General features: G+C 37.3%; 5 protein-coding genes across 17 annotated transcripts in view; 2 read left to right on the forward strand and 3 right to left on the reverse strand.

Moving 5' to 3' along the window:
• Nucleotides 1-9,742: 9,742 nt before the first annotated feature.
• Nucleotides 9,743-22,133, reverse strand: htr5aa (5-hydroxytryptamine (serotonin) receptor 5A, genome duplicate a). Its single transcript, XM_051868065.1, has 3 exons — nucleotides 22,003-22,133; nucleotides 15,102-15,874; nucleotides 9,743-11,939 (listed from the first exon to the last, which is right to left on the reverse strand). Exons 2-3 carry the CDS (start codon nucleotides 15,798-15,800, stop codon nucleotides 11,604-11,606), a joined length of 1,035 nt encoding a protein of 344 aa, XP_051724025.1. The 5' UTR covers nucleotides 15,801-15,874; nucleotides 22,003-22,133; the 3' UTR covers nucleotides 9,743-11,603.
• A 1,274-nt stretch (nucleotides 22,134-23,407) lies between these two features.
• On the forward strand, nucleotides 23,408-44,078 carry paxip1 (PAX interacting (with transcription-activation domain) protein 1). 2 transcript variants are annotated; one of them, XM_051868305.1, is made up of 21 exons: nucleotides 23,411-23,661; nucleotides 24,329-24,463; nucleotides 24,616-24,659; nucleotides 24,811-24,874; nucleotides 24,959-25,069; nucleotides 28,006-28,644; nucleotides 31,700-32,528; nucleotides 32,701-32,795; nucleotides 33,681-33,773; nucleotides 33,953-34,090; nucleotides 36,441-36,562; nucleotides 36,778-36,962; nucleotides 37,069-37,112; nucleotides 37,277-37,344; nucleotides 39,368-39,470; nucleotides 39,791-39,959; nucleotides 41,019-41,119; nucleotides 41,301-41,435; nucleotides 43,224-43,299; nucleotides 43,456-43,515; nucleotides 43,766-44,078. In XM_051868305.1, the coding sequence occupies exons 1-21, from the start codon at nucleotides 23,581-23,583 to the stop codon at nucleotides 43,780-43,782; spliced, it is 3,309 nt and encodes a 1,102-aa protein (XP_051724265.1). In that variant the 5' UTR covers nucleotides 23,411-23,580; the 3' UTR covers nucleotides 43,783-44,078. The 2 variants fall into 2 exon arrangements, with proteins under 2 accessions (XP_051724256.1, XP_051724265.1); XM_051868296.1 differs by lacking the exon at nucleotides 43,766-44,078 and having other exon boundaries at nucleotides 23,408-23,661; nucleotides 43,456-43,759.
• Nucleotides 44,079-46,298: 2,220 nt separating this feature from the next.
• Nucleotides 46,299-48,655, reverse strand: LOC127501615 (putative protein TPRXL). The gene has a single exon (XM_051873719.1). It carries the CDS (start codon nucleotides 48,078-48,080, stop codon nucleotides 47,562-47,564), a length of 519 nt encoding a protein of 172 aa, XP_051729679.1. The 5' UTR covers nucleotides 48,081-48,655; the 3' UTR covers nucleotides 46,299-47,561.
• Nucleotides 48,656-48,666: 11 nt separating this feature from the next.
• On the reverse strand, nucleotides 48,667-114,630 carry LOC127501583 (sickle tail protein homolog). 9 transcript variants are annotated; one of them, XM_051873639.1, is made up of 20 exons: nucleotides 113,917-114,630; nucleotides 81,850-82,130; nucleotides 72,910-73,105; nucleotides 71,851-72,049; nucleotides 70,629-70,722; nucleotides 63,844-64,634; nucleotides 62,238-62,339; nucleotides 62,055-62,095; nucleotides 61,712-61,878; nucleotides 61,033-61,208; nucleotides 59,094-59,230; nucleotides 57,658-57,805; nucleotides 57,133-57,562; nucleotides 56,737-56,947; nucleotides 54,787-55,034; nucleotides 54,357-54,497; nucleotides 52,102-52,218; nucleotides 51,114-51,188; nucleotides 49,280-50,986; nucleotides 48,667-48,816 (listed from the first exon to the last, which is right to left on the reverse strand). In XM_051873639.1, exons 1-20 carry the CDS (start codon nucleotides 114,095-114,097, stop codon nucleotides 48,679-48,681), a joined length of 5,580 nt encoding a protein of 1,859 aa, XP_051729599.1. In that variant the 5' UTR covers nucleotides 114,098-114,630; the 3' UTR covers nucleotides 48,667-48,678. The 9 variants fall into 9 exon arrangements, with proteins under 9 accessions (XP_051729599.1, XP_051729590.1, XP_051729624.1 ...); XM_051873630.1 differs by having other exon boundaries at nucleotides 51,114-51,191; XM_051873664.1 differs by having other exon boundaries at nucleotides 50,885-50,986; nucleotides 51,114-51,191; nucleotides 113,917-114,629.
• Nucleotides 114,631-131,496: 16,866 nt separating this feature from the next.
• c2h10orf67 (chromosome 2 C10orf67 homolog) overlaps nucleotides 131,497-144,179 on the forward strand; it is a 23,243-nt gene continuing 10,560 nt past the window's right edge. The window contains exons 1-11 of one of the 4 annotated variants that reach the window (XM_051879020.1): nucleotides 131,507-131,749; nucleotides 131,865-131,936; nucleotides 132,900-132,994; nucleotides 133,162-133,282; nucleotides 133,900-134,043; nucleotides 134,145-134,219; nucleotides 134,339-134,455; nucleotides 137,594-137,732; nucleotides 138,572-138,630; nucleotides 138,714-138,779; nucleotides 143,228-143,293. In XM_051879020.1, coding sequence (XP_051734980.1) covers nucleotides 132,909-132,994; nucleotides 133,162-133,282; nucleotides 133,900-134,043; nucleotides 134,145-134,219; nucleotides 134,339-134,455; nucleotides 137,594-137,732; nucleotides 138,572-138,630; nucleotides 138,714-138,779; nucleotides 143,228-143,293 — 873 coding nt within the window. In that variant the 5' untranslated portion in view covers nucleotides 131,507-131,749; nucleotides 131,865-131,936; nucleotides 132,900-132,908. Of the gene's footprint in view, nucleotides 131,937-132,899; nucleotides 132,995-133,161; nucleotides 133,283-133,899; nucleotides 134,044-134,144; nucleotides 134,220-134,338; nucleotides 134,456-137,593; nucleotides 137,733-138,571; nucleotides 138,631-138,713; nucleotides 138,780-143,227; nucleotides 143,294-144,179 lie in introns of all 4 variants that reach the window. The other 3 variants (XM_051879010.1, XM_051879001.1, XM_051878993.1) reach the window with 3 other exon arrangements.

A 144,179-nucleotide genomic window follows, 5' to 3' on the forward strand; every position in this document is an offset into this window, starting at 1 on the left:
GTGAGGGATGGGACAGGGGAAATGGGAGGGATGCGGGCGATGGTGTTTCACAGCAATGACAATCAGACACACATGTCATTTCCATAGCACCACAGTTTCTGAATAAAATGTATTCAAATTTATTGACAAGCATGATGTTTGCACAATGAAATGCACGGATGTAAAAGTTTCACAAAACATTGGGTCAGCGCTACAGAAAAATATAGAAATGGCATTTTCAAGAAAAAAATATAATGGAGTAAGTTAATGGATGGACAGAAATATTGAGCCTTTGTGGCATTTGAATATGTAAAATTCTTCTTTAGGTCAGATAGCTTTCAAAGAAAATCAACAGGCACACACTTACACATATAAACCAGAGGTTGTAGACATCATATGATATTTTCATCAATTTTTAATTAAAGTTAATTTGATGTAATTGTTGTCTGTAAAATCCCCTGATGCACCACTTGTTTTATTGCTTTGTGTCATAGCAATATCACATGAATGCCAAGAAATGAATATTTGATTCATAAATGCTTTAGGGATGAAAGTGGTTTCGTTCCAAGTCCAATTTTGCTGCATTCCTTTCTGATTTAAATGATGTCAAAATATAATAAATCTCACTTCTGTTTAGCAGTTGCTGATGCCAAAAGCAAAGTAATTAAGTAATACAAGATGTTGGTAAATATTTTAAAATGTTAATGATTGTTTTCCCCTTTAGATCATAATGTACTTTATGCACTTATTTTAGTACTGTATTAATAAATAGGATTTGTTTTCATAATCATAAATATTAATATCATGTCACTCCTGTCACACTTTCAACATAAAGCTGATGGCAGCATATCAAGAGTTTAAATCAACATTTAGTGATCTGGTTGACCGAGATAATACTACATAATAGGGAGAATACTGAATGCTGGCCTCCTGGTCTGAATGTGCCAACTTGCTCATCCTCTGGCTCTGATATTGAAATGAAGAGACTCATTCCTCAGAGGGCGCAGTGCCTCATTTCTACCCCCCGCTTTTTGTTTTCGCTCATAATTGGTTGGTGGTGGGTAGAGGCACAGATGCAAGGGATGGTGGGAGTTCCCATGATGCCGGAGAATGGGCACCTCTGTATTCTGTCTGCAAACAGAAGCAAGGAGTCCGGCCAATGACACCGGAATACATTTCCTTGAAGGTTACTGCCTGCGCTCATCCCAGCGGCAGTCTGGGTGCACTAAGAGAGCTGGATGTATGCCAGCATCTCTGTATGTGCTCTAACAAGATAGAGAAAAGGAGGGAGGGAGAAAGATAGAATGAGAGTAATTTAAGTGAGGGGGAGAAAGTCTGCGTACAATGACAATATATGTGTATTGATTACATATATACTTTCTGGCAGGAGGAATCCACAGTAATTTGATAAGATAAGCCTGTAAAGAAGTAGCCTAGCCTAAGTGAGAAGGTGAAATGCAGTCAAGGGCTAGTTTGGTCATCATCTGAGAAACTGTGGAGACAATATTTTGATTTTGATTTGTATAGGAATATTTGTCTGTTACTTTAAAGAAACATCTCTAAAATAATCACAGTTTCTGCCAATCTCATGCTAATCTTGAGTACATATAGAGTAACAATGCATCCTTCATATCTCCGAAAAGTCTTTAGTTTTATCATATTTATAAAAGATACGCTGTACCGAGTCTTTCCAAAAAAAGCAGAGGTCCTGGAGGCGGACTGCCGTCAGTGCTAAGGGCGGAGCTAACAGTCACGAGCGCACGCAGCTTTTGCGTAGAGATCATCTGCTAGCTGCGACGTCATTATAAATAAAAAGGGAACAAAATCGTTCGTGTTGTTTACATTATATGCACTTGCGCAGCGATCGCCAACAAAACACAGACATCTGATGCAGCTTTACTCACCGCCCGTGATCTGCAAATCCAGAGCCAAACTAGAACTTGTTTACAAAGCATTCATCACCAAAATCCTGGGAACAAACAAATATACATGCACAACTCCGCTGCTGCCTCGGAAAAACAAACTTCATCCTCTGTTCCCTTAACGCTTGGTTCTTTGTAAAGTTGAAAAAGGTAATCTTTCCCTCACAACCAAAAACACTCCTTTGGTGACAGGAGCTGCGTCTCATTTCGGAGGCTGCGTCCTCCGCAGGTCGCATTTAAAGGCTGCATACTTCATCAAGGATGTCATATTTAAGAAAAGTAACCGTAATAAAATTGATTGATATTCATTGTGAGGTGTAAAATACTGTAATTTCTTTCTTACGTTGCAATCTAATGGTTAATTTTCTTAAATGAGACTGCCTCAATGATGTATGCAACCTTCAAATGGTGCAGTCCCTGAATTGGGACACAGCCATCGTTGAAAAATCTCTCGGCTTCCGTAACCCGAACGAAGCGCGTTGATGGGCGTGCTCTTGCTCTGGGTGATGTGTGTGTGCGCACGCTTATCAGGGAGAAGTGCCCATACAAGGAATTCCGCTCTCTTTTGACGTCATACAGGCCATACTCGGAAAAAAAACCTCCGAAACCTGAAGTAGTGTATTTGGCACAGAAATACTCCATCGTACGTCCAACTCGTGTTTTGAAACTTTGGTCATGTTTAGCATGAGAATGCAACTCTTTAACAGTGTAAATAAGTCAGAATGCATGAAATAGCGTTACACCATATTTCTAAAATAGAATCATTGCGTGCAGCTAGTTAGGACCAAAACTTCGATTAACATGGAAAAGATAGGCCTACCTTTTATCGTGTTGCGGCGTCGCGTCGCGTCGCGTCTGGTTAGGACAAGGTGTAATTTGCCTCTTTGTCGCCATCTTTGTTTGAAACCTGCTATTGCATTTATTTGCGGAATTATGAACTTTACGTGGGTTGTGCATCAGCACGGCTCTTCATCACGGATGAATCTAATGTTTTGAGGTGTATGAGTGGCCTGTGAGTCACCATATCACTGTGGATATTCATGTAGGCTACTTCGGAATTACACATAGCCAAATATGTCTTGGAAGTATGTCCAAAATAAAAAGTGTCACCGGTAAATGTCATCTGAACAAGTAAGTAACATGTCTACCACTTTTGATCAACTGAAAAAAAAAAAAAAAAAAAAAAAAAAGAGTTTTACAATAAATCTGCCAATGGTGAATAAATCTAACGATCACAAAGTTAGCTCATATCATGTCAAGCTGTGCGAATTATTATTATTATTATTATTATTATTATTATTATTATTATTTATACTTTTTTCTCATTGTTAAAGTTAACATCAACATTGCATGACTATGTGCATTTAGTGTGTATTAGCGTTATATATTTAGCATTATCTACCCAATGAACCATTAAAATGTCTTACCTGTCCATCAGAGGAAAAAAAAGCAATCTCTGCCTCCGTTTTAAACCCGTTCAAAACACGCAGTTCATGCCACCTTTCAAAAGCCCAGCCGATATTTAGGCTATATTCTTGTTTTCGCATGGTCCAGTCACATTCCCTTTTTTTAGCTGTAGCCACTCAGCAGTCTGGAGTCTTTTGCTTTTTACCACTGGTGATTCACCAGTTGTCAATGATGGTCGTTTTTACTTTTTTTTTTATTACAATCCGCCATCAAAATTATTATAATTATTCCAGCTGCTGTAAAAAGAGGTTACAAATGGCCGCCACAGCGTCTGGGACTCCTCCTTTATGTATACAGACGTGACATAATGATGCAAAGGCAAACTCTTATTTCCCGCGGAAACCTACCAGTACCACTCAAAAAAAAAAAAAAAAAAACTTATTACAAGCTACCGTTGTGAATCGGGCTAAGGTAAGGAGATAGTTTTAAACATTGGCTGGTTATGTACTTGGATCATTTTTAACCAAAAATGGTTATGGACTGCAGCTTTAAATGGAAAACGGTTTGAAATTTATTAATGTATTCACAGTGTTTTATACATCACCACTATTGACAATGGACCTACTTTGCCTGCGAAATTTCACTGAAATATCACCAATGTGACCGCACCTTAATAAGGCTATAACACTATTAAACATATTATCATATTTCAATACCAAAGCAGCTGTATCGTGCAAGGGTAGTGCTTCCAAATTCTGTAATCTGAATGTCTTCATTGAAATCAATGAAGATATTGAATTAACATCTTTTGTTTCACTAAGCCAAAACAGATCAACTCTGTCATGGAAAGTGTGAGCAAATGGCTTTTGGCAGTAATGAATTCATCATATAGGTTACTATTCTGCTTGAAATGTCAGGATACTTATTGGCCGTCAGAGGTATAGCAACACCTCTCAATGAGTAATCTGAATCAGAATTAATTCATCATGTCATAGTGTGTTATATTCTGCTGTGTTGCCAAGTGATTTGATCTGTCCTTCGTTAGCTGTTAACCTTTAATCATGACTAATTTGTGCTGATGGAGGCTCTGGAGCTAGATTAGATTTTCCAAGGATCCTGTTTTAGTGGAATATGACATCAACTGCCCATTTCATGATATAAAATGAAAGATTCTGAATCTTTCTCAGGATGTTTGCCTATAAATTAATGAAAACCTTCACACCAATTGTAACATGTGGTCTATATTCCAGAAATCAAAGCTTGTACACAGATGTGATGGCTACACCTGAAAAGCAAGTGGCAAATGTGACCACATGGGTAAAATTGGTCTTAATCAGTCTGTCACGCTGTGTCAGACAGTCAGGTAAAGGGATGTCAAAACCTAATTCTTTCAGGTCACAAGGTCCCATCCCTGCACTGAATCTAGCTGTCAATTAAATGATCTAATTATGCTTCCGATTGGATGTGTTTCAGAGTTTGTCAAGGTCTTTTAATGTTGATGTATTTGACCATGTGATGTGTAACCATTCGTATTACCCTGTGAGATCTTTATATGGATTCACTGAGATAAAAACAGGAAATATACCTCTACCAAACATAAATAGTAAATATATGCCATGTAAGTGCACGTACAATATTATTACCTTACAAGCAGCTGTTTAAGTCTGTGATATTGTTTGATATTATGGAGGTAATGTCTGTTGTTTTGCTGTCTAGTGTGCCCTCACCAGGACAAAAAGGAGACAACAGGTGATAATTACACAGCTTTGAGGCATCAGGCCGATTATATTTACATGACATGTGGCATGCTGGTATATTCAACCCTCAGTGTATGAAGTTCAACATGCTTAGAGATCAAACATACAAAATGTGTATTTTATATATGTGTCTGTTCAATGTCTAGAATGAATAGTTTCAACAGAAAAACGGAGCTGATTGTCCTATGGGAAAGTTGTCAAAAGGCTTATATCTCAGTAAATATATTATTTTGATTCTGTTTGTTGGTTTTAAACACCTAGCTAAATAGATTTATATATATTTTCTAAGGCATTTCTCCAGTTTTCAGTGTCAAATGATCCTTCAGAAATCATTATGCTGATTTGCTGCTCAAAAACATTTCTTCTTCTTATCAATTTTGAAAACAGTTTTGCTGCTTAATATTTTTTATGTAGGAACAAAATCTGTTTTCAACATTATAATACATATATGTGTGCTTTTCTTTATACAATAATGTATATTGAATTGTACATATCCACTCTGCTGGTTGTGCAGTAACTATTCTTGGCCAATAGAGAATCTTTAATCCTCAGGCAATGTGTTTCCTATGTATGTACACCAGGGGGCAGGTTTGCATAACACAGCAGCCAAACGAAGTTCTAATAAAGGCCTTGCAAATAAAAACATAGCAAACCAAGATACATAACTTAATAGTAATAATGTGTCCATTGCACATTTATGGTCATGTTCCAGTCAAAGTTAATGATAGGGAATCTATGCATGTTGTAATAATATGGGTACATCATACATATGGGTTGGGAATCAATTTTGTGATTGTCACACAATTATACGTCATTAACTTATTAAAGTTCTGTAGAGTAGTTAAAAATTCAATCAAGTGACAGTTGAGCAATAGATGGGAGTAAAAATTTATCAATTACATTGTTCTTGTTTGAAATCTAAAACCTAGACAATCTTTCTCATTAATCAAGCTATATAATATCAAAAAAATTGTGAAAGAATGCTTATATGATAATAATTGAAAAATTAATTGCTTGATATCTGCAGGGAAATAACACTTTGCAATATATTAATGACATTGCAATTAGATTGAGAGCAAACTTTTTCTGCATTGCTTGATTCCTCTTGACCGAAATGCTGTTTTGAAATACACAACCTTTTGTGATAGATTATATACTGTATAGATAGTATATATACTATAGATAAGTATGTCCTATATCTATAGTCTTTGGTATGTCTCAGTTTGCATTTATCAAAATATAATTGAACAGCAATTCAAGTGCAGAAATTTCATAACAAACACATACAGCTGATGCAACTGAAACTATTGGGATATAAATCCAAACCAGATCCAGATTAACCATAAACCTCATAGAACACCACAGAATATGAGTTTTGTTTCAGAAACAAAATGATCCATGAGTTCATTCCCTCTAACAATTATCCCCTGATGCCTATTTACTGTTGTTTATTTATTGCAAAAAAAAGTGCTTTTTGCACTACTTCTGCTCTTTATGATTGCTATGATATTTTTATTGAGCATTTCCAGTCCTCTGCATGTAAAACATGTCTTGCTGAATGACAATAAAGAATCTCAAATGTTTCTGAATACCTGTTTTATTGAATGGCTTTCTATAGCAATAAACCACACAGTTGCAGTCTGTTTCAATTTTTTTTTTTAAGCTTACTGCAGTCAATTTATTGTGTAAAAAATCAATGCAGAACACAGAAAATATGTGCAAGACCTGAATTTATTGACTTTCACTTAATAAAGGTTATAGATCCCATTAAAAACCTTTAGCCATCGGCGCCACAGAAAAAGCGGCGACCCATAAACTGCAGTGAAGATGAATGTCAGATGTGATATTTCAAAGAATGGATCTGATCTGTGGCGGTTTTTCATCATTCAATAAAATGCTTTATATTTGTTGGCGAAGATATCGTTTCCCTGGTTACCATCCACAAAGGCATTTTCTTCCATGTCTTTGTGTTGTCTCTTTATTTCTAAAGGCTGAAGAATATGAACATTATGAAAGGTTAATTTCTGAATTCCATGAGTCCCTGATCTGAAATCACGAGTTCTGAAAAGGATATTAAAATCGTGTGTTCTGTCACTCATCTAAAAGACAAATGTTTTAGATGCATCTGTCCTTGGCAAAGCAACAGGAATTTACCAATAAATATTATCCCACACCACTGCTTCAAAACTAGATCCGTATACTTACATACAGCTCATTTCATTCTGATCTGCCTGTATTTTTTCCCGCAGGTACAAAATAATGAGTGCATTTGAATATTTGAGCCACACACTGATAAAATAATTATTTCACCTGTGATCTCTTGTGTTCGCTCATTAGCATAATTTATTACATCATGTAGTTTGTGAGAATACCTGCAATAAAAAAAGGATCATGTATTTGTTTATATCCTCAGTGAGTCAGATGTTTTGCTATCCCTTCCATCTCTGCTAAAGGGGAAGGTGCCATTTAGGCAGGTGTCACATCCATTATTCATGTCTCCCACGCCACCAACAAATTTCTTACCTGACACTTCACTTCAATTAGCCCTGAAAATGTCTCTTTTTTTGTCACCGTGTGTTGCAAACTCAAAAGCACTCTATAGAGCTCCATTTGCAGCCAACTGAGCCTTTGGTCTGTCAATCTCTCCTCTGTGTATTCATGGGTTTCAAAAAACATTCTCTAATGTTTAAGTGCAGCAAGATAGAACCTAACAGCTAAATAAAATAAGGTGCAGTTGATTCCCACAGACATCTTAATATGAATACTCACAGTCTGAAGTCGTATCTTCATTGAAGGTGAATGCGAGCATAGTGTTAGATTTGAATACAGCTGAATCCTTTCAACGGCTGAATTATTTTCTTTAAGGCCCAAATATTAGGTGATATATCTGCAGCTCTTCATCTGTTCTTTAGTATTTCAATCAAGATTGCTTCTATTTATATTGCTATTTCCTCTCATAATGAACACTTCATATACAAGTGGGAGCTTCAGACACGGATGGGACTGAATGGAAATCCAGGCTCTTCACAGATGTCAAGTGGCTCAATATAATTTACATCGACATTATAGGGGAAATAAGTGCTGTTGATCATTTTAAATATTTAAAAGCTGAGATGACTTCAGTCAAAGTCTAAATTACATGTACTCACTTCACAGTTGGAAAGGTTCTGGCTTGGTCAATTGATGAGAACATAAGAATCAAACAACAGTTCATAAAGATGATCAGTGGAGCTGTAATATATCATTCCCATATGAACTCAAAACAAAAACATTAGATCAAACTTTTTTTTTTTTTTTTGGTTTATTAATATTAACAAGCTATATCTTTCAGATTAACACACAACGGCGACACAAACCATCTGTAGGCTACCACTCATTTACGTCTGAATATGTCTGCACTGTAATAATGATCTACAATGAATAACATAAAAGGTTAACATGAGCAAAATGGAGGCCTGCACAAAATGTGCTTGTAACATAAAATGTAACCAAATCCTAAAACAGATCTATAGGAGAAAGCTTATATCATCAACGATATGTTACTAAAGGGATACCAACTACTGCCTGTAGTTCTGTGTCATTTTCTCTCCTAAAGTAGATGATATCCCGTACAACTTCCTAATTCAATGTGAAAAAACAACAACAAAAAAAGATTCTGTGTAGTCGCCGCCATGTTTTAGGACACGCTCAGGAGCGTACAATGACAACAAATACAAATTACCAGATGAAAAAAAACGACTGTTTTTACGTTATTTTTTTTAAGAGCTGCTTGCACTTGCTTAGAATAAATGGACTAATATTTGAATCTCTTGTGCTCATTTGAGCGCTCAGTCTTGTAGCCAGGACACGACACGACACAGACACACGCATAGAAATCATACTGCCGCCTTCTATCTTACCACCACACAAGACCAAGTGATTTCTCTATTGCAGTTTTTAATGACTAAGCACCGATATATCTGCCCGATAAAATAATGAACACAATATAGATTGATCTCAGCTAGCATGTCATCACATCGCCCTAATTTCTTGTTAAAGAATTAAGGGATAACATTAACAGCATGACCCTCTGTAATGCAGCTCATATTGTGGAGTCTTAATCAGTCTGTATTATCGCAACAAGCTATATCACAAATAACATTTCTAAACGTGTTTTCGTACATTATTCATGGCGTGAGCACTTACATATTCAAGCGGATCAGAAATTATGAATCTGTAATAAATAAATACAAATGACAAAGCCACATTTTGGTCAAGTTGTTTATTTTCATTGAGTTTCACTTTCACCATGTGTTTCTAAGCTGTTCTAAAAACGCTTAACGTGAAAAAACAACGTGGCTTAATTTACTAAGACAGTGTTATTAACAGACCAAACTCAGTACTAATAAACTATGTACAGAAAAGCAGATGAGCCCAGAATATGAATGCAACACATTTAATTACACATAAGCATTTTCCTCCCATAAAGAAAATGCTTAACGTGGCTTAATGTACTAAGACAGACAGTGACATTAAAGACCAAACTTAGTAAACACTATACTGTACAGAAAAATTGGTGTTTGCAGAATTTGATCTTTTAATATATCACTTAGGCTACATTAAATGACGTTAAGCGTTTTCTTTATAACGGTTTTCTATGGGAGGAAAACACAACGTGTAATTAAACGTGTTGCGTTCAAATTCTGGGCTCATCTGCTTTTCTGTACATAGTATACTTTATGATGTTTACTTAGTTTGGTCTGTTAATAACACTGTCTTAGTAAACTAAGCCACGCTAAGCGTTCACGTTAGAGTTTTACAATGTCCCGAAAATGGCGCTCCATTTCAGATCCGTTTTCCACGCTAGTTTTTGAATTGGTTTTTGCTAAATCGCCTGAAATAAGGTCTGTGGTTAACAAGCCTCTAAATATTTTCACGTTTTGATCTATGACATAAAACACACCAGTTATAACCCGCTTTTTTAAAACTTTATTGTGTCTTAAAAACGGCAGTTGCTAACAAGTTGCTAAAATGGACTACTTCCTTTGGCGGGGACTTTAGACGTCATCATGACAAACAGGACATTTGGACAGCATTTCTCATGAAAAAGTGGATAAGTATTCATATACAGCACAGATCATAATCAGCGAGCATGTTTTTAAATAAAGTTGTTTTTTAAATAAAGTTTGAGGAAGCTTGGTGGTGGTGCGTTGATCCGCGACCATGGTGTGCTGTAGTCCGTTTATAGCCTACTGTTATCTGACGACTTTATTTAGGCTTCAAAATGTATAAATGTTGTGTTAACTTGTAAAGATTATCTTGATAGACAAAACGTGTAAGTGTCATAACCCTTTGTTAAACACAGAGCTTATTTTTTGCGATTTTCCAATGGGAAAAATGCATAGGCTTTCGATCAAGGGAACCTGTACGCCGCTAACTTCCGGGTTGGCCTACAAAAACACGTCATCCCTGAGGTACTCTATTGTCATTTAAAATGGCTATTGTTGTTAATGTAAATATTGTTGTTCAATAAATATTATTTTATATAAAATAATATGTTGTATTTGGTATTGAGAAAGAACCCATTAGTGCGTAATATGGATTGAGTGAAAGTTACATCAATACGCCATTAGATGGCGGCAAAATTTACAAGTGGAGTGAATGAGTCAGTCCCTAGAGACTTTTAAATTAAAAGGGACTTTTGTAAACAAAGGACGTTGTTTTAGCGCTGTTATGGAAAATTCCCTTAACTGTAAAAAGGACAAATACAAAGATCGCTTTCCTCATCGGACATTCAAACGGATTTTTATAATGGATATAATATTGTGGACATCGACCTGAAGAATGAATGTTATATCAGACACAGGTAATGCTTGCTCAGGCGATCTCTCTCTTTCTTTCTCAATATTACTGTACAAAAATACAATGAGTTTCAATGGAGGGAATTAGTTTTAAAATTAGTAATGGAGCCTTGGGCAAACTGTCAGCTTCAGATTTGAATCCGCGGTGGAAGGAAATATTTCTGCACAAAAGAGGGTTTTAAAGATATTCTGTAGTTATCTCTTATTTATTTACTCACTTGTGCCGTCAAACTGTTGTATAAACGCATTATCACACTCGTAACCTTTTGTATAATTAAATGTCTTTACTGTCACTTTTGATTTAATGCAGCCTTGCTGAATAAAAGTATAAATTTCTCTCAAAAAAAGTGTTATCAAGATGCTCAGTTTACACTCATTCTACTGAAGAAGCCACATAATGTTAAAAAAATTAGTTCAGTTGAAACAAATAAATCTCACATCATACTGTAGGCTAAATGTAAACTGAATGCCAAAAGTGGTCTATATTCATTTAATACAGGGAACAGATTGACATTTTTGCTGAGTGTTCTTCACTAGACACTGGGTCAAATGATCACTTTTCTTGGCAGTAAAAACCCAGACATCATTCCGTTTGTGAATCTGTGCTTTTTGAAGAGCTCAGATAACCACACTTCCCCAAATCTTAAGGATGGTTTAAAATGGCATTTGTGGCGAGGCCAAGATTTCCGCTATATCTCTCAACGCTGGCGGGAGAAGAGATTCCTGAAAGCGTTATTATAGTTCTTGTTGAAGGCTGTGTAAATGAGCGGGTTGAAAAAGGAGTTGGAGTAACCCAGCCAGAGGAAGACACTCTTCCATATCGGAGGAATGTGACAGGAGCACAGCGGAGTGATGAGCTCAGTGAGGAAGAAAGGGATCCAGCACAGGACGAACACTCCGATGAGGATGCCCACCATCAGAGCCGCTCGCTTCTCCTTCTGTTCTCGCCACGTCTCACTGTCGGTCTGAAATGTCACAGTGGCATGGCGGACAGTGAACACCATCTGAGGCTGTTGCCTGGAGGCCTCTTTTACCTGAGGGAACAGATGTGTCTTGAGTGTTACTGCTGTGGGTGGATCAGTCAGAAGCATAGATTATGATCAAATAAACCACAGCAGTTTTAAACCAAGTTTTTTAATAAAATAATTCAATATGATAATCAACATTTCATGTATTCCTCATAGACCTTATATGTGAGCATTAGCAATGGAATTTATATATAAAATAATTACACTAATGTTCAAAGGTCTGGAGTCAGTAAGATTTTTTAATGAATAAAAGAAGTCTCTTATGATCACCAAGGCTGCATTTTTTTTTATTAATCAAAATACAGAAGATACAGTTGCATGCAAAAGTATGGGAACCACTTGCAGAATCTGTGAAAATGTGAATACTTGTAAAAAAAAAAAATAATAATAAGAGAGATAATACAAAATGCATGTTATTTTTTATTTAGTACTGTCCTAAATAAGATATTTTACATAAAAGATGTTTACATATAGTCCACAAGACAAAAAAAAAAAAAAAGAAAAAGATGAATTTATTAAAATGACCCCGTTCAAAAGTTTGGGAACCATTGGTTCTTAATACTGTGTGTGGTTACCTGGATGATCTACAACCATTTTTTTGTTTTGTGATGGTTGTTCATGAGTCACTTGTTTGTCCTGAACAGTTAAACTGCCCAACATTCTTCAGAAAAATCCTCCAGGTCCTGCAGATTCTTCAGTTTTCAAGGGTTTTTTTTTGCATATTTGAACCCTTTCCAGCAGTGACTGAGAGCCATCTTTTCACACTGAGGACAATTGAGGGACTCAAACACAACTATTAAAAAAGGTTCAAACATTCACTGATGCTCCAGAAGGAAACACAAAGCATTAAGACCCGGGGGGTGAAAACGTTTGAACAGGATGATGTCCAAATTTTTCTTATTTTGTTGAAATATCTTTTTTTTTTTTTTTTTTTTCATTTAGTACTGCCCTTTGGAAGCAACAGAAGATACTTGCATGTTTCCCAGAAGACAAATTAAGTAATAAATTCAAATTCAAAAAGTTTTCACCCACCAGCTCTTAATGCATCGTGTTTCCTCCTGGAACATTAGTGAAACATTCCTGTTTAAGAGTTGTGAACCTTTTTTAATAGTTGTGTTTGAGTCCCTCAGTTGTCCTCAGTGTGAAAAGATGGATCTCAAAAGCATACAGTCACTACTGGAAAGGGTTCAAATATGCAAAAAATGCTTGAAAACTGAAGAATCTGCAGGACCTGGAGGATTTTTCTGAAGAACATTGGGCAATTTAACTGCTCAGAACAAACAAGCGACTCATGAACAACCATCACAAAACAAAAACGACTGTTTTTATGTTTTGTGATGGTTGTTTATGAGTCACTTGTTTGTGATGATCCATCCAGGTAACCACACACAGTATTAAAAATCAATGGTTCACATATTTGAACTGGGCCATTTTAATAAATTCAGCTATTTTTTTGTATGTAAACATCTTTTATGTAAAATATCTTACTCAGGACAATACTAAATAAAAAATAACATGCATTTTGTATGATCTCTCTTATTTTGTTAAAAAATCACATTTTCACAGATTCTGCAAGTGGTTTCCATACTTTTGCATGCAACTGTATGCAGTAATATTGTGAAATATTCATTAGTTCACCCAAAAATGAAAATTCTGTCATCATTTACTCACCCTTGTGTCGTTCCAAACCCATTAGACATTTGTTCATCTTTGGAAGACAAATGAAGATCTTTTTGATGAAATCTGAGAGCTTTCTGTCCTTCCACTGACATACACGACTACCACTTTGACGCGTCACAAAGTTCATAAAAAAGATAAAACTCATCCATGTGAATTGAGTGGTTTAGTCCAATTTTTCTAAAGAGACTCCATTGCTTTATATGATCAACAGATTAAATTTAAGCTTTTATTCACATATAAACATTGATTAGCAAACATAAACAGATGCTCAAACAAACCTGCTTGATGCGCGAGAACAAACCTCTTCCGGAAGCTCAAGCGTTCTGCGTGGCAGACGAGAATGAACCTCATTGGTTCTCTCATGTCAAGCAAACATGCTTGAGCTTTCGTTTACCACAACTGATGTGTGCATTGATGAATGTTTATATGTGAATAAAAGCCTAAATTCAATCTGTTTATCATATAAAGCGATCGTGTTTCTTCAGAAAATTTGGACTAAACCGCTCAATGCATGGATTAGTTTTACAATCTCTTTATGAACTTTTTGGAGCGTCAAAGTTTTAGTTGTGTATGGAGGGACAGAAAGCTCTCAGATTTCACCAGAAAGATCTTCATTTGTGTTCCGAAGATGAACAAAAGTCTTACAGGTTTGGAACGACATGAAGGTGAGTAATTAATGACAGAATTTTCATTTCTGGGTGATCTTACCCTTTAATATTTTTGTGGAAGCATTATACATTTTTTGGGGATTCTTTGATGAATAGAAAGTTCAAAAGAACAGCATTTAATCAATTTAATACATCCTTGCTGAATAAAAGTATTAACTCTTACTGATCCCAGATTTTTGAATAGTGTATGTATAATCAAATTCTTAAATGATTTGATTTTAATGAGAAACAGATAAAAACAAAGAAAACCACTGAATCCAATGCAGGACATGTTGACCCCGCTCATGCATTCATGTACTAGGTACTAGGTAACATAATGTAAAAATGCATAGAACTTCTGCAGTACTGGGATGGCCATGAAAATAACCATTTAAGCATAAGCTTTTAAACCCTTAACAGTTTCCATGTCAAACCTTTGGCAATCTCTCCTAAACCCAATGAAGTAGAACAGCATGGTAATAGAATGGAAAATAATGTGGAACTTATCTAAGGAAGGTGTCAGGATTACTATTTGCTAAAGTGTTGTGACATGCTCAGAGATTATACCGTGCTTTTCAAGGTAATAGAGCAAGCTAATAGGCCATTCAGGTTCAATTGTCTATTGAATTGCTGTCTAGTAACGTTCAGTAGAATAATGAAAAGTGGAATATGAACAGTCTGATCTGAATCAATAGAATACGTTCTGCAATTTCAAAATATTAAGAAAGAAATTAGTCTGTGCAAAATTAAAATGCCAGTACATTGGTGTGTGCAGGATAAAGATCCTAAAATGTTGCTGCATAAAGAAAAAGCATATCACAACATACAGTATCATTTATACCTCTCCAGCCTCCGCAACTGGAGTGATGGTGTTGGTCCTCTTTGATCCAATACGGAATTTAGCAGCTTTGTATATCTTCCAGTAGACAAATAGCACAACACAGAGAGGCAGATAGAAGGCCCCGAATGTGGAAAAGATGGTGTAAGACGGCTCCTGGCTCACCTGGCACTCCATGTCCACCTCTGAATACGTCTCACCCCAACCAAACAGAGGGGAGAGGGAAATAACAGACGAAAGCAGCCAGGTCAAGCCAATCATCCCATTGGAGATCTTTTTTCGGGTTTTCAGCGTGTACTCCAGGTGGCGTGTTATGGACCAGTAACGGTCAAGGGCTATTGCGGTCACGTTCCAAATGCTGGCCGTACAGCACAGGACGTCGAAAGATATCCAGACTTGGCAGAGAGCGCGGCCCAACTTCCATCGCCGACCGTTGAGCTCATGAACAAGACTGAGAGGCATCACCAAAGCAGCCACCATAACATCAGATATGGCCATGGAGGCCACCAGGTTGTGGGGCACACGGTGGAATGTTCTGACTCTGAGAATTGTGACTAGGACGAGCATGTTCCAGAAAAATGTAGCCACCACAAGCATTGCCAGCAGGGTGAATGTCAAGACGCTGAACACTGTCTGTGGCCTGTAGATATTTCCATATTCTGAGCTTTGATTAAAAGAGCTGTTCTGGCTGACGTCAGCCATGTTGTTGAGTGCTCTTTTGTCCACTTTATGCCACTTACAAAATACTGAGAAAGAATTTCACTGGACTGCAACAGCTGTAGAAAAGGTGAAAAAATGGACATTGTAAAAAATGGAATGGAAAACCATTTTTAAAATATGAATTTCTTTTAACTTTAAAAACTAGGTGCTGTGTCATTTGTGAGATGCTGCGAAAGACAACAGTCAAACTCATCCGTCCATCATGTTTATGTAGAAAAACAATGGAAAAATAGCGCAGTGGAACACAGAAATGCTTTCTGTGTTTGAACGGCCCCATTTTCCCCCTAAACTAGTTCAGCTCAGTCTCTAAATATTTCATTACTCATTTCAGTCACAATGCTGATTGCCAAATGCTACAATAGTAACCCCTAAATCTACCCTACTACAGCTACTGTATGCCCTAACCTTAACCTGGTTTGGGGGAAATAAATCATGCGTCCATTACGTAGGCTATTGGATTTATGTTGCATTCACGCCATGGCGTAATTACAGTAGTCTCAGGATGACAACATGTGACATTATATTGGGAATTATGCGTTTTTTATGGCTGCGTCTAAAATCGTCTTGAGTAGGCACTTATTTTGAATAAGCAATTACTTCACGGCAGCTAAAAAATATGTTCTAGTATGAATGTAATCTGGACATACTACATTCGCTATGTTGCCCTTATCACGTGACCTACTACCAGCGTCACTGCCATTCACAAATGCTCTCCCGTGGCCTCATGGGATAGAAAAGTGTCCATCGTATGCACACTTCAGAATCTCGCCGGAAGTAGTAGGTCATCCGGGTACTTTTTGCCTACTCTTTTATGAGTAATGTGAATTTGGACATATTTTGTCACATACTGTTTTTTGCCTACTATATAGTAGGGAAGTACGTGATTTCGGATGCAGCCAAAGAAAAAACTATCAATGCCAAAATGAATCTGCAGCAGTCAGGTAGTACAGCGGTCATGTGGTACAAGTAGGAACTCTCAGAAAATTCCCGTCTTACAAGCTCTACGAGGACTTTTTACAAGTTGAAATCTCGTAATTACATAATTACGACATGGCGTGCCATGAACGCACCTTTAAGTGAAGTGAAGTGTAGCCAAGTATGGTGTCCCATACTTGGAATTTGTGCTTTGCATTTCACCCATCCAAGTGCACACACATAGCAGTGAATATTGAACACACACCGTGAACACGCACCCGGAGCAGTAGGGTGTGCGGCGCACAGTGAGAGTGGAAGAGAGCGCTGTTCATTCACTTTCCCCACCTACATTTCCTGCCGGTACTGAGACTCAAACCCGTGACCTTCGGGTTACAAGTCAGACTCATTAGGCTACAACTGCCCCAGTATCCCATATCATCGCACTACAGGCTGCAGTGAGGACATCTTGAATCCAATCAGAATATTCCAGAAAGCTGTGTAATAAATATTATTTCTAGTCTTACCACATCTAGATGACCCAGAAAAAGACATTTACCACAGTTTCGTGTCAGTTGACATTGTGTAATAAAAATCTGATGTGTGAGCAGTATTTTTAGCTGAAATGACATGCCAGAGGAAATATGCCATTCGCCATCTCTGGTGTGGCAGGGCTGACTTTGAAATGGTAAAATAAGGAATATTCATTGTGGAAACCTGTCAAAGTTGCTGACAAGCAAATGTGTAATACTTCACCTTGCTAAAGACATTATATCCCAATGACAGAGAGGCACAACCATGGTGCTATAATGATGGTTAAATAGTTATTTTCTCAGTGAAGAAAGATCTAATAGATTTTTCTCCATCTGCCCATGATCAGTATAAGAAGTGTCATATCTTCTTCAGTCTGAAGCTTCAGAAACATACTATCTTGTGCAACCATTTGTGCTGATAATTAGATGTAAAATACAGCATTGCTTGTTACACTTCTCCTTCACAAATTGGATTCTGGGTGGATTGTGGACTCTTAACTGATCCTTACTTCAACTGCTCTATTTTAATGATCAAAGTATTTGCATTTTGATATGCATCTTGCTGGGAGCAAAATCTAATGAAGTCTTTGATAATTTATTCATATTTAATGTGAGCAAAAAGCTTAAATCCATATTTTACTACAGGTGCTTACAACGATATTTTAAAACAAGTATTCCTTCATGACACTAGTTTCAATATGCTTTGTGACTCCATAATGAATCTGCCACTGGAATCTGTTCAAGTAGCGTTTGTTCGAAAATGTATCTGAGCTTTCGAACAATGTCTGTGTGAACGCTGGCCAAACTGATTAAGCATTCATGTATGGCTTTGGGAAATTCATAAGCAGAAATAATAAACATGTCAGACTCAAACAGAAGAGGTGAAATATAGGCAGATTGGTGACCAAAATAGCTTTGGTCTTCTCATGCCTTAAGGGTAAGTAATGGATAATATATGCTTGATGTATGTGAAACATTAAAATATTCAGAACACCTCGAGCTTGAACGTGCATGCAAAATATGTCAATAATAAATGTTTGGTCTATGGCCTAAATTAAACATCAGCTCTATAAGGCCAATTCACAGTGCACCGACAGACACCGACACTCACCAGATTACAGTACGTCACTTCTCAGACATTCCAAGACCCCAAAAATACTGATTGAAAATGTTCGATTGGCAAAAATGAGAGCTGACCAATGTTGACAGGGCACTGTAAAACCTAATAAGTTAAGGTAACTAAAACCATCTGAGGAAACCGATTGCCTTAAACCATTTAAGTTTTAAAACCAATAAGTATGAGTACTGTAAACTCTTTTACATTAAGTTAAATTCACTTACAACCCGAATTTCCTGCTTTTTCAACCATTTGTTGCCCCCGTGCCAACTTTTTTGAGACCTGTAGCAGGCATCAAATTTGAAATGAGCTCATTTAGTGGATAAAAGTGTAAAATTTCTCAGTTTAAACATTTGTTATGTTATCTATGTTCTATTGTGAATAAAATATTGGCTCATGTGATTTGAAAGTCTTATAGTTTTCATTTATTCAAATTTAAAAAACGTCTCAACATTTCCAGAATTTGTTTGTAAATTTTAGTGTTGGTTTAGTCAATCATTTGAGTAAACTTAACATAAAGATTTTAAGTTTATTTCACTCATTCAGTTTGAATTCAGGTAACAAATCTAACTAAGTCTTAACAACTATATGGCTACTTAAATGTTTTGAGGAAACCGATTGCCTTAAATGGTTTAAGTTCATCAAACTCAAAGTAATAAAGTTACATAAATCTAAGCAAAAACAAAGCAATGATGACAGAACAGTGATCAGACAAAACCTGACGAAGGGTCTGTTGCTGTCTGTCGGTGCAGTGCATGTGAATTGGCCTTTAGTGTCACACTCTTCTATTAGACAGTCTTTTAGAAATTATATGCATGTGTGGGAAGTTAAGACTTTCATAAACCACATAATTTCCTTTAATCAAATATGAGACATCCAACAGATGTGTCATCCGCTCTCACATAGCTAATGCCCTCATCTTTGAATCATTACTTTAATGGCAGTTAAAGCAGTGCAGAGTCGGAGGGCTCATCCTAATCACACTGGCACTTCTCTTCACAGCGGATTCCTTCAAATAGGTGACAAGTGTTCATTTAACAGTACAGCTCAGTAACACGATGCTCCTTCTTCACACTGTTTTGGCAAGTACTTGTTAACTATTTAGAAATTACAAATTTTGGTTGTTGTTGTTATATGCATACACGCCAAACCTACAGTACTTCTTTAGTTCTCACTTTTCAAGGTGCACTCAGTAAGTTTTAACATAGTACCAGTGGTTTTGAACTTTTTATGACACCTATTGCTGTTGATGCATGAAGTTTGTTTAGCCACTTCATGTTTTTTCTGTCTCACACTACACATCTATATGACAGACATGCTTGGATTCAATCCCAATTAATTTTTGTGCATTGTTGGTGGTTCAGGAGGTCTGGCTGCTGCACTGCACTGTGATTGTATGGCCATGAGTTCTTCCCTGTGGTCGCTTGTGTGGTGGATTCATTTTTTTCCTTGATCTGTGGCGTGAGAGCTGCGGGTCGTCACAGTTTGTTTAATCACTCCAGCAGGGAATGCTTGTTTGGACTTTTTGTATTTCCACTCGTACTCATTCTGTCTGGACTGTCTGGTGAATTGTGCACATGCTGTGTTGTCTAAGTTCAGTTCAGTTCTGTGTTGTGTCTGTAGTATGTACATTGTATTTGTTATTGTTTGATTTGCTGTTTTGTTTACATGCACTTTTCTGTTTAATCTTCATAAAGCATTAGCTATAAACACTGGCTTAAAGCACTAAAGAAAACAGTATTGCTGATATTATTATTATTATTAACTCAGTTGCATGACACCGCTGGTCATGTGATCTCAATATGGCAGCTATGAGGAGATGACCCATTCCATGTCGAATAAATCAGCTTTTTTCGGAATGTACACTCTTAAGAATAAAAGTTCCAAAAAGAGGGTTTTCGTAGCGATGGTATAGAAGAACCATTTTTGGTTTCCCAAAGAATTTTTCAGTGAACAGTTCTTAAAGGGGTGGTTGATTATGATTTCACATTTTTTAACTTTAGTTAGTGTGTAATGTTGCTGTTAGAACATAAACTACGTCTGCAAAGTTATGACGCTCAAAGTTCAATGCAAAGGAAGATATTTTCTTTTAAAGAATTCGCTGTTTATGGACTAAAACAAACTGCTGGCTGGGACTACAACGAGTTTCTTCCTGGGCTGGTGACATCACTAACCCAAAATTTACATACACCCTGCCCCCAATAACACAAAACAAAGGGGGCAAGGCCATGTTGGGCTGCTTTAGAGAAGAGCAAGAATTGTTGTAGTAGAGTGATATTACCATGCCGTCATTTTAAGCCGGACTGCTTCACAAACAATTCAATGCTGGATTTGCATAAAAGATTAACATAACGGCACATGCTAGTCGATAAGTTGCATTCTAAAAGTCGTAACTTCTTCCTGAATCTCTCCATCAGTGTCCGACTCCAGTTTGAACATTGTAAGGTTGAACACTGTTACTGACAATTGTCATTTTGGCTGTGTGTGAGATTCTCCAGCTTTGTTGTTGTTGAGCAACTGAAGCATGAGCTGTTAAAGCCCCACCCTCTTTTGGAAAGCGGCTGCTCATTTGCATTTAAAGGGACACACACATAAACGGTTTGTTTTTGCTCACACCCAAATAAGGGCAAATTTGACAAGCTATAATAAATGATCTGTGGGGTATTTTGAACTGAAACTTCACAGACACATTCTGGGGACAACTAAGATTTATATTACATCTTGTAAAAGGGGCATTATAGGTACCCTTTATGTTTTTCTTAGTGTGAAGGACATTTAAAAAATTGTTTTCCCACTTTTTCCACTATAAAGAACCTTTTGTGGAATGGAAAGTTTTAGAATAGGAACCACCAATGCCGATAGAGAACCATTGTTTTGAAGAGTGTATGCTACATTTGAATGTTGTTTCTCAAAAGTAGTTCATTTAAAAAAACTTTTTAATTTGCATTAGGAGTGCATCTCTACATTTTAAATCCATCATCTAGCCAAAGTACAGCATCAAAAGGTACAGTATGCACTGAACTGCTCAGTGAAGGTAGCCTACTTTTGTGCATTGATTTACATATGCTGCTGCTGAGCATCAGTGTTAGGCTACTTGTCAAGATGCCATAAAATTAACATATGCAGATACGATGTAAGCACATGCAAAAAATCAGAATTCTGCACATCGCACGACTCACAGAAACACTGTATCAATATTTCATGTCATTCACAAAATTGGTTCGTGCAAAGAAATTATGAATATTAAATGGGACCTTGCCCTAAACAAATAGGCTATAAATAAATGTATAGATATTTTTTTACTTGACCACTGTCTTTTCATTGGTGGCTACTTAAAGGATTTTAAGACATTTAAGATGACAATTAAGTTCCACAAAGTGTTCGAGTAAAGTCGTATAGGTGGTTCGTAATATAATTTCGTAATACAATTCAATTTAGCCAACTAATGAATTAGAAAGACTATAACTTCCACGTGACATTCATATTACTTCAACCATTATATCTAAGCGAAGCATCAATCATTGGTAGCCTACATAACGTTGCTCTGCAAGATTTCCACAAGCGCGTATATTCACGGCATTTCACCACAACAGTTTATTGTTTTTCTCCCCTTCCCACTTACCTTTAGGAAACAACACTTTTGCTTCAGCGAAGGCAGTATCACCTCAGTCGGTAGAAAACAATATCCTGAGTGTCAGTCTCTGGATCTCGTGCAAGAGAGGAGTGACCGCGCTACTGCAGTTTCTCAAGTCGCCACCTCGGCGCAGACCACATTAATACAAGGTTAAGAACAGTGTTACCACATCACATCCCAGTGACAAAGACAACCGAGCTGTTTTCTCGTCTGCTCTTTCATTGTACCATGTTTCCTTCATTTTTCATGATTGTAGATTTCTGCAGTCTTTACAAAGGAGAAATTACATTCTCGGAGGCAGCTATTTCAATCTGTGAAAGGCAAACGAACAAGTAGCCTACACAGACTTGAAGCTATGAAGCTGAATAGCACTACTAATAAATGTTTTTCTTATAGGCTTCATTATATTTACCCTGCTTCTAAACCTAACCATCACATTGTTATTATATCTACGGCAATGTATAATTTTGCTCAAATGTCCTTGCAGTGTGGTATATTATATATTCTTTAAGACTTTTTTTTTCTTTCACAAAAGTGTCCCTCACAAATAAAGCCACTTGTACAGAAAGAGAGAATGAATGAATGAATTCAGAATAGATCTTAGCTGACTTATTGGTTTTGGACTGACAAAGAAAACTGTGAGCAGAAAAAAAGACAAATACTTGTCCTGGCAAATGTTGATATTGTAACCTTATTTATTTACACATTATATCAACATAAGCAATTTTTCTTAATATACCAACAACAATCCACTTCTATTTTATAGATATTTTTCTTTTAATTTTCTTTATGAATGATGATGTCTTCTGACATGTCAACAGCCAGCCAGTGCATACATCAAAATAAAAGGTTTAATTTTTAATTTATTCTTTCTTTATAATTATTTTTGTGGACATAATATTTTCGTAACAGTTTCACTAGGTTATGTGTCCACCTTGTTACAACATATTAGGTCATATTAACAGCCCTTTAAAAATGTACTTGAAGGTAACTGAATAGATTTATATAATGATAAAAAATTAGTTAGCCTACATCAAGTTAAAAACAAAATACAGGAAAGTGTAGAACTGTTTAGCAAACACACAAATACGTCTTAAGTTACATTTCTTCCTAAATAAAATGTTTTGGTTCTACAAATGAAACGCTCACAATACAGACACAGAGAAGTGTTTCATATTTGGCGCTTTTATTGATGTAAATAAGCGCGTAGAAAATGACGCGCCGCCCACAAATGTGACGTATTGCACAGATATAGGGGTGTTATGAAATACACAGAATATTGATTTTATAAAACTAAATATTTCCAGTCCAGAAAACTATATGCTAAACAAGATAACTATGGTGATAATGGATTTTGTACATTTTATTCTTGCATTTTATATATTTACTAGACGTAATTGCGTAAAGTGATTTATCTCCCCCCATGAATGACATGTAAGCGCCCAGAGCCCGCCGAATCCTCTTTGGCGCTTCTCTATCTCTTTCCTATGAGCCCGGTTGTGCGCTAATGTGACAGCCACATAATGTTTACTTTCCGCTGTAAAATAATTTAAAGCAGTCAAAACAATGTCGGAAGACGACTTAAAAGTACCGGAAGAGCTTTTCAAGGACGTGAAGTTCTATGTGGTGGGAGACATTGATCAGAAGGTACATTTAACTGTAATAAGCTATCCATTTAGCCTTTTGGCTAATAGTGGCTTACTGACTGATATTAGCATGAAGGCTAACCCACATCAACACTCATAATATGGCGAAAACTAGAGGATACCTTTGGATAAACTGCATTTAATGTTATCCTTGAGTATATCAGGCTTTTATTCATTCTGGACGCCTTCTTTTGTACCCTGTACTCCCCTTTTATCTGCTGTTAGCGAAAGTCCTGTCTTCAGTATGTTAGCCATCATCAGTAACAACAATGCGACACTTCCCACGTTGGGCTAATCTTTTAGTTGTGTTAGCGATTTAATTTATTTTTTATAAGTGTATGAATAATCCTGCCCCTGACGTGTGTGAATATAATATTTTCCAAGGCTAGCTTGTATCTTAAATAGGAAGTCAAGGAAATGCTATAAAGCTAGCATCTGTAGCTCTCTTCTGCGTTAATCATACTGTCTCATCTTTTGGCTGTATGATAGACCTTTAATCTCAGTGGTATTATTGGGATTTGTGTAGTTTTTGCTTTCATTTTTGCAGGATTTTTATGTACGGTTCCTCGTTCATCCATTAAGAGCTGGCAACAAGCAGATTATATGTTTATGAATGGACTGTTTTGTGACTGATATGGTGATGATCGCCTGTTGATATTTACATATAGGTTGTGCAACTTCTGAAAGCTGGGAAAGGAAAAGAAGTGTCTTACAATGCCCTCGCCACCCATATTATAGCAGAAGATGGGGACAATCCAGAGGTTGGGGAGTCCAGAGAGGTCTTTGACTTGCCTGTTGTGAAGGTAAACAGACATAATATTGCACTGAAGGGTTTAAGACATTTAGAGTTGACAACATTTTTACAGATCTCCTGCCTGTAATTAGATGTGATCACTTATTGTTGCTAATGGAAATGTGCTGCAGTGTTTAACATTCATATTAATTTCTGTTTCAGCCGAGCTGGGTGATCCTGTCTGTCAAATGTGGAGACCTGCTACCGTATCCTTTTATGATTCAGTGCTTTGAGAATCTACAGTTCTGTTGTTGACATGTCACCATCAACTTCATGCGACCTTGGAACTGATAACGAGTTAAAGAGGAATATCATACCATTTAGATGTTTTTTTTATCTTGACTATTAATAAATCAGAGTTACAGGATTTTCTCCAGAGTCAGGACAAGTGTTCTTTGGTGTTACAGCTTGTCTACCACATGTAAGTCGTGCATGCATATTCATTAAAATCTACATATTGTCATCTGTGATTTTTATTTGTTTACTAATTTTGTTTTTTTTATAGCTGGCAGAGGATCTCAACACACTTTGGGCCTTTATCACATTCTATGGAGGTGACTGTCAGCTCCACTTCAACAAGAAGTGCACCCATCTTGTTGTGCCTGAACCGAAGGGGGTAAGCACATGTTTGTCGTCTTGTCTTAATGCATATAATTAATGTTTGCTATTGTTAGTTTGATGTCAGTCAGATTGAGACTGTGTTTTTACTAATACTACATGTATAGTGCACCGTAAGGCATTGTGCATCAACACTCTCTCTCCATAGTAAAGTGGGGGAGGTGTGTGAGATCCAGCAGCTCTGTTAAAGTTTACGACTAATAGAGTGCCTTTAACAGCTGCTATCTGCAAGACTCTGTCTAGGTTTACATCTGTGGGTTGTTTTCTATTGGGTCAGTTGAGGGATGGGACTTGATTGCTGGTCTCGTTTTATTGGCTCTGTTTTTGAGGTCTGAGTGCTGTATACAAAAAAGGGTCAGTTTTATTGCCTCATCTTCACTGTCTAGGTTTTCAAAGCCGGACTTTTATAGGAAACTCTTGGTAACGTAACAAATGTCATTGGTAATATCTGGTGAGCATGCTGAAACCTTTCTGATTAAATTCATAATATTGAGATATATTTGGTGTACTTTGAGAAGTATCATGAAAATATTGGCACTGCAGTGATGTGATCTCATTGTTGTCTTTGACTTTTGGGGTTGTGGATTGCTCAGTATGCATTAGTGTATCTGTCAAACATAAAATTGTATCATATTATCATGCTGTAATTTAGGGCTGTAATTTTTCAGAAAATTGTAATCACCATTTAATTGTTATTATTTATTTATTTTAAAAAACGGCCAAAAAGTTTTTATATCTATATGACTATATAATAATACATTTTAAAATAATAATTTTTTTTAGGGCTAGCGTGCATAGAGCTTGCCACACGACACCCGCAAACTTTGCATGAACTTTTCTGATATCAAGATTTATTTTGAGATGAAAATAAATAACCTATAATACAAATAACAGTCTTATCTTAAAAAAAAAACAAAAAACGAAAATATTTTTAAAATGTAGGACAAAAATATAAATTGTAAACAAACGAATAAATATATAGAGAAAAGAGAAATATCAGTGCAATCATAATCAGGCCGACGAACAAGTAGCCTTAACATCGAATGAAAGGTCTAAACACAAACAAAATAAATATACATTACATATAAATGAATGAATAAAATATAGCCTATAGCAGCAAAATTAAACACGACAACAATATGGAAAATTAGGGGCCGTTCACATATCGCGTTTTTTCCACGCGCAAGTCAGTCATTTCAAATGTAGCCGCACGGCAGGCGCGCTCATAATGGAAGCGACGCTCTCGCGACGCACATGCGGTGCGTTTTCCAGGCGCATCGAGATGAAAAATTCTCAACTTTTCAGAATGCAGCAAGCGCACCGCAGGTCATGTGACAAGAACCAACCGATCAGCTTCGGCCTTTCCGTAACAAAACATCAAAATCTCAGCCGAACAGCTGATCATAGCTGTAAAGGGTGGTTTTTATATCTCATCTTCATAAATATATCTAGTAGTAAAGCTAATGCAAGGGCTAGAAATCAATTTATCCTTTGCTGAAACTTCCTACTCCTCGTGGAGAGCGCGGTTCATGGTTGCATAGCAACGACAAATGCCACGGAAGCGCAAGCGCTTTGGAAAGAAGGAGAAAGCAGTGTGGACACGCTTTCCACGCGTTTTTAGACGCGATATGTGAACGGCCCCTTAGGCTATACCTAGCTCACCGTCACTATTTCTATGAGAAAGGAAGTTTGTCCATGTTGTCAGGGAGATGTGAGCTCTATGTCTTGCTCACAATGGAGCTGGCATTTGAGAAGATGCGCTCTGATGGCGTGGACATTGAAGTCAAGTTAAACGTGTCGTGCAGTAAGCGCAGTGCTAATTTAGCTTCCACACTCCGCACAAACACTTGTATATGCGCCTAATATTAGCGCGCATTTAGGTTGATATAGCGATATAGGTTTACGTTAATGATAGAGTGAGTGGCCATGTAAAGTGGATAATGTTAGGCTACTAGTAGGGCTGCACGATTTATCGCGATTAAACCACATGCGATTTGGCAAAGGCTGCGATTATTTTATGTGCAGCTTGTCAGAGCTTTACACCTCTGTGATCAGTAATAAATGCTTCTCCATCTGAAAGCCAGAGGGCGCTCTTGTGCAGAAACTGCAAATATGCCCTGCTGCAGAAGAAGATAACATCATATTGCTGTAGCTGAATAATTGTTGAATAATTTAAACGCTTTGATTGATTAAACATGACTAATAAACACATGACTGCCTTATTCTGTGTAAGAAAGCCACATCATCTCACAAAAGGATGCTCAACTGTCGTTATGAAGTGAGTTTGGAGTAAAAACATGTTATTAAATGTTGTCTTTTGTTGGACAAGATGTTAATAAATGCTTCTCATGTCTGGAAAGATGTTTGACGCGTGTTGCTTTTTCAAATGTACATTATAAGCGACTCAAACTTGCAGTGCTTTAAGATGGATTAGCATTTGGAGCCATACTTCATTGACAAGCCGCGCATAAAAAAATAATCACAGCCTTTGCGATTTCATAATTGCACTAAGAATTGTTTAAGCGATAATCGCGTTTAAGTTCAATGTTACTTTTCATATCGTGCAGCCCTAGCTACTAGTTACATGTTTTTAATAAGTCATGTTTGAGGTCGCATGTCATTTTTTTTCATGTTAGCAATCTGTGACTTCACCAATTCGTCTTTTTTTTTTTCTTTTTTTTTCTTGACTAACCAACTGATTAAAATTTAGTCGACCAAGCTTCTTCCCGTCGACTAACGTTTAGCCAACTATGAGGGGGCAGCCCTATTATTTTTATTACAAAATAAAATATTAAACAAAATAAAGAATATTATTATTGTAATATTTCACTGTAAAATAACATTGAATATTTAAAAAAATAGTATAATATATTTTACTGTACAACTGTAAACTTTGAAATTTGCTCTTCATTTGCATTTTTCTGTCTTTTCCAGGCCAAGTATGAGTGTGCTTTGCGGCATAGCAACATTAAAATAGTAACCCCAGAATGGATTTTGGACTCTGTAAAAGAAAAGAACAGGAAGGATGAGACTTTATATCACCCACGGCTGACATTATATGAGGCACCAGAAGAGGATGGCAGCGAGTATGAAAATGAGAGGAGCTCAGGTTCTGAAGGCAGCTACAGTGACAGACGCTCGCCACACAGCCGACGGTCCAGCCCTACATCATCCCGCGACGCTTCCCCAGTAGGCAGGCGTAGTCGTTCACCCTCACCGAAACATGAACGCAAATCAGAGTTGATGTTCGATGACTCTGATGACTCCTCCCCAGAGAAGGAAGACCGCAACCTGAACTGGACCCCAGCTGAGGTGCCGCAGCCTGGCCCTGCCAAGCGTCGAATACAGCCTGGCAAAGAAACGGGTTTGATCAATCTGTGTGCCAATGTCCCACCTGTACCTGGAGGCTTTGGACCACCAGATACTCGGCTGGTCGGCGCAGGTGGAGGTGTGCCTCTAGGGGTGGAGAGATCGGAGGTCATGGGTGGATGGAACCCAACTCCCAGGACCCTGAGGAACATTACTAACAATGCAGACACGCAACAGGCCTCGCGACCCTCCAATGTGGCACATGTAAGAAATAGTTTTTCTGTCCCTCCATTTAAAGTCCATTCCTTAAAAATTTTAAAGGCTTAAAAATCCTTTAAAAGGCATTGTAAAAAATAATCAATTGAGTGGTCTAATCTAAATCCAAGTCTTCTGAAGTGTCATAATGGCTTTATGTGATTTACAGATTTACATTGACTCGCATACTATAGTAAACACAGACGTTACATTTACAGTTTGGAAATGGTCATTTTTACGCGATTAGAACTGTGATTGATTGCATTGATCTGAAGAACGGCACTCCTCAAAGTGAAAGCGCAAACATCATTTAAATCACCACATCACGTTTTCGTTTTAGTAGTATGATTATTCAAAGCATTTTAGATGGTTTATTCTTATATGTATAGTGCATTAATAGTGGGAGAGGTGGGACATAGCAAGCACCGGGAGAGAGTGTGTACAGCTTGTCTGTGTAAGAGATCCAACAAATTCCTACATTGAAAGCTCGACTACTGCGTGAGGGGAAAAAATGAATGTTTATGGAGTATCAGACATTACTACATTAAACTACTATATATAATGTTGAATATAATGTATAATAATGCAATGGGGGAATATATGTGGGTCCTGATGATGATAATAAAATACTTTATTATTATTAAAATAATATTATTATTACTAATAAAAAAACTCTTTATTTTGGCTTAAAATATCTCGATAGTATTGTATTGTGAGTTCAGTATCGTGATTTGTATCGAATCGTGACATGAGTGTATCATGACACCCCTAGTAGAGATGTATCCTCTGGTAGAGATTCTGATATGTACACTATTGAGCTGCATGATATATCAAAAAATCGATATTGTGAAATGGCGTAGTACCACTGTAAAATCACGCAGGCTGAGATTTAAGTAAATCTATTTTTGCTACCGGTTTCAGACTGAAGCGTGCCATTTACACACATCTAGTTCATGATAGTGTTTCAGAGACTCAGAGTGGCTTGGTGAGCTGCACACATGTAAATGAACACACATTGCCTTTACTCTGAAACCAGCAGATTTATTTTTTTTGCTGGCAATGGGGTGTAACAGATCGTAGTCTTGGCTATTTAAACATTCAACCGTTTTTAAACCATTCAAGGGCAAGAAAAGAAAGAGAACTCATTCAGTACTCACACACTGTTTTGTGTATGTAAACAGTTGAGAAAGAAATTGGAAGTGTGTCAGTATATTGGATCTGTGGATTTGGTCTTAAAGTGACAGCAGCCTATAAATACCTACTGCAGTCCATGACATTAATCAAATGACAAATCACAGCTTTAACAAAGATTAATCTATATTTATTTTATACAGTGAACACTATGCAGTGTTATTTTACACTTGAATACTACTATTAGACCTTACTTTATTTGTAACTTTGTTCTATTGTATTTATCTATGCTTGTAATTTGTGTATTTGTTCTTATTTTATTACTGACTGTTCACTTGTCTTTAATCTGATCCAAAAAATCATCTGAGCCTTGACTAAAAAACTGTGTAATATGATACGAAACGAGTTTTGTGATCCGTTGCACCTCTAGCCGGCAACACTTCAAAATTAAAGCTTGATGGTATACTGTTTGAAAATTAAAATAAAATAATTATTTAAATTTTATTATATATAGTATTTATCGCTAATTAACTTCTTATATTGACAGCCATAAAAATGACATGTATTGTGATATAAGATTTTGGTCATACCCAGGGTTTTTCCTGGCTCAAATGAGGCGGGGGTGGTCAAATCCTGATCAAGGCTGAAAAAAATACTTTTACAAGCACGTATTTTAGGTATTTTAATATTAAGAGAATAAGATTTGTATTTTGAGAACACTATCATATATACAGTGTTTCCCACAGGATTGTGTGTTTTCTGTGGTTGTTGTACCTGTGAAAATTTTGTACATTTTAAAGATAAATTCATTAATCTGGTGCACTTTGAGAGTTTAAAATTAAGAGCTCCAACCCATGTTCAGTGTGCAAACTAAACAAAGAAAAAATCTTGTACCTGAACTTTAAAGGGGACTCTATAGGGCTTGTGCGCTAGAGATGTGCGGATCAGCTCTAACATCACCCAAATCCTCTGTTAAACATAAATCATCCACCCGCCAACTTCCCAAACCTGCGATGTTCTCTGATTTAGATATCTGCACCCGATCATCACAAAATAATCATTCAAATTCTCAGTGTTAAGCATGATGATATATTACCATATGACACTTAAGTAGTCTGCTTTTAAATAAAATAAAAGTTCTTTTTTGGCAAAATTACATTTCCTTAATAGCCTATAAACACCGGTTTTACTCCCTTCAAACTAAAATTGTCATTGTTTCTTTACATCATTGTTGAAAAAAAAAAAAAAAACAAACAAACAAAAAAACACTCTTATCAGAATAATTTCTGTTAAGCTTGTGTATTTTAGTTAAAGCTGTTTAGTTTTTAAGCAATATCTCATGGGGATATTGCTCTAGGCACATGCTTTCCTTGATTGGTTTTCCCTGAATAGAAATGCGTTGTCGTTGAAAACGAAAGTAAAAGAGTGATGCACATTCCTTGCTTTTTACCAAATGAGAATTCCGTGCCTTTATTAAAATCAACACATTAATGATTTATCTCTCATCCACCCGCGATCCACACATCACTTTCGTACGCTCTCGCAGAATGTCCTGAGTGGCTCCGTTCAAGGCTAGCAAGTTGTAGGGCCGGAGTGAAAGCAATCTTTTCGGCACGGAACCCCATTTTCTGCAGTGGGGATGGGCGGAATGGTTCGAGAATGGACACAGGCTGGGAATCCGCAATGGAACCGTGGTAAAGGGGTATCTGAGCATGTGACTGCCTGTCTGAGGTTTGTCAACACTCGACAGCCGGAGGTGGCACGAAATTTGACGGAGGCGGCCGCGTCGTAATTCTCTATATGCAGGAAAAACCCTGGTCATACCACCTACCCTTATATTTTTTCAGTTTTTAATTTTTTCTTTGGATTTATGAAGCCGGTATGATTTATATTTATTTTGTGTGTGTGTGTAATTAATTGTATTTAATTTTAGATCATCCAGAGTCTTTCATCCTCCACTAAAGGTGTGGCGGAGCACCTGGGAAATCAAGGCCAGTCTGGTGTTCCCAACCAGATTCTGTTTAATCCAGTTAAGCCCCAGCAGCAACTACCACCTGAAGCACAACAGCAGTTAATGCAGCAGCAGCAGCCACATCAGCTACCACAACCGCAACAACAGCACCCACAACAGATGGCACAACAGCATCCTATGATGTTGCCGCAGGTCATGCAGATGCACCACCATCAGCAGCAGCAACCGCAACAACAGCAGCAGCCTCAGCAGCCGCAGCAAGGCTTCCCTCAAATGCCTCAGCAATCCCATCAGTTCTTACAGCAACAAATGCATCAGCAGATGTATGCACAACAACAGCAACAACAACAGCAGCAGCAGCAACAACACACATTCCCACAGCAACAAATGCGACCACAACAGCTCCAGAGGCCACCCTTGCAGCAGCAGCAGCAACATGCATTGCAGCAGCAATTGCAGCAGTTACAACAGCAGCATAGACTCCAGTTGCAGTTACAACAACAGCAGCAACAGCAACAACAACAGCAACAACAACAGCAGCAAAACCAGCAGCAGATGCACCAACAACATTTGCAGCAGCAACAACATTTCCTACAACAGCAACTCCAACAGCAGCACATGCAACAGCTGCAGCAACAGCAGCAAATGCAACAGCAGCATCTGCAGAACCAGCAGCCTCTGCAGCATCAGAACCAGCAGGTTACTCCACATCAGACCCAGACCATGCTTCAACCCCCAGTTATGCCTGCACAGCTGCACCAACTCTTCGGGCATGAGCCAGGCCAAGACAGTAAGTGCAGTGGCTGCCGCTTTGCAATAACTTTTTTTTGTGAACACAATAGATATAGTTTGTCTGTGTTATTGAGATATATGCTGAGTCTCAGCAAATTCTAGCTAGCTTGAACAGTTACAAGATCTCTGACAAGATGACAAAATTTAACATCATGCATTTTTTTTTTCAGTCCCTGAAGAGGGATTCCTGGTTGGCTGTATCTTTGCTATTGCTGACTATCCAGAACAGATGGCTGATAAACAGTTACTGGCCACATGGAAAAGGGCAAGTGACTCCACCATATCTCAGCTAATACTGAATTAGTTTCTCCAAACCATGTTTTTTTTTTTTTGCTGTATGAGTGAACATGTTTAAAAGACAGTTTAGAGTGTATTGTAAAGTGCTTTTGAATATGCAGAAGGTGATGGAGCAACCCAGCTCCAGTGCAACAAACTACATGAATGTTTAAGTGTCAGGAAAATTAATAAAATGACTCGGTGTCTTAAAGGTGCAGTGTGTAAATTTTAGCGGCATCTCATGGTGAGGTTACGAATTGCTCAGACCACCACTCACCCCTCCTTTTTGAAGCACATAGAGAAGCTACAGTGGCCGACACAGGACAAAGATGTTGACATCTGAGAGAGTAGCCAGTCAAGCAATGAGGTTTCTTCTTACTTCTAACAAAGAACGGTGTCTGCTTCTAATAAGCCAGACCACTACTACTACTACTACTACTACTACTTCGTGCGTATTCAACATAGTGACGATGCAAGCTGACTCTAAAAACGCCAACGAAGAAGAAGAACAACATAGTGATGAAACGCACTCTGAGCAGCTTGTCCGTTTAGGGCTACGGTAGAAACATGTTGGCACAAAATGGCGACTTAACATGTAAGGGGACCCGCGGTGTATATAGATAGAAATGGCTCAATCTAAGGTAATAAAAACATAACAGTTCATTATGTAAGGTCTTTATACACCACTGAAAACATAGTTAAGTATATTATATTGCCTTTCTGTCAATAGAGCCTCCTAAAATTTACACACTGCAATTAAATTCTTATATATTGAATGTAACATATGATGAAATAGTTTTTTATAATATCTGTTAATTACATCCACCCATAGCTTTAACACACTTTTAGATGTTTTTTTTCTTTTTCTAAACAGATCATTCAGGCAAATGGAGGAACTGTGGACTCTGCTCTTAGCCGCTGCACTCATTTACTTTGTGAGAGTCAAGTCAGCAACACCTATCTCCAGGTAAGCATAAAAGCTTGCTTTGAAAAGAAACATACATTATACATTATCGCCGCCGTCTGTTATACTGCATGGTTTAATTGGTGGAAATACTTCCTGAATGCTATGTGTGCTTTTTTTAGGCTACTCTCAGTCGTGACATTTACTAATGATCTGTTATTAAACTGTTTTTCCTGTGCCAGGCTCTGAGAGAGGGAAAGCGTTGTGTGACGGCTCACTGGCTTAACACTGTTCTCAAGAAGAAGAAAATGGTCCCTCCTCACAGGACTCTTCATCTTCCCTTCAGCTTCCCTCCAGGGGCCAAGCCCTGCTCGCAGCATGTAAGAACCAGCCCTTTCTGTTCAAGGGCTGTATTCAAGAGTTAAATCAGGGCTGGGTAAAAAATATCAGAATTATAGATTAATCGCAGTATTCATTACATCATATTTTTTTTTTTTTTTTTTTTTTTAAGTTATATTTATGGACTTTTTGTGCCTTTATTTGGAGAGGACAGTAGAGAGCAGACAGGAAAGCACTGGGCAGAGAGAGGGGGGCAGGATCGGCAAAGGACCTCAAGACGCGTGCACCGTATGTCGGCGCACTAACCACTAGGCTATCGGCGCCGACCATTACATCAATCTTTTAAGTTATACCTGTTTGACAGTCGTTGATTGGAAAGCGTTGTTATTGTTATTGTTGTTGTTGTTGTTAATATTGTAATATTATTAGGGTTAATTAAAATATGGGCATGCCTCTTGAACCACGCTACAGTGATCTGTCACGACACATTTAAAGGGGACCTATTATGCCCCCTTTTACAAGATGTAAAATAAGTCTGATGTCCCCAGAGTGTGTATGTGAAGTTTTAGCTCAAAATACCCCACAGATAATATTTTATAACATGTTAAAATGGCCACTTTTTGGGGTTGAGCAAAAACGCGGCGTTTCAGTGGGTGCCCTTTAAATGCAAATGAGCTGCTGCGTTCAGCCTAAGAGAGCGGAGCTTCAAGAGCTCATTCTCCGGTGTCAGGATTCAGTCAGGATGCACTATAATGTCAAAAACTGCGAATATATGCTGCATGGAGATAGAACAGGTAAAGTTTAGTTTAATTACGTAAGTTATAACTTACATTGTCTTCTTGTTTTTATCCACTATATTAGTACAAGCCAGTTTACCGATGAGTTTTATATAACGTTTATTGTACTTCATGCAAAATATGAAGCGTCTGTTTTCACTCTAGAAAATCACTGTAAGAGCTTAATAAAACACAGTGCAAGTGTGCATTAAAATATTATCCATAAACTCTCTCTCCCTTGCATTATCATCAACATACATAGTGAAGTACACAGAAACACTTGTTACAACTAACAGTAAACAAATATATAAAGACCTTGCCTTTTCAGGTGGTGCTTAATAAACTGATAAACTTTATACCCGTAAATCTCAGATGAACTGTAATAAAGTGCTCTCACCTTCATTACTGCCGTATCCAGTATCACTCTGGAGGCTGTAAGCTAGATCACGAACAGTACTGATCTATCCTTGAGTAACATTTTTAGCACAACCTCTGTTTTGTATTGTCCCTTTGTATTGACATTCGTTCACAAAGCAGTCCGGTGTGAAATGATTTGCGCAGACATAAACGAATTTCGGTAGAATTGAGGGAGCATTTTCTTCAAAAACAAAATTAATCCACCTCGCCTTCAGCGGCTCAGATTTCGGGAGTAAATTGAGAGAGCTATGTGGATTAATACATCCAACTACAGAACAGCTTGGGAGACATTGAACTCGCTCAGGGTGATTCTGTGTTAAAACAGCAGTGTCTATCAACATTTGTGGGCGGGGCCTGTGGCTAATGTGACGTCACACTGCCAGGAACCTGCAAACGGCTTGTTCAGAGACACTGCTTATGATTTATGGGGATTAAAAAAAAAAAGGAGAGGTTGGATTTTTATCACTATAGGGTGGTTGTGTACACACACTGCCAACACACATTTATATCCAAACACCATGCAAAAGTGAATTTTGCATAATAGGTCCCCTTTAAGACCATCAAAGTGGCATTTATTGTTTGAATTTTGTGATTAAAATGGACAGAATTTGAAAGCTGAGACTTTTTCTTATCAGAAATAACAAAGCTCTTTGTGATTATTGGATGGGAGGCGTGCTACAAATAATGTTTGGTGTAGGGAAAAACCATGGACTGGGCAACCCTGGCTTGAACTACAGGTGATTCATAGGGTCAGTAGATCCTGAGTTAACGCTGCCAATTGTTTTTAAACTCTTTTAAAGTGAGATTGCATTATTACATTATTGCGTTAACTTCAACAGCCTTAAATTGTACACAAGACATTTTCTTCACACACAATACGTAGTAGTACTATACGCCCCCTTTTGATTGGCCGGATACAATCATCTGCTGTTTTTTTTTTTTTTTATACTTTAAATAATAATACTTAAGTGTTCTTGAAAGTAATAAAATACTAATCCAGGACATGAATGTTCACACATTTTAGTGTGTAAATCATACTTGTTGATATTGAATCAATACAAAAATCAAATCAAATATAATCGGATACCCAGTCCTTAATCATATGCTATTATCCAGTTTATCATGCATTCAAGTGGTGCTGTACATGAACTTTTGTGTCATTATCTGATTTTGTGTTTGGTTTTTTGTCATAAATCAGATTATTTCTGTGACTGGATTCGTGGACAGTGATCGTGATGATTTGAAGCTCATGGCCTATCTAGCAGGAGCCCGATACACAGGTTATCTGTGTCGAAGCAACACTGTGCTCATCTGTAAAGAGTAAGAACTAATGCAGTCTCATGTTGTTGCCTGCTTCCAACTGGTTGCTCACTTTTTTTCCTTCTAGCAACAGTTAAAAGTTTCTTTCTGTAGAAAATCTAAATTAGATTTGTTTTAATGTATAAAATAAAACAACAAATCACAGTAATTGTTTTCTATCTCTCTGGAATCTCAATCTGTCTGTTAATATGCTATGCCCCTGTCAATGCCATCAGACCGAGTGGGCTGAAATACGAGAAGGCAAAGGAGTGGAGGATCCCATGTGTGAACGCCCAGTGGCTGTGTGACATCCTACTGGGGCACTTTGATGCTTTGAGGCAAATCCAACACAGTAGATATTCTCAGTTCAATTTGCCCGAACCACTGGCACCCAACCCGCATTTTGTGCACAATCTTCTGAGTAAGCTTTATTTCAAATTTCAGCGACATTATTCTGATGCTATAGCTGGCAGATTTCCAAGCTGTCGAGGAGGTAGAACATAACATGCTCTCATTTTTGTGGTCAGGTGCTTGGCGCATTCCTGTGAAGATCTCACCGGAGGCGTTGGCGGTGAGTGGGCTCTCACACGGACACACTCTGATTGCTCTCTCTCTTTTGTGATGCTTGAGTCTTGCAGTGAAGGTCCTCAGTGGATACACATGTAACAGCATGTCTGGGCAGAGGTGTATGTGCGGAGACTCGCAGTCATCTTTTTTTGTTGTCCCTTCACACAGACCTTACGTCTGCAGCTGAAACAGAAACAGGCTGACGTCAACTTGCAGCCACCCAACAAGAGGCCCAAGTGAGTACAAACAATGAAAGATTGCTGGAACTGTGGGTAGAGCTATACAGCAGAATCTGAATTGTGGTGATTTCCAATCCATTCTTCCTATAATTTTCTGTTGTATCTCAATGTTCCTGGAAAGGGCATAGTATACTTAAGTTTTATTGTGAATGCTTGGCGCATGAGTACAGCCGAATACACAGCCTTTACAATAAACTCAATGTGGTAGCATATGTGAACACAGGTACTCCACATAAATGCAAAAAAGATTCTTCTTTGTCCATTGTCTCCTTGGGCTGTGTATCGGCTACAAAGTCACAATACGATACGTATCCCAATACAGTGTTTATTAAACACTGCATACTATAGGGCCAGATTATCATTGCACAAATTAACACTCTTTACATTTAAGAAAAATCATTAAAAAATTTGAAGCGTTCTAAACTAATGCGCTTTCTTCACTGTAGTTCACACAATCATTCGGACAGTCACTCACACAGATCACAGAACTACACACAGAACACACAGAACACACAGAACTACGTGCACAGAAATATTCAGCAACTCAATGCTGCCCTGTAATTTTTATCAATAAAATAGCTTGACCATTGTAGAGCTACATTATCTTTCTCAGCAAGGAGTTGGTAACATCGCTGTTTTTGAAGCAATTAAACTCACAGCTTCACTGTTAATAGAGAAACTCGGCACAGACTGAGGTAATTCATACATGCACGATCTCTCTCTAAGCCCTGCAAATGAACACAGACTTGATGTATTACACTTTTCTGTGAATAGAATATTGAACTGGAGATAGCTAAACTACAAGCTTACTGGTGTTTTCAGAAAGCCTACGCTTTTATCCACAGTGGAGAACAGTGATACAGAAGCAGCTGTATCGATACTTGTATAAACAAGTAGTATGTGACGATACATTGTCGTATTGATGTATCGAACACAGCCCTAGTGTCTGCTTAATTTCTTGTTTTTCTTCCTATTTTTCCATATATTGGGGAGTGGAAATGGCTAATAAGTCAATAAGTGCTCCTCTGCTGCCATCTACTGGTTATAGCAGTAATTTCATGTCTTTTTTCTTAAAAGTATTTGTTTGCCACAAAGTGTTAGTTTTCCTACATCTTTAAACTTTTCGTTTTACAAATCATCATATTAAATGGGATAATATTTAGAGCTTTGAAGTGCTGGAAAAAGTGTAAAGCATTTGAAAGCCCTTAAAGTGCTTGAATTTCACTTTCAAAAGGTTGTATGAACCTTGAGATGATTAATGTAAAAAAAAAAAAAAAAAAAAAAAAAAAAATACCATGCCACAATACCATGGTTACAGTTAGCCTTGCTACATTAAATCCATGGTGAATGTTGGTGATTTGTGGATTGAAAAGCCTTCTATAACTGGTTCGTTCATGGTACAAGGTTTCTCTTGGTTTTCATGTTAGCGCTGTTGATCTGATATGGTTTATAACAGAATTCTGTGCTGAATTTGAATGCTTCTCATTATATCTTGCAGGGTTGTTATCATACTGTGGCATATTTAAATTCTTTCTCATTGGATCTCCCAGCGCTGTGTATTAACTGTGTCACATGATTGAGATCGGTCCGTGAGTGCTGTGCTGACTATTATTTCTCAGAGCTAATAAACTGTCCGCGCAGCGCAGCTCATGAGTAGCGTGGTTTCGTTCCACTTTTCTTTCGTTCGTTGTTTGTTTCTCATATGCAACAGTCTTATCAGTTGGCCAACGTGGTGGCACCATTTGGTCATGGTCTGGAGCCCTGAGAGCTGCATAGCATACGTACAGTACACACATGCTATAATGATGATGAAATTTGCGTCATGGTATCCATAACCTAGCTTACGCCTAATGACAAAGGTATACTTTGGGATTAAGTAGGTGACAAAAAGGTTAAAGTAAATATTAAATGAAAGTTCCATTTAAGTACAATTAAATGAAGAAAAAAAAAAACAAAAAAAAGCTGGAATGTTTTCTGAGCTGAATGTTGGACAAATAACGTTGTCTCTCTTCTTTTGCAGGCTAGAAGAGTTGCCAACACCTACTAAAAAGCTTCCTCCGGAGTCCACACCTTATGTGCTTTTCACAGGCTTTGAACCTCTGCAGGCTCAGCAGTACATAAAGGTATCTAAACACATGCACACTTCATGTAGAAAGTGGATACATTTTGTCAAATTAATGACAATGACCTATTTTTAAAAAGTACCATAAAATTTCTCTAGTCACAATGTATCTAGCTCTGCAGCTCTCAAGGCTGTTGAAAAGCTCTGAAAATGATTGTTTGTAAAATGGTCATTCCCTCTGAAATGTTCGACAGCAATGAGAAATATATTGCTCCATTCAGACGTGCTTCAGTAAGTAACCCTCATGGTGTTCTGCTCGCCCTCCCCTGCATCCTTTTATCCTCTATTTTATCATCTCTCTCCCTCACTCCTTGGCTGCAGAAATTGTATGATCTTGGAGGGGAAGTGGCTGACAGCACTCAGAAGTGCACTCATCTGGTTGCTAACAAAGTGACAAGAACGGTGAAGTTCCTCACTGCTGTATCTGTGGTCAAGCACATAGTCACTCCACAATGGCTGGAGGAAAGCTGGAAAAGCCAGAAATTTGTGGGTGAGTCAGTGTGGAGTCTAATTTGTGTTTCAATCGATTATTTCTGATGTGTGGACGCTCTGAGAGGCCTTGCTTCATATCCCAGCAAGAAATGTTTTGGATTAAAAAATTAAATATTAATATTATGTAATGAAAACATAGATTGAAAATTTGGTTGGTTCTTGAGTTCAGAAGCGGTTTCCATAGAAATGGATAAACAATCTCAACCTAGCTCCAACTTGGGTTTTTAGTCGATCAGAAATGTGCAGATGTGGAAATTTTGTTTGGTTCCTATCATTTTTGGTATTTCTGCCAGTTTACTGACACAAACCCAAGCTTACATTTGTCACAACAAGACAAGCTTGACACCCTAAAATGTTTTTGTTTTTTACAGATTTCAAAAGGATTTGAAATTATTTTGAACAGCCAATATAACTGGGAGATATGTTCTGTGCAAATTAGTGTAAAAAATGTCAATTCCTCCATGTTGTAATTTAACATTGCCAAAAAACTATGCAAGGGTTTTTTTTTTTTTTTGCAAATGAATATTGAAATCATCAGTCTTTTAGTATGTTTTCCATAAGCTCCAATCTAGAATTTTACAACAAATTTATAACAAATGCAATAAAACATTGCATAGAAAATACTGTTCCCTTTTAGGTTAACACTTTTAGTACTCCAAAAAATAAGGCCTGGTATGATCTGCTTCCAATAATGTTTCAGTCACCAGCCACTGGTGTAATTTAAAGGTATAGTTCACAAAAAATGAAAGTGTGTCATTTACTTAGCCGTCGTTCCAAACCTATATGACTTTATTTCTTGTATTTTGAGAAATGTCTCAGTGTTTTTGTCTGTACATTTGAAGTAAATGGTAACCAAACTGTTTGGTTACTAACATTCTTCAAAATATCATTCTGCAGAAGAAAGTACGTCATACAGGTATGGAACAACATGTGGATGAGTAAACGACAGAATTTTCATTTTTGGGTAAACTGTGCCTTTAAGAACATTATATTGGCCTATATAGATGTATTGTGCATCCCTAGTGATAATTTGATTAGTTTGTCTTTGTGTTTGCAGATGAGCAGAGCTACATGCTGCGAGATGCAGAGGCAGAGGTGTTGTTCTGTTTTAGTCTGGAGGAGTCACTGAAGAGAGCTCATGCAGCTCCGCTGTTCAAGGTGAGGAGCTTTGAGGATATTAGTCCATCCACTATCACTTCCCCACTTGTTTATGTGACACTTCAGAACAATAAGCCAAACAACTATCGATCTCAGCACTGACATGTGCCCTAATTGGATATCACAGAGAAGTGTTTCACTGACGGGTGTGTGTTCAGTCGTCTCACTCTTCTTTTAACAGGGGAAGTATTTCTATATAACTCCAGGAATCTGTCCGAGCCTCAGCACAATGAAAGTTATAGTAGAGAGTGCCGGAGGGAAAGTGCTCTCCAAGCAGCCCTCCTACCGCAAGATCATGGAGCACAAGCAAAACAAGGTACACTAATCAGATCCCCAATACAGGGGGATGTGGGGCTGTATTGATGAGGATGCTGTGTCAGATTTGACTCGCTCACTTAATGAACATCTATTTACAGCCAACACAACAGAGCTGTTCTCTGGGTTTTGTGCTCTTTTTGTTTTGTTTGGTGATTGGAATAATTTCTCTGAGTCACAATGTGAACTTAACATTTAAGAGAAGTATCCAGGATTATGGTAGTAGATAAACAAGGATGCATTACACTTTATTTATTGCCATGACATGTAGGCTACATAATATAATACTCAATATACACTTACATTCAAACGATTTTCTTTTTGAAAGAAATTAATATTTTATTCAGCAAGGATGCATTAAATTGTTAGAATTCTGAAAAAATTTACCACAAAAATACTTTTTTTTTTTTTTTTTTTTTTTTTTTCAACATTGATAATGACAAGAAATGTTTCTTGAGCAGCAAATCAGCATATTAGAATGATTTCTGAAGGATCATGTGACACTGAAGACTGGAGTAATGATGCTGAAAATTCAGCATTACCATCACAGGAATAAATTACATTTTAAAATATATTGAAATAGAAAATAGTCTTATTATATTGTAATAATATTTTATAATTTTACTGTATTTTTGCCTTGGTGAGCATGAGAGACCATTTTCAAAAACATTTTACCCACCCCAAACTTTTGAACAGGAGTATATAATTATTAAATGCAATTATTATTGGTTAGAAGTTATTGTAAGGTGTTACCAAATGTTTTTGACAAATCTGACACTCTCATTAAAGGGTTAGTTCACCCAGAAATGAAAATAATGTCATTAATTACTCACCCTCATGTCGTTCCACACCCGTAAGACCTTCATTCATATTCGGAACACAAAGTAAGATATTTTTGATAAAATCTGATGGCTTAGTGAGGCCTCTATTGACAAAGTTAATTTAGACTTTCAAACACCCAAAAAGGTATTAAAAACATATTTAAAACAGTTCATGTGACTACAGTGGTTCAACCTTAATGTTATGAAGCGATGAGAATACTTTTTGTGCACCAAAAAAACAAAATAACGACTTTATATTCAACAATATCTAGTGATGGGCGATTTCAAAACACTGCTTTATGAAGCTTTGCCAATCTTTTGTTTCGAATCAGTGATTCAGAGCACTGCCAAAGTCACGTGAACCATTGAAATTTTGAAACACTTGTCACGTAACGAAGCCTCGTTTACTGAAATCTCGTGACTTTGGCAGTTTGAGATCGTTTGATACACGCTCCGAACCACTGATTCGAAACAAAAGATTCGTAAAGCTTCGAAGCTTCATGAAGCAGTGTTTTGAAATCGCCCATCACTAGATATTGTTGAATAAAGTCGATATTTTTTATTTATTTATTTTTTTTGGTACACAAAAAGTATTCTCGTTGCTTCATAACATTAAGGTTGAACCACTGCAGTCACATGAACTGTTTTAAATACGTCTTTAGTAGCTTTCTGGGTGTTTGAAAGTCTAAATTAAATTGCTGTCAATAGAGGCCTCACTGAGCATCGGATTTTATCAAAAATATCTTAATTTGTGTTCCGAAGATGAACGAAGGTCTTATGGGTGTGGAACGACATGAGGGTGAGTAATTAATGTCAGAGTTTTTATTTTTGGGTGAACTAACACTTTAACTATGGCCTGAGCATGCTGGAAGTGCATGTAAGACATTATTTAAAATATGTTCTGTTGGTGTTTGTATGTGTCACAGTAACTGATTAATGCACTCTGGATTCATCCATGTTTGATCTAGAATTTACCGGAGATCATTCTAATAACCTGTGAAAATGACACTCATCTGTGTCGAGAGTACTTCCTGAAGAACATCGGTAGGAGTCCAGTTCCCATCTCAGTATTTACATTTATTACTGTATAGTGTAAAACCACTGCAGTATGAAAATGACATGCTGTATTATGTGTATAGATTTAAAACACTGTTCATCATTCATCAAACACATTCTAATGATTTCTTGTCTTTATTTCAGATGTGTACACTGCTGAGCTTATATTGACTGGGGTGTTGACTCAGACCTTGGATTATGAATCATATCCTTTTAAAATACATGCAAGATCTAACAAACAAATAAGAAACAATGACTTTTGAGCGGTTTCTGAATCAGCGTGATTCACTGAATCACAAACTTTCAGTGATGTCGGACTTCACTCAATGGAACAAGAACCGTTCTGTGTAATTAAGCTTTGTGAAACTCATCATTTCTGACACTATATTTGCAACAGCTTTTTTTTTTGTAATGAATTATGTATGTATGCACGTTTTTCTCCTTAACAGTCTCACATATAAATTCACATGATGTCCTTGTAAGGACATGAATATTATTTGACTGCTGGTGCCCTGCTGTGGATCAATACTAAAGGTTACTTGTTAAATTTTAATGTACAGTCATGTTATATTTCAATGTTTGTATTTTATTACTTGATTAATAAATAATTTGTTACCAGTTTTGTAAACAAAGTAACAGTGACTCTAAATTACTGTTATTTGTAATGATTGTTTAAATGAAGGCAAAGCTATGTTTTTACTGTGATAAATGTTTGCCCCTTTTATGGTTTTGGAATAAAATCTGAATTTGATTGTGATTTTAAATAATGAGTCTGTCAATATATCATTGTCTAGTATAACCTGGGTTAAAATAATGTTTCCTAAATCGCAGATCTTTTATTCTATATGAACTATTTTTATTTAAAAACCAAAATACTACCAGGTTTGGCAGGTCACAGAACATATTTACACAATGGCTTCCAATCATCTCTCCTCACCGATGCTTTTGGGAGTACACAGGGTGCTCTGTTCTCATTGAAGCATTCTTCTCTTAAAGCATTATTCCTGATAGACAAAATTCAATTAAATGCTAATGAAGTGTTAGAGTACTTACCGGTGGAAGGCAATTGTGTGCTGTCAGACAGTTCGCCTGGGGTGATCCCCTGGCTCCTGAGCTGGGTTGTGGAGAGGAGTTGGCAGCAATGCCCTCTAAAATAGGATAAATTAAAACTTACCCAGCCAAGGTCATGTGCCAGAAATGCAACAGGGGAAACAATAGGTGGTGGGGATCACTCACTCAAGTGTGGAAATATAGATCGATACCGGTCTTCATAATGCTTTTGTTTTGCCGTCTAATATACTGCATCTGGAAATGCATACAACTATATAATCCTTTGCAAACTGTACTGAATAGCTTCATACATGAATCCATTGAGATTGTTCTTTTTACAAAAGCCTTCAGTGGAGTGTTTGTATCCATCTTTATTTGCAACTGCTGTCCATATTGTTTCGCTTAACACAATCATTCATGGTTCTAAGGTGACAAAATGTTTTTTAACCATCGGTTAGATGCTTAACATCTGGTTCTGTTACTGTAAATTAAGCTCTAGAAGAAATTTGAGAAGCATAAATATGAGCTTCCTTTTCTAGAGGCACATTTCTAAAGGAAATTTTAAGCAAACAGCAGTAGCTTGAATAGCTATTGCAGCCTTCTTAATTTCCTATCCAATTGACGCTCTTGTTAATTGCGATGAATTAAAAATGCAAATTAGTGACCAGATCTTTGATTAACTTACACAAGTTCCTTGTTGGTTTGTTAATGTCCTCAAAGATTTATGATGTTGATGCTCTTGTACCATAAAACATCAGGAGACACAATAATTAATCTTAAATGCTAAAAGGACTTGTGCTTTAATTACTCTTGTTCTCCTTCTCTCTGTAGCATTGTAGCATTTGGACTCCTCACTTCTTAATGGTAAATGTATTATAATATACAAATTACATGCTAATTAGATCGTGCAAAGCTTTGGGATTCAGTCATTCTAAAATTTGCATATGAACTAATTATCTTTCATTAAAGCTGGCTAATTACAAATTTGAGAAGGACCTGGAATGAAAATGCAGCACTCCTTTGTCCAGACAGTGTTTTCATCTCTAATTATTAGACATTGGATTCTTCGTGCCTGTATGTACGTTTGGAGAAACTGATAAAATCTGAGAATTCATTTATAGTATTCAAATTAAAATTTCATTTTGAGTGAATTTCATGGTGCTTAGTATGTGAATGGCAACAATAAAACAGTCAGTGTAAAAAGAAATTCTCAGCTGATGATCAAGTGCACCATGTGTCTGAACAGGTACGCTAAATTAATTCTTTAAGACCGAATTGAACTTGGCATTAAAAGTAATGCATATCTAAGCGCAGAGGAGAAGTCCAAATTAATAGATGTGCCAATCATTTGTCTCAGAGGAGTTTTGCTGTCCACATAATAGATATGACTCTTACATCAATCAGGTATTAATTGCTTTCACGTCTCATATAATGAAATGACTGCTAAGGGGCATAGGCATAGTTCTAAAATGGCTTTTGAAACCCATTTTTAAAGACTTTTGTTTAAGATCCCCACTTCAGTTTATCTGATATCTCAATATAGCCTTTCTTAAATTGTTACTTAAAGGTCTGAAACTGTAAAGGGCTACTCTGGTAACACTGACAGGATCACGTCCAAAGATCTTGGTTACAGTGAGGCATATGAATATTAAAAATCAAAACATACTTTATTACTATGAGTATTTTACTTACAAAAAGTGTGCTAAAACTGGTGCCATTTGCTTTCATATTATTAGGTCAATATTTTTTTCCATCACAAAATACATCTCAAATACTAAATAAATGTAATGTTTGCCAGAGAAACAAGTGTGAAGTTTTCACAGTTGCTTTGAATTCTGTTCTTCATCCTTCCATTTTTCTGCATTGACAAATAAATATTCTAAAACATTCCACACATAAACATGAACAGCATGAAAAAAGCCTGAAGTGAAAAGAAATGACAATACACTGGAAGCCCTTTATTCGATAATCATCTGTGGCAAGCTTTTTCTTCCAAACATTTTTTTTGTACAATTTATACAGTATTACAAAATCAGAGGTAATATTTACAGCATTTACCTTTGCATCATCCATGGTTAAACATCTGAAAAGCATGCATAGGAGTAAAATTTGGCAATTATTCATAGCCAGTATTTTCGAGTCTAACATTTAATGTTTCAGCATGTAAATCACTGTTATTTTGGCATTTGTCATGAGCTTTTTAAAGGAGTACAAGAATGGTGTAACACAAAGCTAGGCTACAGAAACACCAAAATGGTTGTATAACATCCACTCACACTATATACACTTGTTTTTGAGTCTTTAAATGAACAACACTTTTATTTTTTTTTAATGAAAAATGCACTATGAACTGCATATTGTTAGTTAAAACAGGCAGTGCCCTGATTAAATTTGGTTAAATCTCTTTCAAACTGTCAAATCAATCACCACAGACTTGTTAAACCAATTCTTACAGACATACATTGGGCTCCAAAAGTCTGACACTTCTAGTGAAATTGCTTCTGTTTTGCATTTTTAATATTTAATACAACATGTTATCATTTAAAATGATATTATCAACATAATTTAGCTTTGTGTAAAACATGTCTAGCATGATTTGAGATGATCCAATAAGCATCTTATGCTTCAAGAGAAGCAAAAACAGCTGATCATTTGTAAACATATACAAATTAGCTTCTTTGACAAGTGACCTAGAAGTAGAGCAGAATCCTATATATTCCTTATTTGGATATATATATATATATATATATATATATATATATATATATATATATATATATATGACAGTTTAAAAATAATCATTGCGCTCTCAGACATTTGGACCCGCATTATATATGGCTAATTAAAACTAAAAAACACGAAAATATCATGTATTCAATTTTCTTTCCATAAAATAGCAATGTATGTTTTATATAGTTCATGTAAGTACACAAATGCACGTCTATAAAATATAAAGCCAACACTGTCAAGTTTAATCCCTCACATAAACCAAAACAAAGTTCATTATTCAGAAGCACCATATGTGGCTCTAGATTCTGAACTACTTCTGGATTTCAGAGGAAATGCACAACGACAATAACATCCACCCCAAATACACGGCATAACTAAATCATTGTTTTAGTACATGGCCTGCAGAAGAACACCTTAAATCCCACCTGAATGAGTGCAAACAGAAAGAGCAAAAGAGAGAAATGGGCAGCTCATGCCATGTCCCCGGTGAAGGATGCTGGTGTGATAGCGGCTTGGCCACTGCTGGCCTTCAGAGACCTGCGGCTGCAGAAGCTGGACAAGTGTACAGCTCGACTTCCCCGGCACATGGCAGTGGGAGACAGGAGGGAGTGAGAGGGAGAGGGAGGGGGCGAGGAGGAGGAAGTAGAGTTCGGAGAGACAGAGGAGGAGGAGGAGGAAGAGGATGAGTAGGAATAGGAGCAGGACTGGCCATTTTGAGTCTGGGGAGGAAGGGTTAGGTTTTGACCTTCAGAACACTGAGAAGGCCCGGGAGACTGTGAGGGTGAGACGGGTCTACAGCTGGGCCAGCTCAGACTGAGACATGGGATTGAAGACTTGGAAGAAGAGGAAGAGATTTGGTTAGTAAACCTAGAAGTATTTGAACAAGGAGCATGGGTTGAGCTATGTTTCCATGAGCTAGGTATAAAAGCTGGGATCTTAGAAGCAGGCAAAGCAAGGAAAGCATGTTTACTATTCCCGCCAGCTTTCATAGCACTCCCGTTAGCCTGCAAACAAAGATGCCGGAAGACATGGAAAGTCAAGTAGGATGATAACACACACGTGAAAATATAGAGCTCTATATTCCATAAAAATAGTCTACAATACAACACCAACAAAAATATTACTCTTGTAACAAAAGGCGTAATTTTGTCTCTTTTCTCTCACAGTTTGATTTACACATTAAACAATAAAGAGAGAAAAGAAGGATGAATTTGGCCACCAGACTGAAGAGGCCAGAGGTTCTTCAAAATGTCTTCATAATCCAAAGAAATGGAAATATAAACCGTCACTCCTCAACCAACACAGTGGGATTACAATCTAAGATCCTTTGTGTTTGTTTTTATGGGTGATTGTTAGATGATAACAGTCACAGTTTTCCTGTATAGCTTAATTGGTAGAGGGTCATGGGTTCAATTCCCAGGGAATGCATGGGTTGGTAAAAATGTGTAAATGATAAACATGCACAAGGAATTGGTTGTGATGAAGCATAGGTGAAGAGTGAACACCATGTTGGATCCAAGTGTGTCCACAATAAAAATTACTCAAACACATTTCCCGTCTGTGTCTTCATGCCTTACACTGGATGCCCTACAGTAAAACTACCTGTCGGAATTGCCTCTGGGAGTCCTGGAGCTTTTGGGGCTTTCCAGGTTTTTCCACACTCCCTGGTTGCTGGCGGGACTTGGGTGAGGAAATCCGACTTGAAGCCGGAGAGTCACCAGAGTTCTGCAAAGATCGACAAGGAAACAACGTCAGAGACGGACTGAGGCGAATGACTACTACACATGAGAATGAGGACAGAGCTTTTAAAGATTTCTTATTTGTAGACATGATTTGTGACAGAAAAAAAACAGGCAGCATGCTCAAGTGTACAACCAATTTCCCAACCACAGTACATGCACTTTATTAATCCCAAAAAAGATGAGAGCAAGTCGGTCAGACAGAAACGGTTCATGGGTTCAACCTCATTAAAAGTCTGAGCAGTGAAAATAGACAGAGTGATTTGAAAAAGAAGGACACCAAGTCCATAATCATGTCCACTGAAATCACACAGAGCCCTCAAAACAGAGTGTTCCCAAGTGCGTTCACCCGAAGACACCTACGAAACACATTTAAAGTGGTTAGAAAGTCAGGCTCTTAAAGCAAACCCAAGCCACCAGCAGAAGGGTGAAGAGGAGTTGAGAAAGACCTGTTTACTGTTGGAGGAACTGGAAGAGGTGGACGTGCTTGAGGAGGATCGAGACTGTGTTTTGGGTCTCTTTTGCAGTGATGACTTGTGGGGTTTGGGCTTCAGAGGTGCCGGCTTTTTTGTGGGACTGCCCTCCTCCGGTTCTGCATGACTGGCAATTCTCTTTGCTTTCGATTCTTCCATGCAGGAGACTTCGGAAACCACTGTAGGCCCAATGCCACTTATGGTACTTTCTAGCTGCTTAATGGTCTGCTCAAGGCTGTCTAACGTTTCATACGTAGTCTTACGGAGTTCCTTGGTTCTGTCTTTGGTGCTCTGTGATGTACCAGTCTGGTTTTGTGATAAAGACCTTAGGGTGTTAGAATCAGAGTCTGCGTGGGCCTTGATCTCAAATCTTTTAGCTTCTTTGAGCTCAGTCACGGTTCCATCTGGTTCCTCTTCATCCTCATAGACAACGACCTGCAGTGTCTTTTTGCCAGTTTTTGTCCCCGTACGAAGAGCCTGGCCAATAGCTACAAGCTGCTTCTTGGGGAACTTAAACTTGAATTTCTTTTTCGCATCTTTAGGAGATTCTGTCTTGTCTCCTTCCTCAACGTCAAGAGCAGAACTCTCGAAGGAACTCTGCTGTTGTAGAGGCAATGCAGCGCTACCACTTCTCTGACTATTCACCCTGTTCTCAGTTCTGCACTGATCTAGAGCATTATTTGTAGGTGTTATCTGACCAAGCTGACTTGAGTTGGCTTCCACTTCCGCCTCCTCCTCGTTCTCTTCATCGATCCTCTCCTCTGACAGCACCCTCTCCAGCTCTTCTTCACACTCAAAAATGGTGGACAGTCGCTTATAGGCCTGACAGATATCCATCGGCTCATCAAAAATTATGATAACTGGCTTCTTGTCATATCCAGAGTCCTCTGGGGCAGGTACGGTTGGTTCTGAGCCCACTTTAAGAGTCTGGACATCCGTCCCCTTGCTGTTTACCAGCTGTTGGTATTCTCCTGTCGACAGAGCCTGTACCTTGTTTTTAGTTATCCTAAAGGCAATGTTATTTGGTGGAGGAGGACCTTCTTCTCCTGGGAGGTCTGGACTTAGACTGGCCTCCTCAGTGTATCTGACTGGACCTCTAGATGATCTCTTTGTCACTTCCTGCCCATTCTCATGGTCATTCAGCTGTGCTGAACATGAGGCATCAGTGTTTGGCTGATGGATCGATGAGTGATTATGAGGTTCAGCACTCTGAGGACTTTTACTAACAAGTGTAACTTGAACAGTGGTTGAGCGACATCCATGCTTTATTGACTTATCCAGAACAGGTTGCTCAGAGGACGTACATAGTATCTGCTGCTCTAACTTCTCAACAGGTGAAACTTTCTCAGAGGGTGGGGGAACTACCTGCTTTAGGGACTTTAGAACCGATTCAGTCTTAAGCTCTTTTCCAACTTCAGGGCTGTTCTTTAAAGAGATACCAGATGACACCTGATGAATATCGTTTAGCTTGCTTTGGACCTCCTTGACTGATTGTTTTGACTCAAGTGAAATTACAGAGAAGTCATCTGATATTAACAATTTTTGCTGCTGGGAAAGGTCAGAAGCATTCACAGGTGCAACCTTTGAAGTAGAAAATGTAGCTTCCTTGGGCTCCTTTAGGTCATCTGGCCTATAAATGCCCTCATTTGATGTCTTTGAAGTTCCGGTGATATAATACATGACCTGACAAAGAAATCAAGAATTCTTTGGACTTCAAACAACACATTAAAGACAAAGTAAACACAATATACAAACATGCTCTTAAATCTCACATGAAACCAATGCAAACAGTAAAACAAATTATATTTACCCCAGGTGAAACAGGTGATGCACTATTCTCCCTACTTTCAGATAGTGCTCCTTCTTCAGATAGATGAGTGGTGGTCTGCTAGGACAATTTGTTAGTACAAAGTCATTGCATTACACTGAGACAGACCTTTAGTTACATTTTCATATTAATACACAGCTAGTCAGTATGATGCAGAGAAAAAAAAAAAAAACTGATCAATGGCGCCATCTAGAGTTGTCTAGCTTCCATAAAGAATATAACCATTAAGCCTCATCCATAGATTGCAAACTACAGTATGTTGTCAAGAATTGCTCAAAAAAATGTATTTATTGTGACAAGACGTGCTTGAGGGAGTAGTAGAATTTTATTAGTGAAAAACACATGCTTTAATTTTTTTGTTTATTTTTTTAAACAAAACATATTAGTGTAGAAAGTGACTTGCATCTAGTCTTTGTATAGACACTCCAAGATCCTGAACATAGAAATACTTCTCCTGTTTTGAAAACCCTGACAGTGTTGGCCTGTAAAAACTAAAGTTAAACACAAATACAAAATAAAATATTTGCTATCTACATATGTATTTCATTAAAAAAAATAATTCAAAAAGCAATAATATTATATCTTTATATCTCTTTAGAATGGACATTCTGGCCCTTTTTCAAAGTGGACGCTGAATGCTAAAAAAGGAAAAGGTCAGAAGTCAGAGTGTGCTGAATGGCCTTTCCAACGCCCCAGTCACTCTGACCCACACCATCTTATACAGCTGTATCTATTAGCATTCAGCAGGAGAGTGTGAGTGACAGACCAGTGTTAGACACACATTCAAACATATTACACCCTCTCTTAATGAGGGGCTACGGTCAGGCATTGACTTTCATCAGTATGTCAGTATATCAGAATGGGTTTTGTGCATTAGTGTCAGTAGAGCGGGAGGTTATGGGACACGACTGCCCGTGTGAGCACTGCTGTTAGACTGCGATGGGGAGTTAGCACTCATCACACCGGTTACCTTTGTGTGGTAAGATAGGGAAAGCCCTGGCTTCATCTCACTGTCTGAGGACTCACGGGTTGTGAGATCGACAATGTATCTGGGCTGTAAATCTTTAATAGTGCACTTCTGAAAAACCTAAGGAGGGGTAAGTGTATGGGTATTAGGTGCCGTGTCTGGTGGATTTTTCCGTCCTGCGTTTGTGTAATTATGAGAGGTCAAACAGAACTGAAAACCTTTATCCAAACAGGGTATATATATATATATATATATATATATATATACATACATACATATATATATATACTATACACACACATTGCTCATTGAGTACACCCCAGCGGATTTCTCAGAAAAATGTCCATATCGCTTTTAAATTAATACTTTCTATGAGATCCTATACATTGAAATATTTGGGCAAATCTGGTTTATTGGTTTTAAAATAGCTTAGTCAGTACCAAAGGCAAAATTGGAACTATTCTAACAAAATAATTTAAGATAATGGTGCAAAAATGAGCACATCCCAATGAATGTGTTAGGAGAAAACAAAATAAAATCATGCAGGTGGCCACAGGATAATTGACAATTAAGAGTGGTTTTTAAGAGAGAAAATCCACCCCCGTATAATGCTGACAAAATGTCACTATATGGAAAAGAAATGTCACAAGACCTGAGAAAGAAAATAATTTCTTTGCACAAAAAAGGTCAAGGTTATAAGAAAATTAGTAAGGCATTGCTAATAAAGTTGAATGCTGTCGCAAAAGTGATTGGATGGAAAAATTAAAAAAAGGATGGACTTTTGGGAAGCTTGTTGAGACATTCAGGTCATCCACAGAAGTTAACACCTCGTCAAGAGTGTTTTGTGATGAGAAAAGTTCAAGAAAATCTCCATACGAGTTCAGCACTTGGCTAAATCATTAGAAGTCCATAATCAAGAAGTTGGCTAAATCATTAAAAAAAGAGTCAAACTGGGGTGAGTGTTTCCCGTGACACCATACGACATACACTGCAGAGGAGTGGCATGTATGGCTGTCGTCCACAAAGGAAACCACTGCTGAAGCCCATGCACAAAAAGCCCATCTAGAATTTGCCAGGGCTCATGTTGACAAAGGCAAAGACCATTGGGACTCTATACTTTGGAGTGATGAGACAAAGATTAATCTTTTTGGCTCTGATGGGTTCCAAACTGTATGGCATCGCAAGGATGAGGAGTACAATAAAAAATGCATGGTACCAACATTAAAGCATGATGGTGGCAGTGTTCTTGTGTGGGGTTGCACAAGTGCTGCAGGTGTCGAGGAGTTGCATTTCACAGATGGCATCATGAATTCACAGATGTACTGTGAAATACTAAAAGAGAAGATGCTACCATCACTCCGTGCCCTAGGTCACCGGGCACTCTTTCAACATGATAATGACCCAAAACATACATCTAAGGTCACTGGTTCATTTCTAAGGAAGAACAGCGTAAAAGTGATTCATTAGTCAAGCATATAACCAGACCTCAACCCAACAGAACAATTGTGGGGAGTTCTGAAAAGACAAGTTGAACATCATTATCCATCCAGCATCCAGGATCTGAAAGAGTTCATTCTTCACAAATGGAGAAAGATGTAGCTGTATGTCGTCAACTTTTTCATTAAATGTCTAGAAGAATCGGTGCTGTTCTTAAAAATCAAAATCAAGGAGGCCATACAAATATTAGATTTAGTTGAATTTGTTGTAGGGTGTAATCATTTTTGCAACACCTCATTTGAATTAAATTTATTATTTTTCTTATCCTAAAGATGTTAGGTGGCAACACTTTTATGTTAATAAAAACAAATGTTTAATAAAACTTTTGTAAAAATGCAGCAAATTGGTCTCATATTCACTGAGAAATGGATAAAAATCATAATTTACAAAGGGGGTGTACTCATTTATGCTGAGCACTTCATTGTGTTACTTTTCATTTCATGCAAATTCATGGATTCATGATGACATTAGATTCATAGGAAATCTTACCCATTCTTAACAATAGAGGGCAGCACAATTCAAACTTCTGAGAGAGCCAATACACCACAGTGCCCTCCTTTTGAAGTTTTTGCGTAAATGTTGACACTGGCAGGGCAACCATTGATGTTTGTATGGGCTCGATATTTGTCCCTTAACACCTCTGACATGTCTGAACTTCCTGTGCATTTGATTTTCCTCTATATGTGTGTTTGAACAAGAATAAGTGTATGTTCAAGTCTTTGTGTGAGTGGCTCCTGTGAGGACGATTGTGGTTAGCTTACCTGTAGCTCAGCCATGATCTTATCTCCTTCATCCTCTTCATCTTGTAAGGTGGAGGTGTTGACAGGAGGGGTGCGGGGCTTGGGCTTGACCTCTGGGGGCACACGCAAGGGTTTGGGCTGCGGGGCCTCCTCTTCATCCTCCTATAGCCAAAACAACCAGCAGAGTGTGACCGACCCTCACCCTCCATTATGTCTCTCAAAACAACAAAAGCAGCTGGAATCTCTACTGTGATTTTCTGTCATTATTATTCACAAAAACAGGATGCAATACGCAGAGCACGGCACACCCAGGCAAAATACAGCACGCTGCAATTTTAACACGTAGTAGGTACGTTGTATGTTAGATGTGTTGTCTCAGCAAGGCCTGAGTCACATGGATGATGTTGGTGTGATCTCAATTAAAGGAAGATGAAATGCACGACACACGCACCTGAGCACTAATGGATTCTTTCCGGGTGGTGTAGATAACCTCTCCTGACCGTCCAGTGGTGAGTCCAGTTCCAGAGGGGTAGAATCTGCGTGGAGGGGGAGGGGGAGGTGATTTACTGGTCATCTCAGGGTTGGGCTTCACTCTGTCAACACTGGCCCTGTGGGGTTTTCCTATGGTCGGCTTCTGTGGCCTTTCCAAACTGGTCTGGACTGGTTTATCGACTATGGGTCCATCCTGTGGTGAGGCTTCTGTTTGAAGTAAGATAAAAAGTGCCCCATTAACTAATTTAAATCCTGCAGAGTTTAGATTAAACTCGAATCAAACACACCTAAACCAGCTAAACAAAGCCTATTGAAAAACAACTGGGAGGTGTGTTTTTTGGCTTTTGTCAGCCAAAAAAAAAAAAAAAAATTAGTGATCCAACACATGCAAATAACATAAAACAGGAAATTATATAATAGAGAAAACCCCTGCAGACTCTCAAGACTGTTTGTCAGGGTGAATAAATAGGTCTTGAAATATTATAATTTGACCTTTTAATGACAAGGCAAAGTTAGTTCAGGTTGTAAAATGTCATGAATCCCCAAAACGTAAAAATATTTCTGAATAATTAATGATTTTTTAAATATAATTTTTACTTTGCAGGGGCACAGTAACGGGGGAATATTAGAACGATTCTAAGGGCCCTGGTCAGACAGGCGGCCCGTTTGACCCATTTAAATCTTATTGAAAATAATGTGATTTTTTAAATTACTTTTAGAGGGATGCAAACTCATGAGGGGTTAAAAAGGTGGCAAAGATGTGACCTCCCCCCCACCCCAACAATGATAATAATAATAATATTAAAATAGTTTTATTACATTATAAAAATTAAATAAACCAATAAAGAAATATACTATTACTATTTCTACTAATTTAAAAATCCAGTATTTAACATTAATAAATAATAATAACAAAGCCATAACTTCTTTGCTTTCAAACATTAAACCATAGAGTTTTTATTTTTGGCAAAAAAAACAAAACAAAACAAAAAAAAACATGGGATCTATATGAATCTCACAAATGACATTTTGGATTCAAAGTGGTGATTTTTGCAGAAAGGTGACAATTTTGCAGACCTACTTTAATTTCATTAAATTAATTCATTAAAGCTGCAGTCCGTAAGTTTTGCCTCTTTGTTGCCATCTCTGTTTGAAACCTGCAAATTATTATTATTGTTATACTTTGCTCTCAAATTGTTAATGTTAACAACATCAGCATTGCGTGACTATGTGTATTTAGTGTGTATTAGCGTTACCGGTAGATTTCAATTTCTGTAGCCACTCCAAAGTCCGAAGTCTTTTGCTTTTGATTACGGGTCAATCTCCAGTTGTCACTGATAATTGTCATTTGGACCTTTCTGGATTACAATCCGCCATCAAAATGCTAAGTTTAATTATTTCAGCTGCTATGAGAAAAGGCTATAAATGATCCGCTACCAGCAGCATCCTCACATGATATAGCCTACTAGCTGGGACTCCTTCTCTATGTAAACAGACGTGAAGTAATGATGCAAAGACGAACGGCTGAATGCTCGAATTTCCCACAGAAACCAACCAGTGCCGATTTTATTATAAAACATTATTACAAGCTTACCGTTGTGAATCGGGCTAAGATAAGGAGATAGTTTTGAACAACGGCTGGTTATGTACTTGCTCAAAAATTGATTTTGGTTCATTTTTAACCCAAAAAGGTTACAGACTGCAGCTTTAAATTTAAACTTTTTTAAAACTATATGACACCAACATGAATATAAAGAGCACATCTCTAAGAAATCGGCAGATGTGTGTATCCTTTATTTTATCTTGAACACTCTTATGTCATTTACCCAGATCCCAGTTTTGTGTTATTTATGTCCTACAATCTGAATGAATGGTTTATATGCAGATTCACATGAGTGGACAGACATACCAGGGAGTGGAGACACAGGAAGTGGAGAGTCCACCTCATCCGGCAAGATGGGTGTTTGAGAGAGGGCGCTGTCCACCTCGCTGCTCACCTCCAGGTCAGGTATGGCCTTCATAAGGCTGGCCTGGGTCTGCTGAAGGATCCTTTCCATTTCTTTTTCCGCTTCTGGTCCAGCAGAGTGAACCGTGTCCTCCGTTACTGCCCGTTTTGAAACCTGTGGAGAGCCCGAGAGAAGTAGTTGTTGTCGCAAACAAATACTGTGAAAGGATATTTGGCGAAAGTTCCCTACAGATAAATACAGAGTTACCGAAATAATTATATGTAAACAAGACATTCTTGTGTTGGTGCCAATCCACCAATCTTAATCAATCAAAAGTGAAAGGCACAATTGAGCCGCACCTCTTCAGGCATGGGCCTGCTTTTGTTTACAGCGATCTCCTCCGCTTGCAGTGGAGGTGAGGAGGATCCAGTCGTTACTAGCACGGCTTCCTGGCCCTGCGGAGCTGCTCTTTTTTGCAGGGCAGGGCTGTTTTCTCTGCTCCTGGGACTGACCTTAGCCACAGTGGGGGAGTCCCTGCCATGGGTGGGTGTCAGGGGGGGACTGGGGTGGTGTGTGCTGATGGGAGCTGTCTGAATGCGGTGCACAGTTACAGGAGAAGATGGCACGGGCTCCGAGCAGTTGACTTTGGCAGGTGATCTTGGTTGTGGGGTGGGGGACTCGCAAACAGGTTTTGGAGATCTGTACTCCTCCACAAAGGAAACTGAATCAGTAGGCAATGCCTTCACTTGGACTGAGTCAGAAGTATGGTTGTGGCTCTCGGTGGCATATCTACAGAAAACAGAAACCCTAACAGTGAACCAAAATCCAAAAAAAGTATAAAGCTCTAAAGGGATTTAATATTCTAAGTGGTACATGAGTTGCACCTTCTCAGTCCACTGAGAGTGTCGGTCAGAGCTTTGACCCTCTTCAGCATGCTGTCCATTTTGTGAGGCTCCTCCTTCAGGAAACGCACCGCCTCCACCTCCACCCGCAACACGGCACGCATTTTCATCTGCAGGTCTGGGAACTCTCCTGAAATGATGCAATTCATTATTTTACAAGAGAATGATCTACTGCCATTCAAAAGTTTGGGGTCTGTAAGAGTTTTTCGAAAAAGTCTCTCTGCTTTTATTTGATCAAAAATACAGAATTTTTTTTTATTATTTTGAAATATTATAAAATAACTGTTTTCTATTTTAATATATTTTAAAATATAATTAATTCCTTAAGAAATTAACGGTTGTGCTGCTCAATATTTCTGTGGAAACCGTGTTGCATTTTTGATGAGTAGAAAGTTCAAAAGAACAGCATTTACTTGAAACGGAAATCTGTTGTAACAATATAAATGTCTAATTTAATGTGTCCTTACTAGTGCTGTTAATCGATTTAAAAGATTAACTAATTAATCACACATTTTTTCTGTGATTAATCACAATTAAATGTTAGGTGCGAACCTAACATTACATTTTTTAATACATTTTCATATTGTAATAATTTCACATTTAATCTCCAAATTAATGAAGAAACAACATAAAGACAGCATATTTTAAATATTTGATCTGACAGGTAGGAAATATACAGAAAATGAATATCAATAATAAGTTATCAAACGCTTCACAGTCTTCACTGCATAAATTATAAATTATAGATTAATCCTTATTAAAGCCATAAAAGTTATTCAGTCAACAACAGTGAGTGATTTTCTCTTTTTCTTTTGTTGTTTGATTAACCTTAATGACTGAAACAGGTTTATTAGGCTGCTATCACTTTAAGACCTGACGCACATGATGTGGATCTGACATGCATCCGATTTCTCTTTACGTTCATTTAAGACTTTATTTAACTTATTTAAGGCTGTTGCTTACGAGGATACTTGACAAAACAGGCATTCTGGCATCATTTTGTGTGTTTTTGTCTGTTCAAGCACGAGAGAGAATTCAGTGCGGCCAGCGTGCTGTCTGAAGTGGCTTTCTGTGCACGTGAGTTGTGTGTGTGTCAGTGTGCCACTGAGTTCTCTTTTGTGTCTTGTCACGCTTGAATGGTTATTAATGCAAAGAGCATTTGCATGAATAAGAATGTGATCATATAATATAATGCTAGCTTAAGATGAAAAAACGGATGCTGCGTTAATTGCGTTAAATATTTTTAACTCTTAAGCGTTAAACTAAAAAAAAAATAATTGCATGCATTAATGAGTTAATTTTGACAGTCCTGGTCCTTACTGAATTACTTTCTTAAAAAAAAAAATCTTACTGACCCCAAATGTTGAACAGTAGTGTACCATCTTCATTTAGAAAAGGAAAACTACAAATGCAATCACCTTTGAGTGTGGCCAAAGCTTCTCCTACTTTCCGTAAATTGACCGCCCCTTCCTCCACATCCTTCAGAGTGACTGGCCGAAGGCTCATGGCAGAGGTGGATTCTTTCTTGAGCATCTCCACGTAGTTCTCCAGCTCTCTGTGACATTGTTACAACAGAGGATGTGTCATTTATCAGAACAATTGTCACTTAAATTGCAAGCTAAGAAATCAGTGACTACCTTACATTATCAGACAGAAGTACAAGCACAATACAATTACTGAATATACAATGGGGTCTAAAAGTCCACTAGTAAAAAATGCTTCTGTTACTTTTTATTATTAACAATTTATTACAAATACATTATCTGTATAACAATATGGGTAAAAATTAAACTGAACGACTGACATTTATTTCAGAATTTTTAAGTATTTGATATCCAGCTTGATTTAAGAATGACCCAAAGAGCATCTTGTGCTCAAAAGTTTGTTCATTTCATGGTTTAAGTGAACAAAAATAGTCTCAGACATTTGGACGCCACTGTTTATATTTATTTCAAATGCATTTAATCCAGCATTTGCAGCTTTTACCGACACTTAATACTGTGTAATGAGCAAGTCTTGACTGCGAGTCCTGATGAAGGCTGAAACCTGTTTAACGTGATTTAGCCTTGTTTGTTGACTGACAGTTCACATGCAGAGAAGTTTGGCTGTGTAAGCTACGACGACAACAAAAGTCTGCCCTTAGCCAAATACCATCAGAGGATCATCACAACCTACGTCTTTCTCAGATTCTCTGACTTCTTCCTTCTTGAAATGGTTAAGAAGTGTGAGTTGTTGAAGCTGGACATCATGAGTTCTACCTGCATATAAAAGCCTTGAACATGACCAGCTATGCAGGAATCTGCAAGCCAGTACACATGCTCTGAGATCATAGTTTAGCACCATCTTTGTGGGAAATGGTTTGTGTTTTCTGTAATTTACCTGAGGGGTGTCTTAAGGGTTTTCCCATGCACAATGTCAAGTTCTGAATTTTGTTTTCTTTCTCACTATAACACAATCTAATATAAGCCAGTATTATTATGTGGATGATTAACTAATAGATGTTGGTCACTGGAATAAAATGTGTTTATGTTTCATGCAGTGTTATTTTAGTATTTTTTAATATACTATTATAGTATTTAATCATATTTTGAACATTTCTAATTTTCATTTAAGCTTTTAAGTTTCTTATCAAATATTTTTTTATTTATTTAATCTTTGTTTTAATTAACAAAAACTATTTTGAATAGCTTTAGTTAACAATAACAACACCTGTTTAATGCACATTGTAGTTAAATACCCACTTCTTTCTGAAGCAATCTGACTTATATTTCCCCATAAGGACAGCAGGCATTCATCATGACAGGAAACACAAAGACAGTTTCACAAGCCTTATTCTTCGGAGACAGGTTGGGACAGTGGATTATTCAATGCGTCATTTCATGCAATCACACACACCTCCACCCAAGGAAGGCATGATTAGTTTTACATTATCAAGGTTTACAACACCAAATGGGTTTTGAAATAACAGTAGTAATTTAGTACAGCACTAATGATGTAAAAAAATCCCCTCTGCTCACATCTATTAAAAATCAAACTCTGATCTTTGTTTATTAAAGTGTGCTTTCAGCATTGATTGGAGACATGTGATTATAATTAACTAGTGAGGAGATTAGAAGTGAACAGTTAATCAGCATCAAATCTGGCTTGTTTGCAGAAGCTAATCATTGCTCTGATTTTCCCCTCTAGATCGCAGCATTTGTTCTGTTCGTCCACAGCTGTCTCTTACATTCTACAGATGACCAATTCATGATGAATTCTTCATGGGTAATTAATGTCAAGGTCTTAACAAGATCCGTATTAGCACACCAGTCAAAAAAAAAAAAAAAAAAAAAAAATTATGCTGCCCTGTTGTCTTACCCGAGCTGCACGAGAACATGCTCCTCCATGCCCAGATATCTGTGTCTTTCTTCTTCCACCTGGACTCTTTGTCTATGAACAGGGTCCTCGAGGGGCAGCACAGTGCCTGATACCTTTTCTGAGATCTCCTGCTCCACCTGTCGCAGCATCAGCCTCATGGCATCCTGGTTTTGCAGCTGTAATATGCAAAGCAAAGCTCTATCAACACAACTGCTTTCTGACCCAATGTATATATTATAATACTACATCACATTACTATAATTATACATCATATGTTTGTGTATATATACACTACCGTTCAAAGGTTTGGGGTCTGTAAGATTTTTTAACATTTTTGAAAGAAGTCTTTCTGAATTTAATTTAGCATTTATGTGAAATAGACACATTTTGTAACATTATAAATTTGTCTTTTACTGTCATTTTCTGATCAGTGTATCCTTGCTGAATAAAAAATCTTACTGACCTCTAAATTTTGAAAGATAGTGTATAATTTACAAGTTAAATATGTGAAATAGTTGTTTTACTATTGAATTGTTATTATATATACATAACATAACTATTCTAATACTTTTTTTTTATTAGACTGAAAGCACAGGAGAAATATTTAATAAATCAGCAACTCATCTACAGAAAGAGCAGATGTCCTGGACAGAACTTTCAATTTGAATTCCATTTGTACCTGCATCTGTTTGAGTTGGTGGAGCTGCAGTCTGAGGTCAGAGACGTTTCTCCTGAAGGTGGAGAGGATTGAGCATATAGCAGGGTCTCTGCCAGGAGGATGAACCTGTGCTGAAGGACTGTCTATCTGCACAGCTGGGTCCTTAGATGATGTTACAGTATAGACGCCTAAAGAAAAACACCAATTTATGAAGTTATTGCTCTGGTAACAACACATATATGGCATATACTATCTATGTAATCACTAAGTTAAATGAAGATTAAATTCAGATTTGTGATTTACAGGAACAAGAAGGAATGATAAAGGAAACATCATTATGGCCAATAACTGAATGTTTACTCACTATCATTCTGTGCCAGAGAATCCACCTTTACTGGTTTGTCACTATAGAGAAAGACAAAACAGAGAATTTTAGAATAATTTTGCATGAGTTTTAATTATTTTGTTTTTATTTTCTTATTATATTAATACAAATTAAATTCATGCTATTTATAAAATCACATTAAATGTGTCTGTGAACATTTACCTGGAAGTCTCTTTGGCACTTGTACTTGGCCCTTTCATCAGAGCATGTTGAACAAGACCAGTAAGACTGGCTATCTGCTGCTCCATAGCCTTTATTCTTTCACTGCAAAACACAGGTCACGTGACTCAATAAAGACAATTCCATACTTGATCGCAGGCATTCAACCGTGTATCTATTAAATTGTATTACACAATACGAAATATTTGAGGCATGAATAACAGCATATATATGAATGTTGGGCTTTTTTTTTAGAGGGTCTCTTGGCCTCTTCTCAATTTCACTTTATTCACTTCACCAGAACCATGAATATTCTGTTATTTTCCCCATTAGCCCTTAATTACTCATGCACTATTTGAACAAATAACAACATCAGAGGAAAGGGAAGTAAAATCACTGTTTCCTTGTTTTATTAAAATCAAAGAAAAGCAAAGTATATACACTACCATTAACAAGTTGCAAGAGTTTTTTAATGTTTTTGAAAGAAGTCTCTTATGCTCACCAAGGCTGCATTTATTTGATCAAAAATACAGCAAAAAACAGTAATATTATAAAATATTATTGCGATTTAAAATAACTGTCTTCTATTTTAATATATAAAATGTAATTTATTCCTGTGATGGCAAAAATATACATTTCTTACTGACGCAAAACTTTTAAAGGGGACCTATTATGCCCCTTTTCACAAGATGTAATATAAGTCTCTGGTGTCCCTAGAATGTGTCTGTGAATTTTCAGCTCAAAATACCCCACATATCATTTATTATAGCTTGTTAAATTTGCCCCTAATTGGGTGTGAGCAAAAACACGCCATTTTTGCACGTTCCTTTGAATGCAAATGAGCTGCTGCTCCCGGCCCCCTTTCCAGAAAAGGGCAAACAACAACAAAGCTGAAGAATCTCACGCAGCCAAAATGACGATTGTCAGTAAGGGTGTTCAGCCTTACATTGTTCAAACCAGAGTCAGACACTGATGGAGAGACTCAGGAAGAAGTTACAACTTTTAGAACGGATCTGGATGTTTCTGAATGGTAAGTGGATAAATTTATGTAGTTGCTGTGGACTATCATGTGCCATCATGTACATTTTTTTTGTGCAAATCCAGCGTTGAATTGACCCTCGTTTGTGAAGCAGTTTGGCATAAAATGATGGCATGACAACACTCTACTACAACAACTCTTCCTCTTCTCTAAAGCAGCCCAACATGGCCTTTGTTGCATGTTCTTGGGGGCAGGGTTTATGTAAATTTTGGGGTTTGTGATGTCACCAACCAGGGAAGAAGCTCATTGTAGTCCCTACCAGCCGTTTGTTGTAGTCCTTAAAAAAGCGATTTCTGTAAAAGAAAATATCTCCCTTTGCATTGAATTTTGAGCGTTGTAACTTTGCAGATGTTGATTATGCTCAAACAGCAACATTATACTCTAACTAAAGTTAAAAAAGTGAAATCATAACCAACCACCCCTTTAAATGGTCGAGTACATAAAAAAAATCTTTAGGGCATGAAGTAGATCACATTTAAAACTGTATCCCTGACATGAGCACAAAGTCTCTGGAGCATGTGCACATCACAATGAGCTACAGGAAATTTAAAAAGCCAAATTCACTCTCACCTCTGAGGATCTCCAGCAGCCACGTGACCTTGAAACGGCCTCTCTCCATGACTGGGCGGAAGTTCGGCAAAAACAGGGGAGGCCACGTTGCCTCTCACCCTGGTCGCCACCTCCATGGCTCCATTACTGTCCTTGCGCATAGATCTTCGAACAGATGACGCCCTTTCCACTGCCACACCCTGTGAGGGCATGTGGGAGTTCTGGCCTGGGAGCATGTCAATCATTCTGACCTCATTGACCCTGTGAGGGGAAGCAGGTGGAGTTTTGGAGCCCATTGAGCCGAGCTGACTCTCGCTGTACTTGCGAGATTTCTGTCTGTAGAGGGAGTGCTGCAGGTCCTGGCCATCGGGGTATGCGCCGACAGACTTGACGGAGGAGCGGTGCTGGATATATGCTGCCCCATCTGGGATGTCTCCGCTATGGCTGCCTTGTGATGAGGCGAGGCTGTGTCTGGCCTCAGGCGAACTATATGCTTCTGAATACATAGGAATGCTCTTGCTGCTCAGATCCTCATCTGGTTTTACATCCCGTCGCTCCAGGATAGCACTGGGGCAGGGTGTGATGGAGCGACTGGGGGGCACGCTGGACAGACGGTCCCTGGGTAAGGTGGTGCCACCGGGCATGGAAACAGAATGGCCAAATGGAATCCTGGAAGGGGAGGAGGGCATGGAGCGAGGTGTAGGAGGAGACATGGAGCCCTGGACTGAATGTATGGGACTGTGAGGCAGAGTGTGCACTGGGCTTTGGCCTCCCGGCTGCTGTCTGCTGCTGTAGAGTCTCTCTCTTGTGATCTAGGGATAGACCGAAAAAGCACATCAGTGGGAATTTTAGGTAACACAAGCCCAACAAAGCAAGTTTTCAGGTGGTATGTAACACTTTGCTGTGATAAAGAACAGGTGTAAAATTGTGGTCAAAAGCTGGTTTTGAAACATCAAGTGGCAACCCAACACATAAATTCTTTACCATACCAGATTAACAATACCACAGTACTACTGTTTATCATAAATAAAAATGTTCAGTAATAAAAATGTTTACTGTATTTTTGTTAATAAATAATCATGCACCAAAATGAATTCTTCACCAAAACACAAAAATCAAAATAAAAGTTTTAATTTAGCTAAAAACTGAAACCGAAAATAAACTTTGGGGGTGCGTTTCAATCGGCTCCCTAGTTCAAGAGTCAGGGCACTGATCAGGAAGTCAGCTACTTTAATCACAAAATCCTTCCAGTGCAGTGAAACGTTTAAAGGGTTAGTTCACTCAAAAATGAAATTTCTGTCATTAATTACTCACCCTCATGTCGTTCCACACCCGTAAGACCTTAAGACCTTTAATTTTCGGGAACACAAATTAAAATATTTTTGATGAAATCCAAGAGCTCTCTGACTCCTCTATAGACTGCGATTTAATTACCACTGTCAAGGCCCAGAAAGGTAGTAAAAACATAGTTAAAATCGTCCATGACTACAGTGGTTCAACCTTAATTTTATGAAGCGACGAGTATACTGTTTGTGCGCAAAAACAAACAAAAATAATGACTTTATTCAACAATTTCTTCTCTTCCATGTCAGTCTCCTACGCAGTTGACGTAGTGAACGCAGTGCACCGCTTCCGTGTTCCACATCAGAACGGCGACTCATTATTGGCCGGCTCCTGCGTCAGCATCACATACAAGCGTTGTGCTGCTCACTTGTACACGATTTCCTCAAAAATATATTAATTTGTGTTCGAAGATGAACGAAGGTCTTACGGGTGTGGAACGACATGAGAGTGAGTAATTAATGACAGAATTTTCATTTTTGGGTGAACTAACCCCACAATGCACTTAACAGAAATTCTGAGCCAACTCAATACACAACATGACACAATAAATGTTTTGAAAAAACAAACAGTTATTTAATTATATTTCAGCGTAAACATAATTGCTAGACAGGTACTGATCATAATCTAGTTAACATTTATAATTATTAGGCTGAAATGTTGCAGGTATATGTAACAATCAAAGTATTTATAATAATGTACTTTAAATAACACACACACAAAAGATGTCAGAAAAATTAGTTCTGCTGTTATTCATAAATACCTATTGTGATGTTGTACAACAAAGGAGCTTAAATTTGGTAATTAAATTTTCTAATTAAGTAATTAAACTTGGTATGCTGTTCTGGGTGTTGTTTTCTCGGGTGATAAATTAAACCAGTCGTAGTAAAGTTCTTCAGCAACGAGCCACCTCTCAATATTTCAGCCAAAATATTTTTACTCAAGCATCCTTTTTAGTTATGGTGTGAAGTGCGTCCACACTGTGACTGCTGACATACATGTTTACCTGTTGTACCGTATCCAAGCAACGTGCACAAAATAGACACTAATACGGTCAAAATGTGTAATTGGAAAAGCGCTAAACGAATGTCACTGTTTTTTGTCAATGGTTTCGAGGTTTTAAAACTAGAAAATATTTCTGGTTGCCGAAATTTGTAAATTTTATTCCCTGCATAAAAGACATGGTCTGCGCAAACCAGGTTTATCCTTGTTGCAAGTAATGTAGTAATGCATTTAATGTATTGTGGATTATTTTATCTTAGATTTGTGCTTTTGTTTTTTTCCTCATGTTTTTGGTTTTGGAATTGGTCTAATTTGGCTACCAAGCGACATAAATTTGTGCCAAAACAATCTATGTTTGACTATAAATAATGTCAGTAACAATCGGTACTTTTAAAAGTTGATAAACCTATTAATTTTGCTGTAACTGATTATATGGTTAGTTGCATTTTACTATTTAGATTGCATTGTTTCTTTTCTTCCTCCAACTGTCCGTGACACTATAATTCAAAACACCATCCCACTAGTTGAAAACTGCTGGTAAACAACTCTATGATAAAGAAAGTCAATGGATTTGAAAAGGATCTTTGAATTTAATGAAAAGGAACTTTTTACTACATATTTGTCTTCACAGGGAAGTTTTTAAAGCAGGAAACTAAAAACAAAAATTGTATTGTATGACTGTGTTGATATGATTTACGTTTAGACAAGTGCACAGATATGAACAAAAGATTCAACTAGCGCAAAAAGGACAGACAATAGCCCTGCCCAGACGTGTCTTTGTACAGTGGTCATGCTTAAGCGTGCAGTAATAAAGCCTACAGACAGAGTGTGCGTGCAGGTGTATTATCCACCATTCAGAGCAACAACACCCTCTGCATTAGCCTAAAGATGAACAACATTCTCCAAACCTGTCCTTGTAACCTCAGGTCAAGTTTCATAAGAGGAACCAAGAAAATCATAATTGCACTTAATATATTTGGTTGATGATTTGGCTAAATGCTTATGTCCGGAAAACTGTATAAAATGAATGACAAGACAATACAATCTGCTTCAAATAAAATACCTCAGTGTTAAGTCCGTCTGTCATTACTTCTTAAAGACTTCTTTAAAGAGGTTTGTTGTTAGAAATCAACTAAGTTCTCACAAAGGACAACCAAACTGAGTCAGGCATGTTGAAACAGGTGCAGCCATCGTTTCATTATTGTATTATCTAAGCTCAAAATAGGTGTCTTCTTTCAAAAAGTACATAAAGACCTCCATAAAATTGGCTTAATATTTCTCATGTGACCACAGAAACCAAATTTACTACAAACATGCACGTCTAAACATAAAATTCTCTAGAACCTTTAGTTCGTCACATGAGAGAAGTGATGCAAAACACCTGGGAAAGCATATTCAAAGAGCACTAGCCCATGTACCCATGGGTCTATAAATTATGTGTATGAAGGACAAGCTTCAACTTTCAAGAGATTTACAGCATTGATAAACAGCTAAAATGAAAGGCCAATACATCATCAAGCCCAAACATTGCAGAAAATGGGTCATTTTTTACAATCCTTCAAAATAAGTGCATCACATCAACAAACGTGTCCATGCATGTTTGCTTTCTCACACTCTCAGAGGACCTGTTTTACAAACCCATTTGTTTTTCTAGTTCCTATCATCCCACTAATCTTACATTTGGTTTAGGTGGGAAAGGGGTTTCCTAATAGCACAGCATGTGGGCAGAGCGCAGTGTTTTTGCACAGCTGTGCCAGTGAAGCTACTGTGAGGTCACAGGTTGGAGACCTTATGCAGGTTATTGTCCCATAAACACAGACTGACACACTGCCTAGAGATAAAATGGGAATAGCTGGTTGGCCATTCCAGCTGTAAAGGACAGGAAAATGGAACACTTGTGAATAGGAACTTCCTTCTGTGATATGACTAGTTGGTCAACTAACTAGTCATCAATTAGGGACTAAATTTGGAGACACATTTTTGCAGAGGGTTTTCGCTTTAGCAGAGGGTTTATCATTATTAATTCATCCCCTTTAAGGTACTGCTGCTCCAGCCATCAAAGCATCACTTCAATAAATGTAATGCATTTCTATCGAATTTCAAATTGCCTGCTGTGAGCAATGTTCCTGTCATTATGCACCGGGTTCCCACTCTTTTGGACCAATTCATTTCCACAACTTTTCCCTCAATTAATGGATAAGAATTTTCAAAATCATTCAAAGAAAAAAGTGTGGCCGATAATGTAGTGCTGAGCATAACTAAAAAATTATATTTGCTATTGAAATTTCAATTACTTTTTAAAGATTTAAAGTCCCCCTGTGGTGAAAATCAAGTTTTTAATGTTGTTTATATGTCTATGTAGTGTGCTTAATATGCTTTAAGACAAATGATGCGCAAATTCATATGTCAACACCGGACTTATGCGGAGTATTTTCTCCTTAAAACTGCAGTGAACTCAAAAATGCGGTTTGAAATCGCAGGTTTCTGACGTCACAAACTACCTTGTAACAAATCACGTCAACGTGTGATCATCAACCAGTGGCTTTCTGAGCTGGTGTGAGTGAGTGGAGGCGGGGCTAATTTGCATATTCATAGAACTGCTTATACTAAATGAGGCAAGGGTGTAGAGTTACATTCAAGCTATTTTAAGGTATGAAGTTTTTTTTTTTTCAAGGAAAAAATGCTTAAATGTGTCATTTTGGTGATCAAAGATGAGTTTTAAGGGATAAAATTATTGACTACAGGGGGATTTTAACCTATTTTTTCTATCCCTTATAATCACAATTTTTAAAAAAAATGCCCTGATTTTTCCAGGTTTCCCATGACTGGTAACCCTGTATGTACAACTATGACAGAATGTTATGTTATTTAGTCCATTTATTTGTAGAATATTTATCAGTGTTATTTTGGCATTATTTATGGTACTGTTTATAGTATTTATTAATATTGTGAACTAACTTTTATTTTTATATTGTCACTTTTCATTTTACTTTTAATTTATGTTTTAGCCATTTTGTTACATTTTTTTTTAAATAATTCTATTTAGCTTTATTTAGCTTTAACTTTATTACAGTTTTAGTAATTTTAATAGATTAGCTTCAGCTTTAATTCAGTCAGTTGCCAAGTTTTTTAAGTTTAAGTTTTTCATCTAAAATATATTATTTTATTTCAGCTTTATTTCAATTGCCAAAAACGATTTTTAATAGTTTAAGTTAACAATAACAACATGATATCTATCTCCTTATTCAAGAACCATGTTTGACTGGAGTCAGGTGGATATAACTCTAAGCCAGCCAAATTATAGAGGGCTTACTAGTGGACTAGTTTTTCAGACCAGAACCTGCTGACTAGTTGATTTTGCAAATATGCACATTTGCACATCCCTAGTCTAGAACAATTGTGTTGGAAGCAGGTCTGTTCTACTGATATAGCTGTGTATCATCTGGCCACCGTCCTCCACGCTAAATGCGGTTATGAAGGATGCATAAGCCTGGCTAAACAGCAGGCTGCTTGCGTTGTGGGTGGTGTGGTGGTGCAGACAGGAGCTGGTCTCTTCTGCACTCTCATTAGAGCTGAGAAATACAACGTCAGACGCATCCGCTGCTGTGCTCTCCTGAGAGCTTGACCTCAGTTCATCCCCACACCCGGCCCAGGAATTTCAGCTTTGGCTTTGAATTATGCTCTTCCCAATCCTCCATGGCCTGCTTAACTTGAGATATGGATGAAATAGCTGGAGACACTGCACTCTTTTAAGTGCTTTTAATTAGATAAAGCAAATTACACCACAGCACAACAGCTCCAAAATGGCTGTTCTGGCCTGAAATCTGGCCAAAACTATATCTAGCAGCTAAAGCAATATTCAATATGATTAAGTTACAAAATAATTTGTACAACTGTACATTTGTAGGTCAGTATCTATATAAATTGGCACACAGTGATTCATGGAAAGCAGATGGGTTTGATTAGACAGCAAGATGCTTGGAGCATGGTTTCAATTAAATCTGTTTCTCAAATCAAATTCCATTTGTTGCATAATAAGATAAGGAACAGACATTATTTCGTTTTTTAAAATGTATTTACTGTTTAGCTTCATTGGTGTCTGGCAAAATTCTGCATTATCTACATTCCTGATGTCAGACAAATCATTTTAAAAATCAGCATGGCAACACCACTGTCCCTTTGACATACAGTAAAAATCTCAGCAGCAGAGTCAACCTGTTTTGCTAAAGGTCACCGCCCATTATAATTGTGCAGCAGTGAAGAGACCAATCAGTGGGCCCCATGCCAACATTAAAGGGTGTGGCAAGTGTTTGCTTCAAATTCTGAGCTCTAAAGAACAGATGCACAACCTTATCCTTCAACAACAGATGCAAGCGGAGCTTTTTGAGTTGATGATGATTTTTGAGTTGAACATGAAGAGGTATAATAATGGGACAGTTCTGTGGGACTGGGGTCACACTCACCCTAATATCTCCATTATTGGCTCTTGCATTGTGATTGAAGGCCTGGGCTGGGTCTTTATGATACACCTTCAGGCAAGACTGTGAAGTGATGTTCCTGTAAAGAAAAACATTTTTATATATTATATATATATTATTTTAGAATATATATATTGTTGTATTTAATATACAATCATTCAAAAGGTTTGGGTTGGTAAATTTCTTTTTTTTTTTAAGAAATCTCTTATGCTAACCAAAGCTGCATTTATTTGATCAAAAATGAAAACAGTAATATTGTGAAATATTATTAATTACATTTTTTTTTCTATTTTAATATATTTTAAAATGTAATTTATTCCTGTGATTGCAAAGCTGTATTTTCAACATCATTACTCCAGTCTTCAGTGTCACATGATCCTTCAGAAATCATTCTGATATGCTGATTTGCTGCTCATAAAACATTTCTTATTATTATCAATTTTGAAAACAGTTGGGCTGCTTAATATTTTTCTGGAAAGCATAATTTTCTGATGGATAATAAGTTCAAAAGAACAGCATTTATTTGAAATAGATTTTTTTTGCAGCTTTACAAAAGTATTTACTGTCTTTTTTGATCAAAAAAAAAAAAAAAAACGTATTATCCCCAAATGTTTGAATAATGGTGTATATATTTTTTTTCTTGGTGGTAAAGAACCCAAAGTGTTTTGGTGCAAATAACAAAGCATTATCCCTATGAGCTGCAGCTCACAGCGACAGAAAGGTTAGAAGCATGTCAACACAAGCACCCACCTCATAACTATAAAGTCTGTTAAGAAACCAAGCCCATCCTCTGCCAAATAACTAACACGCACACACACACACACACACACGACAGAGAGAGAGAGAGAGAGAGAGAGAGAGAGAGAGAGAGAGAGAGAGAAACAGACTGATCACACTCTCTTTCTATTCCTTCTGACTTATTAGAAAGCCGCAGGCCAGTGAAGAGTAGGGTGTGGAAAAGGGAGTCACCCAACAGTTTGAACGTACTTAAAATCAAGCACTGCCTGCAATTTTCTGCACTTAAGAAGCAACCACACTGCAAAAGGGAATGTCTGTGATAATTTTTTTGCGATATCAAACATAATCTAACATGTTGTGCATTGCATGTGACGCTTTTTAAATTCATTATATAAGTCATGCAAAAAAATAGCACCCTGGCCACTACAGTCTCACAATGAAAAGAGATCCTATAGTGCAAGACACACACCTGACATCAGTCAACTCATAGTACATATTCCTGATGTCATCTTTGATGTATATAGCCACGCTGGGGGACTCCAGTGTCTTCATGGTGAGATGCTGGGGGAAGGCACTGACAAACAGGGCCCTGATGGTGTCTGCACTGGTCACCTCGTTGGGCATTCGGATCTGTTTTGTATCTTCTCCATACTGCAGGTAGAGGAAACCTAAGAATAAACAAAATAGGAGATTGATACCAGCATAATATGTACTCTTATGGAATGAGTAAAGCTATATAACACTAAAAGTTTTGTAAATATGCCGTAAATGCATACAGTACAGAATATAGACTAATAAGGGTACCAATGGTAAATGGTGACAACTGCATTCTGTCTGTTAATTGGTTCTGTTTATTGTTTATCTAATATATATAATATATTAGCGATGCACACAGTGAGTAGAATTGAGTTTTCTGTCATGTCTTCTTCCGCTTGAATATTTAAATTCGCAAGGCTCAAAAAACACCCGCAAAGGATAACATTTTGTGAAGATGCAGCACTAGCCTGATTGGGACGGTGACAGTTTCGTCAAATGTCCCGAGCATTCTTCTACTTTTCATGATATTTATGCTTCGTGTATTCATGCTTCGTTACAAAAAAAACAACAACAACTCCAAAAGGCCAGCTGGCAAAATAGCAAAGAATTTAAAACTGGCGTCAACATTTGGTCTGACATGCCCAAAGATATGCACTTTGTCACAACGTGTTGGAAATTATATTACAAACTATTTCTTTAATAATGATGCTATTTAAATGGTTTCAGTAAGAATTCATTCACAATATTCAGACATTGTGTTAAAATAACATCAGGGACTCAAAATCATTGATCATCCATTTTTAAAGTGCAACTTAGGTTCAAAAATTCTCTTAATTTACTAATATCTGACTGACATCAACTCTGCCTTACATCTTGACAAATTGACTTGTAACAATCAAAATTACTTCAAAATATCTATTCACAACAATGAAGAAAGAACGAATAAATCAAAGACACACCCACAAGTGAAAACACTGAGTCAGTACTGTACCTAATGACCTGTCCTTGGTCTGGTTAGTTGACTTGACAACGGGGAGGCTCGCTCGGGAGCGGCTGCCTCGGGTGAAGGCGGAGGGGGCTTCTGCCTCTGACATGGCCTCCAAAGACTCAAGGGAGGCCAAAGAGAGATGCTCCCCCGGCTCCCCTACAGCAGACTGAGGGGGTACACTGTGCCCAGAACTCCTGATCTACAAGAGAACACAAAATGATCAAAGAAGAGGTTAGACAGAGCATATAGATTTGGATCTAACATCAAACACTTCACAAAAAAACAATATTTTTGTGTGAATTATTAAACCCTAAAGATTTGGGTGGTGTTATTTTAGTATTATAGTATTTATTAATATTTGAATCAAAAGTTTAGAAAATTAATTTTTTTTTATGTTTTTGAAAGAAGTTTCTTATGCTCACCAAGGATGCATTTATTTAATAAAAATACAGTAAAAACAGTAATATTGTGAAATATTATTGCAAATTAAAATAACTGTTTTCTATTTTAATATATTTTAAAATGTAATTTATTCCTGTGATGGCAAAGCAGAATTTTCAGCATCATTACTCCAGTCTTCAGTGTCACATGATCCTTCAGAGATCATTCTAATATGGTGATTTGCTGCTCAAGAAACATTTCTTATTATTATAAGTGTTGAAAACAGTTGTGCTGCTTAATATTTTTGTACTTTTTTCAGGATTTTTTGATGAATAGAAAGTTCAATGAACAGTATTTATTTGCATTTATTAAATTTATTAAAGCATTTATTAAATATAAATCTTTTGTAACATTATAAATGTCTTTACTGTCACTTTTGATTAATTTAATGCATCATTGATGAATAAAAGTATTAATTTCTCACTTTTTTAATCTTACCACAAATGTTTGAAAGTTATCATTGTTTCCACAAAAATGTTAAGCAGCAAAAACAGTCATATTAAATTGCAATATTTCACAACAATACTGTTTTAATTGTATATTTGATTAAATAAATACAGCCTTAGTGAGCATAAGAGACTTCTTTCAAATAGATTAAAAAATTGTAATGTTTCCAAATTTTGTTTACAGGTACTGTATATTTTTTTTTATATTTTCAGTTTTCATTTTCATTCTAGTTTAAGTTTTAGTCATTTTTTTATATATATTTCTATTTCGCTGTAATGTATTTTTATTTCACTTTTAGTAACTTTAGTACTTTAACTTTAGCTTATTTTACTTCAGTTAGTTGCCAATGCAACATTTCGAATTGTCATTTAATATTTTTATATTTAAGTTTATCTAATTTATCTAAATTTCATTTTACTTCAGCTTTATTTTAATGAACAATTTTAGCTTTAGTTTAAAGGTGCAATATGTAATATTTTCTGTCCGCTAGAGGCCTATTCAAAACAAAGGTGTAGCTTGATGACGCCATGTTTGAGCGCAGAATCTTGGGACATATGGTCTTCACCTCAATGGCCGGTGGAAAAGAATTGGGATAGGACTCGGGAAGAAATCATGTTCATGGATGCGATTATTAATGTTACTGTAGTATGAAGCAGAGGAGGACCGAGTGTTGTGGGAGCTGAACGAGGCCTCAGGAGCAATTGTGCAACACACGTCTCGCGAGCAGCGGAACTTTTATTATGTCACAGTCGCCGGCGCCGCTTCCGCTTTTGCGGTCATGAGTATGAGGTAACAGCTCTGTTTATCATATTAGATACATTTGAGTGTGTTGAAAATGATGTTATAATGTTACTCTGTGTGTTTCCTCGGTGGCTGCAGTAAGACACTGTTGCACACTGCAGTAAGCTAGATCGATTTTAGAATATCATATTAAATGCTGGATGGCTTGTGTTGATAAATGGCATGCAATTCATTTTTAAAACGCATTGTATGATGGAGAAAATGCTGTATTACTGTTACTAAAAATAAAGCTGCATCTGATTATGCTATGTTAGCTACTTGACAAAATAGTGGTTTTCTCTGAGGCATGGTAAAGTATGGTACTCGCAAAAAAAATCAAGAAAATTAGATTTAAACAATAAGACTAAACGTGTTGAGCTATATAACAATGATTAGTTTTCTGTCTATAAATATATCAAAACAGTTGTTCCCTTGCCTATTAAAACATGTAAATATTAAAGCGTCTTTGGTGTTTCCATGGTTTCTACAAAATAAAACTGGAAACCCGGGTATGACGCAATTGAAAGGCGACTCCTCACACGTCCCGGATCCTTGGTTAAAATTGCAATTTTCTCACAGTTTACAAATAGTTGCAAACATTTGAGATATTGTAAGTACTCAAGTGAACAAAATATATAACACTGGCCTAGTGGTTTTTGGATATTTTACTGCAAAATTCTTGCATATTGCACCTTTAAGGGTACGTTTACACGACAACGATATGTTTAAAACTAAGAAGTTTTTCCTTTGAGTTTTCCACGTACAGACGACACCATTGTCTGTATTCTGCTGGCAGGCCATTAGATGGCGATGAAACATTATAGACTGAACATGTAATATACATGTGCATGACGTCATCGTTTTCAAAGATTCGCGTTTTTGTTGTTCACACAAAGACCGTTTTTAAAAACTTGCACTTTGGTGCTGTTTACACGACACCATTTTCAACTAAAAACGTCAAACTTTGAATGCGTTTTGGCCATTCATTTACATGAATGCCATTTTGGATGCCCGAAAACGCAAACTTTTGGAAACGGGTTTCAAAGTGCAAGGTTTTGAAAACAGTCTCTGTGTAAACAACAAAAACACAAATCTGTGAAAACGATGACATCATGCACATGCGTATTACATGTTCAGTCTATAATGTTTCATCGCCATCTAATGGCCTGCCAGCAGAATACAGCGTTTTTAGAAATTTTCACGGAATCGTGTGAATGGGGATCGTTTTGACAACGGAGTCGTCTGTACGTGGAAAACTCAAAGGAAAAACTTCTCCATTTTAAGCATATCGTTGTCGTGTAAACGTTAACAAGAACAACACTGTTGGGCAGTATCTGCACTGGTAAACATTTGGAAACAATTTATAAGTTTATTAACTGTGCAGGGCATTCTAAATGTCAAGATGTGAGCAGAGGTACAGTCATAAACTTTAATGCTCAATAAAAGGCCACCAAAAGGTCAGAGAGGATGGCCGAGAAATGCTAAATGGACAGACAAAGATCTATTCAGTGAAACAATAAACACCTGAAAGAACAAAAAGGCAAAAATGACATTACAATCCTTCATTTAGCATTCAATCACACTTTTAATTTATGCGCCTAAAAGAGATTAAATGAAAACAATTATCCACTAATGACAAGGGCGACTACCAAATGAAAAGCAGTGTGACTCTTTTTGTTGCACGACACGTGGATATACAACCATCAACACGTCTTCAAGTCAATTACGCCTCAATCCTGTAATTTAGCTTGCATTAAAAAAAGAAAATGGATTGATTTATCTCCAGTGAAACAAAAGCAGTAAACACACAAAGACCAATTAGTGTGCTCTGGCACAGGCATTATCCTTTGTAGCCTATTTATATTCACAGACCAAAGAGCATCTACGTGGTTGTCCTCGCAATAACACCTTTTGGGCACACGCAGACAGCAGATGTAGAACGATGGATATGCTGTGTTCACTGAGGATGGGTTTTCACCCCGAGGCTGGAAGTCATTGCTCCATTCTCGGCAATAGGAAGAAGCGACAGGCAGAAGGCCACATCTACTGAGTCAGAGAGCGTCTCATCACAATGCCAGCACGCACATTGACCTGCTCTGACATGCACGGCTGCCAGATTACCACCCTGCATGACCCGAAGGAACTTAATCCTTATATAGTGCACTGCTTCATTTTCGACTGTGGTTTTGGTGACAACGCAATTATGAGGTCAGGGGAGAAGCACACAATTACACCTTAGACTCTGCGTTTGACGCAGGCATTTCCGAAAGCGTCTCAAAGCATTTCTGTAAGCACCTTTTCAGAACTATATTTAAATCAAACAATTATTTTGTACATTTTACTAAGGTTTTGTACATCTCCACAGATTTGTTTGTGCTCTAAACATGTTTTGACTGAACAAATCTGCAAACATTCAGACACTTTTGAAGTCTTGTGTTTTGCAAATCTAATACTGTTGTACCTTTGGTAGGATCTCTGCTGACAGTAGTGTGTTTTAGAGATGCGAAACTCCCCATGTATGCAAGTCTGGAAGTTGATACTAAATAGTAAAGGTCATAACCGGTTCAGCCTAAGGGGTGATTCACACAAAATGTGTTTTTGCATCTTAAAAATGAAAGATGCAGGGCAGTGGAATGAAAAAAAAGAGCTAAGTTGATGAGCACCAAACTTCTTGAATTTTGAGTCATGCGCAAGACACTGCAAAAGATGCAAGACATGAGCGCAACGGTCAAAAACACGTACATCTAGCACGTTAAAATAAACTATGGAAAAGTAGCGCAGTGGAATATAAAAACGCGTTGTCTGAACAACCCCTTAAAGTTTCAAAATGGTTAAAAAGGGTCTTGTGTTTAAAAACGCAAGACGCAGGGCAGTACAACAGAAGAAAATGCAAGGTCTAGAGAAGTGTTCTTTAAAAGTTGAGTTTAATTTAAATTGAGTGCCACAGTTTTAGAATGATGTGTGTGAGAGATGCTACAGTGTGAGTGCAACAGTCAAACACGTTTACATAGAAACAATGGAAATGCAGTGAAGTGGAATGCGAAAACAAAATGCAGGACACTGGAATAAGAAAAGTTTTTTTCCTCACAAAAACTTATTTTAACTTGAGTGCCCTGTTTTTCAAGAAATTGCATTTAAAGCAAGATGCAAGCGCAAGGGTCAAAATTCCATCAAATGCATTTTTACATAAACACAATGAAAAAGCAGTACAATGGAATGCAAAAACGCAATACAAAGGGCAATGGAATGGAAGAAAACGCAAGCTTAAGAGATGCATTTTTTTGTTTTGTTTTTTATAAAGTTGAACTTCTTTTAGTTCACTTCAGAATTAAAATTTCCTGATAATTTACTCACCCCTATCAATGTCATCCAAGATGTTCATGTCTTTCTTTCTTCAGTCGAAAAGAAATTAAGGTTTTTGAGGAAAACATTCCAGGATTTTTCTCTATATAGTGGACTTCAACGGCTACCAACTGGTTGAAGGTCTAAATTGCAGTTTCACTGCAGCTTCGAAAGGCTCTACACGATTCCAGAAGAGGAATAAGGGTCTTTACTAGCGAAACAATGTGTCATTTTCTAAAAAAAAAAAATTATATACTTTTTAACCACAAATGCTCGTCTTGCACTAGCTCTGCGGCACACATTACATAATCACGTTGGAAAGGTCACGTGTGACGCAGGCAGAAGTACCGAGCAAGTGTTTACAAAGCGAATGTGCAAAGACTAAGTCAAACTGCCTTTAAAAACTGTCAAACTGCCAAAAACGGTAAAACAACGATGTCGGACGATTTTGAAGTTGGAGGAGAAAATAAGATGGAGTTTTTCGCCTTACCGCAGTACTTCCGCTTACGTCACGACTCACGCATGACCTTTCAAACATGATTACGTAATGCGTGGCGCAACGCAGAGCAGTGCAAGATGAGCATTTGTGGTTAAAAAGTATATACGTTTTTTTAGAAAATGACCAATCGTTTTGTTAGATAAGACCCTTATTCCTCAGCTGGAATCCCTTTGAAGCTGCAGTGAAACTGCAATTTGAACCTTCAATCATTTGGTAGCTGTTGAAGTCAAAAACCCTTCATTGTTATATATTTCCTCAAAAACCTTAATTTCTTTTTGACTGAAGAAGACAGACATAAACATCTTGGATGACATAGGGGTGAGTAAATTATCAGGAAATTTTAATTCTGAAGTGAACTAATCATTAGCGAGACACTGCAAAAAACGGTCAAAGATGTCTGTCAAGCATGTTTACACACAAAAAAAAAAAAAAAAACCAATGGAAAAAACAGTCCAGCGAAATCCGAAAAAAGCATTCTGTGTGAACAGCCCCTAAGAATGCAAGAGGTCATCTTCACTTTTTTTTCATGAAACCACTGCACTGACACCAGACTGCAATATATTAATGCACAAGTTTTCAAAGTTAAAAACTATGATGACTGACAGAAAACGGTGCTCTGGCAATTCACTAGGAAGCACATCCAAAAATCTTTCATTCTCAAGGTCCAGGCTGAGACTTGAAAGTGATGAATATGAGTTTGATGGTATCTTTGCACAGGTGTTGCATTGTAAGTCGACTAACAATCGCTCCGGTGTGCACAGACGCGGCACGAGCAAATAATAGACTTTTATGTTGACTTGAAAAAAAAAAAAGTGCCCAGATTAATGGTGCATGACAGCTGGGATCATTTCAGACATGCATAATGCAACTGTACGTTCAACATGTTATTGTGTGGATTAAATAAAATAAACATGGTCGCATTCTTAAGATTGCTTAAGATTGCTTACCTATTCCACATGCATAAGCAAGCTGTGCCAACATACGCTTGCACTCGGGCATTGTCAGAATGCGTTACCTGCACAATGCCGGGAAACTGAAAGAGGCCTGAAAACAGCAGTTTAAAGCATAAGGGTGGGCTTGAGGGGAGCAGGTCGCACGGTTCACTGCACTCTCCTCTAATCACAGGCAGATGAATGGCCACAGACCATGCTGGTCTAATGCCAGGTCTTTGAAAGCACTGGCATGGTCAGATAAATCATACCTTATTCTCTCTGGGTCTTGAGAATATTGAAGAACGAAAGAGTGAAAGGAGGATGAAAGACACGCTCCCTCCTGCTGGATAGGCTTCAGTTTTATTCAGTGCCAGGGGCGTGATATGATATTACTCATGGCTGTGCCCAGCCACAAAGAAAACTTACCAAAACTATGCTGAAAAGCAATATAGAAAAAAGAATTCAAGAGACAGACACCTTGCATTGAAAGAAACCAGTTACTGTGAGCGTAACTGATACTTTTAAGTTAAAATAAGAACAAAAATCCCAAGAAACCCTTCCAAAAATTACTCCAGGTGCACATAACATGGTAAAGTGATAGTATCAGATGTTAATAGCATGGTACATTGTACTTTCACCATGGTATTTGCCAAAGTACTTCAAAAAGATGCCCATGGTACATGTTCAAAACACTGTGATATTACCATAGTTCTTTAGGGTACATAGAAATGGACTATTTTATCTCATAATATGATAACTCTGTCATAATATTGTTTTGCATACGTCCTTCTTTTTTAGTATTTTGATACAAAGGAGAACCAGTATATCGACTTCTCCGTTTACATGTTCAGTTTACGCATGCATTACTAAGATGACTTGCAAGACAAAGAGTTGATTCATTAGCTAAAAAGCTCATAATTTCGTTTAATGCCTTTATGAATGCGTTATTTAACTACTTAAAACCAATACAATATAAGTAAAATAATTTCCTTTACAACAGAGCGAGTTGAGACAAGTCTACTGTTTACACAGACTGACACTGTAAAACAATTCTCATTTTAGTTTGATTCACAATACCTTGATGCAAAACTTCCACCTTGAATCTTCACACGATGGAGCAGGACATATTATCCAGATAATAAACACTTAATGTCACTAGCAAGAAGTCTGGTTTCGTGCCTGAGAGTAGATGTAGATCGCTGCAGAAGTTTGTCTGCAGTGTGAGGTGATCTTTGAAAACCGTGACATCAGCGTCTGCACAGACACACACCCACCTATACGAACTTACCTGAAAGACTTGTTGGGCTACAACGGACGAGGTTGCGAAATGTGCATTTCCATCACCTTTTTGTTTACTTACAACTAAAAGCAAGCCCTTGCGACAGTTAGTTATGAAAATATTGGTGGGGATATTTATTGTTGAATATTAAAATTTATTACAACCCTCTCTGGAATCCTTAATTCTGATTGGTCAATCGCGGCATATGCGGACAGTGGGAGATAACACTGAACGTTTTTCGAGAAACTCATTTCCTACATAGACGTGTTATGTACTGTTGTATCTACCAGTAAACTAATAATATAAAATATAACATTTCAACTCAAGTCAAAATTTCATGTCCATTTATTAAATGTGTACATTTATTAATAATAATAATAATAATAATAATAATATTATATCGATGGGAAAGCAACGTTAATCTTAAATTTAAATGTAATTCTAAATCAGACGGCATCAATCGACCAATGGCAAGGGACGTTTTGGCCATCAGTGACGTTGCAGGCGCGCGCTTTATTTTACGTCTCGCGTTTACACTGCACGTGGGTTTCTCTATGTTCTGCTGTATTTGTTTTTGGCGTTTGAAAGCAACTACTGATGATAGAAACTCTGTACTGAAAAATACTAGAGCACTGGATATAAGCTGTACTTGAGCGCAGTCGTCTGGAGATGGCAAGGTATTGCATTTCCTCTGTGCATCTGTTATAAACGTTAATCTTATATTCACGCTATTTGACTACAACACTCAAACTTATCCAACCGGCAAAGATACTAGTGAAAATGTCAAGCGGAAACTAACAGCAATAAAAATGTCAGTGCGCCTTAATCTGTCAGAAGGCAGCTGATACATGTGTAGATCATAGGAGGGATACTCAGTGTGTTATGTAGATGAAATATGGGATAGCATCAGTATGTGTGTTGATGAGGGACCAACTGTAAAGGTTCTTGTAAGGTACATTGGCTCATAGAAATATTTAATATCATGGAATTTAATTTACTATAATAACTAAATGTAGCCTAATGATTAACAGAGAAAATAATGTTAATAAAAAAAAATATATATATATTTATCCACAATAATTCACATTATTGACAACCATTTGTTTTTGTGATTGTCTGCTGCTATATTATTTTATCATATGCTTCCATCTCTTTTTGATGTTTCTATTTTTATTTGACTTTGATATTCTAGTAAGTTGAAAACCTAATTTAGCCTTGCTTACCTGGTCTCTGAGTCTTTCCTGGTGCCCCATGATGACAGAAGCGTGATGGGGATACTTCTGTTTCAAATGCTCAAGAAAGGCCTCTTTCTTATGGTCCATGTTGTAGGACTGCATGATGATCACGTCCCCAGCAGTACGAGGCCCTCCTACTGTGTGTCTCCTTGGGACGGTGCGGGGGGACCGAGGGTCTGACTGCTCGCTCTCATCTGCACTGCTTTGTTTTCTGTTGTGGCCGTCCACATCCTCATGGGAGCACAGCCTCTGGTTGCTTCTTGCTGGCTCTTTGATTAAAGGCATAAGAAAATATACAAAGGAATACAGATTAGATAGGGACACTCAGTGGGCGGCTGTACTTGGCTTGAGACCTACAATTAATTAGTATGATAAGCAACACAGTCAAGGCAATGACCGGCTTAGAGTCAGACAGCTGCTGGCCAAGAGAGCAATTATTGAGCAAAGCTACAAACAGGCCATTTGTTTCCTATAAACAGCTTGCACCTTGCCAAAAGAGGTCTCAGAGCACTCAGTGTGATGGCTCATTATTAGCCCGGGCTGACTGCATGGCATTGAGGCCCTCCAGTGGGGAGTCAAACCACTGCTCAGAAACTGGGATCATTTCTACAAAGCAGTGAGTCAGAATGCCAATTCCACTCGACAGTTGTATATACTACTTTTGGAATTATTACTCACATTCAGTGTTGTTATAGTTAACTGAAATTAAAATTTAGAAATGTATTAATATATAAAATGTAATAAAAATGACAGAAGCACATAGTAAATTACTTAAACTTAAACTAAATTTAAAGGGTTAGTTCACCCAAAAATGAAAATTCTGTCATTAATTACTCACCCTCATGTCGTTCCAAACCCGCAAGACTTTTGTTCATCTTCAAAACACAAATGAAGATCTTTTTGATGAAATCTGAGAGCTTTCTGTCCCTCCATTGACAACTACGCAACTCCCTCTTTTGACGCCTTAAAAAGTTCATAAAGAGATCGTAAAACTAATCCATATGAATTGATTGATTTAGTCCAAATTTTCTGAAGAGACTCGATTGCTTTATATGATGAACAGATTGAATTTAGGCTTTTACTCACATATAAACATTGATCAGCAAAAACATAAACAAAAGCTCAACCAAACCTGAAAGGGTTAGTTCACCCAAAAATGAAAATTCTGTCATTAATTACTCACCCTCATGTCGTTCCACACCCGTAAGACCTTCGTTCATCTTCGGAACACAAATTAAGATATTTTTGTTGAAATCCGATGGCTCAGTGAGGCCTCTATTGCCAGCAAGATAATTAATACTTACAGATACCCAGAAAGGTACTAAAAACATATTTAAAACAGTTCATGTGAGTAAAGTTGTCCAACCTTAATGTTATAAAGCAACAATAATACTTTTTGTGCGCCAAAAAAAAAAAAAAACGACTTTTCAACAATATCTAGTGATGGCTGATTTCAAAACACTGCTTCGAAGCTTTACGAATCTTTTGTTACAAATCAGTGGTTCGGAGCGCCAAAGTCACGTGATTTCAGTAAACAAGGCTTTGTTACGTCATAAGTGTTTCGGAATTTCAATAGTTCGCGTGACTTTGGCAGTTTGATACGTGATCTGAACTACTGATTCGAAACAAAAGATTTGTGAAGCTTCGAAGCAGTGTTTTGAAATCGGCCATCACTAGATATTGTTGAAAAGTCGTTATTTAGTTTTTTTGGTGCACAAAAAGTATTCTTGTCACTTTATAATATTGAGGTTGAACCACTGTAGTCACATGAACTGTTTTAAATATGTCTTTAGTACCTTCTGGGCATCTGAAAGTGTTAATTATCTTGCTGGCAATAGAGGCCTCACTGAGCCATTGGATTTTATCAAAAATATCTTAATTTGAGTTCTGAAGATGAATGAATGTTTTACGGCTTTGGAACGACATGAGGGTGAGTAATTAATGACAGAATTTCCATTTTTGGGTGAACTAACCCTTGAATGACGTGCGAGAACAAACTTCTTCCGGAAGCTTAAACGTGTTGCGTAACACACAAGAATGAACCTCATTGGTTCTTGCACGCGTCAAGCAAACATGCTCGAGCTTCCGTTTACCGTTTAACTGATGTGTGCATTGATGAATGTTTATATGTGAATAAAAGCCTAAATTCAATCTGTTCATCATATAAAGCGATCGTGTTTCTTCAGAAAATTTGCACTAAACCATTCAATTCATATGGATTAGTTTTACAATCTCTTTATGAACTTTTTGAAACTTCAAAGTGGTAGTCACGTAGCTGTCAGTGGAAGGACCGAAAGCTCTCAGATTTCATCAAAAAGATCTTCATTTGTGTTCCAAAGATGATTGAAGGTCTTACGGGTTTGGAACAACATGAGGGTGAGTAATTAATGACAGAATTTTCATTTTTGGGTGAACTAACCCTTTAAAACTGAACAAAAATAAAAGCTAATTAGTCTCCAAAATGCAAATGTCAAATCTGCAATGATTATGAATAATCTGCAATGACATGAACAATTAATGGGAGCCATTTATTAATTTTCTTTTACAATAAAACTTCTACACAAGTCTTTTAAAACCGATATTAATACCATGCTACTTATATTGCAAGCAATGCACAATACTCTGTAAAAGTTTTCTGCAAATTAAATTTCCATCGTTCATGGAACCTGTAGGGGAGTGAGAAATGGCACAGAGTTCGAAATACAAGACAGGCGTGTGCTGACTCCCCCAAAACATCAGCTTGACTATAAACAACCATTCTTAATAAACTATTCCATGGATCTTCAATATTACATTTTTGTTCTGGTGAATGTGCCAACAGGTTTACTGTAAAGAATTATTGCCTCATTATTGGATATGACAGACACATTCCATCATGGGAAGCTAATGGGAGACAGACAGTAATCCCATCTAATTTCCTCTCTCATGGTAGCCATTTAGCGTCTCAAGCTTCTTGTTAGGGAACGAGTTTAACGCTTAATGAGGACATCTAAGAAACTTCAAGAGATAGGAGATATTCTGTGGTATGTGCAGCAAATTACTCATCCTTTACTGTGCTGCTGTCCTCCCTTTCTGGATAAGCTTCACTGTATAGAAAAGAAGACAAACTTTATGTTCTGTCATATGACCTGTAGTTTGTAGTACAAAGACTAAATACAGGGACTGATATGATCCACACACAGATAATTTATGGTGAGATTTGTGCTTTATGTTGGTCTTTCTATAGGCCTATTCCCTGTTAGACTCTAACATGCCAACTAAGGTGTTGTCTCAGTGAAAATCTCTTTAACAGGAGTCCGCTAAAGCCCTTTATCAGTCCAGTGACTTTCCTGACCTGACCTATCCACAGCCCAATGCTCTCTTATGAAAAAATAGACACTTTAAAAAGACATTGTAAAAGAAAAATCACACTGTCAACAAGACTGAAGAGGGTCAGACCGATGAAGATGAAAATTTTTCCAGTTTGCATGCCTTTGCACTTATTCGCCATAAAATATATTGCACGAGAGAATATAAATCATTTTTCTCATTTTTGTGCAGAAGGTGTCACATATTGTGAATGAGGGATGTTGAGAAGGAGTGATAACTTACATCTGTACTAGAGGAAAAATGAAACACTTTTTACAGGGCGCTTCCCACCTCCGACCGGAAGAAAGATGTTCCCTCCATTTTTACCTCCCATTTGAGAGGAAAAAAACAACAAAAAAAACATGCTTGGTGTGTGATCAACATCAGGCATCTGGACGGCCCCCGAGAGGAAGGCCATGGTTAATGCTGCTGACTGGTCATAGATAACTGATGATAGCCAGCTGTTCCTGTGGTGATTATGTATGAATGCCTGATTGTTGTTGGACTAAAACATTCACACTCCTCTGAAAGCTATCATATATACAGATAGATATACATGGAACGTGGAGGACGCGTTGTCATGCACATCCTTAGCAATTGTTTGGCAAGTGATCTTAAGTTTATGGTTAAGTTTTTGTTTTGTTTTTTTGTTAACACTTTATTTTAATGTAGAATTTCTAGTGATCTAAGATATGTGATTAAAAATAAATAAAAAATTTCTGTTTTAATATATTATAAAATGTAATTTATTCCTGTGATGGCAAAACTGAATTTTCAGCATCATTACTCCAGTCTTCAGTGTCACATGATCCTTCAGAAATCATTCTGATATACTGATTCGCTGCTCAAGAAGCATTTCTTATTATCATCAATATTTAAAACCTTTATGCTGCTAAATATTTTTGTAGAAACCGTGATACTTTTTGTCAGGATTCTTTGAAGTAGGAATCTTTTGTAGCATAATAAATGTCCTCATTAAATAACATGTTTGATCACTTTAATGCATCCTTGATGAATACTATTATTTTAAAAAATCATTTTATTAAGTATAAAGTAATAGTTTAAAGTATAAAATAACAGTATAAAGTATTTAAAATAATAATAAAAAAAATCTTACTGGCCCAAAACTTTTGCACAGTAGTAGTTTGTATTATAAAACGGTTAGTTCCTGTCCTTGATTCTGATTGGTCAATCATCTTGTCCTTTTAACAGTTAAGGGGTTTTCCCATGACTGACAGCGCTAGTCAAAGCATTTGTCCGTTGCTTCTTGTTCCGTGTTCACAACAATTCAGTCTTTTCAATATAAAAGTCTTTGCTACTGACTGACACACTCATAAAGACAGTCTTTGCCACCATCTAATGGCATAATAATGTAACTTCTGTTGCTGTTCACGGTCAGGGACTATTTTTTCCGGCGGAATGAAGGCTTTAGTGAAAGTTTACTTCATGAAAGTTGCATTGATACATATTTTTGTCTTTAATATTTGTATTGTGTGGTAACTGTTTTATAAAAACAAAGTACTCGAGGCTAGTGCTGTATCATGAATAAGTCACTCTGCTTCACGTCATGCCTAACAACGCCCTTCAGCCGTGACTTATTCACGATACAGCACAGCCTCTCGTACCTTATTGAAAGAAAAAAAAAAGGGGGACCAAAATTTGTGATGCATAAAGTGCTATAAGATATGACAATGAATAAATGGCAAATTTTGTGTAAGTATCACAGTAATTGTATCAGAGTGAGCTGTTTTGTTTCTTAAATCTGTTAGCATTGTTGAAGCATCTCTTCATCAATCCATTTATCCTCTACATTATGTTTTTATTGTATTTTAATTACTTCAAATGAAGAAAAAATGAACTAACATTATCTCCAGTGGCCTTGAAAAGCCCCTCTGGGTAACTTTCTATGTTTACATCCAATTTCTCTCGGTGTAAAACTCGCCACTTAATGGTCTTTTAATGTTATCCAGTTCCAAGTGTATGGATTAATAACAAACTTCCCCTATCCTTTCACTTCCTCGGAAAACTCTCCTCAATAAAACAGGCAATCACTGGAGAAAATCCAGGCATTGTCTGTCATTTTCCAAGCATGTAAGGTCACTTTATGGAGAGGATATCCTCCCTCCACTCACAAATGTTGCTTATGCACATGGGACTGGATGACAAACCTGTATCTCCAAAACTACACTTAAGCATTATGGTGTGGACATGCTGAGGCATAGCCAGACAGCATTAGACATTTGTCAACACATTTGAAAGTCTCACTCTGACATTTCATCAGAAGTTTCACATTAAACGCATCACACACAGGACTTCAAACTGTGTTTGACTAATGTCTCATCACTCCACTAAGCTATAAGTGCTTGATTTCAAGAGGTTGAAGGATTTGCCAGTCTGGCTTCATGCGTACTTGCTTTCCTCTGCAAGTAAATGTTGATTCATCTGCCTCTTCTTGACTTGAGAATTGGGTATAGCAGTCACATGCCATGTAGACACACAAAATCTACTATTTATGGGGTCATTAAAGGGCCAGTCAATAAATTCATTGTGTGCTTCTTCCTGAGAGAATAATCAGCCATAGATGCACAGCTATATGTGACAAAAAAAGAGGAAATCCTCATCATATACGAATAACAACTTTACCAAAACATAATGGAAGCATCTAATGTAATAAGGCAAAATAAATGGTACAGTACTCTGCACACAAAATCAGCAAAGAATGTTTTTGGATCAATTTTACTTCATGTGATCAGTAGTGTAATGGCATATTGATTAAAGAACATACAGTTAGAGAACAGGCTTAGTCATGAGATCTGCAGTGAGACAATGATTTCTCAGGCTAGGCCATAATTTGTTCCCCATTCTAAGGGGAAAGTTTTTTTTTTATGTGATAAGGAAAACTTTTCCTCACTGCAAATCAACTTCTAACTGGCAAGGTAAACATCCTAATTATGGCATTTGACATAACTGGCATGGTTAGAGTATTTTGTGTCTGCATTCTGCCATGGTTTGAATGTTCAGGCTGCAGTGTATTGTGATTAGTATTCAGTGTGGTGTCTTCAGTTGAGAATGTATTATGTAAAACTGAATAGTCATAAAATGTGGGACTTTTTAATGACTTGCTTTCAATCAGTTTTCACTACAGCACTTGCATTATAGGTGTTGGCGCCTGTGCTAACCATGATAAGCAGCTTTGCATACTTACCTCTCTGTCCTGTTGTGGGAGAATTGCTTTATCTTCCAAATCCTAAACTGTGTTTTGCGCTTGTTTATAGTCCAGCAATAAATGCTCTGAAATGTTACGTAACTGAAGAGGTAACACACACTGTGTGAATGACATAAAACCAACACATCCATCATTCTCATCAAATGACTTAATGATTCCATGACCTGTTCGAACACATCTTCAGTTATACAAAGTGCAAAGTTCAAATGCAGCATTGAAATAATACAACTAATCCCTTAAATAAGGGCCAAGTTGTTTGATTTCGGCTATCGGATTGGATCATATCTTAGAAAAAATGGCTTGTTCAAAAGAATTCTGAAATCAGATTATATCACAAAGTCCTGTCTTGGTTTTGATCTGGATCAAATCATCAGTGTGTGTTGTTCAAAACGTTTTAGTAAGATTGGGATATACTTTGATCCAAAAAAAAAAAAAAAAAATCCCAGCATTAGGGTGGATTTCAGGAACAAAAATGTAATAAAACTTTAAAAGTGGTCAAAAAACAAAAAAACATTTATATCATGTAATATATACACACATTTATATTTTTATTTTGCTCCTGATTAGTTTAACCATTAAAGTAATAAAGTAGCAGTAGACGTTACCTATTAAGCCTTTCAGTACAGTAAAGTAAAAAAGATTTTGGCACCATAAAATAATCCCCAAACCGCTGTCAATATCAAACAAAAATAATATATTTTAGTAATTTTTTTAATCACTTTATATAAACTACATTGGCACAATCATCAGAGACCAGATGAAAGTAGTTTCTAACAATTGTATCCCTTATTGCATGTATATTTGTTTGTTTTTGTGGTGGGTCACATGTGCTACAGAAGCTCTAAAGGGAAATGGTTAAGGGAGTAAAAATGAATTTTAATGTTTTAGCATTCTCTCACAAATGTTTTACGTTCCCCCAAGAAACTTTGCATTAACTATCAAAACTTTTGAGTTCTTTGCGAATGAATGCAAAACTTTTGTGCGAGAACACAAAAGCATTAAAGTATATACTTTTTCTCCCATTTAATTTTTTCCCCCCATCACCATATCCCTTTAGTGCCTCCGTTGGGGTCTGCTTGCTTGAAGGAAAATGAAAATGGAAAGGGATGTTTGTTTATATTGTTTTCTTTCTCTTCAAATAAAGCACTTAAAGTGACCCCACATTGACTCTTACTGTACGTGTTGTTCTTTACATAGACAGCAGCCTACATAGATGTGAAATCTAACCCCATTTGGTGCACGGCTAATCCAGATTTGGTAATCTCAAAAAATGTGTATCTGGATGAGGGTGATCCAATCCTATCTTGCTTTGAAAAACTGGCACAAAAATACGATGGATTACCTGATCCTGGATAGCAAAACATGGCATTTCCAAATCAAGATAATTCTGATCCAGATTTAACTGGGCCCAGGAGTTAGATGACTTCAGTAAATTCAGTTAGGTTTACTACAGATGTCTTTGATATAAATATCAGTGCCATCTAGTGTTTAATAAGACTGACAGTTCTCTATATGACAATTTGAATAGCTAAACCTGGAAATGAAATATGGAATATTTTTATGTGTTAAAAGAAAGAAGACCAATTAAAATTTGAATATTAACTTCAGAAATATTTGATAATATCAAGCCAGCACAGCCTCTAAAAAAGCAGTGTCTATTAATATGGTTGGAGTCTGTAATGTGAGTGTTTTTCTTGGCTGTCTTTGAGCTTCACATACTGAGAGGAATGTACCTCCCCTGAAAAACTTATTCCATGACCTTGCAATTATTTTGGTAGCCCCTCACAGTCTAAAGTAGACAGTGTCCATAGAAACCTGTAAAGTGCTTTATTCGCCAAGAATATCAATCTCTCGGTGTAGCAACAACATATTAAACCACACTGTTCAAACAGGCAGAACTTTTTAGCAAGCCAAAAAAACTGATAAAACTCAAGTTCTGGCTGTTCAACTCTGCTTTCCATCAAGGATTGGAGTGTATTGTTAGAGAACTAACTGTACCAAGACCATTGGACATATGAGCCTAATTTAGTGGCTGGAGTACGAATGGACTCAAACATAGATGAAAATATGTATACTAACTGATTCTGATTACATATCTTACATATAGCGTAGGAATCTTCCATTAACCTGGCAGTGCACTAAGCAGACCAGAACACCAGCATCAATGCAGTCAGGAAATATCACCAAGCCCAGATCCCCCATGCACAGTTTTTTCCATTCATTCAACCTTGGCTGTTTTTCCTGCCCTTTTGTAATTCACACAGACTAACAGTAAACCTAAACCAACACTATACTTTGCTGGGCTGACATGTTACATAGCTTCAGCCCATCCACTAATACACTATATATAAATTAAATTGTAATTTTATTTATATTATTTACATTTCTTTGTATTTTATTTTGAATGTTTAGATGATGGTGACATAACACTTCAGTGTCTTCAAAATATTCAACGACAGCTACTTAACAATGTTAAACATTCATTTCTTTTGCTCATTTTAACTCTTTTGCACATACCCAGGAATGGCTAAAGGGTTGTGGGGCTTTCCATCATGGCATTATATTCCTTTAGACCTTTAAGGCCAGTTCACACCGAAAATGGTAACTAAATTAGCGTCCACACCAACGGACGATGACAGACCTTTAATCTGAGTTGCAACTTAATTAATGGCACAGTCTTGTGCGGGGAAATGTACTGTAAACCTTATTTCAGCTCAATTTGTGTAAGCAGGATAAGTGACAACTGGGGAAAAATACTCCTCAGCTGATATTACACAGAAACTCGAAATGGATGACTTCAGACTATTCCAGCAAGCTCATCGTTTTTACCAGTATTTCTGCTGTGATGAGGAGACAGTGAAGTTGATTTTTTTTTTTAAAAATTAAATCTTGTTCCCTCCAAGCTCAGAACAAATCACAGTCTTGTTCTCCGACAAGCATGATTCATGAGGCAAACTTGCAATAGATTGTCAAAGGAGTGGAAATATTGTGAACTTCAGCTGAGTTAAACCAGGGTTCCCTATCAGTCAGTCACGTTCAACGTTACGTCAACTGACTGATGCAGTGGAATCTCTCTTGGGAGCCCAATGCTCTTCGAGTGGTAACAAAACATGCCAATGTAAGATTTGCATGGCAAGCTACTCCTGTACATACGGGTATATAAGCTCGAATGCGGCTCACTCATTCAGCTTTTTGCTTCGGAGCCGAGCTGTTGTTTCGTCAGCGCTGCCTTCATTCAGAGAGATTGTTCCACGTTGGATATATGGCACACTTCAAACCCTTGCAGAGATAAGGGCAGTGATCACACCCCTGGACGCTTCAAAAGTTAAAGGAACAGTTTCCCTAAAAGAGCAAGCACGGGTGACGTTGCATCTTTTTTAAAGATGGCATTCCACCCGTGTGTTTCTTGATGTGGTCGTTACCTGGCCCCATCTGACAGCCATGATCACTGTCTCACACACTGGCCTCCCGCTCCTCACACACATCGCAGGCTGTGGAGTTTCCTGTAAAGAGTAGTGCAGGTCAAGTCAGATCCGGAGTTGACTGCCATGCTTTCCCAGGCCACTGTGAGTGTCAGGCTCTAGTGGAACCTTCCACCCCGGAGGTCCATGATGAGGTCACGAATCGTGGAAGGCACCGAAGCCACTTTGCTACTTCCTCCACTCTCACTACACTCAATGGTGGGGCAGCCAAGGGATACACATCCAAGACCTCCCATCCAAGGCCTGTAAGTTCTCAGCTGTGCTTGCTGCAAAGCATTACAGTGACGCTGGACTTTGGCCCTCCTACAAGTACATCAGGCCAAAGCACTAAAAGAGCTGCACGAGGGTAGTTCTGAACCCGGGGTTGATGCAGGAACTGCATACGGCGACGGACCTCGCCCTCGGGGCGACAAAAGTCACCATGCGGGCCCTTAGTCAGACGATGTTCACTTTGGTTGTCCAGGAATGGCTCTGGCTGAACCTGGCTGAGATGAAGGAAGCCAACAATGTCCGCTTTCTCAACGCCCCCATCTCCCAGGCCGGCCTCTTTGGCGACACTGTCTAGGACATTGCTTAGCAGTTCTTGGCAGTACAGAAGCTGAAGGAGGCAATCAAACACATCTTAGGGCTGCTCCTCTCCCTTCCCGTCGCCAAGGGCATCCCCCTGCAGCATCTACATGTGCTCTGGTGTGACCCGAGCAGCAGCCAACATCCAGGCCGCAACATCGAGCTGCCCGTAGGAAGGCAACTCAGCCTCTTGTCTCAGCCGCCACTAAACCCTCCTAAGCGGCCCTCCCTGCTCTTGTCCAGGAGGTGCTGAACGCACCGCTCCTTCCCCCGGAGGAGGAACAGGTGGAGAATTTTCAGTTCAAAGAGTTTATTTCTGTTCCGTGGCTGGCCCAACAGCCGATCTTGGATCTGCATGTCTTGAATCAGGCCCTTCACAAGCTCCGGTTCAAGATGTTGATGCAAAAACACATCCTCACATGCGTTCGCCACCAGGATTGGTTTGCAGCGACCTGAAGGATGCGTACATCCATGTCTCATTTTTGCCTTGACACGGACTGGTCCTATGGTTTGCTTTCGAGGGTCGGCATATCAGTACAAGGCGTCTTCATGAAGGCTGCCCTTATCCTCCTTCAGGGAACGAGGGTTACATCAGTAACCGAGACGTTCTAAAGCATGACAGAATATAAATGGACGTGCAAAGAGAGAGCTCATTAGAGTATATCACACAGAGGCTATCTGAGCAATGTGAGCAGGCCAGTACAGCATCTGCATGTAATGCACTGGATGAATTGCGTTGGGTTTTGGTCATCATTGCTTCATTGTTTATTGAACAGTAGGTTTACATCTGGACTGATAGAATGCATCATCAATAGGATTGCCTTAATGGCTCATAAACACAACTCTAGAAGTTAAGACGCTTTTTTTCAAGGGTGCTAAGATACACTAAAATATAATGCAAGTAATTTCCTCTTTCAAAGACATGTTTTCAGACATGTTTTGCAGTGGCAAATCCTTTAAAGACCCCATGAAGTCAAAATGTGAGCTTTGTGGATTTCAGTCCATGTGTGTTAGATTTGCCACCTGTATATTAGTATATTTTTTTTGTAAAAATTGACAAAATGAATCTTTAGCAGATAAACATTTAAAATAATCTCAATCTTTCTGTAAAATTCCCCCAAAATATTGTACTACACTGTCCAAATTACTGTCAGAATGTGAATGTCCCTTCTTATACACAGATGATAATAAAGGTGATTCAAACTTTTAACTCAACGTCAGGAGTTAAATTCATTCCATTTTTTAGAAAGTGGTCTTTCTCGAACTATACAGGAGGTCTTTTACCCCTAGGGGATCTGCTACAAGGTGTCTTAAAAATGAATTAGACAAAATGTTATCCTCAACTAAGTTAAGAAACTCAACCTCAGCTAAATGTTTCATTGTCTTTCCCGCATTAAAATGTATTAAGTAAAATTAAAATGTAATGTAGAAGTATAAAGCTCTGAATAATGAATATTTTAATGGCATTGCAGTGTAAACATCATAAAGTAGGAAAATACATTAATATGGCACTATGCACATTTTATTATAGACCATTTTATAATATGCAACACTCAACCTGCACTCAACCACACACACACACACACACATCCAGAACACAATCTCTACCGAGGGGGGCCATGGACTTGTGATCCAATAATCTAGTTCACTTCAATAAAATGTATAAAGTAGAAACAAATACAATGTACTTGTAAATGTATACTTCCAGTACAAACACATGCCTGTTGCATGAATATCTGCTACTACAAATGACTTCAACTGTATTTAACAAACACATTTTGATGCTTTCACTCACCCACCCACAGTCTCAGTATAAACCCCACACCTGTTGTTGGACATATTGAATGAGCTTTCCCTGCTCTCTAACTAAGCACTGGCACAGTCGTGTCAAATACAAATCCTCCCTAAGTCAGCAAAGCAGTGGAATGCAACCCATCCAGCGCCCACTCACACAAATGCCTCGGCTCAAAAGATTTGGGCTGATGCATGGCCATCAGCGTTTCAGCAGACCTCAACAACAATTAAGCCTCATCAACCAGTGCTATTTCATAGACCATTTAGCTGGCTCACAGTAGAGCCCTGCATTCTATCCCATTAGGACTCAAATCTCTGTTAATCTATCACAAATATCTGAACCCTGATTCAATACTCTGACACTGTCTGTGCATAGCCAACTCATTACTGATACCATTATTTATTTACCTGTAACTGCTGGTTCATTTTCTAGCTCATATGCAGAGAATGTTAAATGACATCCTGCATTATTCTGAAACAATATCCTTTTTTATATTGAAAATATCATTTGACTAAAGAAACTTTCACTTTAAATTTGGCATGAAATGAAATTCACCCTATTTTTTTTTTCTAATTGCATGTTATAGATCTTATTGTGAATGATTCATCAATGTATGCTTTATTTATTCATTTTTTAAATTTAACTTCCTAATGTTTAATCAAATTGTTGGACTTCTCCAATAATTTAGTCAGCTTAAACCCCACCCCTTCACAATCAGCTGCAAGCTTACATTAATTTTTGAGAGCAAAGCCCATGTCAAAATCCATTCACAACCATTGGATAGAACAAAGACAACAATACACTTTTTCTCTTATTTGATAATCCATTACACTTGGATGTATAAGTCACAATACGGAAGAAGAGATCTGTCGTTATTTCCATTTTATCGCAACTGTAATGAGGTTGTGTAGTTGTTGAAGCTACAAAGCCCAACCCACATAATGACCAAAAGTAACTTGCAGTTTTATACTTCGACCACTAGAGGGCCAAAAGTTAAGTATTGTAGCTTTAAACATTCTGGGGAAGGATACTTCGCTATCAGTGTTGCCAATTTAGGGATTTTGTCACTAGATTTAGTGACTTCCCCGCCCCTTTTGAGACTTTTTTTTCAAAAATTTAGGGACAAATCTAGAAACTTCTTGGACAAACATTATCTAGATTCTTATTTTGCCCACTGATCTATATTCATGTTTATATAGATCAATGAATTTGCCATTATGATGTCATCTAGTGACATTTAGCTACCAGTTTTAGCTACTTTTAATTGAAAGCAGTTGGCAACACTGTTCGCTATGGACCAGTCCCGGCACTTGATTCCCCCCCTCAAACCATTTCAACGCAAATCCCACACTGCAGCCAATTTCATTGGTTAAGCTTAGGGTATAGGGTAGGGTTAAGGGGTTTGTATTTGTTTTAGCATTGTGTAGGCAATCAGCAGTGTGATTGACATGACCAATGAAATCTTTAGAATTGGCTGCAGGGCTGTGCTTAACTGGTTTGATGCAACAAGAAAAAAAACCCCTCATATTCAAGAAAACTCATAATTATAATATTATCACCAAGAGTTTTCTTAACTGAAGGGCTTTGTTGCATCTAGCTGGAGTGTTTTTAACAGACCATAACAGACCATGCTAAACTGGTTTGATGCCAAAAAAAAAACAACAACAACAACAAAAAACCTTACAGTGAAGGGCTTTGTTGCATCTAGCTGCAGTGTTTTTAACAGACCGTAAAGCTATCAGACATTTTATTTCCTACTAGAGGACAAAACTTTAGATTAAACAGAGATGACTGCTTTACTGCCCTCTAATGCATGAAACGATCACTTGGCCAGCATGTGTGAAAGTATATGACAAAAATAACATCTTTACTGCAAATGAGGTGAGCAACACTCCCCTTTGCACATTTCACACTCTCATTATGCCAATGTCAGTCTATTGAAAGCAAGGCAGACAAAGCCAAAGCACTGCGCCCGTTATTAAATCATACAAGCACATATGTGGTTTGCCAAAATAAAGCACTACTAAAACATTTCCTGAGAAGAGGAACAAAAAAACATTTCTTGAATGGAGCGAATAATTGCCACACACCACATTAAGAGTGAAAACTTTTGGCTCCATGCTGATACCTTTTTAGCAACTGTGGAGCCAATTGTTCATTCCACGATCTTCTGAAATGATACAAGCTCCCAATTACTGAACATTAATAACCTGAATTATATGACATGACCATACTTCATCACTCATGGTGGTGCATAAATAAGGATTTACCTTAAATACAACAGTACAGATTCAGGTAGATTAAGTATAATAACATGCCCTTAATGCCATAAACATACATCGCATGCTTGTCATGTAAAAATTATGTTACAAAATCTGAAATATCACACTCTTTACACTGGTTCAATGACAAAAAAAGCTTTGCAAAAATGCTGAAGTCCAAATAATTGTAGCACTTTTAAACGCCACACACTACAAGCTGGTTCTGGTTGTTAAAACATGCAATATAAATCTTAATGATAAAGTTGAATATCTGCAAAGGAGTTCTTAAGCAACAATACAAACATATGACAGAAGCATCCCAAACCTCGGTTTATGAAAATGCCTATAAATGATTTGACATTTATAGGGGTAATTCAGTCCTACAAAAACTCACCAGCTGTAAATGTCCTCTGAGTAAGTTTGCACGTGTATATCCTGCTCGGTGCGAGGCTCACACTGCCTCCCTCTATTAAATATATGAGTGTCTCGCTTACTGCTCAAACCACTGCTCTACTCTCTGCCCTACAGAGCTGAAGTTTATGTAAGTTAGAGAGTGTGTGAATTGGAGATGCAGCAAAAAGGAGGGTCTATTGTAAGACTAACCTTTGTAAACTATCAGCAAGGACAGGACACAGATGACAGAGAGATCAACGACTAAAAGGCATAGACAATTAGTTAAGAAGTGTTTATGTTTGTGGTTCCAGAGTGTTTGGACACAGGTTACGGCACCAGAGGTTTAAGACAAAGAACACAATGAAGCCAATGAGAGCTTTCCTTCACGTTTCAAAGCACAGCTCTCATTCTGTCAGCAAGGGGTTCGTTTTTCAGCAACAAACCCTACCTGTGACCCTGAACAGACAACAACAGAGGTTTCAACAGCATTTTTTTTTTAACAAAGTTCAAAGCAGTAGGGCAGATTTTGATCTCTCTGCAACCCCACCTTAATAAAGTGGGATAGCAAGATGTTTCTCAGAAGATGCTAAAAAATTCCTTTGTTTTTCATATAATATTTCCAACACCTGCCCATTTTTTGCAGGAATTGGAAATAGTTTTGCTTGTTGCAGTTAATCACTAATTTCCGTAGCTGGTTCCTCCACCCTCTCTTCCTGTCCATCCCCACAAGGCTTTGAGCCAAAGCAACAATGCTACACAACATGTATCTCAACAACATTATTTTATACTGTATTATATATATACACTAACACTCAAAATTTTGGAGTTTTCTATGTTAATATATTTTAAATTGTAAACTGTGTTTATTTCTGTGATGGCAAAGCTGGATTTTCAGCATCATTACTCCAGTCTTCAGTGTCACATGATCCTTCAGAAATCATTCTGTCTACATGATATAATTTCATAGTTTTTAAAACTTTTCTAAACCAATATTTTAAAAATTATTTTAAGCAAATATATATTTATTGTATTTTTATTAGGGTATATTGGCCTCCATATCGATATCTGCCGATATACAGTATCTCACAGAAGTGAGTACACCCCTCTCATTTTTGTAAATATTTTTTTATACCTTTTAATGTGACAACACTGAAGAAATGACACTTTGCTACAATGTAAAGTAGTGAGTGTACAGCTTGTATAACAGTGTAAATATGCTGTCCCCTCAAAATAACTCAACACACAGCCATTAATGTCTAAACCGCTGGCCACAAAAGTGAGTACACCCCTCAATGAAAATGTCCAAATTTGGCCCAATTAGCCATTTTCTCTCCCCGGTGTCATGTGACTCGTTAGCGTTACAAGGTCTCAGGTGTGAATGGGGAGCAGGTGTGTTAAAATTGGTGTTATTGCTTTCACTCTCTTATACTGGTCACTGGAAGTTCAACATGGCACCTCATGGCAAAGAACTCTCTGAGGATCTGAAAAAAAGAATTGTTGCTCTACATAAAGATGGCATAGGCTATAAGAAGATTGCCAAGACCCTGAAACTGAGCTGCAGCATGGTGGCCAAGACCATACAGCGGTTCAACAGGACAGGTTCCACTCAGAACAGGCCTCGCCATGGTCGACCAAAGAAGTTGAGTGCACATGCTTAGCGTCATATCCAGAGGTTGTGTTTGGGAAATAGACGTATGAGTGCTGCCAGCATTGCTGCAGAGGTTGAAGGGGTGGGGGGTCAGCCTGACAGTGCTCAGACCATACGCCACACACTGCATCAACTTGGTCTGCATGGCTGTCGTCCCAGAAGGAAGCCTCTTCTAAAGATGATGCAAAGAAAGCCCGCAAACAGTTTGCTGAACTCATGCAGACTAAGGACATGGATTACTGGAACCATGTCCTGTGGTCTAATGAGGCCAAGATAAACCTATTTGGTTCAGATGGTGTCAAGCGTGTGTGGAGGCAACCAGGTGAGGAGTACAAAGACAAGTGTGTCTTGCCTACAGTCAAGCATGGTGGTGGGAGTGTCATGGTCTGGGGCTGCACGAGTGCTGCCGGCACTGGGGAGCTACAGTTCATTGAGGGAACCATGAATGCCAACATGTACTGTGACATACTGAAGCAGAGCATGATCCCCTCCTTTCGGAGACTGGGCCGCAGGGCAGTATTCCAACATGATAACGACCCCAAACACACCTCCAAGACGACCACTGCCTTGCTAAAGAAGCTGAGGGTAAAGGTGATGGACTGGCCAAGCATGTCTCCAGACCTAAACCCTATTGAGCATCTGTGGGGCATCCTCAAACGGAAGGTGGAGGAGCGCAAGGTCTCTAACATCCACCAGCTCTGTGATGTCGTCATGGAGGAGTGGAAGAGGACTCCAGTGGCAACCTGTGAAGCTCTGATGAACTCCATGCCCAAGAGGGTTAAGGCAGTGCTGGAAAATAATGGTGGCCACACAAAATATTGACACTTTGGGCCCAATTTGGACATTTTCACTTAGGGGTGTACTCACTTTTGTGGCCAGCAGTTTAGACATTAATGGCTGTGTGTTGAGTTATTTTGAGGGGACAGCATATTTACACTGTTATACAAGCTGTACACTCACTACTTTACATTGTAGCAAAGTGTCATTTCTTCAGTGATGTCACATGAAAAGATATAATAAAATATTTACAAAAATGTGAGGGGTGTACTCACTTCTGTGAGATACTGTATGTTCATTTTTAATGTTATCATTATCGGTCTGATAAGAATATTTGGCAGATATATCAAAGCTGATAAATAATGGATTATTTCCTTCAGCTGAGACACTTCAGATGCACACTGTCCGCCATTATGGTTTTGAATTGCTTGAAATATTATTGAAATCACTTCAAAAAGGAAAATACAGTTAAGTACAGCACAAGTCATACAGGCTACATAATATTATAATGAGAATTATAATTGTGTGCATGGGACATTGCTGAGACTTTTGTTTTTGTAATCAGGCTCTCAAAAATGTTTGATTTAGATTTAATCGGCCAATATATTGGTTATCGGCTTTCAAATATAAAGCATTATCGGTATCGGCCAAAATTTTCATAATGGTGCATCCCTAATTTTTATGTCAGGGCAGATTTTTCACATCTCATAAGCTGACCATAAAATTAAAATAATGGCAAGAACCAATGGCCTGAATCTTCTCAAATGTTTTCACAGCACACAGACTGGCAGACTGATTCATTACAAAAATGGTAATGACACCACATGTCTTTGTCCTGATAATCTGCCAAGCCAAAGAACAAAAAAATCTTTTTAATGAACAAATGATCTAATGAACTGAAAGATTTCAGTCAGACCAATGCCAATATACATGGTGGTATACAGAAGACTTAAGAGATAGTTCACCCAAAAATGAAAATTCTGTCATTTACTCACCTTCAAGTTGTTCCAAACCTGAATGAATTTCTTTGATCTGTTGAATGCAAAAGAAGATATTTTGAAGAATGTCGGTAACCAAACAGTTGTTGGGCCATTGACTTCCATAGTATGGAAAAAAGTACTATGGAAGTCAATGTGGCATGTCAACTGTTTGGTTACCGACATTCTTCAAAATATCTTTTTTTGTGTTCAGCAGAAGAATGAAATTCAGTCAGGTTTGGAACAGCTTGAGGGTGAGTAAATGATGACAGAATTTTTATTTTTGGGTAAACTATCCCTTTAAAATATATATATGATCTACATGTTAATAGATTTTTAGAGTCTCAAAATGTCCAGCAGCTTTAATTTTCAAAACTGCCCTTTTTATATCATGTAACTTTCCCCTCAACCAAGTCCACTCTCTCCAGCCACTTTTAACATTTAAAAGAAAGACTGAGAAAAAAGCAATAACAGTCCAACTATACAATCCAATGGGCAAAACTGACATTTATATGAAGGGATGCCCAGAGGACATCATATTTTTAGTCATTCCTCTTTCAGCACCATTAGATACCAACAACAACACAGATAAAAGTCCCTGAGCAGGTCAGCTTTATTCAACCAATGAGAGACTTAAGAGCTGCCACAGCCAAGTTTACACCTCTAAGCTCTTCACTAATGGTATTCTGTTTCCAAGCTAACCCTTAAGGAGGGTATAAATACACCAGGTCTCTAGGATACAAGACACACTCATGAAACTCTTTCAGACTTTTGGTTTTAGTAAAGGAGAATTAACTGCAAATCAGCGCCACTCAGCTTTGTTCAGTGCTCATGTACATACCTGGTTTTGTTTTAGACAGTCTAAAACAATATATTAGTGCTGCCAATTTATTAAAATAGATTAAATAGAAAAAAATGCTCTTTTTTACGATTAAATCATTAAAATTTGTAATATATTTTATATTGTAATTCATGTTTCACATTGAATGTCAAAATTAATGTAGAAACAAGATAAAGATTATTTATTTTAAACATTTTTAATGGCATCTTTTAGTTAATGAAGGCCAGTATCACTGATACCAGTACTGATACTGATCAAATGGATCAATTTATTTTTAATCAATTTTTGGTTATGAAATTAGTAATTATAGCCATTCAACATTACATGTATAATTGAAAGCCATCATTTTTAACATTTAATAGACTTAACAGAAAATACGAACAACTTTTAATTTAAAGGGGCTGAATGTAGAATTCAGAAAACCTTGTTATTAGCGACACCGGTGGCCGTTAAGTGAACTACTGCAGCCTTATTGCTCGTGCTCATCCTCACATAACGCACAAGAGACTGAACGTGATTCAAGGCCTTAATATACTTACTGCGAAGTTGTTTTCGTTCTTCACTTATAAGACTTTGTTTGCCAGAGAAACAAGCGCGCAGACATCTTTAGAATTTTGTGTTTGAACTTCCGTTTTGAGGTAGCTCTGTATATATCTATGGCATCGCTGTCGAAGAGTAATTAGCTGTTGAAGTGGATAAACTTATTGTGGTAAACCAAAAGTTATCATGAGCTTTGTAATGTTTGAAGCGGATGTCATAACAAATGTCAGTAGACCGGGAAGATTTTAAAACAAGCGGTTGAATTCATTAATCATAGATCTTACCTTCGTGCTGTGAAAATACAAACTAGAAAACAGAACGCAACAAGCGCAGCGCTGAAAGGGGGCGGGGCTACATAAGGTCATAAAGTGAAGTTGGAAATGCCTTTGCAGCGAAACTGTTAACGAACATCCTGTCAACGCCTACGCTGCTGAGAGGGACCTTTAGATGAATATGTAAATATGTGCTGCTAGCTTTCCTCTCAATAACAAAATGATCACAAAACAAAAATGACAGCGGTGTTAAGAAAGCATCTGATCATAGCGATGTGGATCGCACCAGCTCGCATTTCACCATCATCATGTCGACAGATGAGGTAATTAATATCACAATGTTATGATCGTTTGATTATAAAGTACATTTGAGACTATAGACCATATAGCTCTGGCTATTTATATATTGACTATTTTTAATTAATCCCTTTTCTTTGCATGACATTGACATCACAGTACAGAATAGCTCTTTCGGCATTATCCTGAACATTGTATAAACGTTCATTTCATGTCATGTGTCTAAAACGGAAGAGAAGCTTTCGGGAGCATGTGTAAACGTCACATCCTTTTGATTTTCCCGGCAAAAACGTCCTTCAATCGTCTGTCAATCAGTCTACAGGCTTTCATAGACAACCTAGGAAGTCTGACAAAGTCTCGTTCTTTAAGTTTCATTACAAGCTGTTCACACATTGGCAATAAAAAAGCAATTAATACATGAAAATTATTACATAGCCCCTTTAAGTGAACTTAAAGGGCTTATCTTCACATAAACCCATTATAATAAATGTCACATTTAGCTGTGCCTTTAATCTAGTGTGTTGTATACTACATGGTAATATAGTGATGTTCTGTCTCTGACAGTAACAGCTCTCTCTAATTAGCTCTCTCTAATGCTGTCAGTTTTTCCCCCACTAAGTTTATTTTGCGCATTAATTTTCACAATAAGTACGAAAATTACTAGTTAAAACAGTTGGTATCAATAAATTTTACATGAGAATCGATCATCTCGAGACGACACAACATCATATTGAAAGTAGTGCCTTAAAGGGATAGTTCACCCAAAAATGTAAATTCTGTCATCATTTACTCACCCTCAAGTTCCAAACCTGTATGAATTTCTTTGTTCTGCTGAACATAAAGAAAGATATTTGGAAGAATATTCCCCCCCCCCCCCCCCCCCTTTTTACTTCCATAGTAGGAAAAATAAATACTATGGTAGTCAATGGGGGACGAGATCAGTTTGGTTACTGACATTCTTCCAAATATCTTTCTTTATGTTCAGCAGAACAAAGAAATTAATTAATCATTGAGATAAGCAAGTTACTGACAGGATCAAAAACAGGCAGATGTGAAGCTTTATATGTATATATATATATATATATATATATATACTGTCAAACCATCATTATTCAGACATTTTTTATATTTTTGATATATTTTTACTAGTGGGTGCAGGACACTATAGTTCATTTATGTAAGTGAGGATAGCAAAATAAAGTAAACCGCGACATATTATACCCAAAAATTCTTCATACAGGACCACCAGTAAAATTGATAAAAATTTGGAACCAAAAATTATTCAGACACTTTGACCTGACCATGTGTTATTTGACATAATTAAGATTATTTTTTCTGACACAGTTTAACTGTCATATTTTATTACCATTTCTTTAAACTATGAATAAAATGTATTAATGAATGAAATGTTCAAGGTGTCTAAATAAATTTTGGTTTGACTGTGTGTGTGTGTGTGTGTGTGTGTGTGTATATATATATATATATATGTATGAATGCATGCACTGATTTGTAGGAGACATAAAGGATGTATTTGAAGAACTGTCTCAGTCAGTGTTTTGATTCAAAACAAAAAGGCTGCCAAAAGGATGTGACACCTAAAAGCAGCACAGTGCGGGGAGGGACACAGATGTAATGGTGGCGGTGGAGGGCTTTCCTAGGTTGACAAAGCCAAGCTGATTGATCTAGTTCACTTGTGCCCTGGAGCAGGGTCCTCTGGACTGCCATGCTGCAATGGTTCACTACACTCTCAGTGAGCGTGTACAGCACACATCACAAACAGCACAGATGAGAGGAGGAGAAATTCATTATGGTCCTGAGTAGGATCTCTCCTCTGCTGTTTGCTCCTGTGTAGAGCTTCTGACTGGGCATAGACAGGGAGCAATGGTGAGGTAGTTAAAATAGGACTCTAATCTCTGTGCCAAAACAAGACATAATACCATCCTGTGGACTAGACAGTGTGCAGTACCAAATTATCAGCCTTTCTGGGCAGACTAACCAGTGACAAATGTAATGTAAATCTATTATTTATCACTGGCTGAAAACGCCTATGATATATATATATATATATATATATATAATATATAAAATTGGCTACAATGCAATGCATTCAGCTGCAAAATGCATCCTTTTAAAATCACCTGCATCATACAAGACTTGCATTAAAACAGAAGAACTTTTACAGACTTTACGTCTCTGATTCAGGTGGTTACAAAGACACATAAGAAAATGAAAAAGCACTCAAAACATTAGTGTTTGTCGAGACAAGGGCTCGGACATGAACCCAAATATCAGCTATAAAGAGGAACAGTGTGGCATGTTCAGAACAGTGGCTTTTGATCAATTAGATCTGGGCTGTTTGGCAGCAGTTGAAGCATTGGAAAATTTAGTGTTGTCCTTGTATGACAGCTACAAGATGCTTCTGTGATTTGACAGCATCTGTTGTAGTTATCTGAAAGGACAGTTTCAGTCAAGCATAAAGATGACGTATTCTGTTTTCATTGCTGTGCAATTTATTTATTTATTTTTTAAAGTTGAAGCTTCAGATGAGGATGCACATAAACTATTCTCGATGCATGTGTACAGATCTCTGACAGAGCTTTTTTTCTTACATGGGCAGTAATAAAGAGCACCTCATCGTGCACCTTGAAGCAATTTATCACTATAAAAAAACTCCAATGTACATACTGCAAATGTTGGTTTATTTATTTATCTAGTTTTTTTTTTTTTGTCAACTGTGTAGTTGAAATTTGCGTTTGATCACACTTGTAGCATTGAAACAGACATTGAAAGAGAGGCAATAAAAATAAGATAAAAAAGTGCAAAAAAATTGAGAAAGCGCAACAAACATGATCTAAAATTCATTCATTCTTTCATTCATGAATCTGTGGCTTGGGAGAAAAAAAAGATTGTTGCTGCTTGTTCAAGTTACTTTGTTACAATGAGCTGACCTAACTGAACTTAGTCCTTTTTGTTGACACAACTAACAGGGCAGTAGGTCTGTAGTTCCCAACATGCTTTGCCTGGACTCCATTAGGAGAGTAAATGTTGAAATTATTGTTGTCATAATTTTTTTTTCTTGTTTTAGCTAAATGAAGAAGAAATGTCACTTACACACTGTTTTATCGACAACTCAAGTGAAAATCAAAAGAAATATATATTATATTATATTATATTAAACGGTTAGTTCCTGTTCTTGATTCTGTGTTCACAACAATTCAGTCTTTTCAATGTAAAAGTCTTCGCTACTGACTGACACACTCATAAAGACCGCCATCTAATGACGTAATAATGTAACTTCTGTTGCTGTTCACGGTCAGGGACTATTTTTTCTGGCGGAAGTAAGGCTTTAGTGAAAGTTTACTTCATGAAAGTTGCATTGATACATATTTTTGGCTTTAATATTTGTATTGTGTGGTAACCGTTTTATAAAAGCAATAAGGTACTCGAGGCTAGTGCTGTATCGTGAATAAGCCACGGCTGAAGGGGTTGCAGGCACTCCGCTTTGCGTCGCGATATCGTACATATTATATTATATTTTATTATATTATATTTTGCTTTATTAAAGTTTTTAATACCAGTAAGAAAAATCTGAAAAAGAATATCTAATTTTATATAGTAGGTACTTTCACTGTAACTTTTACTAAACTGGTATGAACATTACTCACAAAAATGCCCTGAAAATAGCAAAACAAGCTTTCTGGTGCTAGCCACATAACCACAAAATCATACAATTGGAAACACATCTCATTCCTTGTCTGAGTGTGTGTGAAGAGTGAAAAACAATATAACATACACGGCAGAGAGAGAGAAGAGGCAGAAAGAGAATCCAAATCACACCATTTTTTAAATAATACATGACCTCCACCTGTGGTAATGGATAACCTCAGGAAACTGTCTCGATTCAATGTCACACACCGGTCTTGCCAACACTTATACTTGTGAAACATTGTGAATAAACAAAGTACTAATAAAATGAGCTGATTCAGTGGCTTGACAAACAACTGAAAATAGAACATAAACTTTGACAACAGCTCTACAAAATTATTATTTTAAACAGACTAGCCTCTGCTGGCAAATTGTCTGAAATTAATCTTCTTTCCTGACTATAATGAGTAGGAAATAAATTCTCTGAGAAGAAGGATAGTACAACCTGAGGAAGAGCTACTGCCATCTTCTCCCTCCAGTCATTTCTAAGTCTCATTATAGCCCATTTTTGTTGAGGGGAGGGTGGGGGTATGTGTATCTTTAATAACTCAGTCTGAAGAGGCCAAGTTAAGCATTCTGCAGTGTGGATCTTGGCCTGCTCAGGTTTTGAAGTAGCTGTGGTTCTGACAGGACTGATATTCCTGGGCTCAGCAACTACATAAAACGGACAAACTGAACTCGATTGGAGATTAGACTGAATGCATGCTCACAGCAGCTTTAAACTCCAAATCATTATCAGAAAATTACATAGAAGTGGCCAGTATATTAACCAGCATCCTGCAGTTCTTCCATGCAGAACGTGTCGCTGAATGCCAAGAATGTTAATGTGAACACAGGATTGAAACTTGGGGGGGAAAAAAGCTTCATAATTTCAAACATTGATTTTATTTATTATTATTTTTATTTTTAGAAGAGGTTGTTGTGCTCTGCATACTGTTTGTTTTCTGTACTGTTTTGCTCCAAAGCTGTGGAAACACTGATAATGCCACAGAGCTAAACTGGTGGCAGGGACAAAAATGAGATTGGACAGGGCAACAGAGAGGAACGGGACAAGACATGCACACATCCTGTGTGAGATCACACTGATGTCAAACCATATCGCTTCCTGCTGATTAAGCTGACGTAATGGCACATGAAGATCTAGCTAATTCCTGTATTACATTAGTGCATCAGAGGCAGATGCGGGGAGGTTATGTAACTACAGAGCATCAAAGTTCAGTTCACTAGCAAAACGAAGACATCTTAAATTTCTGTGTACAATAAGCAGTTTAGTAGGCTGATTAAGTGAAATTTTAAGCTTTTATAATAAAACTTAAACACATTTTGGAGTGTAGGATAAGTTGCTAAAGTGATGTTTCCTAATGGTACACTCTAGACTCTAAAAAATGCTGGGTTAAAAACAACCCAAGTTGGATTAAAAATGGACAAACTCAGCGATTGGGTTGTTTTGGGTTTGTCCATTTTCAAGCCAACTTGGGTTGTTTTTAACCCAGCATTTCTTAGAGTCTAGAGCATTGCTTAAAAAAATAAAGCATGACCTTTAAAAACATCCTGTTTCTTAGGGTTCATGGTGTGATGAGCGTTAACTCTAGAGGAAATCATAAAGAGAACAAATTTGTTGTTCCAGAAGATTTTCAGTTCCAGAAGAACTTTAATTTTTCCCATACATTTGCAGAGCAGGCACATGTAATCACACAATTTAGCAGATTGGGGCCCAAATTATCTCCAGCCTTGCATAGCGTTTCTTCACCCGATACACCTCTGTAGCCTAATGATTAATATCACTTGCTTTTGAAACATTTCTCATTCTTTTCCCTAAGCTAGCACTATTTATAGACTACTTACTTTGTGATTATAAAAGGCATGAGTGCAGGTTCAATCCTAATTTAAAGCAGCTACAAATGAAAAGTAGCTAACTTGAAGTTACTTAAGGGCCGGGCTGGTAATTGGTAATCCATGTGATAGCCTTCAAATGCTATGCAAATTTTTCTGAATCTGTGGTTTAAAAATATAAAATATGTTCCCACCTAGGGTCCCCCTCAGTGAATCTCGGCCAGTTTCACCACTGTTTAAGGATGAAATATTTTAAGCAATACCAATTAGGGTGAACCATTGAAATTTCTAAATGTTTCGAAACACTTATGATGTAACAAAGCCTCGTTTACTGAAATCATAAATTGAATTCGTAAAGCTTCGAAGCTTCATGAAGCAGTGTTTTGAAATCGCCCATCACTAGATATTGTTGAATAAATTTTTTTTTTTTTTTTTTGGCCACAAAAAGTATTCTCGTCGCTTCATAACATTAAGGTTGAACCACTGTAGTCACATGAACTGTTTTAAATATGTCTTTAGTAGATTTCTGGGCATTGAAAGTGTTAATTATCTTGCTGGCAGTGCAGGCCTCACTGAACCATCGGATTTTATCAAAAATATCTTAATTTGTGTTCCAAAGATGAACGAAGGTCTTACGGATGTGGAAGGACATGAGGGTGAGTAATTAATGACAGAATTTTCATTTTTGGGTGAACTAACCATTTAAAATGAACAGTCTGAACGAACCGTTTCAATAGAATGAACCTGATTTTCTAATGCTACAGTACTTGTGTGAGAAAGAGGAATGTTTGAAATAAACAGATTTATAAGTTTGAATCTGACTTTCCAACGCTAGGCTTTATGTCAAACGTCACATGAACAAACAGGAAAACATATCTCATCACATCCGCTTGTCGGAGAAAGTGTTAACAGCAGTACGAACTGAAGGCAATATCTATGGACTTTTAAGCTGACCTAGCTAGTTATTTTAATGGTTGGCATTTTATTTAATCTTAAAATCTGAATGTTAGTGAGACGAATATACTCTAAATATGCGATGGACATAGGTTATGCTCCTTTGAAGGCATCTTGAGTAAAACCCTATATTTAATGAAGCACATGTGAGTGCAACAGTGCCTGCCCAGTTTTTCTGCAACCTTGGTTCTTGGTATTGGTATTTTTCCCATTTATTTTTTACAAAAACATCTTTTCTTTTATAAGTTATAAGGCATGAACCAAATCAACCAGCTACGAGGTGATAACATAACATTATAAACTTTTATTTGAAGTAAAAAAGTATTTGAAATCGGACAAAAAGTTGGTCTGTGTACTTAACGGCTTTAATGAAGGAAAGATAACTTATCATAAATATTTAAGTAGTTTGGAAGCATAAGACAACTGACACTATGTCATTCATAGCACTTAAAGGGATAGTTCACCCAAAAATAAAAATTCTGTCATCATTTACTCACCCTCAAGTTGTTCCAAACCTGTATGTGTTCCTTTCTTGTTAAACACAAAATAAGATATTTTAAACAATGTTGGTAACCAGACAGTTGACGGTAGCCATTGACTTCCATAGTATTTTTTTCCTACTATGGAAGTCAATGGCTACCGTCAACTGTCTGGTTACCAGCCTATCCCTTTAATGAGAGTAGGCGGCTGCTTAAGAGTTGATGCAATTTGCTTATTTCAAACCTCTGTTTGGCAGAGATTTTTTTTGTTTTGTTTTGTTTTGTTTTTTGCAGAATTATGCAATTCCACTGTTGAACACACAAATGTCTTCAACAGAAGCATATACCATCGATAAACAACCTTGTAGCTCACAGCTGGTCTGTGTTTAAAGTTTTATAAGTTATTGTTCAAAATCGATTCCCCTATTGAGAAAATGAATGGGATTTTTACTTCTAGAACCCGACTGTGGCACTCTATGGCAGTCAAACTGATGTGTCAATCATTCTAATTGGCTACAAAAGGAAACAACACCCCAACTTTTTTTTTTTTTTTTTTTTTTTTTTGATCATTACAGAGCTTTAGGGCTCTCATGAAAACAGGTGTGATATCTCAGGTGCAACTTTTGCTAAAAATTCAGTTTGGAGTTCAGCTGAATAAGAAAAAATACGTTCTTCATAAACATGAACTGCAGTTCAGTGCACAGACCACCACAGGAAAAGAGGCTTTAAAATTAGGTGGCAGTTCATGAAGGAAATTGGTGCTGCAGGTTTTTCAGAGGAATCTCTTTTAGCACATTTGGAGCCTCTGAGGGTAGAAAGAACTCTAAGAGTCCACGCTGTGTTGGATTCTATGCCTGTGGAAATGTCATGTACTGTATCTTCAGCAGCGTGGCAGGATTGGTGCTGTCTCTGGAATAAATCTCTGTTTTAACAGACCTGACAGCGAGAATGGGTGACAGCAGGGGACAGTGGTTCTAAGGCTGTGCCTTCAATCTCATACCTCTCTAAGCAGTGTGAGTGAAAATCATTGAAGTGAAAGAAAGGCATTTTGGCATTTGAAAGTCACTGGAGACTGATAACATAAATAAGCGCTATACACGATTAAATATAAATCACACATACTGTAACAACAACAACTAAAAAACAAACAGCAATCAACTAGTAACAGATAAACTATATATCTTTACTGTCAATTTTTATCAATTTAACGCATTCTCACTATATATATATATATATATATAGATAGATAGATAGATAGTATATGTATGTATTTCTTACTGTCCCCAGACTTTTATATTGTAGTATATAGCTTTGTATAAATTACAGTTGCAATAAAATTGTCTGCAAACATTTTGATAACCGATGCAGACCAATGATGTGTTTTGTGGGCGGAAACTACCTGGTGGCAGAAAATGACAGTTCTGCAGTAGCAGTGTATGGAAGCCACAGTATAAAAAAAAAAAAAAAAATATATATATATATATATATATATATATATATAAAATAAAATAAAAAAGATAATAGAGTGTTGCAGCTGTGACGTCAAAAGCCAGTGGTGGTTCCCTCCAATTTTTATAATTGGGTTTTTCAATTTATGAGTAATATATGGTCTGTGGTAAACATAACTATAATACTTCACTCTTAAAAATGAAGGTTCCAAAAGGGGGTTTTCATAACGATGCCATAGAAGAACCATTTTGGTTCCACAAAGAACTTCTAAGTGAACAGTTCTTAAAAGAACCATTTTTGTCTTAGTATGAAGAAGTTTTTTAATAATCTAAAGAACTTTTTACACTCTAAAGAAGTTTTTGAAGAACAAACTGTCTTATCTACTTATTAGAAACATACATTTTCAAAATTAAGCATAATTGCTTCAAAATTCGGTTTTCGGTATGGGTGTGTGTAATTTGCATTGTTGAACAAAACATCAAATTATTGTCAAGTTATGTTTACCACAGGCTTTATTTTACTCATTAATTGAAAAACCCCATAAGAAAAAACTCGAAGGAACCAGGGCGAATTAGTTATCAGGGTTTTGACGTCCCCACTGCACCACTCTACTGAAAAACCAAATTAAATAACCCCATAGGAAAGTTTTGAGGGAACCACTGGTGAATTAGTCTTCTAGGTTTTAATGTCATGGCTGCAGCACTCTATTGTGAGTTTTTTTCTCACAATTCCGGGTTCCGTATTTATATGAGAAGAAAAATCAGAATTGCAAGGTATAAACTTGATATGCTGCCTTTTTTCTCAAAATTGTGATATAAACTCACAATTGCAAAAAAAGTCAGAATTTTAAGATTTTTTTATGACTTTAAATGTTATAGGTTTAAATATTGTTTCATGCTGTAACTGTAGGGCTAATACATTATGCCCCCTATGAACTGCATATGTGAATATTATGTAGATTTAATGTTTACATCAAATTCATGCTTTAATATTCGTGTAATCATTGCAGGTTTCATCAGTTCAGTCTGTTCATTTAATGGCTTGCAAACATAAACATCTGCATTTAACTTCAAAGGGCGTTTTCAACAATGGCATTCTATAAAATGAAGACCGTCTTTTGTTATTGCATTCTGTTTCTGACATCCAAGGGCACAACAAGACATTTTTTCCCGTTATTCCGTGGATCTCACTAGTTTTTCTCCACTTGTTACCACTGCTTTTCTGCCGCCACAATGCACACACATCTGCAGTGATGTAACTGTGACATCTGCTCCCAAAAGGTCTATAGATAGTAAATATATTTTTTAGATGTGTAATTATTAAATCAACATTTTCTGTTTTTTAACAGCTAATTTTCTTAAAAGATTCTATAAGTTATTGTAGCAGCACCCATTACCCAGCATGCTTTGCAGATGAGTTTTATCTGATTGAGTTTGGACTGAATTACTCAGCTATTTGAGTAATTCGAGTTTGTCTGAGTATTTATAGAAGTGTTTTACTAGACTTTAAAGGGTTAGTTCACCCAAAAATGAAAATTCTGTCATTTATTACTCACACTCATACCGTTCCACACCCATAAGACCTTCGTTAATCTTCGGAACGCAAATTGAGATATTTTTGTTTAAATCCGATGGCTCCGTGAGGCCTACATAGGGAGCAATGACATTTCCTCTCTCAAGGTCCATTAATGTACTAAAAACATTCAGTTCATGTGAGTATAGTGGTTCAATATTAATATTATAAAGCGACGAGAATATTTTTGGAGCGCCAAAAAAAAAAAAACAAGATAACGAATTATTTAGTGATGGCCGATTTCAAAACACTGCTTCAGGAAGCTTCGGAGCGTTATGAATCAGCGTGTCGAATCCGCAGTTCGGAGTGCTAAAGTCACGTGATTTCAGCAGTTTGGCGGTTTGACACGCGATCCGAATCATGATTCGACACAAAAGATTCATAACGCTCCGAATCTTCCTGAAGCAGTGTTTTAAAATTGGCCATCACTAAATAAGTCGTTATTTAGTTTTTTTTGGCACACCAAAAATATTCTCGTCGCTTTATAATATTAATAGTGAACCACTGTACTCGCATGAACTGATTTAAATATGTTTTTAGTACATTAATGGATCTTGAGAGAGGAAATGTCATTGCTCCCTATGTAGGCCTCATGGAGCCATCGGATTTAAACAAAAATATCTTAATTTGCGCTCCGAAGATCAACGAAGGTCTTACGGGTGTAAAACGGCACGAGGGTGAGTAATTAATGACAGGATTTTCATTTTTGGGTGAACTAACCCTTTAAATGCCATGTTTGATACGTGTGCTACTGTTGTAAAACAAAAAGGGTACCTTATAACTGGCCTAAATTTGAATGAAATAATGTAAGATGTGTTTCTAACTTGCAATGACAAACCACAAAAAGGTGGAAGGTGTTTGATATAATAGTACTTGAATTAAAAGGCTCAATCCTTTATCCATTAGCGACCATGTGGTTGCTAAACTGACCCAATTAAAGCAATGACAGTTCTTCTAAACCTTTGCCTAGTCGAACTGTCAAACTTGTAAGTCAACTGCTCTAACATCAGTTCAGACATCTTCTCATCACTGCGTTTCTCTCTGAACATCACAGTTTTCTCAAATCTTTTTTGGGCCCAAATGTTGATACAACTACAGTGCACAGTGTACACAGATGTTATTGTTCATTTATTAAAATATAGCTGAGATTATAAAGTCAACATAAATAGCCAACAAAATCAGTCTGAAATTGCATAGACTGATACAATCTTCTGGCTCATGAACCATTTTTATTCATTGTAATACTTAAATCAGCATTACAGACATATCTGTGTTCATCTACAGTTTCAGTCACTTTCTATAAACTTCTAGCTGAGAGTGATTAGCACCAGTGAGATTAAGTGATGTGAGAGAATTTGATGATGAGGAGGGGAATGTAACTAATCAGCAGAGTGAACAGTGAAGGTTAAACCCCTGTCTTAATCCCCCTATATAGAGAGGGCATCAGCCAAAATATACAAGTGCACTCATGTGCTGCAGTCAGGAATACCGTACAATAGCTCCTCAGACGGCCGGATCTAAACTAATGGGCGGAAATATAAGCATCTGTATGTGTGTACATGGTCATAACATTTTGTAGTGCGACTTATACATTCAATCAATAAAATCACAAGCTAGTAGATTTATGAAGCAGTAATACCTGGATTGGAACCCACTGGATCGGTGGCAGAAGGCTTCTGGGGTGGTCTGGATCTCACTAGGTTGCCCTCACTGCCAGCCCTCATCAACCTCTCCCCGACAACCAGCATGTGTGAACGGTTCCCTGGAGGTTCTTTTCGAGACTGCTTGGAGGGTTTGACCAGACGTGAAGGTTTGGACATCTCTCCAGGTTCTCCTTAAGTGCTCTCGTGAGGGATTTTTCCAAAGTTCTCCCCTCCCTCTGAAACTGCACACACCTTCACCTGTCCAAACTTTGCAGATAACCTGACATCCAACTAATTAATTTGCTGCTGTTCTCTGTTAAAATTCATTCTTGCTGATGAATAGTGGAGAGTGAAACAAGCTGAAGTAGTTGAGGAGTCCTTGGAGACCACTATCTGCTCGGCTTGAGGCACCACAGTGAAGACACAACTGAATGCTTGAAAAACTGAAGAGCTGAGGTTGATAAACTCTCGCGCTATGCAGAAACGCACAGCATGCTGATGTCTAATCACTTCTTCCGCTTTGGAGAAATTATCCTCCTAATAATCCAGCACCAGGCGAGCATCAGGCTCTAATCTACTTGTAAAGTTGCTGGTGAAACACAGTGCTCTTAATGCAGATGTAATCTCTGTGTTAAGTCGCCATGCAGATTTAGCCAGGGAGGCAGCAGAGATGATCACTGTGTGTCAGTTGCCGTCCTACTGCTGTGCATGCAGACCAGAGCCACAGCTAAGTCACATTCAGGCAGTGAGAAAGAAAGAGAGAGAGCGAAGGGATAGGGAGGAGAGAGATTTACTCCCATGTGCACGGTTGTGATAGGCTAGGAGTTCTTGTAACCTCCCTCCCCACCTTATTCTCCTATATAACTATCTATAAACTATGTTGAATGCATCTATCTATCTATCTATCTATCTATCTATCTATCTATCTATCTATCTATCTAGTCTGTCTCTCTGTCATGCTTTCAAAAGTCTGAGTAAACTTGTGAAAATTCTTCTGTTTTGCAATTTTATATTTTAATATGTTTTTTCACAAATTATATTATCCGAAAGAGCATCTCATGCTTCGGTGGAAAAACATCTGACCTTTTGAACAAAGTAGTTCACATGGTCAATGTCACAAATTTGAATAATGATGTACAAATAGTACTCTTAATCTTAAATATTTAGTTTTTATTTCATGTAATAACATTTCTTTGTTTCTACACATCTGTTTATTTCAAGCTTTGAATCAGATTAAATTTACAACCGGTTTTCATAAATAACTAATAACTGTTATCTTCTAGTGCTGTATTTTCAACATTTATTATAGCTGAAAAAATTCTTACTGGCCATGAAATTTGTTGTTATTTTTATTTAAAGGAGACCTATAATGCCCCTTTTACAAGATGTAATATAAGTCTCTGGTATCCCCAGAATGTGTCTGTGAAGTTTCAGCTCAAAATACCCCACAGATCATTTATTATAGCTTGTCAAATTTGCCCCTATTTGAGTGTAAGCCATTTTTGTGTGTCCCTTTAAATGCAAATGAGCTGCTGCTCCCAGCCCCCTTTCCAGAAGAGGGTGGAGCTTCGGTTGCTCATCAACAACAAAGCTGGAGAATCTCACGGAGCCAAAATGACGATTGTCAGTAACTGTGTTCAGCCTTACATTGTTCAAACCGGAGTCGGACACTAATGGAGAGACTCAGGAAGAAGTTACTTTAGTAACTTTTAGAATGCATCTGGACATTTCTGAATGGTTAGTAGATAAATTTATGTAGTTGCTGTGGAGTTGATTCAACTCATTGACTAGCTTGTGCCGTCATGTTAATCTTTTGTGCAAATCCAGCATTGAATTGACCCTCGTTTGTGAAGCAGTCTGGCATAAAATGACGGCATGAGAACACTCTACAACAACTCTTCCTCTTCTCTAAAGCAACCCAACACGGCCTCACCCCCTTTGTTGCGTGTTCTCGGAGGCAGGGTTTACGTATATTATAGGGTTAGTGATGTCACCAACCCGGGAAGAAGCTCGTTGTAGTCACTATCAGCCGTTTGTTGTAGTTCTTAAAAAGTGATTTCTGTAAAAGAAAATATCTCCCTTTGCATTGAACTTTGAGCGTTGTCACTTTGCAGATGGTTTTTATTTTTTTATTTTTTCTGTATCTGACAAACAGTTCCTCACACTTAAAAATGGCTGATATGGTGTTGAAAATAAATCTTACATTCAATTCATTTCAATTCAGAAATCTCTGTATGTGAATTTTTGATCCCTTAGATAATCAGTATGAACAACAGAACCGCTGTCCTGCACATGAGGTGCACAAATTCCTATTTTGGGGTACCCAAATAATAAAAAAATAAATTTCATTTTAACCAGCACACTTAAAATTTATTTTATTAATGTGTACCCAGAAATATAATGGGAGGTAATGTGACACTGACTCTGTTTTACACCTCATGTTGAACTTTTATAATATCTTTCCACACATCCAAGATAGAAGGTTCAAAACTGATTTTCTCACTCATGTCATGTTGACGTAAGTCTGCCACCATTTGGATCATGTTAATATGAATCTGGAGCTGAGGGGGCAAAATTATTTTAAAGCTAACTGAGTAACTGTCACACTTTTCCATAATGACATAGTCCAGTATTGATCAATAAAGACTTAAAAAAACAAAAAGAAACTGCAGCTATAAGAAAAATAAAATGTATTACTCAAAACAATAAATGTTGCAGCAAAGAAAGCATTCCTCCTGCTAATGTTATTAGTCTCTCCCATGCCCCTCCGGAGTGACTCTATATTAAACCAGAGCAAGGGACGGTAGAAGAGTGATGAGATTGCTGATTGTGCTGCATAGCTTGTGAAGAATGAGAGGATCTTTAACAATAACTATCTGCTCTTATGGGAGTATAATAATACAGTGCAGAACCAATTCATAATCATGAATGTTTAAAGATATTTACAACAGGAATATCTCAGCATGAGCCAGTATTTTTAATTGGGATGCGTGCTCAAAGGTCTGTTCATATGGGTGTGTTTACATATGCAGATATTTACAGTCGTTAACATTGTGTGCATTTGAATGGTGTGTTCTTCTAACCACGGTGCTTTTGACAACAGCAACACAACATACTCTGATTTGGGATTCAGTCTAGCTAACAGCTGCAGAAGGATTTGGAGATGTTGTTCTGCAGTTCACCTGGCTGTTTTTTTTTAAAACACCTCCTGTTGTAAAAGGACATTGTGGTCAAAAGCAAACATTTCTGGTGTGTAATAGGACTTGCAACTAAACACATCATGGACATTTCACATCAAACAGGGCCTGCAGCCACACAGTGTCTTGTTCCTCATATTAAAAGAAGACAATCCACATCCTCCTCTGTGACAGCCATAATACATGTGTAGCTAAACTCAACTTACAGATGCACCAAAGTATCTTGTCGTCACAACAATTAGGTGATGCCCATGTCTCCCTGCCCCCTCCGGCATATTTTTGTGTCCGTCATGGGTTACGGTGCTCTAATCTGTGCCAAAAATATCTCACAAGCACATGGTCCAGGGAGTTCATGCTGTCATGGTTCTCTGAAGAACAGGAATAAAATGGCTTTAATAGGTGTTTATTTTCAGCCCACCCTCAGTTCACATGAGAGCAGGCCTGAGGTCTAAAGAATGAAAGCTATCAGACATAGGAACACAAAATCCAAGACTTTAGGTGTATCCTGATCTCATGACAGTTTGACTCTTCAGCCTGTCAACAGCGTCTGGAGCTGATTTTATTCAAAAGTACACATTCAGCAATCCTGCCTGAACAGACTACCTATCAACTCTGCTGTCAGTGCTGTCACATGAGACAAAAAATTGGTGTCTGATGTTATTATTTACCATGTGGGTTAGGAAGAGTTCACAGAGACATTGAACACACTGCATTTTTCTCTTTAAAACATTTTATTTATGGTGCACATGCCTCTGTAAACATCTGTAAACCCTATTTTGGCTAAATTATTTTATTTTGTTTCTGCAGGTTACAATGTGGCAAAAAGTGACTGTCTATATGAGTGAGTCGTTAAATCATTCACTTAAACAGATTAGTTCAAACGCAAGGATTCATTCAGAAACAAAACAAGCAGATGTCGTTACGAGTGAGTTGTTGAAACGTTCACTTAACCAGTTTTTTTTTTGGAACTGTGTTGCTTGGAGATGAGCAATTAATTCTGCTGCTGCTTTGTTAGGAACTATTTTCAATGGGGAGCAAAATATGAAAACACTATATTTTAAAATGTAGAATCATTTAAAAGGTAAGTTTATAATATATTGTAACATATATTCATAATATATTAAAAAATGTTTTATATATAAATATATTAAGTGTCTAAAATGTATTATATTATGTTATATTATATTATATTATATTAAAGGAACACTCCACTTTTTTTGAAAATAGGCTCATTTTCCAACTCCCCTACAGTTAAACAGTTGAGTTTTACCGTTTTCGAAGCCATTCAGCCAATCTCCGGGTCTGGCGTTACCACTTTTAGCATAGTTCATTGAATCTGATTAGACCGTTAGCATCTCGTTAAAAAATGACCAAAGAGTTTCAATATTTTTCCCATTTAAAACATGACTCTTCTGTAGTTACATTGTGTACTAAGACTGACGGAAAATTAAAAGTTGCGATTTTCTAGGCCGATATGACTAGGAACTATACTGTCATTCCGGCGTAATAATCAAGGAACTTTGCTGCCGTACCATGGGTGCAGCAGGCGCAATGATATTACGCAGCGTCTCTCACAAATGTCTCCATGGTTGCAAGGCACGTTCCCTGTGCAAGCAGGGGGTCACAGGCGCTGCGTAATATCATTGCGCCTGCTGCAGCCATGGTACGGCAGCAAAGTTCCTTGATTATTACGCTGGAATGACAGTATAGTTCCTAGCCATATCGGCCTAGAAAACCACAACTTTTCATTTTCCGTCGGTCTTAGTACATGATGTAACTACAGAAGAGTCAAGTTTTAAATAGGAAAAATATTGAAACTCTTTGGTCATTTTTTAACGAGATGCTAACGGTCTAATCAGATTCAATTAACTATGCTAAGCTATGCTAAAAGTGGTACTGCCAGACCCAAGGATCGGCTGAATGGATTCGAAAATGGTAAAACTCAACTGTTTAACTCTAGGGGAGTTGGAAAAGGAGCCTATTTTCAAAAAAAGTGGAGTGTTCCTTTAAAGATTCACTACTAAGAGATACAACCAGTTGAGACAGACATGATCTCAAGCTTAGCTGAAGACATTATTGTAGGTATACACAGTAGCCTAGTTCCTTGAAAATAAATTCCAGCACAACCCATAATGAAATTAACCTTCACATTAGATAATGCTTTACAATGAACTCTGTTAGAGAGCTACATATGGCAATTTAGGGCTGCACGATATATCGAAATTATCGAAATATCACAAATGTAGGCTACATATCGCGATATGCATATTGCAACGGCATGCGATATGAATGATTTTAATAGGCTACTACTAAACGTTGCGAAAAGTCAAAGTTTTAGGTCAACGCACATAGCAATGAATAGACTGGGCACACGACTGTTACTTACGTGACTTTCTTGACATTAAAAAGAGTTATTAACCGCAATAAGTTGCTGAAAACAACTCCTTGCGACCGCAAGTCTGTCTGACACACACCCGAAGAGCGCACAAGCCGCCTCTCTGACAGTGTGTGACCCCTTCAGTTCTCTTTCGCGCCTTATTGCACTCGAACGGTCAAATACAAGCACTGTTATGTCAAAATGTCTGTCTTGGTGAGTATTCATGTAAACACAGTCAGTTATGTCTTATGTGAACATTATCAGCTGGGAAAGAAATCGGAGGGGTTTCAGTAGGATCCGTGGCCGTGCATTAGGTCTTAAAGGAACAGCAGCTAATACAGTAAACCTGCTGCTGTCTGCGAAACAACAAAAGACGCACTCACTGTTCTTGACTGAATAACTTTTGTAGCTTTATTATGAATCAATGTATATTTAATTCATGTGAAGACTATGCAGTGTTTTAGATTTACATTTGAGCATTCAGCTTCTTTATTGTTTCTTACTTGAATGCTATTTCAGAATCTGTCCTATTGTTTGTAGTTCTTATTTTTTAATAACAAAGATAAATTAAAATAACAAAAATAACTAATCGTCCACCCCTAGTTTCAGGTATTTTTGTTTACCTGGATGTTCTTGATGTTAAGATTTAGGTTGATATAACTATACTTTGCACCTTGGTAGTTTTTTTGTTTTTTTTAATCCTGAATTAGATTTAATTAGATCAGAAGAATATTTATTACCTGTTTATTTTAGCACGATCATTACATATATAAATGATTATAAAAAAATAAATAAAAAAAAAGCTAATAAAAATATCATTTCTGTAGGGAAATGTTATATCGCAAGAAATATCGTTATGGCAATACTCAACAACAATATCGCAATAACTGGGAAAATACGCAATATATTTTCCCAGTATTGTGCAACCCTATTACTCACCTGTTGAGTAATAAAAATGCCGTCTCTGCATCACTTTTACAACATTTCAAATCCCTCAGTTCCCGCCTTCTCCGAAAAGCCAATGTTGATTCTCGTTTTATTACAAGCTCTGTGACTGTCACGTTTTCTTTTTGCTAACAGACTCTCCTCTGTTCACCATTTTTTAAATGGGTTCCCTTTTCCCTGGAGGTTCCCTAGATGAGACATGCATGGGTGAGTGACATATTATGCAATTTCCTGTGAAAACCATCCCGACAGGTCAAACATATAAACACTTACCTAGTGAATACAAAAGCACATTTTGGAAGAAGGATTGATGATGTATTGATTCATTATTTGAATTTTGTTAATTTTGAACAAAAAAAAAGTTACATGGTAACTTTTTGCCATATTCCTATAGGTAGACATAGATCAGCTGAGTCATGAGACATGAATCAGCTGACCTGAGCTTGACCTGCCAAAACCAACGCTACACTTGATATTACTTTTAACTGTTTGTATAAGCTTTGGTCAGTATTATTTAAAAATTCACATTAAATCTTTACAGACCTGTGTTCTAAGTAATGCAGGTGCAGAGGAAGGATGGTTCTATGGTAGTTGGAGCTCTGGAGAAGGGCCAAAACACTGTTTTTCAGTTTGTTTACTGATGTTTAGATTCTGAGTGGGTTAGGCAAAACAAAAATGGCCATAATGGCATTACCACAATTATGAAGTTCAGTGGTTTCTTCAGGGGTGAGAGACATCTGACCACCCTATGCATATATTTAGCATCATTTCAATTTCAGGCAAACATGATTAATTGCACAACATCTGATTTCCAGACATCTTTACATCTGAACCAGTCTACCATGATGACTTTGAGCTGTTTTCCTCTCCTCTGTTTAAGGAGAACGGGCAGTTCTCCGCCCCTGATTGTCTAAGCAAGTTATCAGGAAATGAGTTTTCCTCCTCTTAATTTAGTTTGCCTTTGCTATGAGCCAAAGGGTACGTACACATACACACCTGACTGATCTTTGTACTTACAGTGTGTGTGTGTGTGTAGAGGGGGATGAGACACATTGATTGTGAAAGGAAGTAAGTGACTATGGGCTACAGACCTACTTATGGGTTATTGATTTTTTTTTTTTTCTTTTTTAACGAAGCTCAGCCATGGAGACAGATAGCTGAGTATAGTTCAGCTAGTGTCCAGCTCTGTGGGAGAGGAAAGGGCACAATGGCAAGCAGAGTTCCCCAAGGAAGAGACGGTGTCACTATAGTCCTTCCTGTGTTTCTTCTCCATTAGCCACAGTAATATAAATGTCACCTTCTTACTCACAGACAAGATAAAATAGAGCCCTCATTATCTCCTCTCAGGATGAAATGCCGTAGCTGTGTCATGGTCAGAAATAGGCCACTCTGACTTCCCTGAGTAAGAGTGGAAGAGTGTACACTGGATTTGCTTAGAATATACATGTCTCCTTCCTCAAGCTGCTTATTGTGACACCACTTGTTAGGAGACAAAAAGCAATAAGACACGACTGTAGCATTCTGTTCAAGACATATTACAATGATAAAACCAGATACTAGGACAAATGTAGCATATCCTGCACTTTTTCATCATTTCCAATAAATGGAATAACAATAATGTCAATTTTTTCTACATCCTCAAAAGTGCCATTTGCAGCCAGAGTTCGGCACTAATTTGAGGAATGAGGAAGGTGGGCACAAGTTGATAGTTTTAGGAATGATCCATTCCAGGTGCTTATATCTATCCATATAATCTATCTATTTTCCAAACAGCTTGTCTATAGGGTGGCGGAGATGCTGGACCCTATCCAAGTGTCTCGGGCCGTACGAAGGGCTACGTCACTCCTAATCCATCTTAACTTACAGCAAGTCAACAACTGATGACCTGCGTTACGTACTTATTATGATTATTGAGAGGTAAATCGATATTGAAGGGATAGTTCACCCAAAAATGAACATTATCCCATGATTTACTCACCTCCAAGCCAGGTGTATATGACTATCTTCTTTCAGACGAACACAATCAGAGTTATATTATAAAATATACTGGCTCTTCCAAGCTTTATAATGGGAGTGAATGGCGCTCCTGATTTTGAAGTTCAAAAAAGTGCACACATTCATCATAAAAGTATAATCCACATGGCTCCAGGGGGTTAATAAAGGCCTTCCGGCAGATATCCTACACAAAATCGATTTACGACAAATGAGTAATCTCTGACATGATGCATGACGTATTGATGAACGCGGAAGCGCAGAGGATAGAACAAAAGAAAACACCCGTTATGAACTAGAAGTCTAAAACGAGCATTTTTGAAGAGAAATATCGAAGGATTTCGATATAAGAGCAGAGTAGCTTGAGTTTGTTACCCAGCCCTATTTGTTTGAACTGCAAGAGACATCTAAGCTTACGATACTCTTACATACGTCATACATTGTGTCAGAGATTACTCTTTCGCCGCAAGTCGATTTGCGTAGGATGTCTGCCGGAAGCTAGTTATTTTAGTTTATAAAGTTTTGAATATGGATATTTTTCTTACAAAACCCATCCCTTTGCTTCATAAGGCCTTTTATGATGGATGAATGCACTTTTTTAGACTTTTTTTGGAGCGCCATTCACTACCATTATAAAGCTTGGAAGAGCACGGATATTTTTTAATATAACTCAAATTGTGTTCGTCTTAAAAAAGATAATATACACCTAGGATGGCTTGAGAGTGAGTAAATTATGGGATCATTTTCATTTTTTGGGTGTCTATCCTTTTAAAGAAACAGAATTTGTGATAGTCTTTTTTCTTCTCTATTGTGATGTAAATCTGAGTGAAACAGCATGAGCAAGAAAAAAAATGTAGGGCGGGACTTGATTTTCTCCATCAGGAATTGATTGGCGACTGCCTGGCAAAGCAATAATGTTTGCCTATAGAACAACAACTGGCTCTGCACTCCTATACATAAACTCACTACTTAAGACCTATGTGCCCTCCAGAAGCTTGCGTTCTGCAAGTGGATGGCGCTTTGTGTTGCCATCCCAAAGAGGCAGAAAATCACTTTCACGGACCTCTACCTTGACTGTTCCAAGCTGGTGGAATGACCTGCTTAACTCAACCCGAGCTGCCTAGTCTTTAGCCATTTTCAAGACACAGCTGAAGATGCATCTTTTTCGTGAACACTTGACCCATTAATACTAACACTTACTATTCTCTCTCTCTCTCTCTTTATATATATATATATATATATATATATATATAGAGTATGTGTACTGTGCTAGACTAACTGGGACTAGTCACAGCACTTCCATATTGTTGCCCTATTGTGGGTTTAATTGCTTCCATTGTTCTTCTCATTTGTAAGTCACTTTGGATAAAAGCGTCTCTTAAATGATTAAATGTAAATGTAATGTGATTGGATTGTTGGATCATTGTGGTTTGCTATTGCTGCAATCTCATGTGACAGGTTGTCCCGCCCTCACACCAGTAAACACCTCATCGGAGAAGAGATGTCATTGCAAGAAGGAGGGGAAGTTTTTTTGATTGAAGAGAGCACATACATTAAAATGAAATGTAATTATGATGTGCATGGATAAATCATTTACAGAAATATTCCATTAAAAAAAATAAGAATTGTCAATTTTGATTTATTTTTGATGACTTTAAAGAAAAAAGATTCCGGTTAAGCATTTATTACATGGCTCTTTGGAATACTTGACCTGATTGGACAGTTGCGGTATGGCCACTTTAGCAACAAAATTTCACTGACAAAAAAATGTGCATTACCAACAGTGTATCCATGCATGAAGCACCACCCACACAGACGTCACTTTCAAACCAAGCAGGTTTCTGATGGTCAGTCAGGCGAATTGAACACGACCAAAAGCTGCATAGGGAGCTCCAGATTGTGCAATTTAAATGACTTGATATTAATATCAGGCTTACTGTAATACTGTTTCCATGTTTATATTGTTGCTGGGCCAATTGTTTTGTACATTGTCATGGACTATTTTATTTTATTTTTTTTTAGCAGAAGCCAATATAAGCTAAGATAATATCAATATCAAATCAATATTTCATGTCCACGTATTTAGCCTATTTATAGATTTGCCATGATGCACGGTTAATGTGCATTATTCCTCACTGGATATTTTAAAATGATTTTAGCTACACGTTCATCTCACAGATACTGCTGGTGACTGTATGAGCTGGCTTGTAGGTGGGCTGTCAGTGAGTTGAGCCTTGTGTGATGAAGGAAGCCAAAGAAGTCCATTTTAAATTAACTGGACCCTAATACCAAGTCCAGGTCACTCTCCCCCACTCTCATTTCTTCCTTTGAAGTCTACTCCTACTCAGACTGCATTAATATCCATGTGTCTGATGTTCTCTCCCACAGACCTGTGGTTACAGACAGGCTACGGTAAGAGCAGACTGTGGGGGTTGGAGAGACAACTATTTCTATCATGTTGAAAACGCTATTAATTTAATCACCGGAAATGACTCATACCCCTGGTGACCCATCATTAACCTGAAAAGACTTTGATATATTTCTTAAAAAAAAAAAAAAACTGTCCAGAGTAGAGAGACATTGCAGCCTGAAACAATCAGTCCATATGAATGGAGTTGTATTGTGACTTATATGTCATTGAAGGTCATATCCAGAGCTGGAACATCCTACAAACAGTGCTCATTAAATGCATGTGTCAGACTCACAAAGTTCATCGGACACAATGACTCACACTATTCTGTCAGACACAAGTTGAAGAATGACAGAGGAAATAGATTCTCACTTTTTGTGACTCAAAGATGCACTTTCAAAAAAATATAGGCAAGATTAATGTCGGGTTTCCACAGTCATTAAAAAACTGGACATATCAGGGAATTTAAAATCATTATTTTCAGGCAAACGTGTGGAAACAAAAAATTTCCGGAATGACTATATTTCTAGACATTCTCAGCTATACAGTATGTGGTAAGATTACATTTGCTCTGTTGCAGAATACTTATCTAGTAATCACAAACGTCTTTAAAAATGTGGTTACGGTCAGTTTCATAACACCAAGTGCCAGTCAAAACTTGAGTCAGAATCTGCAATTGTGAATGTGAAAACTTTTGCAGTGAAAAGACATGATGTTTGTTTTGTTAAATATTAGCCATAATATTATTAATATTAGCTACAGTTAAAAGTTTAATCCATGTTGTTGTATCTGGGCTTAAATTAGAACCAGTTCAGTCGGTCTTTCACAGTTGTAGCCACAGTTGTAGTTTGTTGACAGATGTTGCACAGACTGTTCTTGCTTCTCTTTCAAAAAAGCTTTGTGTCTATCGATGAGCAACATTTCAGTTATGTACCTTGGCACATTGTTTTCATAATCAGCCACTGGCAGAGAACAAAGGACGTCCTTTGTGTTTAAAAGCCATTAGTTTTAGCAGATATCAGCTCTTTGAGCAGGTTCTTGGCACAGTTTGATCTAAGAGCATTAACAGGATTAAAAAATCCCAGAGGGATGGTGGGCATTCACTGAGAAATATCAGAACTGGAACCTTCCATCTCATAGAACACAGTGTGGGACAAATGAATGTTGCATATGACACAGAAAAAAAAAAAAAAAAAAAAACAGATCTTGTACTATTCGTGATATTATAATAGTCTGTTTACAATATTAGATCCTAAATCACAGCTACAGTAGCACTTTTGAATGGCCATCAACTAAAAAAGATGTTTTTGCCCCTAATGGTGTAGTTATAACATTTCCCAGCAGGGGCTGACTGGAACCATAATTAGCCTGACCCATTGATTCCAACCTGTTAAACCTTTTTAATATCCTTTTAACAAAAGCCAGTTCCTTGACGGCATTATCCTCAAAGAAGTGATGATTTTTGGTGGGAATAGTATTAGTTTTTTGAACATCTGTGTGATGTTTTGTGGTATGGTGGTGTTAGGTAAGAGTTAAAGGGATAGTTCATCCAAAAATGAAAATTTAAATAGAAAATTTCATCATTTACTCACCCTCATGTTGTTCCAAACCTGTATGAATTTCGTTCTTCTGTTTAACACAAAATAAGATATTTTGAAGAATATGGGTAACCAAAGTATGGAAAAAGTTTGGAAGTCAATGGGTCCCAACAACTCAGTCAGGTTACCGACATTCTTCAAAATATCTTCCTTTGTGTTCAGCAGAAGAAAGAAATTTATACAGGTTTGAAACAACTGGAGGATGAGTAAATGATGACAGAATTTTCATTTTTGGGTGAACTATCCCTTTAAGGAAGGAGTTTCATGAGAATGAACATAGTCTCAGTTTAATGATGTCACACCTGGTCAGCTACTGCCCTCTAGAGAAAACAGTCAGAAATAGCGAATCCTAAGATTCTACAAAGCATGTCCATACACATTTCTTAAAATACATAATATCAGGAGCATTAGATAAAACAGCAGATACACTCATGATATTTGTTATTCAGCTCATTTCTGTGTCAGCCTAGTTGTTCTCACTTTCTCCAGGGTAAGACTAAACCATCAGCAATAATCAAACTTACGCCATATGCCATTTTGAACCTCTGTCATATGCTGCCAACTCAACTAATTATTTTCTCTGTTTATTCTGAAGGGAAGCTTTAGCTTATGTCACCAGAGGCCATTTGTTAATATCATGTTTTCCCCCTCCCAGTGGTGTGTTCTCTGGGGGCTGCCATGTCTCGTTTTGGTTTCCTAAACAATCTGGCCCTGATTAGATCCCATGGGGTTCATTCAAAGTCTGCGTTCCTTTTCCAGTGTGTGTCTGCTGTGTTGTGGATTTTAACATTAATATTACATGGGTCAATCACACAGTAGGTGCTTAGTTATTTATTACATTACCCTCCGTAAAATAAATAAATAAATAAAGATCTTTAATCAAAAATGCAAAAATCCTTTTATAAAATCGATTTTTTTCCCCACTTTATTCCATTTTAATTTCTTTTCTTTTTTTTTTTTTTTTAAATAAAGGACTATATGAATTTGTTTCACAATTTTGTCATGCTCTTTTTGTTGTTTAAACAAAATGAAAGTAAATATATTTATTTTACTGCTTATAATAAATAACAAGTAATGATCACAATCAATAATTAGAGACAATGTTTTACTATGACAAATGATTAATTGGCAGCCTGCCTATTTTTGACTGCTGGGCAAAAAAAAAAAAAAAAAAAAAACCCTGACTGCCCACTGACCTATTTTCCACAGTTTAGTAAATATGGGGATTACAGTGATTACTTCTGTGCCCATATTGATAACAATTTAATTAGAAAGTATGTAAATGAAGAGTCAGAATTATGCATTAAGTAGACAAAAAAAAAAAAGATTTAAATTTTTTTTTTCTTTATAAAGTTTTAGTGTTGTAGGTGTCAGAAATAACCAACATTTAAGTTGTAAAAACAAAATAAATAAATGTAAAAATACATTTAAATGAAAAAGACTGATTTATAGAATAACTCTTTGCAGATTGAAACGTTTTAACCAGTGGAGGGCAGCAAAAAGCGACCTTGTGTTTGTGCCTATTAGAGCAGAATCAACCAGAATAGTGATAGCAGATCTGCCTCCTGACTTGATAATGAGCTGAAATCAATTTAAAATGAACTGTTTGCAATCACACTGCTGTCATTTGTTGGCATGGCAAATCCAAAGAAGCCCCATGAAACTGAACCCCTGCGTGCACACTAACGAGAGCCTGGATCGTTTATCCATTTATGTTACCGAGTGTCATGTTGACATCTATAAATGTGCAATATATAAATACATCTGTGAAGCATTTTAATAATTTGCATAAATTAGTGTCAATAGACCAATATAATGATCTTGTTGTCCTGTCCGAGAGCACCCATTTCCCCAGTCATTCTATTAGATTAGTTTTATTCTTCCTCAGAATGGTCCCCATGAATGGAGTCCATAGTTTGACAACACCCCTTTCAGCACAGCTCTCCTCAAGCTCGCACTGGGGCCCCAAGGCTTCTGCAGAGTGCTGGTTCAGACTAAATGAATTAAGACTGATTTCCATTGTCAGCTGGTGGGCCATGTCTTAGGGAATTTGTTGCTTGACTTGGCTTTAAAAATATACCCTCCGTTTTCTGTAAAGTTATGCCTGCCTCATCATTATGATGCAGAACTATTCAGAGCGGTTTCTAAATAGCTGCTAAAAGATATGTTTTAAAGAGAAAAAATACTATTGTAAATATGTTTTAATCTTTAAATTAAAGGGTTAGTTCACCCCAGATTTTTGTCAGTAATTACTCACCCTCATGTCATTCCAAACCAGTAAGACCTTTGTTTGTCTTCAGAACACAAATTAAGATATATATTTTTTAAGAAAGCTCTCAGAGTTCATCAAAAATATCTTAATTTGTGTTCCAAAGATGAACAAAAGTCTTACAGAACGACATGAGGGTGAGTAATTAATGACAGAAATTTCATTTTTGGGTGAACTGTCCCTTTAAGAATTTTGTTGTAAAATTGTACATTGCATGTTATAACAAAATTAGCTACTTATTACAAATAAAATGGTATTTGTTCATTTAATAAAATCACATCAGTATCATCATGTAGATATTCCCATGTTTGTTTTCAATAAATTGTGCTCAAGATGGAGAAACAACATAGAATAGACATTGAGACATACTCTGAACAGATATGATATTGTATTTGTTTGCAGATTTCATTAGCACACAATGATCAATGCACCCAGTGTGAGCTGAAAATCACAATCAGACAAAAGAACATACTGGAAAAAAATTATTTTGGCTCACACCATTTACAAGCATGTCCAAGACGGTTGCTCTCACTTTACGCCTGACTGATACTCAATGATGCGTATGTTATTGATCATCATTTGGAACAGCATGAAATAACAAACCACTTTTGACTGCTTACAAATGAAGATCAGAGATCTCCATGCAGTGAAAATAGAGCCATAAAGCTCCACTATTAGCCCTTTACTAAACTGAGAGGACTACACTGATTAATTAAAGGGCCATATTGGCTTGCCCCAGGGCAGACTCTTACAGTAGAAGCAACGCTGTCTCTGAGGGGGAGGGGACATACCTAGAGTCTGCTGTTGTGACTGCTTCACTGAGGGTTGGGTTTACACCATGCAGGGGAGTATATTTCAGTATCGGGGATTAAGCAGACTCAAAGAGATTATGCCATCTAGACAGACTACGGCAGACTAATCTATTTTAATGGACTTTTTCTTGTCTGAAAATGAAGAGTGGGCTTTGTGATTAGAGACATGAAAGTGCCCAACAGCCCCCTTAAAATATATTAAGGAGGTAAACACAGTTAATTTGAAGTCTGTTGTCTGTCTTCAGTCTGAGATATGAATTGACTAGAATTGGTTACTAAACACAGAGAGCATAGTCGTCTGCTGTCATGGTGAATTAGGATAGCTGTTTGGTAACCAAGGGTAATAGGCTTCAGAATTTCACTTGTAATTTCATTTGTCAATATCTGTTCTGCTAACAAGTGGAGCAGGTTCAGTCCCATCTAAATCATTTGGTCCCTGCAGAATTAAAAGCAATTTAATGCTTTTGGCTCAAACCCTTTTTTTTTTTTTTTACCGTGAACTAGTTTTAGTAAACACTTACTGTGCAACTTTAAGACAATAACTTAATCATTTTATATGACACTTGAGCAGTGGTGCTCTACTTTTTTAATACTGTTTGTGTAAAATGGTTATGTTATTGTCTCAGAGTTGCACAGCAACTTGTTATAGGTAAATTAATCAACCACCCCAATTAATTGTGTGATTCCAGAAGTTTCTAGAACTTAAGTAGAACGAGGGGAAAATTGTCTTGATTTAATGCATTTAGCATTTTATTAAATTAGATTTTTTAGTATATTCTGCATAATATTAATTATATTAATAATAGGCCTAATATATTCATTTAAATAATTTTAAAGTCATCCTGTGACACCCTTGGAAGTTTGCTGAGGGCCCCTAGTGGGCTTCGGCCCTCTGCATGAGAACCACTACAGTAGAGCCTTATTTGTGTGATAACTAACAAGACAGCTTATGTGCCCTGAGTCTTATCTTTTTATTTATTTATTTATTTTTATTGCAAGAAAATAAACAGCACTGCATTGAAATAGTACAACATGAAATGAAAAGGAAAGGAAGAAGAAGTATAGAGAGAGAGAGAGAAATTCATACAAAAAACAAAACAAAACAAAAAACAAAGGCACCTCAGAAAGAAAAATGTGTTCATAATTCTTAAGAAATGTGTTGATCTTATTGTTATCAATGAGTTTAAGATATTTTACAATAAGGGAATTTGTATTTATGAATACAAAATGCAACACAAAGAAAGCCCCATCGCTTACGTATTCGGCGCTTTCTGCTCGTCTGTTGCCTAGTGCAGTTATGTCACTTTAATAGCTTTTATGACGAAGGTTTACACTATGCATGTGAAATTTGGCATGCGAGAGATTTAAATAAAATACATAGGCTGTTGATTGCGTGCCATTATTCTGCGTTATTCATATTGAAGAGAATCAATTATTATACAGGACTTGCAGCAAAAGAAGGCGAAATATGGTTTATGTCTAGCCTTAAGAAACTGTTTGACTAATGATAATTCTTGTAGCCCATGTCCAACCTCAAATGACGGTGATTACTGTTGGATAAGTTCAGACAAATGACGAATAAAATGTGTAGCCTTTGTAAAATATAGACTACAGTAGCTATATTGTGACAAAATTACATTCCGTGTCATTATAATTCGTAGTCTATGCAAAAACAAACAAACAAACAAACAAACAAACAAAAAACGTAGTGATCTTTAATATAAAAAAAATCTTTCATAGACCATATATTTCGCCTTCTCGAGCTATAAGCTACAAGTCTTGTATAGGCTAAATTGATGCTCTTCAAAATATGTGAATATATTATAGTAAAATGTTTCCATATGTCGATGCAGGCACTCAGGGAACGCATAGTTTCCCTGTTACGGAAGTCAAGCATGCAGCATTATTTTATTTATTTATTTGTTTCTCATTATCTCAACATAAGTTGTTTCTCGTGATCTAAACATTAAAAAAAGTAGTTGTGATCATGAGAAAACAAGAAAGGAAAAAATAATAATGAATGGCCTCTTAGGTTTCTGTACTTTTAAAAAAAAACGCCTATCCCGACTTCCGTACTTTTTTTGGTTGGATCGTATAGAGTGGTGCATGTATGACATCACTTTGTAGGCCAAAATGCGGAAGTGAGTTAGCATTTTAGCACTTCCGGTTCCATCGCCCCGAAGTCAATGGGTTTTTTGAATGGGATTTTGATTAAATGGCTGAAATAAGGTCTGTGGTGAACGCAAGCTCAAGACAGTTTCACGTTTTATTCTACGACATAAAATGCATCAGTATTACCCCACTTGTGATTTTTTTTTTAAAGCTGTTATGTGTCTTGAAAAAGGCGGTTGCTAACAAGTGGCTAAATGGGACTCCACAGGCAGTCGGGGACATTAAACGTCATAACGGCGAAAAGGTAAGCTCAGTCTGCTTTTACAGCCTCATTATGCTCATAATTGTACTCTTATAAACTATTCTAACTCAAACGTGCTGGGAAAATGTTTTTAGATAAAACCTGAAAGAGTTGTCGGAAGCTTAGTGATGGTGACGTTGAAGTCGAGCGACCATGGTGTAGTTCGTTTATAGCCTACATTTAGCTTTGTATTTCTGGCGACCACATTTAGGCTTCAAACTTCATAAAAGTTATGTTCATCTGTGAAAATTATCTTGATGGACAAAACGCGTAAGTATCATAACTCTTTGTTAAACACAGAGCTTATTTTTTGTGATTTTCCAAAAGTCTATGGGAAAAATGTATAGGCTTTATATCGAGGGAACCCGTGCGCCGCTAACTTCCGGGTTTGCCTACAAAGTGACGTCATACCTGCCCCACTCTATTATGTCTATGGTTAAAAACATCAATCCCGGTTAGAAAACGCCCCAAAATTGGGAGACGCCCCTCTTTTGTTCCACAGAGACCTGTACTTGAAATTTTACCAAATAAAAAAAATGGCTGGAAAGATACAAGGTTGCGTTTAGTTAAATCAATCCCTGGCATTACCCATAATAATATACTTATCTATTTAACTAATTAAATTATTTACATAATTAAATTTAATTAGTTACATTTACTAATTAAATTATAAACATTTTAATATAAAAACGAACGTATTATATTTTCTATATTATATGTCTATATATATTCTATTTCTATATATATTGTATTATATGTTTCACTTAACTATTATCATAGTTTTTATCATGTAAAACGACTGTATCCTATGGGAGTCCAGCTAAAAACGGCTTGCAGTGAGAAACAGAAACAGATTGCAGAGTGAGAGTCGTTCGCTTTCTGTTAAGTTTCTGTTGCTACGGCAACCGTTGAGCACCAGAAATCTGTAGCCAAATATTATGCGATAGTATTTTATGTCCTGTGTAGTTTGGAACCATGGACGTTATCGAAAAGAAAATAAACAGCATTGCGAATGAAGCCGAGGAGGTGCTGATTTCAAAAGAGATCGAGGAAATACGTCGGTAAGTTTTTTTTTCATGCTCTCTTGCAAACAAGTTGTAAAGTTGCTGAAGACATCCAGACCCAAAATCAACTTCAGCTAAGTTTTGCCGGTGAACTATGCCGATCTTTTCACTAGGGTAGGATCTGAACTTAATTTCATCACCACACGATCTTTCTCCCTCTTCAGGTATTCTCTGGCAAATCAGTTGAGAACAGGTTTTTTTGGACAAGATGCCTGTGTCCAAACTGACGAATCAGAGGTGCCAAATATAAAGATTCTCGCTGCCGACACTGCAAATCTTATGAAGGTGTGTATTTTGTTACCTTTAGATGAATAGCCACTCCCTTTTTATCGTCAGCTTATTCTGTTCATAGCTCTTAATTTTTTATTTTACCACAAAAATAGGAAGCAATCTGTCGGCTGTCAATCAATCTGCCGCCATCTTTAAAAATGCAAGTTTTTCTTGCCTCAAGAAAGGCCCACAGAAAGCTGATACTTTGTCAGTGCATTCCACTAGATATACTCAGTGAATTCATTCATGCTGCTGGCTTTTCATCTTATTAGCTCAAGATTCTTCTAACTTTAGCTCTGAGTGGCCTCACTGTGGGCTGCCTAGCTCACCTGCTGAGAGGGCATATGGTGGCTTTGTGGTGAAGAACAGTGCCTTCACAAGGAATCCTCTAGCCTGCAGAGTTAAACATATTGATTAGCAGGCTAGCAGCCGAATAAATGCTCTACTAAATGCATGTTTTAGTTCCATCACTCACAGTGAACTATGGTAAAGATATCCTCTAGGCCTACAATATTGTGGTGGTAGCACAAAATTTAATGCATTTATTTGTAGTTGGCAGCTTTGTATTTCCTACCTAAAGCAAGTTATTCTGTGGTAAATAATCTGTTTTAAAATATTTAATATTATCTCAGGAGATGCACATGTTAAAAGAAGACACTGCAAAGAAACTGAAAATAATACATTTTCATTATGAGACTAAACTGCAGGAAGAATCTGATGCCCTTTATACACGAATGAATGATAAAATCAAGAATTTGGAAAACTGCTACAAAGAGGTTTGTATTCAAGTTTCATCACTAAATGTGTTTCTTCTGTAATAATCATTACTAATGCATTGATCTTTACTTCAATTTGATGTCTGTTTTATTATTTGAAGAAATTATCTGTTCTCCGGAGAAGCTATCAGCAGCAGCTCTCTGATGCTATGCAGGTGATCAAAGCCAGCTATAAGGTAAGCTTTTAATGAATTTGGAATATCAACAAAGATTTTGTTTTTAATTTAATATAATTTATTGTTACAAAATTCACAATCTTTCAATATGATATCTTGCATGGCCAAAATTTTACAAGAATAAGGAAGACATGGTTTGTGATGTTACTGACGGAAGAGTAAAGGACCTTCTGAATGAGCTTCAGGAGAAGAACCTGAGGATTGAGTGTATAAGTGAACAGCTGAAGAAATATGAGGTACAGATGCACTGCTATTCATCACAGAAACACAAAATTTTTCATTTGTTGAACTAGTGCTCACCATTTATTTGATCAGAAATACAGCAAAAACACTAAATATGATTGCCAACTTGCCATCAAAAATAATTGTTTTCTATTTGAATACATTTTAAAATGTAATTTATTCCTCTGATGGCAAAGCTGAATTTTAAAGGGATAGTTCACCCAAAAATGACAATTCTCCCATGATTTACTCCCCCTCAAGCCATTCTAGGTGTATATGACTATCTTCTTTCAGACGGACACAAAGATATACATCCTGGATATAAAATATCCTGGCTCTTCCAAGTTTTATAATTCTAGTGATTCGGGGGCAAGATTTTAAAGCCCAAAAAAATGCATCCGTCCATCATAAAAATAATCCATATTATTTTTTAGGCTCCAGGGGGTGTTATTTAGGCTCCAGTGGGTTAATAAAGGCCTTCTGAAGTAAAATGATGTGTTTTTGCAAGAAAAATATCCATATTTAAAACTTTAATAACTATAATAGCTTCCCGCAGACGGCCGTACGCATCGATTTGCGGTGGAAGAGTAACCCCTGACCCGATACATGACACAATGACGAACACGGAAGCACAGAGGATAACACCTGTCACGAATTAGAAGTCTAAAATGAGAAGTTTTAAAGAGGAATGTCGGAGGATTTCGATATAAGAAAAGAGGAGCTTGAGTTTGTTGCACAGCTCCATCATCATATGTCATACATCACGTCAGGGGTTACTCTTGTGACACAAGTCGACTTTGCGCAGTATGTGTTCGGTCGTCTTCCTGAAGCTAGTAGTTATTTTAGTTTTAAATGTGGATATTTTTCCTACAAACACCATCGCTTTGCTTCAGAAGGCCTTTGGATTATATTTATGATGGATGGATGCATTTTTTTTGGGCTTCAAAATCTCGCCCCCATTCAATACCATTATAAAGCTTGGAAGAGCCAGGATATTTTTAAATATATCTTCAATTGTGTTCTTCTGAAAGAAGATCATATACAGAAGTCATATACACCTAGGATGGCTTGAGGGTGAGTAAATCATGGGATAATTTTCATTTTTGGGTGAACTATCCCTTTAAGCAGCCAATACTCCATTTCTCAGGGTCACATGATCTTTCAGAAATCGTTATAATATGCTGATTTGGTGCTCAAGAGACATTTCTTATTATTATCAGTGTTGATATTGATAACAAGATTGGCCAATATTTTTTTTTTTTGAGGGCAGCTTTTGCACTGAGGCATTACTTGGCTAGTAGTGCATTTGTCATTAATGATGTCAGTATGATTCTTGATTACTTAAATGTCATCCAGCGTGTGTTGATATTGACCAGCAGGAGGGTAATTATTGTTTAGTGGCCTGCTCTATTATGGTCTGAAGTGCACTTGGGAGTGGCCTGGCCCCATGGCTATACACTAATAAGCAGGTTCTTGCGTTCCACAAAGTGAAATCAATTACTCAGCTTTATGCCCTTGCAAAAGGGGTTTACATGCAACATGAATAAGCTATCAGGTGCCAATAAGTGAGGTGTCTATTATTAGCCTTTTTAATAGGCTGCCCCTCTCACTCCGCCTGAGAGAGTTATCTCTCACCCTGAGTGTCTGAGCTCTGTCCAACCAAAACGGCTGCTTGTGTAGGCAGATGGCCGGGAGAACGGCCATACAAAACCTGCCACTCAAAGTGTAACAAATGAGTCCAGCCCGGCGGAGTTGAGCTTTGTTCATTGTGCTAATGAGAACTCTCACGCCCACAGGAGAGATGCATGGCTAATCACCTGTAGTTCTGTTACTGCAGCAGATGGTGGAGCCAGAGTTAAAGGTTGGGGTGTTCGAACAGGGCAGAAAGATGTTCCTTGGAGGATAATATTTTTTTTTCCTCTTTGAGGATGAAAAATTAGGTTCAGTAACTATGAATGAATCCTTAAGTCTACTATCTCTACCACTTTCTCACGGTAGATGATGACAATGAAACACTGAGGGAAGGATGAAGTGACCACTCTGCATGGAGTAATATTTCTGTCATGCTGGATTTATCAATGTCCATTCCTATTAGTGATAAAGTAATCCTCCGGTCCATGACATGTACATCATCATCATCTGACCGTCACACTTGGGGAGTCACATTCATAACACATGGCTCTTTATTCTGGGATTAAATCTGTAGTAAGCAACCGGCAACCATATGCAAGGTGTCACTTAGTTTATTCTGTGTGACTAAAAATGGCACCATTACTTGTATGTTGAGATCATCAAACATTAAATAAACTTATTGCAATCAAAACCTCTTTATGATCACAATTCATTTTCTTTATGAATGAGAGAGAGAGAGAGACAGAGTGAAGAAAGTGAAAGAAGAAAACCCTTTGAAAGCCTTTGAACGCCTGCACAATCTTAAGTGTGACAGGCATGCAAAAGCCCTGTTAATGTTCGGGGCATGAATGGTTGCTGCGGTACAAAGTAGAGGGCCAACTGCGTGGATATCACAGGAACCTGATGGGCTCCATGCGGCTCCCAGTCTGCAAACTTCAGCGCGCTGACATGTGATGTGATCCTGGTGACACTGGCAGCGCTGCTACTGAGGGACAGCACAAAGGCAACAAGCCCCCCCGGGAAACTGTGCTCTCTGCAAACCCCCTGGGGCTGCTCAGCCATCCTCCAGTCGCCCCCCTCACAGCCTGGCTCTGCCGAGCTTGTTAGAAAGCAGAGCCCAGACTGTGGGTGGATAGGCCCCAGCTGCCTTCCTTGACTTCCAGAATAAATTGACCTGAATGACAGGGGCACACAAACAGTATGATATGTATTATTCCTGTCAATAAAAATGTCCCCATGAATTATGGGCTTTGTATGTAATGTACTGCCGTCTTTCTTCCGGGCAAGAAGAAAAGGCCGAAAGAGGGAAGAGGAGAAAAAAAGAGAGATTTCCCTCTTCTAAGTGTGTTTGCTTTTTTGTTTCTCGCTTTTTATTATTCAGGGGGAAATGGTAGGAGGCAGAAAGTTGTACGATTGCTTTGTGCCTGAATGGCACTCATATTTGCCACGCAGCTTGAGCGGCGTGGCTTTTGTTTCGCGCTGTAAAGGGAAAGTTAAAAAGGACTTGTGTCATTTTTCAGATCGGCACCGAGGGAGTGGAGGACCCCGAGAAAAGCAGATTGAAGTCAGAGAATGAAAAGCTAAAAGATAACATCGACTTTTTGCACGTCGAGCTGGAAGAGATTCACCGAGCCCTGGAATCCAAAGAGCAGAGTCTGGGTAACACGTCATCTTTTAGCTTGTTTGTTGCTAAACCACACACACACAAGTATGTTTCTTTTTTTTTCAGTGGGTTTTGGGACAAAAACACACATTTGTCTCAAATGCTTGTTTTGGAAATATAGACTCATTCCCTTATCTGACTTGCTGTGTGAGGTAGTTAGCATTCAGAGCGCAATGTTTGACAACACTTGTCAGACCATAGCTATCATCTCACACTCTGTGGGAGTCTGTGAGGAGAAAGCAAACACAAGACAGGTGTATTCTCAAGGGTCAGGCCTTTATCTCTCATAGTGTTTGATATTCATTCATTGCTTATGTAACTTTGGTAACCGTCTGAATATTTTACGCCACTGTTTTTTCTGATTACGCATGAACACGTCTATTTTTGAAATGCTCCAGAACAAAATATCAGCCATTTTATTGGAACATAAACTCCTTTTATGTATTTCCATTCAGAATGTGAAGAACCATCTGCTAAAACGTTTTGCATTGGCTGTGACTAAAGATAAGAGCTGTCCAGGTCTTAAGTCTCTATGGAAATAAAAGCACTTGGGCATTAACACACACTTGGCCCTTGAACTTAGTGGTTTGTGTTTGGTCAGTGCATGTGAGTGGATGTGTCAACAGCATTGCACCAGGTCAGAAGCTTGTCAGGACCCTGAGCCAGAACAGGTCATGCAGGCCAGGACTGGGCTTCAGTCCACTGACCCAAGATGCAAAAGATGAACAAAGACAAGTGGATGTCCTGTCGTTGTGCTCCTGACATCAGTCTTTGTTTCTATTCTAGATATTGTGCTTTTTAAAAAACAAATGTTCTCTCTTGCTTTGGTCCATAGCTCTGAATTTAGAACAGTTGAAATCAGAGGCGGATGACAGCAAAAAGGCCCTTCAGAAGGTATTATATAGTACACAAAGAAGTTAAAAACATCCTTTTTGCATTTGGTTTATTTATAACACTTTCATTTCCATTTATTTCAGTTGGCAGGTGAACATGAACAACTGAAAATGCAGTTAAACTTTGAAAAAGAAAGTGGCAGAGAAAAGGTGAGAATTTTACTCTTGTTAAAGGAAAATTCTGGATTTCAAAAGGCAGCATTTGTGGCATAATGTTGATTTCCACAAAATTAATTCCAACCTGGCCACTGTTCCTTTTAACAAAGCAAAAATATTATGTTACGTTATATTATAGTGAGACTCTACACTATAATATAATAATACAATAGAAATAAGGGGATCCAATCTGTAAACGTTAAAATACTCACTCTTTTAATAGTACAAAATGCAGTTAACATGATTTTAGTGTGGGTAACACTTTAGTTTAGGATCCAATTCTCACTATGAACTAGTTGCTTATTCGCATACATATTACTAGGATATTGGCTGTTTATTATAAAGCACATATTAATGCCTTATTCTGCATGACCGTATTCTACATCCCATACCCAATATCTAAACTTAACCACTACCTTACTAACTATTAATAAGCAGTAATTAGGAGTTTATTGAGGCAAAAGTCATAGTTAATAGTTAGTTAATAGTGAGAATTGGACCCTAATCTAAAGTGTGACCAAAAATAGTATGTTAACCTTTTGTGTGTAAAGTTATATACAAATTTACAACTTTGTTGCCATGTAGGTTTAATAAGTTTTATCAGAAGAATTAATGTAAGTGTTTTTATAAATTATAAGCTTTTTACAATTCTGGTTTTAAATCTTTCAATAATTGGCCCCATTCACTTCCATTACATACATATTGTTTTTCCTGTTCCTCCCAGGAAATAATTCTCCTTACCAGAAATGTTTACTGTGTGACATCTAAGATAAATAGGGCAGCATATGTCAGGTTTGCAGGCCAGACAATGTTGTGCCTCATAATTTTGCATGTTTTACTCGTGTGTTAGCTCTATGAGCAGAGAGAAGCATGCCAGCGGAGCAAATTACCATGAATTAAATACTATGCAGCAACTGGTGCATGAGGGAGAGCTAAATTACTTTATGATATGTGATCAAGCACAGCTGAGGATATCTAGCATCAAGCTGACATTGTAGCATGTTGATTTGGTAAAACATTTGGCGAATGGACGTGGGGCAGTGTATATTTGTATTGATATAGTGTTGTTTATTTAGTGTTTTATCTTTTGTGCAGTAAAGATGAAATGTGTGTGAAGTAGCACTGCGTGGTGTTAAGATTGGGGCCATGCCAGAGTTTATATTATTGCACTACAGTAAGAAACCATGTGGTCCGAGTGCTTTGTTGTGCATTTTGAATACGCTGTAAGTTGGACTGCTGCCTTGCATTCATAAGTCCTGAGCTCGAATGTCAGCCTATTGCTTTATTTTACTACCAAAACCTTTAAATCCAATATTAATTCATTTAAAATAATTTCAAAATGCAGAATTGTTCATTTATATACTTAAAATACAGACAAAATGTGGTTAGCAAGTATCATTTTACACAGCATCTGCAGTTGATTGCGAGGAACAAAATGCACCAAGTTTGCCACACAATGGCTGGAATTAAAATATGAACACAGAGGACAACGTAAAAAGAGTGTGAAAGACTCTATGGTACTCAGCCATTGAATCCGGCCACACAGAATCTAGGAGGTTAAAAGTCTCCCTCTGGCCTTGCAGGGTTGCTGGGAGACAAGCAGCAAGGGTCCTGTCAAAGCTGGCATAATTTACCCTGCAATCAAACGCTCATATTAGCACAGCTCTTCAGCAGAGTAAAGAAGAGTATGCTTACAGATGTTTATTGATGTCACTTGTTGCTTGATAGTTTATTTATTTAGTTATTTTAAATATGCTCATAAAAATCATCTGGTTTGTTACAAGACCATACTTACCACTGAAAATTAAATAATTAAATAAAGATTGATTTTTGACGTATTTTACTTCATAAATGCATAGAAGAAATAATTGGTATTGGTCTCTTTTTTATGTAATGTTTATTTAACCAGGAAAATGTAACAACATTAAGTGTAGCAGGGACATGAAATAAAAAAAATAAATAAAAAAAAACCTGTGAGGATTTTGCCGCATCATTTTAAAACATCACCGCATGCCATATACAGTTTATATATAAATAAATGAGTACACCCTCTCTGAAACTTCTGAAAGTCAGCAATTACTCAATTACTTAGAAGACATGTTAGGGTTCTTTAGAGATATAATGTTCCAGCAAGTCTGCTTAATCAATTACCAAAGAAGAATGGTGTAAGTTTAAGGCAATGTTTGATCAACAGGTAAGTATGTTGAACCAAAATAATTAAAAAAAAAGTAATTTCTTGACAATTCAAAGTGTTATATATCCCACTGAATCATTCTCAGACTTAATGCTGACAACAATGGAACCACTTGGGAGAGAACTGTCAGGAGACTTATTTCTTAGCACAAAAGAGGACAGTGGTACAAGAGGATTACCAAATCATTGTTTTAATTGTGAAAATATAGCAAAAGTAACACAGAAATTCAAAAACAATGGACTTGTGACAAGGCCCCTGAAATAATCAGGCCTTCATTTTAAGCTTTCATTTAGTGATTTTTTTTGCTAGACAAAGAGCAGGAGAAATACCAAGCGAGTGTCTCAGAGCCAGCAAAAGCTATGAAAAGAGTGACTGTTTATCTCACAGAGTAAGATGCAGCCTGCAGAAATGACATGCATGGTTGTTGTTCTCACTGGAACTACCTACTGTAGCCAAAGCACAATAAAGTCAGTTAGCCATTTCCAAAGCCCATATTTACAAAATATAGATTCTGGGAATCAGTACTCTGGTCTCATGAGACCAAATCAATCATTTTGAATCTAACAGCATCCAAAATGTTATGGTGTTGCTAGAGGAGGAGTACAGTGAGAAGTGCCTGGTTCCCACAGTAAAGTTCAGTGGTAGTAAAGCTCTTATATAGGGATGTATGAGTGCTGAAGGTGTGAGGGAGTTGTGCTTTATCAATGCTGTCATGAATTCAGACACCACTGTAATTTAATACACAAACTTGAAACAGAAGATGTTACCCTTTCCTCATTCCCTGCATTGTTGGGCATTTTTTTCAACATGACAATGAGGATATGCATTCTCCCAAGGTGAAAAACCTGCTGTGGACATGTATTACACTCAATCTTTACACTCTTGAGTGCCTGTGTGGGATTCTGTAGAGACGAGTTGAGCAACACTCCCCATTAAAGATCAGGGAATTTAAGGAGCTCATCATCCAGGAGTTAAACAGGACAGATGTGACAATTTGTCATGAACTTGTACACTCCATGCCAAGAAGGGTCAGAGCAGTATATTTCAAATTATGGAGGGCATACTAAGTGCTAGAATATTATACATTTTTTGAATTAAATCTAGGGTGTACTCATTTCTGCAATCCTTAATTTAAACAAAATTAGCTAATTTACTTATTTTATGGCTATTAATGACATATATTTCTCAGTTTTTATTATGTATATGTTTAATACATTTTAGTTTTGCCATCTTTCCATGAATTGAATTAGTGATCATAAAGAAAATACATCTTTTGTATTTGTTCAGAGGGGGTGTACTCATTTATGCTGTGCACTGTGTTTGTGTATATATATATATATATATATATATATAGCTCACCACTGAAAATCAAATTAATTGTTAAAATACTTAAAAGTTTTGCAGACATTTTAATTGTAATATCTTTACATTTGTATTGCATATATTATTATTATTCATGTATGTACAGATATACTGTGTATAATACAGTTTTAGTTACTTATGTTGCGTTTTTAACATTTTTAATAAATAATTCATATCTTTTTTTTCCCCCCTTTTTTAAAGTGCTTTATAATAGAGAGGCATATTAGTTTCAGATCAATAATGTTCTTCCGGCTCTTCACATAATACTGAGTGGACACAAAACCTTAGTAGGACCAGGAAAGAGGCTAATGGAGCAGGTGGTGGCCAAACACACTCCATGTAGGAACCCTGGTTAAAACCACTAATGAAGACCTCCTTAATGTTGTTTGAGCCACCAGGAGAAAAGGATTATCCATATTTAGTGTAGCAGTTCAGATTGGCCTCTTTTCAGTCTTGCATCCTTTGTTAAGCTGCCCCTTTGTGCTTTGACTGACAAACTCAGTGTTAAGGTCTAGCGTGGTGGCTCTGCATAAAAATGTAAAGTAAAAAATGACATTTTGAAAAAAAAGTTTTTTTCCACTTTATTTTGGTGACTTTGATCAATGGAGCAGAAAATTTGTTTCCATAGCCAGAGGGCTGCGGGAAAGACCTATAATGAGAGGCTGAAGCCCAGGCCAGAGTGGAGTGTGAAGCTCAGCTGGGTGTAGGCTTTGCCTCTGTGAAAGGACACCCAAGTGAATGGCCCATCAACAACACAACTGCACTTGTCATCAGCACCATTGGCTGACCACCTCTGAAGTTTTAACCTGGGTGTAAATACTCCTAAAAAAGTCTCAATTACTGTCTGTTCTTGTCTGTGAGATAACATATTAAATTTCTTTTGCAGATAAAACAGTTAAAAGAGGAGATGAAGAAAGAAATTGCATGCATTGAAGCCTCACGCCTGAAGGAGGTGAGTATGAGACGCAGCAGAACACATGCTCAGATACGGCACGGACTTGACTCAAGTCCTATCTGCCTCAGGATGTTTGGAGGTCTTGAACTCTTGACCAAAGGACGGTCCCTCCATTACCCCAGACATCAGTGTCCTAAAGCAAAGACGGAGGATAAGGTGCACACGCAGTGTCTAAGTCATATTGATTTTAGCCATGAGTCTGTGGTTAAATTTCAACTCGTACCAACAGTGAAACGCATTCATTAACAGACCTGAGTGATGGATGGCAGCTCCCTCTCCCTCTATCAAGTGCAGATCTTTTTCTTTTTCATCCAAAGTGCCTTTTCTATCACAGATGTGAATTTCAACCTTTGCTAAGTCAATGAAATTCTTAATTAATGCTAATCTAACATTCAAAAGTTTGGGGTCATTAAGATTTTTACAATTTTTTTTACTTTTATTCAGCAAGGATACATTAAATTAATCAAAAGTGACAGTAAAGACATTTATAATGTTACAAAAGTTTTCTATTTAAAATAAATGCTGCTCTTTTAAACTTTCTATTCATCAAAAAATAATGAAAAAAAACAACTTCTTCACAAAAATGTTTATCAGCACAATATTATCAACAATGATAATATTAAGAAATGTTTCTTGAGCACCAAATCAGCATATTAGAATGATTTCTGAAGGATCATGTGACACTGAAGACTGGAGTAATGATGCTGAAAATTCAGCTCTGCCATCACAGGAATAAATTACATTTTAAAATATATTAAAATAGAAAACAGTTACTTTTAAGTTGTTAAAATATTTTATAATATTACTGTTTTACTGTATTTTATAAATACAAGCAGCCTTGGTGAGCTTAAGAGCATAAGAACCTACTTTCAAAAATATTAAA

This window comes from Ctenopharyngodon idella, chromosome 2 (genome assembly GCF_019924925.1).
Source record: "Ctenopharyngodon idella isolate HZGC_01 chromosome 2, HZGC01, whole genome shotgun sequence".
Lineage (NCBI taxonomy): Eukaryota > Metazoa > Chordata > Actinopteri > Cypriniformes > Xenocyprididae > Ctenopharyngodon > Ctenopharyngodon idella.

Coding starts and splice junctions, on each gene's coding strand:
- htr5aa (XM_051868065.1), bottom strand. CDS start 15,800: ATGGCTGACGTCAGCCAGAACAGCTCTTTTAATCAAAGCTCAGAATAT. Junction 11,940..15,101: donor CAGTTGCGGAGGCTGGAGAG/GTATAAATGATA, acceptor CTGTTCCCTCAG/GTAAAAGAGGCCTCCAGGCA.
- LOC127501583 (XM_051873630.1), bottom strand. CDS start 114,097: ATGTCCAAACCTTCACGTCTGGTCAAACCCTCCAAGCAGTCTCGAAAA. Junction 73,106..81,849: donor AGGAAAGACTCAGAGACCAG/GTAAGCAAGGCT, acceptor GTTCTCTTGTAG/ATCAGGAGTTCTGGGCACAG. Junction 57,806..59,093: donor AGCTTTGGCCACACTCAAAG/GTGATTGCATTT, acceptor GCATCATTTCAG/GAGAGTTCCCAGACCTGCAG.
- paxip1 (XM_051868296.1), top strand. CDS start 23,581: ATGTCGGAAGACGACTTAAAAGTACCGGAAGAGCTTTTCAAGGACGTG. Junction 36,563..36,777: donor ACTGTGCTCATCTGTAAAGA/GTAAGAACTAAT, acceptor CAATGCCATCAG/ACCGAGTGGGCTGAAATACG. Junction 37,345..39,367: donor CCACCCAACAAGAGGCCCAA/GTGAGTACAAAC, acceptor CTTCTTTTGCAG/GCTAGAAGAGTTGCCAACAC.
- LOC127501615 (XM_051873719.1), bottom strand. CDS start 48,080: ATGAAAGCTGGCGGGAATAGTAAACATGCTTTCCTTGCTTTGCCTGCT.